Here is a 144179-nt window from a genome sequence, read left to right as displayed (position 1 = left end):
CTGGTGTCCACGTCTCTGGCTCCAGGCTCTGACCTGACTGCATGATACACCCCCGTACCTGCCTCAGTCCTGTCTGGTGTCCACGTCTCTGGCTCCAGGCTCTGACCTGATTACAATATACACCCCCAAACCTGCCTCAGTCCTGTCTGGTGTCCACGTCTCTGGCTCCAGGCTCTGACCTGACTGCAAGATACACCCCCGTACCTGCCTCAGTCCTGTCTGGTGTCCACGTCTCTGGCTCCAGGGTCTGACATGATGGTAAGATACACCCTCAAACCTGCCTCAGTCCTGTCTGGTGTCCACGTCTCTGGCTCCAGGCTCTGACCTGGCAGCAAGATACACCCCCGTACCTGCCTCAGTCCTGTCTGGTGTCCACGTCTCTGGCTCCAGGCTCTGACCTGACTGCAAGATACACCCCTGAACCTGCCTCAGTCCTGTCTGGTGTCCACTTCTCTGGCTCCAGGCTCTGACCTGACTACAAGATACACCCCCTAACCTGCCTCAGTCCTGTCTGGTGTCCACGTCTCTGGCTCCAGGCTCTGACCTGGCAGCAAGATACACCCCTGAACCTGCCTCAGTCCTGTCTGGGCTCCTCTAGGCTACTTTTTCTAGCTGCACATATACTGTAGAGTTATTTCTTTTTTGTTATCTGTATTTCCAGCACTTTGGGGCACATTTAACAACAAGTGATATTCTTGTTAACACTTGTTATGAATGATAAATGGTGCTCCAGCCAATCAGCTCCTGTCAGTTTTGAACCACATGACAGTTAGGAGCTGATTGGCTGGAGCACCATTTATCATACGCAGTACTATTTTTTCTGGAAAAATCGGTTAGGAACTACGGGTTTTCAGCAAATGCCCCAAAACGAGGTTGAGCGAGTCCACTTACCGCCACCCCGTCATCCTTTAAAACCACCTCCCCGGTGACCTTCTGGAGGAGATTGAGGGGGAAACTGGGCTCCAGGGCTGGGGGTTTAGAGAGGAACTCGGACTGTAGCGTCTTCCTGTAATAACAATATAATGTGTTATAGACCCCCAAATCCCAACAATGCCCGATAGATAGATAGATAGATAGATAGATAGATAGATAGATAGATAGATATGAGATAGATACATACATACATACATACATACATACATACATAGACCGACCTCAACTCTTGTCCACATCTTAGCATCTATGTACTATAGAGTCACACAGTAATTCTCTCTGTACACATAATAGATTTGGAATCTGTCCCATGAATGACCTTCCCAGACATGTGGGGGCTGAGCAGCCCAGACAGTGACCATATACAGTGTATACAGTACGCTAATATAATATACACCAGCTCCTAATCCCTCATACACACATACACTGTGACTGCCAAATAAACACAGACAGTTAATATATATATATATATATATATATATATATATATATATATATACATACACACACACACACACACACACACACACACACACACACACACAGTATATATTTATTAACACCTCATCAGAGGCTTTCCTAATATCGCTGACAGACCTGCTGCTCTGACTGAAGGAGAAAGTGTTTATAAGATGGAGGAAGCATCACCCAGGGGGGACATTACGGAAAAGTGGTGCACATGCAAAATGTGCTGTAACCATGGCAACCAACCTGATGCAAATGGCCATTTCCCCAGTACAGGAGGAACAATAGCACAAACATGTGACTAGTCACCTCTCAGCTGTATGACAATGCAATGATGTGTTTTATATGTGGTGTAATACATTACTACACACAGCTACCGTTCAGGGTTTGTGATTCAGCTAAACACTGTAATATTTACTATTATTACCCTGGTATAACAACTGTCCCCTCCTCCCCTGTATAGCTCGGCTACATCTCCCAATATTGCCACAGAAGAGCTGACGGAGGCAGAGACCACTGCAGTCCTCCAGGAGGGGTGACCCCAGGCTTGAAGCCTAAGTGACGGCGGGCTGGTGGTCTTTATACTAGAGATGAGCGCCGGAAATTTTTCGGGTTTTGTGTTTTGGTTTTGGGTTCGGTTCCGCGGCCGTGTTTTGGGTTCGACCGCGTTTTGGCAAAACCTCACCGAATTTTTTTTGTCGGATTCGGGTGTGTTTTGGATTCGGGTGTTTTTTTCCAAAAAACCTAAAAAACAGCTTAAATCATAGAATTTGGCGGTCATTTTGATCCCAAAGTATTATTAACCTCAAAAACCATAATTTCCACTCATTTTCAGTCTATTCTGAATACCTCACACCTCACAATATTATTTTTAGTCCTAAAATTTGCACCGAGGTCGCTGTGTGAGTAAGATAAGCGACCCTAGTGGCCGACACAAACACCGGGCCCATCTAGGAGTGGCACTGCAGTGTCACGCAGGATGGCCCTTCCAAAAAACCCTCCCCAAACAGCACATGACGCAAAGAAAAAAAGAGGCGCAATGAGGTAGCTGTGTGAGTAAGATTAGCGACCCTAGTGGCCGACACAAACACCGGGCCCATCTAGGAGTGGCACTGCAGTGTCACGCAGGATGTCCCTTCCAAAAAACCCTCCCCAAACAGCACATGACGCAAAGAAAAAAAGAGGCGCAATGAGGTAGCTGTGTGAGTAAGATAAGCGACCCTAGTGGCCGACACAAACACCGGGCCCATCTAGGAGTGTCACTGCAGTGTCACGCAGGATGTCCCTTCCAAAAAACCCTCCCCAAACAGCACATGACGCAAAGAAAAAAAGAGGCGCAATGAGGTAGCTGTGTGAGTAAGATAAGCGACCCTAGTGGCCGACACAAACACCGGGCTCATCTAGGAGTGGCACTGCAGTGTCACGCAGGATGTCCCTTCCAAAAAACCCTCCCCAAACAGCACATGACGCAAAGAAAAAGAAAAGAAAAAAGAGGTGCAAGATGGAATTGTCCTTGGGCCCTCCCACCCACCCTTATGTTGTATAAACAGGACATGCACACTTTAACCAACCCATCATTTCAGTGACAGGGTCTGCCACACGACTGTGACTGATATGACGGGTTGGTTTGGACCCCCACCAAAAAAGAAGCAATTAATCTCTCCTTGCACAAACTGGCTCTACAGAGGCAAGATGTCCACCTCATCATCATCCTCCGATATATCACCGTGTACATCCCCCTCCTCACAGATTATCAATTCGTCCCCACTGGAATCCACCATCTCAGCTCCCTGTGTACTTTGTGGAGGCAATTGCTGCTGGTCAATGTCTCCACGGAGGAATTGATTATAATTCATTTTAATGAACATCATCTTCTCCACATTTTCTGGATGTAACCTCGTACGCCGATTGCTGACAAGGTGAGCGGCGGCACTAAACACTCTTTCGGAGTACACACTTGTGGGAGGGCAACTTAGGTAGAATAAAGCCAGTTTGTGCAAGGGCCTCCAAATTGCCTCTTTTTCCTGCCAGTATAAGTACGGACTGTGTGACGTGCCTACTTGGATGCGGTCACTCATATAATCCTCCACCATTCTTTCAATGGTGAGAGAATCATATGCAGTGACAGTAGACGACATGTCCGTAATCGTTGTCAGGTCCTTCAGTCCGGACCAGATGTCAGCATCAGCAGTCGCTCCAGACTGCCCTGCATCACCGCCAGCGGGTGGGCTCGGAATTCTGAGCCTTTTCCTCGCACCCCCAGTTGCGGGAGAATGTGAAGGAGGAGATGTTGTTGACAGGTCGCGTTCCGCTTGACTTGACAATTTACTCACCAGCAGGTGTTTGAACCCCAGCAGACTTGTGTCTGCCGGAAAGAGAGATCCAAGGTAGGCTTTAAATCTAGGATCGAGCACGGTGGCCAAAATGTAGTGCTCTGATTTCAACAGATTGACCACCCGTGAATCCTTGCTAAGCGAATTAAGGGCTCCATCCACAAGTCCCACATGCCTAGCGGAATCGCTCCGTGTTAGCTCCTCCTTCAATGTCTCCAGCTTCTTCTGCAAAAGCCTGATGAGGGGAATGACCTGACTCAGGCTGGCAGTGTCTGAACTGACTTCACGTGTGGCAAGTTCAAAGGGCATCAGAACCTTGCACAACGTTTAAATCATTCTCCACTGCGCTTGAGACAGGTGCATCCCACCTCCTATATCGTGCTCAATTGTATAGGCTTGAATGGCCTTTTGCTGCTCCTCCAACCTCTGAAGCATATACAGGGTTGAATTCCACCTCGTTACCACTTCTTGCTTCAGATGATGGCAGGGCAGGTTCAGTAGTTTTTGGTGGTGCTCCAGTTTTCTGTACGTGGTGCCTGTACGCCGAAAGTGTCCTGCAATTCTTCGGGCCACCGACAGCATCTCTTGCACGCCCCTGTCGTTTTTTAAAAAATTCTGCACCACCAAATTCAAGGTATGTGCAAAACATGGGACGTGCTGGAATTGGCCCAGATTTAATGCACACACAATATTGCTGGCGTTGTCCGATGCCACAAATCCACAGGAGAGTCCAATTGGGGTAAGCCATTCCGCGATGATCTTCCTCAGTTGCCGTAAGAGGTTTTCAGCTGTGTGCGTATTCTGGAAACCGGTGATACAAAGCGTAGCCTGCCTAGGAAAGAGTTGGCGTTTGCGAGATGCTGCTACTGGTGCCGCCGCTGCTGTTCTTGCGGCGGGAGTCCATACATCTACCCAGTGGGCTGTCACAGTCATATAGTCCTGACCCTGCCCTGCTCCACTTGTCCACATGTCCGTGGTTAAGTGGACATTGGGTACAGCTGCATTTTTTAGGACACTGGTGACTCTTTTTCTGAGGTCTGTGTACATTTTCGGTATCGCCTGCCTAGAGAAATGGAACCTAGATGGTATTTGGTACCGGGGACACAGTACCTCCAACAAGTCTCTAGTTGGCTCTGCAGTAATGATGGATACCGGAACCACGTTTCTCACCACCCAGGATGTCAAGGCCTCAGTTATCCGCTTTGCAGTAGGATGACTGCTGTGATATTTCATCTTCCTCGCAAAGGACTGTTGGACAGTCAATTGCTTGGTGGAAGTAGTAAAAGTGGTCTTACGACTTCCCCTCTGGGATGACCATCGACTCCCAGCAGCAACAACAGCAGCGCCAGCAGCAGTAGGCGTTACACGCAAGGATGCATCGGAGGAATCCCAGGCAGGAGAGGACTCGTCAGAATTGCCAGTGACATGGCCTGCAGGACTATTGGCATTCCTGGGGAAGGAGGAAATTGACACTGAGGGAGTTGGTGGGGTGGTTTGCGTGAGCTTGGTTACAAGAGGAAGGGATTTACTGGTCAGTGGACTGCTTCCGCTGTCGGCCCAAGTTTTTGAACTTGTCACTGACTTATTATGAATGCGCTGCAGGTGACGTATAAGGGAGGATGTTCCAAGGTGGTTAACGTCCTTACCCCTACTTATTACAGCTTGACAAAGGGAACACACGGCTTGACACCTGTTGTCCGCATTTCTGGTGAAATACTTCCACACCGAAGAGCTGATTTTTTTGGTATTTTCACCAGGCATGTCAACGGCCATATTCCTACCACGGACAACAGGTGTCTCCCCGGGTGCCTGACTTAAACAAACCACCTCACCATCAGAATCCTCCTGGTCAATTTCCTCCCCAGCGCCAGCAACACCCATATCCTCCTCATCCTGGTGTACTTCAACACTGACATCTTCAATCTGACTATCAGGAACTGGACTGCGGGTGCTCCTTCCATCACTTGCAGGGGGCGTGCAAATGGTGGAAGGCGCATGCTCTTCACGTCCAGTGTTGGGAAGGTCAGGCATCGCAACCGACACAACTGGAGTCGGACTCTCCTTGTGGATTTGGGATTTCGAAGAACGCACAGTTCTTTGCGGTGCTACTGCTTTTGCCAGCTTTAGTCTTTTCATTTTTCTAGCGAGAGGCTGAGTGCTTCCATCCTCATGTGAAGCTGAACCACTAGCCATGAACATAGGCCAGGGCCTCAGCCGTTCCTTGCCACTCCGTGTGGTAAATGGCATATTGGCAAGTTTACGCTTCTCCTCCGACAATTTTATTTTAGGTTTTGGAGTCCTTTTTTTACTGATATTTGGTGTTTTGGATTTGACATGCTCTGTACTATGACATTGGGCATCGGCCTTGGCAGACGACGTTGCTGGCATTTCATCGTCTCGGCCATGACTAGTGGCAGCAGCTTCAGCACGAGGTGGAAGTGGATCTTGATCTTTCCCTAATTTTGGAACCTCAACATTTTTGTTCTCCATATTTTAATAGGCACAACTAAAAGGCACCTCAGGTAAACAATGGAGATGGATGGATTGGATACTAGTATACAATTATGGACGGGCTGCCGAGTGCCGACACAGAGGTAGCCACAGCCGTGAACTACCGCACTGTACTGTGTCTGCTGCTAATATATAGACTGGTTGATAAAGAGATAGTATACTCGTAACTAGTATGTATGTATAAAGAAAGAAAAAAAAAACACGGTTAGGTGGTATATACAATTATGGACGGGCTGCCGAGTGCCGACACAGAGGTAGCCACAGCCGTGAACTACCGCACTGTACTGTGTCTGCTGCTAATATAGACTGGTTGATAAAGAGATAGTATACTCGTAACTAGTATGTATGTATAAAGAAAGAAAAAAAAACCACGGTTAGGTGGTATATACAATTATGGACGGGCTGCCGAGTGCCGACACAGAGGTAGCCACAGCCGTGAACTACCGCACTGTACTGTGTCTGCTGCTAATATATAGACTGGTTGATAAAGAGATAGTATACTCGTAACTAGTATGTATGTATAAAGAAAGAAAAAAAAACCACGGTTAGGTGGTATATACAATTATGGACGGGCTGCCGAGTGCCGACACAGAGGTAGCCACAGCCGTGAACTACCGCACTGTACTGTGTCTGCTGCTAATATAGACTGGTTGATAAAGAGATAGTATACTCGTAACTAGTATGACTATAAAGAAAGAAAAAAAAACCACGGTTAGGTGGTATATACAATTATGGACGGGCTGCCGAGTGCCGACACAGAGGTAGCCACAGCCGTGAACTACCGCACTGTACTGTGTCTGCTGCTAATATATAGACTGGTTGATAAAGAGATAGTATACTCGTAACTAGTATGTATGTATAAAGAAAGAAAAAAAAACCACGGTTAGGTGGTATATACAATTATGGACGGGCTGCCGAGTGCCGACACAGAGGTAGCCACAGCCGTGAACTACCGCACTGTACTGTGTCTGCTGCTAATATAGACTGGTTGATAAAGAGATAGTATACTCGTAACTAGTATGTATGTATAAAGAAAGAAAAAAAAACCACGGTTAGGTGGTATATACAATTATGGACGGGCTGCCGAGTGCCGACACAGAGGTAGCCACAGCCGTGAACTACCGCACTGTACTGTGTCTGCTGCTAATATATAGACTGGTTGATAAAGAGATAGTATACTCGTAACTAGTATGTATGTATAAAGAAAGAAAAAAAAACCACGGTTAGGTGGTATATACAATTATGGACGGGCTGCCGAGTGCCGACACAGAGGTAGCCACAGCCGTGAACTACCGCACTGTACTGTGTCTGCTGCTAATATAGACTGGTTGATAAAGAGATAGTATACTCGTAACTAGTATGACTATAAAGAAAGAAAAAAAAACCACGGTTAGGTGGTATATACAATTATGGACGGGCTGCCGAGTGCCGACACAGAGGTAGCCACAGCCGTGAACTACCGCACTGTACTGTGTCTGCTGCTAATATATAGACTGGTTGATAAAGAGATAGTATACTCGTAACTAGTATGTATGTATAAAGAAAGAAAAAAAAACCACGGTTAGGTGGTATATACAATTATGGACGGGCTGCCGAGTGCCGACACAGAGGTAGCCACAGCCGTGAACTACCGCACTGTACTGTGTCTGCTGCTAATATAGACTGGTTGATAAAGAGATAGTATACTCGTAACTAGTATGTATGTATAAAGAAAGAAAAAAAAACCACGGTTAGGTGGTATATACAATTATGGACGGGCTGCCGAGTGCCGACACAGAGGTAGCCACAGCCGTGAACTACCGCACTGTACTGTGTCTGCTGCTAATATATAGACTGGTTGATAAAGAGATAGTATACTCGTAACTAGTATGTATGTATAAAGAAAGAAAAAAAAACCACGGTTAGGTGGTATATACAATTATGGACGGGCTGCCGAGTGCCGACACAGAGGTAGCCACAGCCGTGAACTACCGCACTGTACTGTGTCTGCTGCTAATATATAGACTGGTTGATAAAGAGATAGTATACTCGTAACTAGTATGTATGTATAAAGAAAGAAAAAAAAACCACGGTTAGGTGGTATATACAATTATGGACGGGCTGCCGAGTGCCGACACAGAGGTAGCCACAGCCGTGAACTACCGCACTGTACTGTGTCTGCTGCTAATATAGACTGGTTGATAAAGAGATAGTATACTCGTAACTAGTATGTATGTATAAAGAAAGAAAAAAAACCACGGTTAGGTGGTATATACAATTATGGACGGGCTGCCGAGTGCCGACACAGAGGTAGCCACAGCCGTGAACTACCGCACTGTACTGTGTCTGCTGCTAATATATAGACTGGTTGATAAAGAGATAGTATACTCGTAACTAGTATGTATGTATAAAGAAAGAAAAAAAAAACCACGGTTAGGTGGTATATACAATTATGGACGGGCTGCCGAGTGCCGACACAGAGGTAGCCACAGCCGTGAACTACCGCACTGTACTGTGTCTGCTGCTAATATATAGACTGGTTGATAAAGAGATAGTATACTCGTAACTAGTATGTATGTATAAAGAAAGAAAAAAAAACCACGGTTAGGTGGTATATACAATTATGGACGGGCTGCCGAGTGCCGACACAGAGGTAGCCACAGCCGTGAACTACCGCACTGTACTGTGTCTGCTGCTAATATAGACTGGTTGATAAAGAGATAGTATACTCGTAACTAGTATGTATGTATAAAGAAAGAAAAAAAAACCACGGTTAGGTGGTATATACAATTATGGACGGGCTGCCGAGTGCCGACACAGAGGTAGCCACAGCCGTGAACTACCGCACTGTACTGTGTCTGCTGCTAATATAGACTGGTTGATAAAGAGATAGTATACTCGTAACTAGTATGACTATAAAGAAAGAAAAAAAAACCACGGTTAGGTGGTATATACAATTATGGACGGGCTGCCGAGTGCCGACACAGAGGTAGCCACAGCCGTGAACTACCGCACTGTACTGTGTCTGCTGCTAATATAGACTGGTTGATAAAGAGATAGTATACTACTAATATTATATATACTGGTGGTCAGGTCACTGGTCACTAGTCACACTGGCAGTGGCACTCCTGCAGCAAAAGTGTGCACTGTTTAATTTTAATATAATATTATGTACTCCTGGCTCCTGCTATAACCTATAACTGGCACTGCAGTGCTCCCCAGTCTCCCCCACAATTATAAGCTGTGTGAGCTGAGCACAGTCAGATATATATATACATTGATGCAGCACACTGGGCTGAGCAGTGCACACAGATATGGTATGTGACTGAGTCACTGTGTGTATCGTTTTTTTCAGGCAGAGAACGGATATATTAAATAAAACAAACAACTGCACTGCTGGTGGTCACTGTGGTCGTCAGTCACTAAACTCTGCACTCTCTTCTACAGTATCACAGCCTCAGGTCAATCTCTCTCTCTCTCTCTCAACCCTAATCTAAATGGTGAGGACGCCAGCCACGTCCTCTCCCTATCAATCTCAATGCACGTGTGAAAATGGCGGCGACGCGCGGCTCCTTATATAGAATCCGAGTCTCGCGAGAATCCGACAGCGTCATGATGACGTTCGGGCGCGCTCGGGTTAACCGAGCAAGGCGGGAGGATCCGAGTCTGCTCGGACCCGTGAAAAAAACATGAAGTTCGTGCGGGTTCGGATTCAGAGAAACCGAACCCGCTCATCTCTACTTTATACCCTGTTTAGATGGAAATATTCCCATTTTCTATTTACTCGGCTAATAAAATAAGTTTAATTCCCCTCAAGAAGAATGATTTGGTGAAGAATCTCTGTGCGCTTGCATTTCATTGGTGCCCAGACCTGGAAATGTTTGCGCCTTGGGGTCAGCTTAAGGGCCACATGGGCCTGCAGCATAATATCATTAAGGGTGTATTGCGAGAAGCGGAGGTGTGGTCAGTGCAGTGTGGGTGTGGCCAGTGCTGTGTGGGTGTGGCCAGACCCGTGTGGGTGTGTACACCCCTTACACCATCAGCCCCAAATGTCCCCTGTTCCCAGAGTGTGATGGGAGTGTCAGGTCTCCCTAACAAACTGCAGAAGGGGACTACTCCTTACTAACGAATACTTTGCACACACATCCCGTGACCCGTCTGCTGTATGTTAATGAGAGGTGCTCACCAGGTGACGTTCAGCTGCTGGTAATGGAGCAGTTTGCCCTCGCCTTTGCACAAGGCGCACACTCGTCTGCCCCGTCCGGAACATTTGCTGCACCTGAAAGTAAAAAAAAACAAAGACACCTGCGTTTGATTAGTCTGCATTTTTTTGGTCCTGTTTTTAACTTTGACATTGCACACAGAATTTATCCGGCCCCATTTTCTAATCTGAGGTGCGGACATGCAGGAGCGTGCTTCAACGGCCGGGGGAGAAGTGTCCAAATAGCACTTTGCGGGCAATTAATTGCTTTATTTAGTGCAAAGTGGATATATGCTTTCTGCAATGTTCCCCATCTTACCATTGTCTCTGTGGGTTGGTGCTAATGATGGGAGTAGCCAAAAAAAAACATTGTTGCTAAGTAACAGTCACATTGCAGTTACTGACAGCTGGGCCCAGATTTATCAAGCTTTGTAGAGTGATAAATAGCACCTTGCTATTTATCACTCTCCAAGGTTTGATAAATGGGAGCCTTGGTTTGATCTCTGACCCCCACTCACTCCTGCCAGCGTCAGTGATGTCATCACCTGAGATCTCCGACTCTTACTGAGCATGTCAGAGAAAGGACGGATTATGTAGAACTATTATATAGATATTTACAGATTGCCTGGTGCACTCTGCCCATAGGACATTACATAGGCAGGTGCTGCTTGAGAAGAAAAAGTGAACAGAAGGCGCTCAGTATATTCGGGTCACTCACCTTCTCCGGCCTCTACCGGAACACGCATGGCACCTCTTGTTTCTGGGTCTCTGGCGGCTGCTGCTGCTGGAGCAGCGGCATCTGAACTGTGGACACACAGAGAGATGCAGAAGACAGAGACAAGGAATGGGGGGGGGGGGTGAGAGGGGGGGGGGAGAGGGGCATTCATCTACTTACCTGGCCCGAGCCCCCACATCCAGTGCACTTACATCGCTTCCGGCCCTGACACTTGTGACACACCTGCGGAAATATAGGTCAAGGTCACCAACATATCACTCCTAGTGGCCTCTCAGCATAGCATGGTAGACATCCACAATTGTTTTATATTTATTATAATTACTAAGAAAATGCCAAGAACATAACAAAGGTAAATAGTATAGGGGCTGTTGTCCTTAAGAGCTTACGATCCATCCATCTTCATTTAATGGCGTAATTCAAAAGAAAAGAATACTGACCTATCCCCCACTGACCCCTACCATGTCCCCGCTGTATAACGCAGATTTTCCGCTCACCTTTAGCGCTGCGGAATGAGGAAGAGGACATTTCTTTGAACCTTCATGAAACACTTTTGGAGTTTGGACGACAACGTCCCATAGCTGCAGAGGGTCCCCTCTGTCCGGCCCGTCGATTCTCTGTCCTACAGATACCAAGAATTAGAACACAGCGACTCTACCGTTATCACCTTTCCGCAGCATGATGTTGTGCCTCCGGTACTCACCGGTATACGGTTTGCATGTCTTTTCCAGATGTCGGGTTTCAGTGAAGCTCTCCAGCCGATACTGCGAATAAAGACAGAACACACAGACACAGAGTCACGGGGTCGTATTGTCCCAGACACGGGGGTCAGGTAAATGGACGATCCTGATATCACGCCCAGATCGCAGTGTATATGCAATTCTTGATAAATGGGCAGCAAAATCTTCTGATGTGCCGCCATTTAACTGGACACTACTACTATATTGTGTGCATCTGATGCAGGCTTGGACTGGCCCATTGGGGTAAAGGGGAAACCCCCGGTGGGCCCTACTGCCTGGGGGGCCCTCCTCCTGCTCTAAGGATCAGGTTCCAGACTGTGCACTTGAATTATACATCATACATATGTTACCTTATACTGGACTGTGGTGTATTTTCTATACACCATAGTCCAGCATTGCTGTTATTAATCTGGTACATTATCATGCCTGCAGCAGCTGAATTTACTGTATATATTTATGAAAGGGCCCAGACGTTGCACTCTCTAATGGTTAGTCAAACCAATGAGGTGGCAGGCCACACCCCCTCTGCGGACTGGCCACACCCCTAACATGGGCCCCTACCACTGCATTCCCACGGTGGGCCCTGCATGCCCCAGTCCGACACTGTAATTGTGTAATGAAATATTGTATGGATTGTGCATATTGGCTCTTGCTGATTGGTAAATGTAAAGCTGAAATTTACATAGTGCAATATATAGGAGGAGGAGAGTCTCCCATCGAGTCCCAGCACCGAAGTCCCAGGCACAGGCAGTCGCTGTAGGAATCCTGGAATATTTAACATAAAAAGCTCCAGACCTACCTGAAACGTCACTTACCCTATACAGGGGCATCTGTGTCATCGCCTTGATCACCAGCTCCTCTCCGGCCGACCTCTTCCTGCAGCACTTAGAGGACACGTGTCGCTGTAGCGCATCCCTGGCCATGTCCTCCGTGATCACCGCATTGCTGGACGCGGACAGAAGTGAAGTATTAATATTACTGATCATTTCCAGGGTATCTCATGTGACAGCAGTGCCAGCGGCTTAGCCAGGGCAAATTCTGAGCTCCCCCCCCCCCCATCTAATAAAGTACCAATCAGCTCCTAGCTGTCATTTTTCAAACACAGCCTGTACCGTGGCAAGTAGACGCTGCTTAGTTATTACTTTCTCTCCACGCTTTTCCCAATCTCCCCCCTATGCTTCTCACCTGTATGACCGACGGGCGCTGTCCTCTGGACCACCTTGCGCAGGGTCATCGCTGCTCCTTCCTGTTCAGTGGACAACACAGACAACGTATGTTTGTCGGTTTTCAAAAGTCACCAACAACTCAGAAAGTCTTCCAGATACCGACATCAGTAATCCAGCCCACCAGACAGAGTCTCATTTTTTATTTTAACAGTTCCAGCCCGTTAGGATTATAGTACAGGTATACAACAGATGTAAAATCCGTGAATACACAAACAATAGTAGCAGCTGCGACCAGGCGTCGGATACAACCATATGACAGACATGAGAAGAGGAGACCGGATAAAAGAACGTTACAGATGATATATGGAGACATTCTGGATAGTGGTACAGGTTGAGTATCCCTTATCCAAAATGCTTGGGACCAGAGGTATTTTGGATATGGGATTTTTCCGTATTTTGGAATAATTGCATACCATAATGAGATATCAAGGTGATGGGACCTAAGTCTAAGCACAGAATGCATTTATGTTACATTTACACCTTACACACACAGCCTGAAGGTCATTTTAGCCAATATTTTTAATAACTTTGTGCATTAAACAAAGTGTGTCTACATTCACACAATTCATTTATGTTTCATATACACCTTATACACACAGCCTGAAGGTCATTTAATACAATATTTTTAATAACTTTGTGTATTAAACAAAGTTTGTGTACATTGAGCCATCAGAAAACAAAGGTTTCACTATCTCAGTCTCACTCAAAAAAGTCCGTATTTCGGAATATTCCGTATTTCGGAATATTTGGATATGGGATACTTAACCTGTAATACAGTTGCCTGCATACTTTTACAAACCAATACCAATTCTTATTGTAGAGGTTATCAGCTGATTTTCATTACACACACACACACACACAACCCATAAGCAATGAACACAATTGCACTAAAATAACACACAAATACCATATCAGCAGCAGTACTTCGATGTTTAATAGTTAACGTTCCCGACTAATGGGAATATTGTAACTGCCCACAGTGCTATGCTGTAGCTTATATTTATGGAGGGGTAATCGGCACACATGCTGAGACTTATAGTTCCACACCAACAGGAGAAAATCCAAGCCTAGCTGCTAGGTATAATTTTATAGAATGCACTTTATAAATGTCAACGTCTCCACTCTTTTCACTGCTCCATGAACAGACCCCTTAATGTTCTGAATTACTTGGCAAACACCAACATAGAGTAAGTTTCATTCCTAGATTACTCTTAGTGAGTAGCATTTGGTCTATTGTGGGACCGATCCCCAGCGCCTCCTAGCCGAGCAGAATATATCAGAGGCACATAGGCAGAATTCTGATAATGCCCATGGCACATAAATTAGGATTAGTTTGGCCACAAATCTACCTGGCTCCATCCCCGTGGTCCCAAGGTCACTTCCAGGAGATCAGAGATGGATAAAGTGGTCCTGAGGCAGCTCCATGTCTGGAAGAAGTTCCACCAGCAGAGTAAATACGCACAGACATTGTACTGGGGGCAGATGCGATGGACAACCTTGCTACAGGTAGCTGGCTGTGTATGGAGAGCGCTGTACAGAATCGCTGGTTACACTGTAACAATGCCCAGGGGGAATAACAGCGCAATAAAACATTGGCTGGCACGGCTAGATGGCAACTTTCAGGTGATGGATGAGATTAGAGAAGATCCCTTGGGACAGACAGACAATGGGCTGCTGACTCAGCGGACGTTAGTGTAGAGTATGGCCGGTGGATGATAAGGAGCCCTTAGCATCGCCCTTTAAAAGAGAAACACGGAGCATTGGGGATGGATTGTTTTCACGCACTTCATGGACTATAAATAGACCATCTCAGAACTAGTCCATTGTTAGGCAAAGTTGCTTTCATTGACTATAAACAGAAGGCGACGTCAGAGGTTCAGACATTGAATATAGTGTAACCTTTCTAACATTTTACATAAAAAAATAAATTTTATATATATATATATATATATATATATATATATGGTATATAAGGATCCGACATTTCAGTATTCAATTTGCAGCCAAATCCGACAGATTTTGGCTGTTTCCGACAATGTTAATCCAACTTTTTTAAAGTCATATTGACATTGTAGGAAACGGGGCTAAAATCTGTCAAATTTGTCCGCTAATCCAACAAAACACGTGTATCCGCGGCTAATCCGCCGATCCACGTGTTTTCCAACAAGTCGGAATTTCTGACTTGTCGGATCAACGCCAGTTCGATTGAATAGGTCGAATCTGGATTCTACCTTAAAATGTCGGAAACTGCTGTTTTTCCGACAAGTCGTGAATTCCGACTTGAACTGAATAGACCCCAATACATATAATAAAAGGTGGAAGGTTATCACCTTCCATATAAGTGGAAGGTGAAAACTAGAGATGAGTGGTTCGGAATTTTTAAGAAATCTGAACCACTCTAAACTTCCAGGATCCGAGGTAGTCGAGCAAGGGCTTGGATCTGCCCCGGCTGCCTCAGATCACGACCAGAGGTGAAACCATGACATCCCGCTGTCGGATCTCACGGTTTCGGCTCGGGCGCCAGTTTCAAAGTCCCTTTAAGTCAATGAGCTGTATGCTGATTGGCTGAGAGTCGTCTATCATGGCTCTCAGCCAATCAGCGTGTCCCCATAGACTTTAAGGGGACTACATGGAGGCCAACACCGCGCAAATGAGAACGCCGCACTAAGGATACTGCCGAAAGTCCTATGCTGATGATTACCCCTGCGCTGCTGGCACCCCCACATCACCATCACTGCCGGCACCCCCACACCACCATCACTGCCGGCACCCCAGCAGTACGGACACTGCCGGCAACCCCACTCTGAGGACACTGCCTGCACCCATGCAGTGAGGACACCCCTGGCACCCTGCACTGCCAACACAGCCAGCAGTACCGACACCGCCAGCACCACCGGCAACCCCACACTGAGGACTATGCCAGCACCCCTACACTGCCAACACTCCCGCACTGAGGACATCGCTGGCATCCCCTGTCACAGAAAGTGCACTATTGGTGTATCTGCCCTGCACTATGGGGCTAATTCAGACCTGATTGTAGCTGTGCAAAATTTTGTACGGCTACGATCAGCCACCCTGACATGCGGGGGGACGCCCACACAGGAATAGTCCGCCCCTCATGTCTAGCCCTCCCCCAGCCACACCCGCCAACTAAGTCCCTACATGCGTAGCATTGCTTTCGCTGGTAGCCGACTTTTTGCCGCAGCCCAACCCCCGCACGGACCAGGCACGCCTGCACTGCCTGTACCGTGCCCACAAAACGGCGGCCGAATGCCGCCGGCCCGCCCCTTCCTGCCAGCAAATGCTTCTGCCTATCAATCAGGCAGAGGCAATCGCTGGGCTGAGATGCTGATCGTATCTCTGGCATTCACATACGCACTGCGGCGCCTGCACAGATCAGACCTGATCGCCTGCTGTGCTAAAACGCACAGCAGCGATCAGGTCTGAATTAGCCCCAATATCCGACCCACACTGTATTCCGCCCTATGGGGGTGATTCCGAGTTAATAGCTCGCTAGCAGTTTTTAGCAGCCGTGCAAACGCTATGCCGCCTACCACTGGGAGTGTATTTTAGCTTAGCAACGAAAGGTTCGCAGAGCGGCTACAAAGTTTTTCCGTGCAGTTTTAGAGTAGCTCCATACCTACTCAGCGCTTGCGATCACTTCAGACTGTTCAGTTCCTGATTTGACGTCACACACCCGCCCTGCGTTCACCCAGCCACGCCTGCGTTTTCCCTGACACGCCTGCGTTTTTTCGAACACTCCCTGAAAACGGTCAGTTGACACCCAGAAACACCCCCTTCATGTCAATCACTCTGCGGCCAGCAGTGCGACTAAAAAGCTTCGCTAGACCCTGTGTGAAACTACATCGTTCGTTGAAATAGTACATCGCGCATGCTTAGAAGTGCCGATTTTTTGCCTCAACGAATGCAGCTAGCGAACAACTCGGAATGACCACCTATATCCGACCTGCAATGTAACCCACACTGTATACCGCAGTTTAGCTAGCCAGTCTTTGGCCAATATTGGTGAAAACAATATTGTGAGCTGGAGGTGGTCAAAATTGAGTGGAAATGACAGAAAATTAATGTTACTGAGGTTAATACTCTAGGGGGGAAAAAACGGGGGGAAAAGCCACGAATTAGTTTACTTAAACTGCAACAGACGGCTAGTAATGGAGGTTTCTTTGAACTTCCCTAACGTGGTTTGGTATTCCCAGGCGGCTCAGATGAGATACCTTGGTGATTGGTTACATAACCAGGAAAATTATACTAACACGGATTTGGAAAGGAAATTCTTGCAGGGCCGGGACTTGGTCAGCTTCCTACATACGCGTGACCGAGAAGTCTTAGCCCAAGTCAAAGAGAACCCGCTTTTGTGGTATGTCAGAAAATTATGGGTGGGTTTGAGACGTCAGCATAATGTGAATGCGCACAAATCCCTTTTCCTTCCAGTTATAGATAACCCTGACTTTCAGACAGGGCTGTTTCTAGCCAATTTGGCTCCCAGTGCGAGATTTAAAAATGCGCCCCCCCATGACATAAAAAAAATGTGTCCCCCCCCCCCCCCCACCACCACACACACCTAGATAAAAAAAAAATCTTGAGCGCGCACCCGGCAAGGAGGTGTGGCCTCATTTCAATGGGCATGGCCTCGTCTGAAAAGACTACCTCACAATCCTGTTTTTGACCCTGCTCCAACAGATCATGACCACCACAGGAAAAAAAAATTCTACCATATTAAGCCCCACACAGTAATGCCCCCTGCACCATATTATGCCACACACCGCAATGCCCTTGATACATTAAATCCCCACACTACGGCAGGCAAGAGTCTCCATTTCACACATTACGGCAGGTGTCCCCATTTTACACATTGAGAGAGAGAGAATACTTACAGAGGCGATTACCGCTCTTCGGCCCGCCTCACCAGTCGCTCCTCGCACCGGCCTTACCCTCTTCCTAACTTGGATCCCCCTCTGTACTCCGCTGGGGGGGGGGGGGTTTCGCGGAGTGACGGGGTTGCGTCGTGACGTGAAACTCCGCCCCCCGAGTGGGTTACTCTGGGAGAAATAGGAGGGGGAAGCAGGGAGCCATAGTTAGTGCCGTGGCGGGGGCCCAGTGCGGTTGCACTGCTCGCCTGCCCCAAGAAACGGCCCTGCTTTCAGAGCGGAAATGCATATTTCCCGTATAACATTTGGAGAGCGGGAGGAATTCTTACTATTGGGAGTCTGGTTGACAGCCGGGGGGGAGAACCTTGACGTTCCAGGAGGCAGCTGCTAAGTTTCCAGTGGTAGAGCCGTACCCAATTGCTTTCTTACTAGCTCAACACTATGTAGGGGACGTGGTTAGACATCTCTCCTCAGTGGACTGGCACAACCCAGTTGATGCCCTGCTCCAACAGGCTCCTATGACTAAGAAGGCCATTTCGATTGCCTATACACACCTCAGACTGGTTGTGGATTTTTCAGAAGGCTTAGCGGCCTGGAAAACACATTTCCCTCACATAGCCCTAGATAGGATCTTAAAGGCACACACAATAGCATGCACAACCCTTCCATCAGCAAGATACAAGGAAATGTTTCTTAACATTCTACACAGGACATATCTTGCCCCCCCATAGAAGATTCCTGATTGGTCTTTCTCCTTCTCATGATTGTTGGAAATGTGGTGGGGCCCAAGCTGATCTTTACCATTCCCTATGGCTTTGCCCATTGATTAAGGGGTTTTGGGTGCAAATTCGTAGATATGTAGTGGACCACTTAGTAAACTATTTACAATTAACGCCAGAATGGGTGCTTTTTGGTATCTTCCCAGACAACCAACAACTGTCCAAAGGCAGCAAGAAGTTGTTGTTGGCTGTTAGCGCGGCAGCTTTGAAATCCTTTCTGCAGGTTTGGATTCACCCCGAACCCCCGTCAGTGACTTTATTCAAAATAAAGTTGTTTTACCTGTTTAGGATGGAGTGGGTGGGGATGACATTAGAAAAGGACAATAAAGCAGAAAAGTTTTTTGATGTTTGGGAAAGTTATGTGGCCACATTGTCTGCCCCTCTGAAATCGCAACTCCATGATCTTTAACTAATAATCTGTGGCAAAATAAAGTTGTTTTACCTGTTTAGGATGGAGTGGGTGGGGATGACATTAGAAAAGGACAATAAAGCAGAAAAGTTTTTTGATGTTTGGGAAAGTTATGTGGCCACATTGTCTGCCCCTCTGAAATCGCAACTCCATGATCTTTAACTAATAATCTGTGGTATATGACCAGGGTAGTGGGAGGGGGGGTCCTCCCGGTAGTGGGGGGGGGGGGGGGGGGCCTCCCATTGTCCTGTAGTGCTCTCCCTTTTCTGTCCTGGGGAGTGGGGGGACTGGTGAGGACGCTGTTTTTATTGATTTTTATTTCTTTTTTCTCCTTTTTGGATTGTTCTATGTATTGGGTAATTCAGTCACCTTAAAGCAGGGGTGTCAAACACAAGGCCCGCGGGCCAAATCCGGCCCGCCAGACCTCGTCTGATGGCCCGCGGTGCCGCCGCCAGCCTTGCAGCCTCCCCTTTTTTTTTTTCAATGAATTTACTCCGTGCCTGCACGGAGTAAATTCATTTTAAAAATGGCTCAAGTTAAAAAAAAAAAAATTACTTACCTTCCGGGACCTGGCCCGACTTCTTCCTGCCCCGCACTGCTCCCTGGGTGTCGGACGTGACGTCATCACGTGACGTCCGCCCGACATCTCCAGGGATCAGAGGAGCGCGCGGACGCCGCGGAGAGGAGCAAGAAGAAAGAAGTAAAAGAAAGAAGTAAAAGGTAAGTAAAGTAAATGGAGGGGGCAGATGGCTGGGCACTATAAAAGGGGGCAGATGGCTGGGCACTATAAAAGGGGGCAGATGGCTGGGCACTATAAAAGGGGGCACATGGCTGGGCACTATAAAAGGGGGCACATGGCTGGGCACTATAAAAGGGGGCAGATGGCTGGGCACTATAAAAGGGGGCAGATGGCTGGGCACTATAAAAGGGGGCACATGGCTGGGCACTTTAAAAGGGGGCACATGGCTGGGCACTATAAAAGGGGGCACATGGCTGGGCACTTTAAAAGGGGGCACATGGCTGGGCACTTTAAAAGGGGGCACATGGCTGGGCACTTTAAAAGGGGGCAGATGGCTGGGCACATATTACAAAAAACAGTAATAATTGAATGCAGTGACATTAATTTATGATAATAAAGAGTGGACACATAGACCTACAGATACAACCGGCCCTTTGATGGGGACCAAACTGCTGATGCGGCCCCCGATGAATTTGAGTTTGACACCCCTGCCTTAAAGAAACAACTGTTTTACTGTACCATTATGTTGACACACCACCGTGCTATGGAGATTATGTATAATATCTGTAGTGTTTGTATTTACTTATCTTTGGTCTCGGACTCCACAAACAAAAGTCAACTGGATGGTGTCAATGGTTAAAGTTTATTGTGATAAGTGAATGATATGTACAACTTCCTTAATGATAATTGTATCCTGTTTGCAGACATGTGCATTGCTTCAATAAAAACATTTAAAAAAAATAAAAAAAAACAGACAAATTAAGTGATTTTTTTTTTTTTTAAATTTACAAAAAAAAGCTAAAAACACAAAGCCAAAACCAGTCACGACAGTTTGGCAATTCCAAAAGCAGACGACGAATCAGAACCAAATCCAACAAAAATGGCCCAGCGCACATCCCTTGTGATAACGCACCAGCCAATCAGCTACTAACTGCCATTTTCAAATCTGTAATGATTGGCTGGTGCGTTATCACCTTCCACTTATCACTGCTTTATCACTTCTCCAGGCTTAATACATCTGCCCCACTCTGTGGCGTAATGAGAATTGGGTACACTATTGTGCGGCTACACCTTTTCCCCATAAGGCCATGCAGAGCCAGCGCTAACCGCTCAGCAAAGGGATGCAAAACAGGTAGGCTCCGGCCACAACTCCCCCCCCCCCCCCCCCGTGTCCTGTCACTGTGTCGCAACCCCCCCCTCCGTGTCCTTTCACTGTGTCACCACCCCCCCCCCCCCGTGTCCTGTCACAACCCCCGCGTGTCCTGTCACTGTGCCACAACCCCCCCAATGTCCTGTCGCAATGTCATCCCCCCGTGTCCTGTCACAACCCCCCCAATATCCTGTCACTATGTCATCCCCCCTTATCCTGTCACTGTGTCACCCCCTATGTCTTGTAACTGTGTCACAAACCCCCATGTGCTTTGTCCCAGCAATTGCCTTAACCTCTCCCCCGTCTTCTGTCCTAGAATAATAGCATGAAATGGGGGGCAACAGGAATGACATGAATAGGGGGCACTATCATGTGGTGTAACGTGAATAAGGGGCACCACAGTGTGCTGTAACATGAATAAGGGGCAGTATCGTGTGGTGTAACATGAATGGGGGCACTATCAAGTGGTGTAATGTGAATAAGGGGCACCACAGTGTGATGTAACATGAATAGGGGCCACTACTGTGTGGTGTAATGTGACTAAGGGGCACTACTGTTTAGCATAATTTGAAATGGTGGTAGTAATATGTGACCACGCCCCTTTCTTGTGAGACCACACCTTTTTTGTGTCTTGAAGTATGGGAGGGAAGGCGCAAATTTATAGTTTGCAGGGGGGGGGGGGCACCGAACACTCTAGCACCGGCCCCGAGGCCATGATCCCTCTTTGGACACGCGCTGTCCCTATTTAAAATATGGGGGGGGGGGGCACCAATATGTCTGTACACAAAAGGCCAGTTTGCAGAGTGTAGGTGGGTAACAGCAAGGGCGTAGGGAGGGCGGTTCCGGTGGAGCTCGAGCTCCAGGCACCCAAGACAGTACAGGGCGCCGCAGCTCAACTCCGCTGGAACCTCCGCCTGGCCGCACGCAGCCGTCAGTCACTGACAGCTGAGAACCTGAGCTGCGTCAGCTCTCTACCTCCAGCACCTCTGCGCTCCGTGACTTGTGTGTGACCTCTCACACGCACTGGCGTCTAACGTGCGGAGATGCTTCCAGACTCCGAGGGATTGCGGAAACAGAGCAGCAGTTGGGAAGCAGGAGTGGGGCAGCTGAGTATTGTTTTTTTTTCTTTTCTTTTTTTCTTAAGTGTTTGTAAGCGGCGCTACCAAGGGGCGCAGCTACAGGGGGCACATCTACTGGTTACATAACTACAGGGGGCATAACTGTGGCCATGCACCTTCCCTATTAAGCCACACCCCTATTTTTTGCAGCACGCCTTCGGCGCGCACTATGTTTGGCCTGCGGGTGTGTGTGTGCGTTTGTGGAGGGTCGCCAAAGGAAACTTTCGCCCTGGATACTACAAGGTCTGGAACCGGTCCTGGTGGCCACACCCCCAATTCAGTACAGTGGAGGGGGGCACCGAAACATACCTTGCTCCAGGCACCATGACACCTTGCTACACCACTGGGTAACAGATGATTGTTAATATTGTTCTGGTTATCGCAATAAAGCAAGTCGCCATATTTAAACATTTGGGGGTGAAGGGTGTAATGTTTATGCCATGAGAAAAAGAAACACAAATCCTGTTATGCCACCTGATCACCTGTCAGCTAATTACACTGGAGGCAGCCAATTTATGGGATGAACCAGCCACACGGGTGGGGGGAGGGAAAATCCGGCTTATAAATTTACTAGGGATGCATGAACTTAGTGAGGCATGAGGCTTTGCGCCTCAGGAGCTAATAATGTGACAAGTTTCTATTAGTAAATACACTGCTCAAAAAAATAAAAAGAACACTAAAATAACACATCCTAGATCTGAATGAATGAAATATTCTTATTAAATACTTTGTTCTTTACATAGTTGAATGTGCTGACAACAAAATCACACAAAAATTATCAATGGAAATCAAATTTATTAACCCATGGAGGTCTGGATTTGGAGTCACCCTCAAAATGAAAGTGGAAAAACACACTACAGGCTGATCCAACTTTGATGTAATGTCCTTAAAACAAGTCAAAATGAGGCTCAGTAGTGTGTGTGTGGCCTCCACGTTTTTGAGCAGTGTAGTTAGGCCAGTGGTTCCCAAACTTTTTTGAATCACGGCGTCCTAGAGTATCAGAATTTTTTTCACGGCACCCCAAGGCCAAAAGTTTTCCTATTGAGAGATTTACAATAAATATTAAAGTAAGTAAATTGTGTTTATAGGTCATCCTTAGGTTCAATTGTGTGGTGTGGGACAGGAAATTGCTTCTGTGTGTCCACATATTTTATGATTGGCAGCCACCAGCACTGGTTTTGCTTACTACATTGATCATAAATAATTTAAATTGGTACTGGGTCACCAATCCAAGGCACCCCTACAAGTGTCCTGCTGCACCCCAGGGTGCCTAGGCACACAGTTTTGGAACCACTGAGTTAGGCCGAGTATCAGAGTCAGAGTGAGTGAGTGAGTGAGTGAGTGAGTGTGTTCACTGCTTTTGATCTTTAAACCTTTGCAATTAATGGCAATATACAACTCCCACTTTTCGGGCCTTTCCTGCAATAGTGCCAACAGCCGGTCATTCTGTCCCAGATCCAGAAGTGGTTGCGAGATAAATGTTTGGATCTAGGGAGAGTTTTGGACGGCCATGCAGGTTTATTTTGTCCATAGTTTGCTTTTCCACAATGTTGGGTTGTATAGTGTTGTGTGTGTAAGCTTATAATGGATGCAATGTTAGAAATGCCATCTCTCTGTAATTCTGCAGATGTTGGCGCCGCACAGTCTAATTATACTTCTTATCTTTTGCAAAACAAAAAGGCACGTAAATTATCACAGGACGTACAGAGAAGTGCAATACTGCCATCTTGTGGCATTTTACCAAACTGCAGGATACTGCTACATGTTTACACCAAAACACAAAGGTTTAGGCCTTGGAGGTTTTGGCCCAAGATGAAACATGCAGAGATGAAAGACGACGGAAGATGGTGAAAAAGACAGACTTCTGACAGAATTATTATAAATACTTTAATAAATAATTCTAGTTATTTCCACATGACATTTAAGGCATAATACACATACATCGCAAAACATGTTTGGTAAACACAAGAAATACATTTTGAAAATATAGACTTGGGGAGTAAGGACCCTCTGCCCCAACAACTTTCTTCGCAAGTCAGTGCTACATAAATAATAGACTGCAGTAGTGCTCATAGTGAATAGACATTCTAAATTCTGCAATTTGGTCCAGATCAGTTAGTAACAGAGAACCTTCCACAAGCCCAGGTCACCGTGTCACACATTAATCCACGTGAATCCAGCAGGTCCCCCCCCCCCCCCCCTGTCCAGTCACATGACCACACAGCAGCACTTTTGGGGATAATTCTGTATATACACCTTGTTCTCTTTTCCATACACAAAGTAGCTGAATTGGTTTTCCTTCCAGGTATAATGCACCTTCGTAAGAGGAAGCAGCTCAACGCTCTGTCTCTGAAGAGAGAGAAGAAGTTTGTTATTATAGGGATGATGGATCCTCATTTGAAGTAGCATGTTTGGACTTTTAGTTCAACAGCGGCCGGGGAACCACAGGTTGCCTAATCGGTACAAGTTGCTATTTCATAAACCGCTTTCAATCTACATTCAAGTTTACCATGAAGATTCCACCACCAGCAACTGAACTGATGAAAGTGTGCATATCACAGAGAAACGCGTCAAGCCCAGAATATGATCAGATGGACTATGTAATTTTACCTACCATCCGTACACTACCTCTGCGTATCAGGAATTAATGATCCACCCACCGGAAAGAAGTGAAGGCTTCCCTTACAGGATCACGGACAAAGCGGTAAGACGCTACGGGCAGACTAGGAAATCCTGTTCCCAGCCTGAAATAGCTTCTTCATTTGTACCAAAATATACAACCCACCAAATAAATATTACATTTACTATATATTATATATATACACATATATTATATATATATATATATATATATATATATATATATATATATATATATATATAAACGTTGTTGAAACAGTATTGATCTCCAGACTGTTCTTGTGAGACATCGAGTGCCGCACCTGGGTAACTATATATATATATATACACACACATATACATACACACACACACACACACACACACACACATACCACATACATACATATACACATACGTACATACATATACACACACACATACATACACAGTATATGAAATCGAACCTTCAAATATGTAGTTGTTGCCAATAGTAACCAGATTCTTCTTAGTTATTACAGCCAAATATTTACATTTGATTTCGGACAGTAAAAAGTATTTAAGAAAAAAACACTTCCTGCCCTATTACAAAGCAGGAACCACAGGGGGAGGGGGAAGGGGGTGTAAAAGTGCGCTCTTGGCCACATATACCTGTCTCAGAATGCGACACGAAGTGGAAAACTGTGTCTGGTGTTGTTCCAGCGCATTCTGGGAAACTTGAATAAGAGTCCAGTCCGGAAAGTTTGTCAAAGGAGACACCTGGATGTGAAATTAAGTCGGCACTTACAATGAATTAAACAGAATCACAATATATAGCTTGTGCGGAGTTCATGTATGCTTAGAGAGGGCCACAGGAGGTGGAGGGAACCATATTGATCCTCTTTGGCACTCCGTAACTTCTCCAATTAAGTAGGGGGGGGTCATTGAAAAAGAATGAATACAGCAGGTGCTTCATTGAGTTCAGGAACCTGGAAAACACACTGCTGGGCTATAATCTGTTTGAGATCCACTGAAATATGACAAGTTTGAATATAACTCATTATCAATGCTTGGAGAGAGATAAAGTACCAGATAACCAGCTCCTGTCATTTTACAAGCCGTGTGTGAAAAATTACAGGAGCTTACTGGCGGATACTTTATCACTTTCCACGCTATGGATCATCTCCCTCTATGCGCACAGAAAGTTGATAGTGGGAAGTTTAATATAAAACAGATAATTCTGCAGACCAAATAAAACGGATCTTGTAGCAATAAAATAGGGACCGGCAGCTAAATCTACTCACCGACAACTGCTCTTCTGTGAAGATTTTCTCCCCTTTCACATCCTTGAATAGGTCATTGGAAAATTCTGAGTGATTCTCAGAGATGAACTCAAATATATTATTCTTCCTGCAAACAATATTGAAGATTTTACACTGGCTGAGGTCTTTCTGCTAATGCGCATCACACGTCCTGCTGGTAAGCATGGAGAAGGAAAGCGTTCAGATCTTTTTGGAGATAGAAATGGCCAATAAACGTATAAATTGGTTCCAGAGAGGTAGACCATACACTACAGGGATTTTACACCACCACCAACTATTTATATTAAAATCAATTTGTACCTAATCTTTTTATTGCCACATTAATGTCTGAGTTTGGCTTAGACTTGTATAGGCTCCCAAAGTCCTGATTTTAGGCCTTGCGGCGTTACCTTCTCTCCTGGGGTTACCTCTGATACAACCATAAACCAAACCAATACATTCACCATGGTGACGATTGTGTCGCAGGGGAGACCGCATGCATTCGGTGCAGCCAATAATCAGGCTTGCAGTGGATTACAGGAACTGGTGCCTAATATGGACTTTAATAAATACTTAATGTAAAAATGGAACTATAAAAGGGTATTTTGTTACAAGGCGCTTGCAATAATAATGTTTTTTGGTACTTACCATTAAATTTCCCTCTCAGATTCCATCTAGGGGACACCGCTTGATTATGAGGTTTAGGAACCAGCGCTAACTTTAAGGTTATATAACCTGTCCTCCACCCCCTCCAAGGTTCCTGTAACTGCTCTTCATAACGGTCCCGTGGAAGCTCTATGCCATGGTGCCCATGAAGAACCAAACCAAGTGAGTAGGAAGAGAAGATCCTAACTGGGATAGATAGATCGGCCCCATCATACGTCTGCTGAACTGTCGCTCTAATCCATCTGGCTGTAGCCCACCTGGAAGCTGGCTAATGTCGATCATTATGGTCATAAATAATAGGTGATCACTTTGCCACAAACAGTTTGCCCAAATACAGGCTTATATTACCATGTCTAATGGGGACATTGATTCTGAACCAATGTCTTGCTGAAGAAGCTAGACCAGTCTGAAGCAGGTACTGTAGGACTTCCACATGCTGGATGAAGGTCTCCACTGCAGCTTCTGGGGACTCAAAATGAATACCACACATCTTGCGCTTGATTTGTGGGAACACGAAGAAGTCAAAGTGGGCCAGATCTGGACTGTACAGTGGATGACCAAGCTCCTGGATGTATTCACGGGCCAGAAATTTCACTATTTTCCTGTACTTATGGGCAGGTGCCTTGTCCTGATGGAGACGCCACACTCACATTGGAACTTCTGTGGTGGCCACCAAAGCCTCCTCCTGCTCTCAAGTCAGCTGATTGAGCACTCAGCGTGCAGAAACCTTGCTCAGGTCGAACATTTTATGGAGTATCAAGAAGATGGATCCCAATGAGATACCCATCTCCTTCTCTAACTGGGCCACAGTCACCCTGGTGTCCACCTCAACTATGACCACACGATAGCAACATTGTCTTCAATGATGACATACACGGATCGGCCAAAGCACTCCTCATCTTCCAGGGACTGACTCCCACACCGAAATTCGGCAAACCACCAACACAGTGGTCCGGGACTGTGCTCCCTCCTCAAAAGGAGCTCGCAGTCAGTCAAAACTCTCCCGTCACTGACCACTCTTGTAATGGTAGAAGAACAGGGCCCTCCTGTGTCATCCGCTGAGCTCTGTAATGAGTTTGTGAAGGAAGTGAATATGCCGACTTCTTTGTTGGGCAGTGCTACTTATATACGGTTCTGTACCCTGACATTTCACAAGAACTTTAGTCAGGGATAACAGCTCACAACAGCTCACAACCAGATTGTATCTACTCTATGCACATCTGCAAACATATTGCACGAACCTCGTATTAAGTGTTGGCTCCTCAAACCTCACTAAATCCCATTTTCAAGAAGTGTCCCCCAGACGGATGAAGGAGATACTGCAGTTATGGATTCACTGTCATTTAACATGCCCCGTTCACACACACAAAAATGACAATAAAGGTGTAAGATGGCAATAAACTTTTCTCAAAGTCCGTAGAGGATGCTGGGGTCCACATTTAGTACCATGGGTATAGACGGGTCCAATAGGAGCCACTGGCACTTTAAGAGTTTAACAGGGTGGGCTTGTGATGTTAGTGTATTAGAATGCTTAATATTTGTAGACACTCCCTTACTAATCTGTGTAAGCCTGAATCTTCAGTGATGGTCCCTAGGACCAGGGGGATGCTGGGAAGTGGGTGGTCCAGTGTGCAGTGTGTCTGGAGTTGGTGATGGAATAAACAGCACAGCAGTGAACTCACATGTCTCTGTGTCCTGATGACTGGATTTACAAACATATGAACAAAACATGGGCCAGAATTTACTAAAAATCCGAGTTTGTCCGATTTGTGTTTTTTTTTCTAAGTCCCAATCCGGGAATTCACTAAGCACCAATCTCGGCAGTGTTTGGACTATTAGTAATGGTTTGATTTACAAAGTTCCGAAATACGAATGAATAGACCATCGGTCAAACACGGCTGTTATTTCATACAATACGGGCATTCACTATTCATTTGTATTTGGGTGTTAGTTTCTGAGTGCTCAAGTGCAGGTCTGTTTTTTTTAGATTCGTTAAAAAAAAAAACAGCAAAAAAATAGACCTGCTTTTTCCAGTCGAGTTTGGATAACCATGCACGGATCAGTGAGATCTGTGCATGGTCATCTATGGGAAAGGGTCTGTTTACTGTAAAAACTGAAAAAAAATTGCGTGGGGTCCCCCCTCCTAAGCATAACCAGCCTCGGGCTCTTTGAGCCGGTCCTGGTTGGAAAAATATGAAGGGGGAAAATGACAGGGGTTCCCCCATATTTAATCAACCAGCACCGGGCTCTGCGCCTGGTCCTGGTTCCAAAAATACGGGGGACAAAAAGCGTAGGGGTGCCCCGTATTTTTTAAACCAGCACCGGGCTCCACTAGCCAGGTACATAATGCCACAGCCGGGGGACACTTTTATACTGGTCCCTGCGGCCCTGGCATTACATACCCAACTAGTCACCCCTAGCCGGGGTACCCTGGAGGAGTGGGAACCCCTTAAATCAAGGGGTCCCCCCCTCCAGCCACCCAAGGGCCAGGGGTGAAGCCCGAGGCTGTCCCCACCATCCAAGGGCGGCGGATGGGGGGCTGATAGCCTTGTGAAAAAATGTGAATATTGTTTTTAGTAGCAGTACTACAAGTCCCAGCAAGCCTCCCCCGCAAGCTGGTACTTGGAGAACCACAAGTACCAGCATGCGGTGGAAAACCGGGCCCGCTGGTACCTGTAGTACTACTACTAAAAAAATACCCCCCAAAAAAACAGGACACACACACCGTGAAAGTATATTACATACATGCACACTTACCTATGTTCCCACGAGGCTCGGTCCTGTTCTCCATGTAGAATCCTTGGGGTACCTGTGAATAAAATTATACTCACATAATCCAGTGTAGAATCAGACCTTTGTATAATCTACGTACTTGGCAAAATAATAAAACGGAAACCCGACCACGCACTGAAAGGGGTCCCATGTTTACACATGGGACCACTTTCCCCGACTGCCAGGACCTCCCCTGACTCCTGTCAAAGAGGGTCCCTTCAGCCAATCAGGGAGCGCCACGTCGTGGCACTCTCCTGATTGGCTGTGTGCTCCTGTAGTGTCTGTGAGGCAGCACACGGCACAGATACAATGTAGCGCCTATGCGCTCCATTGTAGCCAATGGTGGGAACTTTGCGGTCAGCGGTTGACCGAAAGTAACCTCCCCGCTGACCGCAAAGTTCCCACCACTGGCTACAACCTAAAATTCATCCAGCCAAAGTGAAAATTACAGGGTACACTGGGGAGTAAAATTCCTGTGAAAGGTACATGCTTAGTGACACTGAAATATAATGGACAACAGTTTAAAACATCTCTACTGATTGTGGATAAAAATGTGCAACCGATTCTAGGATTAAGTTCCTGTGAGAAGCTAAGCTTGCTAAAGAAAGTTTTTATGGTGACATCACAAGTAGAAGATAACTGCAAATCGATGTTTACAGAATACAGAGACTTGTTTGAAGGTCTAGGTTGTTTGCCTGGAGAGCATAAAATAAATATAGACACGCAAGTTTCTTCAGTGATACACCCCTGTAGAAAAGTGCCGTTTGCGCTGAGAAAAACTGAAACAAGAGTTAAATCACATGGAAGCCTTGGGTGTGATACAGAAAGTTGATGAGCCTACTGAATGGGTAAGCTCCTTAGTAATTGTTGAAAAGAAAAATGGACAACTCCGAATATGTCTAGACCCCAGAGATTTAAACAAAGCTATTAAAAACGAGAACATTTCAAACTACCAACCAGAGATGAAATCATGTCGCAATTTGCGGGAGCAAAATGGTTCAGTAAATTGGACGCATCTTCAGGATTCTGGCAAATGAAGCTAGAGGAGGCCAGCTCAAAGCTTTGTACATTTAATACACCAGAAGGTCGATACAGATTTCTTCGACTACCATATGGAATATTGTCTGCTCCAGAAGTATATCACAAAAAGATGCACATGATTTTTGAACATATTCCAGGTGTTGAAATAATGATGGATGACATTGTCTGGGGATCTACAAAGGAAGAACATGATTCTAGATTAAGACAAGTAATGGAACTTGTCAAGAAAGGGAATCTAAAGCTAAACAAGGACAAATGTGAATTTGGCGTGAATACACTTACCTTTATGGGTGACGTGGTCTCAAAACAAAATGTAAAACCAGACCCAAGGAAAATATCAGCCATAGTGAACATGGAACGTCCCAACAACAAAGACGACGTCAGAAGATTCCTAGGAATGATTACTTACTTAGGAAAGTTTATTTCTCAACTCTCTGAACGAACAGCCTCTCTTAGATGGTTGTTGGACAAAGATAACGAGTGGATGTGGTCACATGGACAAAAAGAAAGTTGGCAAAACTTGAAACAGATCATTACAGAGCAACCAGTGCTAAAATTCTTTGATCCTGCGAAAAGAATAAGAATTTCAGCAGATGCTTCGCAATTTGGCCTAGGCTCAGTGCTGTTACAAGAACATGAGGATACATGGCAACCACTAATCTATGCATCAAGAGCACTGACAAGTGCTGAAACAAGGTATGCTCAGATAGAAAAAGAACTTCTAGCGATCACATATGCATGTGAGCGATTTCATCAGTTTGTGTATGGTCAAACATTTACAGTGGAAACTTACCACAAGCCATTGGTAGCTATCATGACTAAATCATTACATGACTGTCCCATGAGAATTCAACGAATGCTTATCAGACTACAGAAATATGATGTACACTTGCTGTACTGTCCCGGCAAATACATGTACATTGCTGATACACTTTCTCGTGCTGTGGACAAAAGTGAAGGTTCCAAAAGTCTGATGGATGAAGAGATAGAAGCCTATGTTAATTTGATCGTAGCTTCTCTACCAGTGTCTCTTGCAAGACAAGAACAGATTAGGAAAGAAACTGAGACAGATGACACAATGAAAGTGTTGAAATATATCATTCTGAAAGGTTGGCCAGCAGAAAAACATGCTTGCCCGCTGTCTATTCATGATTATTGGATGTACCGCAGTGACCTTACAGTTGTCGATGGTATTATTTACAAAGGCAATAGGTTTGTCATACCTGCACAACTAAGAAAAACTATGCTGTGCAAGATACACGAAGGCCACTTAGGAGAAGAAAAATGTAAGCGGAGAGCACGTGAAGTTATGTATTGGCCAAGAATGAACCAAGACATAGCACAGACTACAGCTACATGTGAATTATGTCTTATGTATAGACCGAAACAACAAGTTGAGCCACTGAGTCCTCACGCAGTGCCAGAGAGACAGTAACAAAGTTGGCGCAGATTTGGCGCAATTGATTATGGCTATACTACTAGTATAGCCGTAATCAATTGCATGAAGTCAATCTTTGCAAGGCATGGTGTTCCTACGGAAGTACTCACTGACAATGGTCCTCAGTTTTCCAGTGCTGAATTTAGACAATTTGCTGATGAGTGGGAATTTGTCCATACTACGTCAAGTCCCCACCATCCACGCTCAAATGGGTTGGTGGAAAGTTCAGTAAAAACTATAAAGAGTCTCATGAAAAAAGCTCAAGAAGGTAAAGAAGATTTCTACAAAAGTATTTTAATCTACCGCAGTACACCTTTACAGAATGGACTTTCTCCTGCACAAATGCTGAAGGAGAATTAGAGCAAATCTCCCGATACATGATGAACTGCTTAATGGCCCTCATTCCGAGTTGATCGCTCGCAAGGCGAATTTAGCAGAGTTGCTCAGGCTAAGCCTACTGGGAGTGTATCTTAGCTTCTTAAAATTGCGACCGATGTATTCGCAATATTGTGATTACAAACTACTTAGCAGTTTCAGAGTAGGTTCAGACTTACTCGGCATCTGCGATCAGTTCAGTGCTTGTCGTTCCTGGTTTGACGTCATAAACACACCCTGCGTTCGCCCAGACACTCCCCCGTTTCTCCGGCCACTCCTGCGTTTTTTCCGGAAACGGTAGCGTTTTTATCCACACGCCCCGAAAACGCCGTGTTTCCGCCCAGTAACACCCATTTCCTGTCAATCACACTACGATCGCCGGAGCGAGGAAAAAGCCGTGAGTAAAAATACTATCTTCATTGTAAAATTACTTGGCGCAGTCGCAGTGCGATTATTGCGCATGCGTACTAAGCGGAATTTCACTGCGATGCGATGAAAATTACCGAGCCAACGACTCGGAATGAGGGCCAATACACATAACTCAGCGTTGGTCAGACTGAGTAAGGAACGTCAACAGGCGAATCAGAAACTGTTCCATGACAGACGAACAAAAAGCTTATCTGATCTAAAATCGGGTGACCAAGTCCGTCTCAGAGATCACGAGAAAGGTATTTGGGTGCAGAAAGGTATTGTGCAAGCACAAGTAGCACCAAGATCTTATACTAAACGTACAGAGCATGGAACGGAAGTAAGAAGAAATCGGGTGGATTTAAGATCTCAACCTAACCATAATGAAGACAACATGACTGAAGATGTAATACTTAAATCTTCTGTATTATGTGCATTGTTTGAGTTCTAGTTGGAGCCGCGGATGGCTGCCTCGGTGCTGCTCTGCCAAGCAGCCTTCGTTTTTAGTCTTACGTGTATAATATGTCTAATATGTGGAGTCTGTTGTACAGTTGCAATGTGCAGTATCAACTCCTATGTGTAATGTTTGTAATGTATGCTATGTTCTTCCCCCTTCTTATGCTATGTACTCCTCCTTCATGTTGCTGCTTGGCGATGCATTGTACCACAAAGAATTCCTAGTGTACGCGAGTACACCTGGCCAATAAAGCCAATTCCGATTCTGAATACCCTTCATCTGACATGTATGATGATCCTGATAATGGTGAACCAACCACGATTCTAGAAAGGTCCAACATGGTCGATGAAACACAGACTGTGTATGAAAGACCCAAAAGGGAAATACGCAGACCTGAGAGACTCATTGAAACGTGTTAGTTGATGTTCTTAATGACGTTGTTAATTGTTGCATTGAAGCGTACAGGGCTTAACTTTAAAGAAAAGAGGATGTGATGTTAGTGTATTAGAATGCTTAATATTTGTAGACATTCCCTGACTAATCTGTGTAAGCCTGAATCTTCAGTGATGGTCCCTAGGACCAGGGGGATGCTGGGAAGTGGGTGGTCCAGTGTGCAGTGTGTCTGTAGCTGGTAATGGAATAAACAGCACAGCAGTGAACTCACACGTCTGTGTCCTGATGACTGGATTTACAAACATATAAACAAAACAGGGCTGGCTCCTCCCTCTATGCCCCTCCTACCAGACTCAGTCTAGAAACTGTGCCCGAGGAGACGGACAACTTCGAGAGAAGGAAATACACAGATAGTGGCGAGATTCACACCAGCTCACACAAACAAGGCAAACCAAGCTAACTAGCTTGAAAACTCAGCAACAGCTGAATAACAGTACTGAACCAAGTAATATTGCAGTACTTAACTAAGAACAAAGCTGTACTGAACCAAGAAACCACTGCAGGCTAACAAAGCGCTGGGCGGGCGACCAGCATCCTCTACGGACTACGAGAAAAGTATTTACTAGTAGGTATTTAAAATCCTATTTTCTCTAACGTCCTAGATGATGCTGGAGTCCACATTAGTACCATGGGGATGTATCAAAGCTCCCAGAATGGGAGGGAGAGCACGGAGACTCCTGCAGAACTGATTGGCCTCTGAGGACCTAAAGTTTGGTCAAAGTATCAAACTTGTAGAACTAAGCAAACGTGTTTGACCCAGACCAAGTAGCCGCTCGGCAAAGCTGTAAAGCCAAGACACCCCGGGCAGCCACCCAGGAAGAACCAACCTTACGAGTTGAGTGGGCCTTAACAAATTTTGGACATGGCAATCCTGCTGTAGAATACGCATGCTGGACAGTGAACCTGATCCAGTGAGAGATCGTCTGCTTAGAAGCAGGACACCCAAGTTTCTTGGGATCATACAGGACAGAGTCAGATTTTCTTTGACGAGCAGTCCTCTTCACATAGATTTCCAGAGCCTTTACAACATCCAAGGACTTTAAATGACATTGCGGAGTCAGTAGCAACTGGCACCACAATATGTTGGTTGATATGAAATGCCGACACAACTTTCGGAAGGAACTGCTGACGTGTCCGGAGCTCAGCTCTATCTTCATGGAAGACCAAGTAGAGGCTTTTACAAGACAAAACCCCCAACTCCAATGCACGTCTAGCAGAAGCGAAGGCCAACAAAGTGACAGCCTTCCACATGAGAAACTTGACAACCTCCTGTAGAGGCTCGAACCAATCCGATTGGAGGAACTGTAACACCACGTTAAGATCCCAGGATGCCGTATATGGCACAAAGGGAGGCTGGATATGCAGAACCCCCTTACAAGAAAGTCTGAACCTCAGGGAGGGAAGCCAGCTGTTTCTGGAAGAAAATGGATAAGGCCGAAATCTGGACCTTCACGGATCCAAACCTCAGGCCCATATCCACACCTGCTTGCAGGAAGAGAAACCGTCCCAGTTGAAACTCCACCATAGGAAACTTCTTGGATTCACACCAAGATACATACTTTTTCCAAATGCAATGGTAATGTTTAGATGTTACTCCTTTCCTAGCCTGTATCAGGGTAAGAATAACCTTGTTCAGAATGCCCTTCCGAGCTAATATCTGGCGTTCAACCTCCATGCCGTCAAACGTAGCCGTGGTAAATCTTGATAAGTGAACGGCCCCTGCTGCATCAGGTCCTCCCGAAGAGGAAGAGGCCTCTGATCTTTCAACAGTAGATCCAGATGATCCGCGTACCAAGGCCTTCTTGGCCAGTCCGGAAGAATGAGGATTGCCTGAACTCTTGTTCTCCTTATGAGCTTTAGAATCCTTGGAATGAGTGGAAGTGGAGGAAACGCGTACACCGACTGGAACACCCACGGAGTTACCAAGGCGTCCACCACCACTGCTTGAGGGTCCCTCGACCTAGAATAATACATCATAGAAACATAGAATTTGACGGCAGATAAGAACCACTTGGCCCATCTAGTCTGCCCTTTTTTTTTTTCTATCCTTTAGGTAATCTCAACCCTTTTTGAACCTTAATTCTTTGTAAGGATATTCATATGCCTATCCCAAGCATGTTTAAATTGCTCTACAGTCTTAGCCTCTACCACCTCTGATGGGAGACTATTCCACTTATCCACTACCCTTTCTGTGAAGTAATTTTTCCTTAAATTTCCCCTGAACCTCCCCCCCTCCAGTCTCAGTGTATGTCCTCCGAAGCTTCTTGTCGAGACGGGAGGCCATCATGTGTATTTGAGGTACACCCCAAAGATCTGTCACCTTCGTGAACACCTCCGGATGGAGGTCCCACTCTCCTGGATGGAGATAATGTCTGCTGAGGAAGTCCGCTTCCCAGTTGTCCACTCCCGGAATGAAAATTGCTGACAATGCCACTGCATGCTTTTCTGCCCAGAGGAGGATTCTTGTTACCTCTGACATTGCAGCTCTGCGCTTTGTTCTGCCCTGTCGGTTTATGTAGGCTACCGTCGTCACATTGTCCGACTGTACTTGAATGGCCCGATCTCGCGGAAGGTGTGTCGCTTTGAGAAGACCGTTGTACACGGCTCTTAGTTCCAGAATGTTTATTGGAAGGCTAGATTCCAGATTTCACCACCTTCCTTGGAAGGTTTCCCCTTGAGTGACTGTGCCTTATCCCCGGAGACTTGCATCCGTGGTTAGAAGGATCCAGTCCTGAATCCAGAACCTGCGGCCCTCCAGTAGGTGAAGCATTTGTAGCCACCAGAGGATCGAAATCCTTGCTTTCGGTGACAGACGTATCCTCAGGTGCATATGTAGAGGAGAACCCGACCACTTGTCTAGGAGATCCAGTTGGAAGGATCGAGCATGAAATCTTCCGAACTGTAGAGCCTTGTAAGAGGCAACCATCTTCCCCAGAAGGCGAATGCACGGATGAACAGATACCCGGGCTGGCTTCAGGACATCCCGGACCATTGTTTGTATCACCAACGCTTTCTCCACCGGTAGAAGTACCCTCTGCACTTCCGTGTCGAGGATCATCCCCAGGAAAGATAATCTCCTTGTCTGCTCCAAATGTGACTTTGGAAGGTTCAGAATCCAACCATGGTCCCTGAGCAGACGTGTCGTGAGAGCAATGGATTGCAACAGCTTCTACCTGGACGATGCCTTTATCAGCAGATCGTCCAGATATGGAATGATGTTCACTCCCAGTCTGCAGAAGAGAACCATCATCTCTGCCATCACCTTGGTGAACACCCTTCGGTGCCGTGGAGACTCCGAATGGCAGTGCCTGAAACGGATAGTGACTGTCTAACAGTGAAAATCTGAGATAAGCCTGGTGCGGCGGCCAAATCAGAATGTGGAGATACGCATCCTTGATATCCAGGGATGCCAGAAACTCCCCCTCCTTCAGACCTGAGATCACCGCTCTCAGAGACTCCATTTTGAACTTGAACTCCCTTAGATAAGGGTTTAGTGATTTCAAGTTCAAAATCGGTCTGACCGAACCATCCGGCTTTGGTACCACGAAAAGGTTTGAATAGTAACCCATGTTTTGCATATGAGGTGGCACTGGAACAATGACCTCTGACTTTTCCAATTTTTGGATGGCTTCCTGTAGGATAGCCCTGTCGGTCAGCAAAGCTGGTAAGCCTGATTTGAAGAATTGGTGAGGTGGGGTTTCTTGAAACTCCAGTCTGTACCCCTGGGACACAATATCCTGTACCCAGGAATCCAGGCCAGACGACACCCAGACGTGGCTGAAACGTCTCAGTCTTGCCCCCACCAGCCCGTTCTCTAGGCTGTGTGGTCCACCGTCATGCTGAGGATTTTGAGGTACCAGAAGCAGGCTTCTGTTCCTGGGAACCTGCAGGTGCAGGCTTTTTGGATTTTGCCCGCACACCTCTAAAGAAAGTGGTAGGAGGATTGGACTTTGTCTTAGCGGTCCGAAAGGACTGCGATGCAGAGGAAGAAAAGGGTTTCTTCGCAGAAAGCTTAGCTGAGGGAAGAAAAGGTGACTTACCTGCAGTTGCCGTGGAAATCCACGCATCCAACGCTTCCCCAAAGAGAGCCTGACCTGTGTAGGGTAGGTTCTCCACACTTCTCCTGGATTCCGCATCTGCAGACCATTGGCGTAGCCAGAGTCCCCTACGAGCTGAGACCGACATGGAAGATATCCTTGCATTCAGCGTACCCAGGTCCTTCATGGACTCCACCATGAACCCCACAGAATCCTGTATGTTACGTAAAAACAGTTCAATGTCAGTTCTATCCATCGTATCCAAGTCCTCTAGTAATGTGCCTGACCACTTTACTATGGCTTTAGCAGCAGTGTATATGGATTTGAGTGTAATGTTAATCTTACGATCGTCCGATTCTTTTAATGCGGTAGATCCGGGGACAGGTTAAACCATCTTTTTTGACAGTCTGGAGACAGATGCGTCAACTATGGGCGGGTTTTTCAATCTTTTTCTATCCTCCTCAGGGAAAGGAAAAGCAACCAGAACCCCCTTGGGGATCTGGAATTTTTTCTCCGGGGTTTCCCAGGATTTTTCAAATAAAGCGTTTAATTCATTAGACGCAGGGAAGGTTAGCGAGGTTTTCTTATTGTCTGTGACGTAAGCCTCCTTAACCTGCTCAGGCGTTGTGTCAGTAATGTTTAACACATCTCTGAAGGCCTCAATCATGAGCTGCACCCCCTTTCCCAGGGATGCCGCCCCCCTCAGCACATCCCCATCACTGGGCAAGTGCACGTTTCTGTGGATATATGCTAGGGGATTTTGAAGGAATAGGAACAGAACCTGACCAAACTGCCATAGACTTCTTTAAAACCTGAGTTTCAGTCTCAGTGTGAGCTACCCTAGTAGAGATCCGAGATCTGAGAGATCATTCCCTTAACCAGGGACGGTTCTTGCCCTTTTGGCGCACCGGGCGGGAAATAGGGGCGTGGCTACATACAGGGGGCATGGTCAGTTACGTCCCCTGTACAGTAGAGTAGCGCCGCTGAAAAAAAAAAAAAGGGAAGAATATTTACTATCCCCGCTCCCGACCGCTGCAGACCTCCGCCGGCGCCGCTCCTCGGATCTGCCATAGACAGACGCTAGGGGTCAATTACGACCCCTAGCGTCTGTCAGTCCCACAATGCTGTGCACGATGACGTCATCGCGCACCGCACACCAAAGGTCCTCTCCACGAAGGGAAACTAGACGCGTAGCATCTAGCTCCCTTCACAGCGGGACCAGCGGGGGACACAGCGGGCAGCGGGGGGGCATAGCAGTAGCGGATCTTGCCATGGTGCGGTGCCCTCCGGATGGCGCCCCGGGCAAAAGTCCTGCTTGCCCATGGCGAGATCCGCTACTGCCCTTAATAGAGGTCAGCCATTCTGGCTCAGCAATAGGGATTTGAGACAAGACATTACATTCCTGGGTACATGGAATGGATTCCTCTGGAGAAGAAATGTCCTCTGCAGCATAAGACCCTGGACATGGCTATGTGAGAAACCATACACCCACACAGGAAAATGTCAGACACAGTTTCCCCACCAAGTACCTTCAAAGAAACACAGAGCTTGGAGCCAACACACACACACACAGCGCTTCACTAGGTAGTTATAACAGAAATACCTGGCGCTGACTGTGTACCTTAATAGACTACACAGTAAATACACAGCCTCCCCCCCGGTACCACACAGGATAGCTAGAGTCATGTGGAGGGACAGCACTCCCTATCAGCGTCTCTGTAGCTTGATCTGCAGGGAGGAAAATAGCGCTGAACGCTGTTGGATCCGCTCTGAGGAGAAGCTTCGCCCCCTGATGATGGCGCGTTTTCCCGCACTTTCACATTTTATACTGGCCGGAGGATTTGAGCAATCAGCGTTACAGAGGTTCCTGAAAGCCCTTTTAGTGACCAGTGTAGGGTATTAACGTTGCTGGTTTAGGGCGCCCCTCCTGGCGCCGCACTGATGTATTGCTGAGCACTTCGGAGCGCAGCGCTCCTACCCTGTTGCCGCCATTCACACCAGCTCCCCGCTTGTCGGGTCGCCGGTGACTCACTCGCCACCGGTATCTTCAGGCTCTGTTAGGGGGTGGCGGCATGCTGCAGGAGTGAGCGGTCGCCTCGGGCGGATAACGATCATCACCCTCAGGAGCTCAGTGTCCTGTCAGCGGAGATAGTGGCCATTAACCTCAGAGTTGGACACTACTCCCCCCTTTAAGCCCCACGAAGCACGGAGGCTGTTGCCAGCAGCCTCCCTGTGCCTAACTCTATTTAAAATAATAAAACTAGAAAAAACTCCTATGGAGCTCCCCTAGCTGTGACCGGCTCCTCCGGGCACATTTTCTAAACTGAGTCTGGTAGGAGGGGCATAGAGGGAGGAGCCAGCCCACACTCTCAAACTCTTAAAGTGCCCATGGTTACTAGTGGACCAGTCTATACCCCATGGTACTAATGTGGACCCTATCATCCTCTAGGATGTTACAGAAAATAAAATAAATAATAATAATAATAATAATAATAATAATAATTAAATAATAATTGATTGTATTCTTCATCCCAACAAGCTGGACACATGAACTTTGGGCGATATTTATCAAAGCTTGGAGAGAGATAAAATAACAACCAATCAGCTCCTGTAATTTTTCTACCACAGCCTGTAACTTGACAGTTAGGAGCTGATCGGTTGGTTCCCTCTCTCTCCACGCTTTGATAAATCTCCCCCTTAGGGGTCAATCCAATTAGCTGCGAAGGGTGCAAAATGCTGTTGCCATGGCATTTAAACGCTGGTAACGGCACCCGATCTTGCACCCTTCGCAGTCTGCATTCTGCCAGAATTTGCACAAAATTGCTCGCTACGGCACTTTTGAGCGAGTCTGCCATAAAGTGCGCCCCCCTGCCGCGAAGATGCGCTCTCGCACTATCATCACGGCTAATTGGATTGACCGCTTTGTGTCATATCGAAGTTTTACGGAACAATTCTCACAGCCGTTTCGATATTTTACCAGTAACATAAAAATTAGAGGTACGATATACCCCACACACAGAATATGAGAACAGGATGAACGTTCGGGCCCCAAACACATCCTAGGAATCCTTGCCGACTCACCATATAATAGTCATCTGCGTGTAGGTCACGACCTGCCCCTTCCCTGCGCAGGGTACACAGTCCTGGACGCGGCTAGGGTCGCACATTCTACAGCTGGGGGGCACAGTTATAAAATGTGTTATTATCTAGTCATTGATATGGCGTATACATGCCCTATACCTTCGCCCATACGTCACCTTTCTGTGCCGCTACCGAAGCAGGCGTGGCACATGTCCATCTGCATGCGTCTTCCCGTCCCGTTACACCACAGGCACTGAACCTGCCGGCGGAAACGTGAAAGGCGAGTTATAGAAGGACATGGAGCAAAAAATAAATAAATTATATTAGCACGCGGAACTGTTAAAAACATGATGTAATTTATTATGGAAATTACAGAACTTACGAAATCGCTTTGTGCTTCTCGCATGTCTAGCAACAGTCTCACGGTACTACAGGCGCTGGGAGTAGCGCTAATCGGCCATTGTCCTGCCTGCACTTTAACACTGTAGCATTAGAAACGTTGCATCAATGAGGTTCTGCACCGGTGGGAGTTAAGGTCAAGTGTACACCACTTTTGCACAATAATGTGTAATCTTTGTGTAAATCTGGGTGGTTTAGTGTGAATTTCATATGGATCCAGCTGTATATTTAGGATGTCAAAAACCTTGTGCTTGTTTGCTCGAGAGGGAATGTGACTTTCTTAAATATTTAGTATGGATCCACTTTTACCCTCTTCCTTCCTGCGCTGCAGATGGTCATATAAGATTGAACGATGGCTCCACTATCAATGGTCGGTGGTTTTAAAACATTTGTTAGAAGCCATTGATGTCTTTACTATGTACATGTGCAAATGGCACCCACACAAGTGTAGCTCATGGCTGTCATTAACCGTCGGGGATCAGCAACCGATGTTAACCATCGGTAGCCTAACACTGATGATTAAACTAGTCACAAGACCACCGATTGATACTAACCAACAATGTGCGATGGCCAGGGCCGTTTCTTGGGGCAGGCGAGCAGTGCAACTGCACTGGGCGCCCGCCGCGGCACTAACTGTGGCTCCCTGCTTCCCCCTCCTATTTCTCCCCGAGTAACCCGCTCGGGGGGCGGAGTTTCACGGAATGATGCGGTTGCGTCGTTACGTCACGACGCAACCCCGTCACTCCGCGAAACTCCCCCCCCTCCCGAGCGGAGTACAGAGGGGGATCCAAGTTAGGAAGAGGGAAAGGCCGGCGTGAGGAGCGACTGGTGAGGCGGGCCGAAGAGCGGTAATCGCCTCTGTAAGTATTCTCTCTCAATGTGTAAAATGGGGACACCTGCCGTAATGTGTGCAATGGGGACTCTTGCCTGCCGTAGTGTGGGGATTTAATGTATCAAGGGCATTGCGGTGTGTAGCATAATATGGTGCAGGGGGCATTACTGTGTAGGGCTTAATATGGTAGAATTTTTTTTTCCTGTGGTGGTCGTGATCTGTTGGAGCAGGGTCAAAAACTGGATTGTGAGGTAGTCTTTTCAGACGAGGCCATGCCCATTTAAATGAAGCCACACCCATTTAGATGAGGCCACGCCCCCTTGCCGGGTGCGCGTGCAAGTTTTTTTTTTTATCTAGGTGTGTGGGGGGGGGGGCACATTTTTTATGTCATGGGGGGGCGCATTTTTAAATCTCGCACTGGGAGCCAAATTGGCTAGAAACAGCCCTTGCGATGGCCATCCCCATGTTCATACATATAAACTGCACCTACTGTACTTCCCGCTTTTCCCAGGTGCCTCAGGGGCGACATTCACAGTACTTGCAAGACCGCATGCGGAGATGGAAATACGCGAAGAAAAAGTTACACCATCTCTTCAAAATCCTGTACACTGTCACATTTTTCTTAACATCGTGCCGAAGAAATTGCGCCAATGTCGGACCAGATGTTGACGGAGATGGTTTGATCACACATTTCCTGGCCTGATCGCGTCAAGAGTCTCCAACACTACCATACTAATACAGTTACAGCCTATATAATAAAAGGCTAACGCTGATCCTCGTGTCTGGGGGGGGGGGGGGGGGGATTCAAGTATTTTGCACATCAGTGGCCACTAGATGGCGCCCGACATAGCAATTCAAGTGTTGCTCCATCATTTTGATGGGCTGGTAACTAGTTGCAGTATAACATGCACTGGTCCTTCAATCTCACTCACCATCTTCACTGGACCCGAGACCACCAATAAAACAAATTATTATCCCTATTACTCACCCTCCCCGACCCGTGACACTTCAGGCACATGTTTCTCCCCAGACCTTTACATCTCGGACAAGGCTGCGAGAAGAAAATACAATAGATATAAAATCAACATGATGAGTTCCAGGCATTAGCACACGATCTAGCAGTGGTGACCCATCTGGTTGTCCACACGAGGCCAGACCTTCACAGAGAAGGTGTGAGGGACCACCATCTTCTGCATTCCATCCTTGAACATGTTTGGTACGGCCACCGGGATATCCCACGGCTGAGGAGAAGACGTATTGGGAGAAGAATCCACAAGCTGACCTGCGGGTATACGACATTCAGTTACAGGGTTGTGTTCCCCAAATTTATAAATAAAACCACAAAATTAGTAAGACCTAAACATTTCATTTTATGCTTCTTTCACCACAATTTACTATTCCAATACAGGTCCTCTTGGAAAGTAAATCAAGCAAATGTTAGGAAAACGGGTTCAGTATGGTTTCTCAATGGACGGGATGCCGACAATCAGAACACAGACAGCGGCATTCCATCCTTCAGAATCCCGACAGCCCCCCAGTAAGCCCTCAGACCCTCACCTTCTCCCTATCCTAACCCTCCCTTCCCTGCTGGCTAAACCTAACCCTCCCTTGCTAAGTGCCTAACCCTCCCTGGTACCTAACCCTAACCTTCCTATCCCTGAACCCTAACCTGCCTTCTAATGGCTAAACCCACCCCCGCGCCTGTGCCGGGACGCAATCACATCCCGCTGAAAGAAGGCTTGGGATTCCGGGCATCGGTATTTAGACACCAGGATCCCGAGTCCTGTCGTGCTTTAGATGCCGGTGTTCTTGTGGCGGATGGGATTCTGACATTGGTATTTCGAGCACCGGGATCCCGTCCCATTGGGAAGCCAACTGCTTCCGGGGAAAACATGTGAAAACCCCAGGAAAACGCGCTTTTGTGAGAGACTCAGAAACAGACCTCAAGAGAGGACTTTAAAGCGTAACCAGGCCAACTAAATCAATCACCAATGTCATACCTCCCTATATCAAGACAATCGATTCGGATTTTCCCACTTGTTTAAGAATTGCAACGATCCGGGCTCTTAATCTGCAGTGACATCAGAGTGTCTTGTAGTATCACTATTTATCATTGTAAGAACAGTCGCATTCTCATACACAGTATATCGGATCACCTCACATATATGGCTCCCTCCGTCCCGTGTAGGGGACCCCTGCGTTTTTCTATGCGTTTTTAGTCTATGTACGGATTTTAGACAACGTTCTCGCTTCTCACCAGTATAATGTTCCGTCACCAACTCACAGGCCCGGGATTCTGTAAAAGTTTCTAAGCAATACTGGAAATAAACAAAATAAAGAGATGCAGACAGATTATCTATAGGGCATAATACTCCACCTACAGCAGTGGTACTCAACGCCAGTCCCCAAGTACCTCCAACAGGTCATTCTTTTTTTTCAGATTTCTATCAGTGGAAACAGGTGGGCCAATTACTGGCCCAGGAATATAGATTAACTCATCTGTGCCTGATATAAAGAAATCCAGAAAACATGACCTGTTGGGGGTACTTGAGAACTATGAAGTAAAATGCAAGAATGCACAAACCTAGTGTAACTAGGTAAGCAGCCTAAGGTAAATACACGTGGGTAACCGTAAAACCAAGGAGAAATGTGAAGGATAGAGCTAGCGTAGAATAACCAATGGCGCCAAACCATGAAATAAATAGAATAAAAAACAATTATTACGATTACTATGTGATTGGCTGCCCCATTTAATAATGGTCCCATAATGTTTATTCCCAGCTCCGTTTTCTGCAATCTGTCAGTTTCATTTATTTGCAATTCTCTAATAGGTTTTTGAACCCGGATAATTATTATATGGGATCTGTACTTCCAGAGGCTAGAGCTTACCTGCAGCCTTCACATTACAGACAGACACCTAAGGCCAGTGTCGGACTGGGGCATGAAGGACCCACCAGGGTAATGCAGTTATAGGGGCCCATACTTAGGGGTGTGGCCAGCCTACAAAGGGGGTGTGGCCAGCTTCCACAGAGGCTTGAAATATACAATAGACTAGTGCAGTGTAATGCAACATATCTACCATGTATAATACAAGTACACAGTCTGGAACGTGATCCCTAGAGGAAGGAGTGGCCACTCAGGCAGTGGGGCCTACCGGTGGTTTCCGTGGTACCCCCGTGGGCCAGTCCGACCCTGCCTAAGGGAAACGCACCTTGTAAACGTTGAAGGGCTGCAACTCCTGGAGACTCATCTGTTTGGCTGGGGCAGAGCTGTAACAGCAATTACTGTCACCGTATCCCCGCAGAGCCCGCTGTGCGTCCGCTTCTGTGATCAGCGCCTTCCTGCAAAGGAGACCAGAACAGAGGACAAGTCAGACATTCTGCTCCGCATACATTATGTGACCTACAATGTGTTCTATAATAAATCTAGCTATCTACAGTCACTCTCCCCCCAATGCTTCTGGAAGGAACCTGCCAGTTTTGGGCATAACTGTACTGCACAGGTATCCAAAGCAGATATGAGAATACACATTTTCCTACAATTAGCTCAGACTAACCCATCAGAATACGGGGAAAACCTGGACGACCTTTACAAATTAACGTCTTTCAAGTTTCTTCTTTTGAATAAGTTACCTGACCAATGAAACGACATTAATCTAAGGGGGACATTTACTAAGCAGTGATAAGAGCGGAGAAGTAAGCCAGTGGAGAAACTGCCCCATCAACCAATCAGCAGCTCTGTATCATTTTATAGTATGCAAATTATAGATGTTACTTCAGTGCTGATTGGTTGCCATGGGCAACTTCTCCACTGGCTCACTTCTCCGCTCTTATCACTGCTTAGTAAATGTCCCCCATATGCTGGTTTCAGATCGCAAATGCCAGATCCCACCCAGTAAGAGAAACGTGTCCTTACCGGGTGGGATCCGGCATTTGCGCTCCTTTGCTGGCTTTCCGGCCTAGCAATATATCGGGTCGGGGGTCGGTTGCCATAGCAGCGGGGGGCGCAGCAGCAGCAGGGGTGGAGGCTGCGCCGGGAGATGAGCTCATCTCCTGCGCCGCCTCTGCTTATGCTGTGAATGGGAGCCGTGTCGCGTCGGAACGGCTCCCATTCACACTGCGCCTGACCCGGTAATCAACCCGATAATAACCCTTCTTTTTTACCGGTTTAAATTACCGGGTCAGGCGACCCGCTAATTCAGCAAAGGACCTTTCACATCGCACACTGACCCATTTCGACACGGCAATATGCCGATACCGGGTTATTTGTGCCATGTGAAAGGGGCATAAGTCTCATTTCAGTCCAAACCCCAGCCTGACTCACACAGAGTCCGACATATTGACTAGACAACACAATATAGGGGCGCGCATATTCTATATACTTTACCCAATGTCTACACTTGCAGGACAAGGTTCACCAGCAGACGCCACAGCCAGGTAAGAGGGAGGAAGGACACTTATACAACCTACAGAAACGGTAAATTGTGAAGTCAGTGCATTGACTTTGGCAACACCAAAAACACATGTACACAGAGACTGGCGGAGCAGAGTGCAGAGGAAACGTTTGCGTGGCAGAAACCGGTTGCGCAGGGAAAGGGGTGCGGGGGAAGTGGACCATAGTAGTGTCCAGAATGTTCTATGTTCTTTTCAATGAACTAGCTCACTACAGGTATAGCCACACTCATCTTTGCTGCGATGCGGCATGCTGCGTGGTGTGCCAGGCTGTGAACACTCGCAGCCAGCGATCGCGCCATCAGTCGCAACCCGGCGTAGGCCTCAATGCAGCGTGCAACATCGCAGCAAAGATAAGCGTGGCTACGTCTGTATGTTTACGTGTTACCGACTGAACAAATGGATGTTGTTATACTCTGTGGTGCAGAAAACGGTGTCCATAACCACAATATTCAGAGTATAGAGACAAAGATTAGGGAGAATTGGGCAAAGACCAATATTCATGAGACAGGAGACAGGGGCTCAAAAGCCATCCTATTATCACACTTACAATATATTGCCTCAATGACCATCGTAATAATGCCGGGATCCAGTCAAGATCACATAGGTCGGAATCCTGGCAGTCGAAATACAGATGACGGGATCCTGACACTACTTGGAATGTCAGCATCTCGAATAGGGTCACAAGGCTTACGCAGGGATCCTGAACGATCGTGCGCCAGCCTCCAAGAGAGGTAAGACATGAGACTGGATGGGGGTCGGGGAGGTTAGGCTGCCTAGAGGGGGAGTATCAGGGTTAGGCACCCTTCCGGAGGCTATGGGATAGGCTGCGGAGGAGGGATGGTAGGGGGCCATTGGGATAAGGCAAGTATACTTACCTTCCCCGTCGGGATTTAGACTATCGGGATGCCAGCATCCCAACTGCATATTCTACCCAACCCAATAATAGCACATTAGACCGCCAAAATCTATTTATAAGAAATGGCAAAACTAAAAACATAAGGGGTCTTATTCTGAGATTCTGGGTAATAGAACAGACATAACTGTGGCAGAAGCCACGGCTGCGTCTGAACTAGTGATGAGCGGGTTAGGTTTCTCGGAAACCGAACCCCCCCCCCGAACTTAACCCTTTTTACACGGGTCCGAGCCATACTTGGATTCTCCCGTATGGCTCGGTTAACCCGAGCGCGCCCGAACGTCATCATCCCGCTGTCGGATTCTCGCGAGATTCGGATTCTATATAAGCAGCCGCGCGTCGCCGCCATTTTCACTCGTGCATTGGAAACGTTAGGGAGAGGACGTGGCTGGCGTCCTCTCCGTTTATTCATTGAGTTGATGCAACTATTTGTGCTTGCTTATATCATTGTGGGGACTGGGGAGCAGCTTTATATTAATATAGGAGGAGTACAGTGCAGCGTTTTGCTGATCAGTGACCACCAGTTTTATCCGTTCTCTGCCTGAAAAAATGCTCCTTATCTGTGCTCAGTGTGCTGCATATATCTGTGCTCACACTGCTTAATTGTGGGGACTGGGGAGCAGCTGTTTTATATAGCAGGAGTATAGTGCAGAGTTTTGCCGACAGTGACCACCAGTATACGTTGTCTGCCTGAAAAACACTCCATGTCTGTGCTCAGTGTGCTGCTTTATCATGGGGACTGGGGAGTCGGGACCACCAGTATAATATTATATAGGAGGAGTACAGTGCAGAGTATCCTGCCTGACACTGCAGTGCCACTCCTAGATGGGCCAGGTGTTTGTGTCGGCCACTTGTGTCGCTTAGCTTAGCCATCCAGCGACCTCGGTGCAAATTTTAGGACTAAAAATAATATTGTGAGGTGTGAGGTGTTCAGAATAGACTGGAAATTATGGTTATTGAGGTTAATAATACTATGGGATCAAAATTACCCCCAAATTCTATGATTTAAGCTGTTTTTTTAGGGTTTTTTGAAAAAAAACACCCGAATCCGACAAAAAAATTTCGGTGAGGTTTTGCCAAAACGCGTCCGAATCCAAAACACGGCCGCGGAACCAAATCCAAAACCCGAAAAATGTCCGGTGCACATCACTAGTCTGAACCAGACTCCTTCAATTTTCTACAAACAGAGCATCTCGAGAGTTTGCATTTCAGACCCTGTGTCCATATCTCAGCGACGCAAAATCATAACAACTCAGACACATAACAGCGCAGACCTACAACGTCGACCGTTTGCGATATTGACACTGCGTCCACATTTGAATCAGAACCAAGGTGCCAACCTTAAAGCATTTTCACCAACTTTCAAAAAGAACAGTTAAATTTCCTAAACCATTTATGCTGGTCAATTAATCAAATGATTTCAGAATAGCTGCATTTTTAACAACGTTACACCAACAGAGCAAAATGCCAAAGTGAAATGTTGACTTACGCATTTGCCCCCGTCTGACATTTTGGGTACTTTCTGTCTGCACATCTGATTGAGACCGAAGAGATCCAGCGTTGCTTGAGCTGGGTAAATATGTTGAAGATAGACCAGTATTGATACCAGCTGATGGGTTGGATGACTGAACCATCTCTGTGTTTCCATGAACTCCACTGGGGTTGTCACCCATTAACCTGGTAAGTTGAACAGTTGGAGTACGTTTGGCATTCACCGAAGGTAGAGCAGCTCTGGGTCTCACGTGGCTTCCAGGGGTGAGATCTGAAAGACACATTCCTAGGTCTGCTGGAGGACCTAGCGCAGAACTTGTAGCCACAGGTGGATCTCGAGGAGGGTCCAAATCAATGTCAACAAGATCGAATGAAACAGGTGAAGTCATTACAGCAATTGATACCCTGGCTGGGAGGTAGTCAAGGTTATTCATCATCTAGTACATAGGATAAATATAAAAGGCAGGACATGGGCAGATTTATCAAAGTGTGACTTGTTCAACCTCTCACTATGCTGGGCTGGAAGTGAAGGAGATGGGAAAGTGTAGATTACACCACAGATAAAAGATTTCTCCAATCACCCCCAAGAAAAGCCTGACCAGATGATACATTATTTGTATCAGAGTAAGTAAAGCTGTCCATCTTTCAGTAACATGTGCAGTGAGGTGTGTGTAGGGTAAGCAGACCCTCACCTTTCATACACCCCTATACTCCAGAGTATTGACTATAAAAATGATGACAATTGAAATAATTATTTAGAATGTGAGCTCTCACAAGCAGGGCCCTCACCCCCTCATGTGCTTATCCTCTTACTTAAACCTTCTTCACTAGCACCTAACCCTGCTGTTTTCTGCCACCCTGATACTTATGTTCATGTCGTCTGCCACTGTAGCCATGTTTATTTACCCTGTACGTCTCCTATATTGTCTTCAACTGTAAGTTACTATTTTCCTGTTTTGATTATTTTGTTTATGTACTGTGTAATTGGGCGCTGCGGAACCCTTGTGGCGCCATATCAATAAAGGATAATTAAAGATGATATTTATGACTTACTTGTATAATTTTTGTTATTCTAATAATTTTTATAGTAAAAACTCACATCCAAAGTGTGTGTGTGTGTGTGTGTGTGTGTGTGTGTGTGTGTGTGTGTGTGTGTGTGTGTGTGTGTGAGAGTAAATCTGGCTGCGATACTACCCAGTGCCGCCACCGTAGATCACCGGTCATGTGACATTTGTGTATTAGACAATGACAACTAACCTGGTGAACTTGGAGTGACAGGGGTGTTTCTCAGTTCCATGATCCTGTGAGAAATGGCGAAAGCAGTAGATATTACGCCCTACATCATGCAAGGTTGGAATTGGAAAATCCATATTCTCTTTACGAATCCATCAGAGGTACTGGAATTACAAAATGACTCACATGGTGTAAGCATGTGGCCTACAATACTCTTTACAGAAGATGTACTGTATGTACTATGATGATCCAGCCAAGGGTGGAAGAATACTAGTTATGTACAGAATGAGTGTTAGCTCCTGCTACAAGCGAAAGGGAGATCCCCCCTCCCCACCCATCAAAGAAAAGACACTACGGGTCAGGGTTTGGCTGCTCTTCCAAAACATAATCCCTTCTTACATTCCAGGAATGCCCCATACTGCAGGCAGTAGCAGTGCAAGCCTTAGTAAAACACCGCTGTACATCAATCACCCAAGTTAATAATGGCTCCTTGACCAGGTCAGCAACAGGTTTCCAGATATCCGTTGCAGAGCACAGATGGTTAAATCAAACTGACTGAGGAACTAAATAAAAGTCACCTGTGGCCAGGCATAGATATACTTTAAACCTGGACTGTTAGGACCGCGTTTGTGAACCTCTGCCACAGGCTCTCAAACTCTGTCCCGACTCCAAACAGGTCATGTTTTCCAGGTCTCCTCACAGAATCGCAGGAGAAATAATTAGTTCCACCCGTGGATCTCTTGAAATGAGTCTGTGAGTAATGACTACACCTGTGCACCTGCTAGGTGACCTGGGGAATGCAAGCTGTTCGGGGTCCTGTGGACAGAATTTGAGAACCACTGCATTACACAGTAATTAAAAGTCGCTTGTAAATTGCTACAATTGAAATAGTTCCATGTTTAATGACTGCAAAATATGAAACCCTTATCCAGAGAATGAGATAGTATTTACTATGAATTAGCTTTGGGGGCATTCTAGGAGGAACACAGCCTATCACAGAAGCCTCATCATTAATAAAAGTGCACATACAGTACAATCTCATCAGGTAAACAGCGGCGGACGCTACCGGCCAGGCCTGAATATATAGCAAACTCTTCCATAACTTCCAGCAAGCACCGGCCTGAACTTATAGGCTACGTTTCTAGAAGCACAATTATTAATATAATTATATAATATCAGGAGGCAAATGTTCAATATAACAGTTCTGAAAGCTTTGCGTAGCTTTAGAATTATATCAGCGTACAAAGCCCACCCGGACGCCTCTGCACAATTAGAGCGTGCGGCTTCTTGCACTAATTTCCACCTAAAGTCATTATTTGGCGTTAAAAGCATTTAACAAATTTACAAGTCAGGGCCAGGGTATTGCATCCGGGAAATGAGCGAGAGAAGTAATGGCATACCTCCCAACATGACCCTCTCCAGGAAGGACACAATGCTCTGCTCCTGGACTTTTCTCTTCATGTATGATTGCAATCACCTGTGGTGAAACACCTTTCTTATCCATTTACCTGTTCAACACAGGTGCCGGCAATCATACACTAAGAGAAAAGTCCAGAAGCAGAGTATGGTGTCCCTCCTGGAGAGGGTCATGTCGGGAGGTATGTTACGGGTCTTCAGCGAGCGTTTAAGAATTGGTCTGTATTTACTAAGCAAAGGATTTGTCAAAACCCAGATTTTGCTTGGCATATGTATTTAGAAGGGCGATAATAGTAAATACAGAATTAGGCTGGTTTTGCATTTCCTATTATTGGTTTTATGAATCGGTCAGGGTTAATCTGCAAAACTGGAGGCTATTGATAATCCACCATTTAGTAAATATACCCCATAAATCACAAAGTAACTCTGATTTATGCTGCAGAGACCCACACAGCAAACATTCAAACCTGAGGTCCAGCGGCCGAGTGCCTTCCCCATCACATGGGGGAGGTAAAAAGGGCAGATTGCAGTAACCACTCATATGCCGGAGGGTGGCCTATACACCTGAGGCCAATGCACAGTGCTGATTGCCCAGATCTAGGGCAGACAGGGACGGGTGTGGCTCATTAGGCTGACCTAAATTAGGTCGGCAGTCACCAGGTTGAACCCATATGGTCGACAGTATCACTTGATCGATATGTAAAAGTTAGACACCCGATAAGGGCCACAGGTATAAAAGGTCGACACAGGGGAAAGGCTGACATGAAAAAAAAATTTTTTTTCCATTTTTGGGTGTCATTTTGTATGTTGAACCATGAAAAAGCCAAATTAGTGGAAATGTGAACCCCCCAGGCTCGTTTAACTCGCAACGGTTCGGGCAAGGTGCCTCGCTCTGCTGGCGCTGCGCTCAGCACAGGACACTATTCCCAATCGTAGTCCATGAGCAGAGTAAAGTATGAAAAAGTTGAGGGGAAAAACTTGTGTTTGACCATTTGAACCTGCCGACTTTTTGTACCTGCCCACATAATACATGTCGACTATATGGGGTCGACTTATAGTCAATTGGCCTATTAACTGTCGATCTATCATCCGGATAATGACAGATAGACGGATGTGCCTTCCAGGTGAGGCGGTGGTGTGAAGGAGCCTGGGAAATAAACCTCACACACAATAGATTTATACAGGAGGTAATGCTGCTTTGTGTTCTGGGCCTGGAGATCTGCGCACAGGATTAGGGGCACATCTGCTTATTGGCCTTCATTCCGAGTTGATCGCTCGCTAGCTACTTTTAGCAGCCGTGCAAACGCATAGTCGCCACCCAGGGGGGAGTATTTTTGTATTGCAAGTGTGCGAACGGCTTTGCAGCCGAGCTCTGCAAAAACAGTTTGTGCAGTTTCTGAGAAGGTCTGGACTTACTTAGCCCTTGCGATCACTTCAGTCTTTTTGGTGCCGGAATTGACGTCAGACACCCGCCCTGCAAACGCCCGGACACTCCTGCGTTTTCCCTACCACTCCTAGAAAACGGTCAGTTGCCACCCACAAATGCCCTCTTCCTGTCAATCTCCTTGCGATCGCCCGTGGGAATGGATTCTTCGTTAAATCCATCGCTCAGCAACAATCCGCCGTGTACCCGTACAACGCGCATGCGCATTGCAGTGCGTACGCATGCGCAGTAGAGACCTGATCGGTGCAAAAAACGGCAGCGAGCGATCAACTCGGAATGACCCCCATTGTACGGTATGTGTAAGTGTATGTGTGTGGTTACAAGCAATGTACAGAATACGCATTTGGGCTGATGGGAATACACAGCGCCAACTATACAGTAAAATCTCATGAGTCATCTCTCTCACTATTAGAAAAGCACCAAATCCGTCCACCCAGGTCCGAGTCTAACAAAGGTTGGTCTCAGGTAACAGGATGCTAGGCAGCGCTGCTAATATTAGGGGGAGATGTATCAAGCTATGGAGAGAGGTAAGTGGAGAAATGGTGCAAAGAAACCAATCCGATTCTAACTGCCATTTATGTAGCACAGTCTTTAAAATTGACAGAAGCTGATTGGCTACACTGGGCAACTCCTCCACTTTATCTCTCTCCATGACTTGATACATCTCCCCTCCCATCATTTATTGGTGTCTCCAGCCGCCTCCCTCCTGCTCTCTCCCTAGCACTGTCCGTGTCACCAGCGCTCTCCTAAGTTGTCCCTTCTCGCCGGCAGTGACTCTGCTCGCCCATACGCTGGGTACAGGATCACTGAGTGCGGTTTCCCACGATTCACCACTGCCCGCTCCAGCGAGTGACCTTCCTCTTGCCCCAGCTAGCTGTCCTACCGCATCTGTGAGGTTATAGTAATGGTTGTCACTTATTCTGCGGTCAGCCATCCTGTATTTATTTATGCTCTGATAATTACCCCGTACAACGCTGCAGACACTTTGTGCCTGATTCTAGACGGCGTACGGAAAAGCAGCCACTGAGCCGCTTGACTTATAGTAAAAATTATTATCTATACCAATATTATAAGAACCTTATGTCTGTCTGTTTGCTCCAAGTCGGCACAAAACTACGATACCGGTTTACATGAAAATTGCATCAATGTGTAGTTGAAACTCCTAGAAATAACATGTTTCATCTCGTTCCGTCAAATTAAAGCTGAGCAATTACAAATACAAAATGTATTGGCATCATCAATGCAAGCGTGACATCATGTACGTGGCCGGTAAGGGGTGGGGAGAGTGGGCCCGCGTTCACCTGAATAGGATAGATAGGTTCAGTATGATTTACAGACGGACACAATACCAACAGCCATTGGCCTACAGTCAAAATACTGTCACGGTCAAAATGACGACATTTATTGTGCCGACATGTAAAAAATTTGGACATAGGGGTCTATTTACTAAGACTTGGATGGAGGTAAAGTACCAGCCAACCAGCTCCTGTCATTTTTCAAACACAGCCTGCAGCATGGCAGTTAGGAGACGACTGGAGCCCATGGCAACCAATCAGCATTGATGTAACATTTATAATATGCATACTATAAAAGGTAACAGAGCAGCTGATTGGTTGCCATGGGCAACTTCTCCACTGGCTCATTTCTCCACTTTTTATCACTGCTTAGTACATGTCCCCCTTTATCTCTATCCAAGGCTTAGTAAATAGACCCCATAGTCAGAATACCGACATTTGAAATGCTGATATGTTAAAATACCGACATGAGTTTTAGGTGTCAATGTTGACATAGGTCGACGTGGACACCGTGTAAGTGTACCGCTGCGCTCGCCATGCTTCGGGCACTATTATATTCCCCCTCCAGGTCCACTGGGATTGTAAAGTGTGAACAAGTCTGTTTTGGGGGCAAACATTCCTTAAAAACGCATGTCGGCATAATGAATGTCGGTATTTTGATTGTGTCTGTATTTTGACTGTCTGTCAATGGGTGTCGGAATTGTGTCCGTCAGTAAATCAACTGCTACCCGGATAGGCTACCCAGCAGTCTGTGCACAGGGCACACAGTGACGTTGGTGCGAGTGGCGGGTGAAAACGCTGCGGCCACCGGTCTGTACAGTGCTGTTGGTCATGTGACCACTCCCGCTATCGGGCCCCTATGCACAGCAATACAACTATATTGGGAGGGGTGTAATTCTCAGTATCTACCAGTATTGTGTATGTGTTGTCACACGTCTGATGTCCATTCCTTTGTGCCGTGTATAATTCTCAGTAACGATATGTAGGGACGGATTCAGTACATGTGGCTGTAGTTCTCAGTATCTATTGTTTTATCATGTATACTGACATCTGCACAGGACGCTTTGTATGTAATGACAATGAAGTCACACAGTATTTACATACAATAGATAAAACACAGACATGCTTGGTGATGATATAGGGTGCAGCATATGGTGTAGGTGTTATTGGTTCAGCCGTATATAATGCATACCATGACAAGTATCTCTTTATTGCAGAAAAGGAAGATGGCCGTTGCCGGTGTAGGGTTAGAAGGGTTCCAGCCGCACCAGGACGCTACTCTTGTCCAATTAGGCTCTGTATTTATTAATAAACAACTCCTGCCCTATGGCGCACCCAGGCGCAGTCTGTAGCTTTCACTCCTCTCCATCGTCGCCGGGCACTGATAAATGTTTATACGGCTATTCCAGTTCCAGTAATGTGGCGGAGTTATTCAGCCTGTACAATAACTGTATATTAGCTATAAGTACGATACAGTGGTGGTAGAAAGTTTGTGAACCTTTCAGAATTTTCTATATTTCTGCTGAAATATTGGCCTAAAACTAAAAGTAGATAAAGACCAAATCAAACAAATGAGACAAAAAAAGTACAAATCACAAATATGTGAGATCGGATCATTTCCCTCCAAAAAAGAAAAATGAGCATGTCTAATGTTTTTGGGGCGAGATGTACTAATCTTGCGGTGTACATTCTGCCACACATCGCCGATCATCACACCGATACCGATCGCATATGCAAAAGGTATTGCGAAGGACGGGATGCAGTCAATTTACCTACAATCAAAATCCCGACAAGGTCAGAATCCCGCCATGGTCAAAAAATGCCGACATTTAAAATACCAACAAGGTCAAAATACCGACATTTAAAATGTCGACAGGTCAAAAAGTCAACATGAGTTTTTCATTATTTTTTTCATTGAAACCGAGTTGTTCATACTTTACCATCCCAGTGGACCTGGAGGGGGAATACAACAGTGTGCTGAGCGCAGCGAGCCATGCAAGGGAACGCGGTACACTTATACGGTGTCCATGTCAACATACACACCAAAAAGAAACCTATGAAAAAACTAGAGATGTGCAGAAGGCATTTTTCGGGTTTTGTGTTTTAGTTTTGGATTCGGTTCCGCGGTCATGTTTTGGATTTGGCCGCATTTTGGCAATAGCACCCTTTCAAATTTTTGTCGGATTTGGATGCGTTTTGGATTCGGGTGTTTTTTTTTTTTTCAAAAAACCCTCAAAAACAGCTTAAATCATAGAATTTTGGGGTAATTTTGATCCTATAGTATTATTAACCTCAATAACCATAATTTCCACTCATTTCCAGTCTATTCTGAACACCTCACACCTCACAATATTATTTTTAGTCCTGAAATTTGCACCGAGGTCTCTGGATGACTAAGCTAAGCGACCCAAGTGGCCGACACAAACACCTGGCCCATCTAGTAGTGGCACTGCAGTGTCAGACAGGATGGCACTTAAAAAAAATAGTCCCCAAACAGCACATGATGCAAAGATAAATAATAAAAAAAAGACGTGCAAGATGGAATTGTCCTTGGGCCCTCCCACCCACCATTATGTTCTATAAACAGGACATGCACACTTTAACGAACCCATCATTTCAGCGACAGGGTCTGCCACACGACTGTGGCTGAAATGACTGGTTGGTTTGGGCCCCCACCAAAAAGAAGCAATCAATCTCTCCTTGCACAAACTGTCTCTACAGAGGCAAGATGTCCTCCTCATCATCATCATCCTCCGATTCCTCACCCCTTTCACTGTGTACATCCCCCTCCTCACAGAGTATTCATTCGTCCCCACTGGAATCCACCATCTCAGCTCCCTGTGTACTTTGTGGAGGCAATTGCTGCTGGTAAATGTCTCCATGGAGGAATTGATTATAATTAATTTGTATGAACATCATCTTCTCCACATTTTCTGGAAGTAACCTTGTACGCCGATTGCTGACAAGGTGAGCGGCGGCACTAAACACTCTTTCGGAGTACACACTGGAGGGAGGGCAACTTAGGTAGAATAAAGCCAGTTTGTGCAAGGGCCTCCAAATTGCCTCTTTTTCCTGCCAGTATAAGTACGGACTGTCTGACATGCCTACTTGGATGCGGTCACTCATATAATCCTCCACCATTCTTTCAATGGTGACAGAATCATATGCAGTGACAGTAGACGACATGTCAGTAATCGTTGGCAGGTCCTTCAGTCCGGACCAGATGTCAGCACTCGCTCCAGACTGCCCTGCATCACCGCCAGCGAGTGGTTTTGGAAATGTTATTCTTTTCCTGGCTGCTCCAGTGGCGTGAGAAAATGAAGGAGGAGCTATTGGCGGGTCACGTTCCACTTGACTTGAACATCTGCAGCAGGGACCCGTTCGCTCTGCTTCGTTAAAACGCAGCGAGTGAACGGGTCGGAATGACCCCCCCTTGTCTTGTGCTGCATCTTGCTGCTCAGTGTCAGTTCTCAGTATTATCATCATCAGTGCTCAGTATCACTGCTCATTGGGGGTGATTCCGAGTTGATTGTAGCTGTGCAAAATTTTACACAGCTACGATCATTTTTCCTGACATGCAGGGGGACGCCCAGCACGGGGCTAGTCCGCCCCGCATGTCAGTCCGGCCCTCCTTGCAGAAGTGCAAAGGCATCGCACAATGGCGATGTCCCTGCTGCGCATGACACTGAGCAGCAAGATGCAGCACTGGACTATTAGTAATGTACTGTTACTGTAGTACTAGGTGCTTCATCGCGCCCTACGGGCGCTCTTCACACCGTCGCAAGGGGCCACGCCGCCTTGACCCTTGCATGCCTTTGTGGGGTTCAATATTTGTATTATATGGAGTATTACCTGCATTCGTTTGTTAGTGGTTAAATATTGCACAATGAAAGGGCGTGCGATGGTGAAGGAGGCGCAGCCCCTTGCGACGGCGTGAACAGCACCTGCAGGGCATGATGTACAGAATGTAGCAGGTGCGGGGGGGATTGCGGATGGGGGAGGGTGTCTGTAGAATAGATGCTGCGGGTGGAGGGGGGGCGGAAGCGGGGGGGCCCGGATGGGGAAGGGTCGGGAGGTGCTGTGGGTGGGGGAGGGGCAGAGGAGTGGGGGCCGCAGATGAAGGAGGGGTCCGGAGGCACTGCAGGTGGGGGAGGGGCAGGGGTGCCACGGGTGGGAGAGGGGCAGGTGTGGGGATGTTGCGGATGGGTGAAGGGTTCCGGAGGTGCTGTGGGATGGGAAGGGGCGGGGGTGCCGGGGGTGGGGTAGGGGTCCGCAGGTGCCGTGGGTAGGGGAGGGGCAGTTACGGGTGGTGCGGCGGATGGGGATGGAGGTCCGGAGGTGCTGCAGGTGGTGGAGGGGCAAATACGGGGGTTCCATGGGTGGGGGAGGGGGGGACCGCGGATGGAGGAGGGTGTCTGCAGATGCTGCGGGTGGAGGGGGGCAGGTGTGGGGGGAGACATATATGGGGGTGGATGGTGGAGGGGGTCTGGAGGTGCTGTGGGTGGTGAAGGAGCGGAGTGGGAGCCGCGGGTGGTGTAAGGGGTCTGGAGGCACAGCGTGTGGGGGAGGGGTGGAGTGCCGCATGTGGTGGAGGGGAAGGTGCGGAGGTGTGGTGCATTGGGGAGGGGTCTGGAGGCGATGCGGGTACTGTACCTGCCAAAAAGGTGGTTGGAGGGTATGCAGTAACAGGGCCAGGACAGGGGTGACAGAGTCAGAACAGAAGTGACAGTGCCAGGACAGGGGTGACAGGGTCAGAACAAGGGTGACGGGGCCAGGACAGGGGTGACGGGGCCAGGACAGAAATGACGGACAGGATAGGGGTGACAGGACCAGGGTAGGGGCGACAGAACCAGGACAGGGGTGACAGGGCCAGTATAGGGTTGACAGGGCAAGCACAGGCGTGACAGGGCCAGGATAGGGGTAACAGGGCCAGCATAAGGATGACAGGGCTAGGATAAGGGTGAAAGGGTCAGGATAAGGGTGAAAGGGCCAGGATAAGGGTGACAGGGCAAGGCCAGGGGTGACAGGGACATGACAGAACACAGGGCACGGGAGAGATTGGTATTAGGGACAACACAGTGGTGACAGACAGATGTGTCTTACTGGAGTCACTGCTGCTGGCTGCTGCTGTTCCACGCCAACCTGTTGGGATCTGCTGCTGCTGGAGACTTGGCATGGCTGACTCTCTCAGGCTGGAGTCCTGCTTCCTCTGCCCGTCTGCATCCCTCCCCCCCTCCTCAGTCACACACCGCAGACCTCGCGCAGCTGCTGGGCAATGTGGTAAGGAGAGACTGGGAGTGACTGGTTAGCCCCCAGGAGACGCTGCGGCTGGAGGGAGGAGGGGGTCATAGCATGCACGCGGCGCGGACCTCGCGGCTGCTGGGCACTGTGGTAAGGGGAGACTGGGAGTGACTGGTTAGCTCCCAGGAGACGCTGCAGCTGGAGGGAGGAGGGGGGCAAGCAGCTCGGACTTCTGCAGCGCTACCCGCCGGCTAAAGTGTGTGAAGGAGCTGGGCGCAACTCACTGCGGGTGGCAGCGCTTCAGCTAGCGGTGGGGTTGCCGGGGCTGGAGATAACAGAGGCAGTACGGAACCTGCACAGCGGCAGGTGCCCCACAAAACTGTAGCTAAGAAGCGTGGAGTGTGCCAGAAAGTGACGCTCCTCCGCACCAGAGAGACCCTGCTGAGTATGCTGATGTGGGGGGTCAAGCACACAATGAGCCGGTGCCCGTCTGTCTGTACGGCATACCCCCTCACACACCCCATACCTCCCAACTGTCCCGATTTTTGAGGGACAGTCCCATTTTTTGGGGTCTGTCCCGCTGTCCCACCCACGCGTCGCAGTGTCCCGCGGTTGGGGGGGGGGGGGGCAGTTGTTGAATAGTGGAGACAGAGGGAGAGGGGGCATCAGGGGGTACGGATTAAGGAGGAGTTCCAGCAGCAGAGCCGAATTAAGGGGGGGAGGGGGGGGCAGGGGGTACGTACCGTTGGCCCCACAGTTTTAGGGGGCCCCACGGCTGGAGTAGCTCTGTCCCAGCTCAGAAGCTCCCCCGTCCTGCCAGTAACAGCAGCAGCATTGTGCTACAGTAAGCACACGCTGATGCGTATTGGCAGGTCTGTGGTGTTGCAGGGAGGCAGCAGTCTCTCTGCTTTCTTCTGCCTGTGCGAGTGTGTAGGGGGGAGCGACCACCTCCTCTGGATTTTGCCTTAGCTGAGGGGCCAAAATTCCATTAAAAAAAAGGGGGGATTTGCATAAGGGGGCGTGGCCTCACGGGCCTGATACGGCCACGCCCCCAACCCCACAGCAATGAGATAGGGCTCCCCTGTCTAAAGTGCCCTGGGCCCCCCGGACTCATAATCAGCCCCTGGGGGCATGCCAGCAGCTCACAGAGCGCTGGGCATGGCCCCCTCACTGATGAAAACGGGGACCCTCCCATGAAGCCACGCCCCATTTTCGTTGGCCACGCCCCCTTTTTGCTGCGCGTATGTGTCCCTCCTTCTGCCTGAAGAAAGCTGGGAGGTGTGCACCCCTGCCTGTGCCATGCCCACACCATCTGCTTCTGCTCCTAGTCTCCTATAGATTTGCCCAGATCTGTGACTCATTTGACTAACTCCGCCGTGTTGTGACTCCACCCAGCATTAGCAAATGAGTCACAAAGTCACAGATCTGGGCTATTATATAGGAGATAGGAGATATTATATAGGAGATACTGAGCACCACAATGCAGCACAAGACAATGAGCAGTGATACTGAGCACTCATGAGGATACTACTGAGAACTGACACACTGCTAGTATTACTGAGCAGCAATAAGTAAGCACTGATATTGAAATTTCCACTGAGAGAACGTAGCCACGTCCTCTCCGCTCTCTCTACAATGCACGAGTGAAAATGGCGGCAGCGTGCGGCTCTTTATATGGAATCCGAATCTCGCGAGAATCCGATAGCGGGATGATGATATTTTACCTCGTTCAGGTTTTCTGAGTCAAGCGGGAACAACCGAGCCTGCCTCGGACCCGTGTAAACCACGTGGAGTTCAGGGGGGTACGGTTCTCCCGAGAAGGAAGTACATCGCGAAGGTCAGCTCGTATCGGAAGAGCAGTCCTTCGGGGATTAGTATGAAATACCTACAGTCAAAATCCCGACAACAATTAACTGACGGTCAAATTCCCGACAAGGTCAAAATTCCGACATTTAAAATGTTGTCAGGTCAAAAAGTCGACACACGATTTTTCTAGAGATGAGCGGGTTCGGTTCTCGGAGAACCCTTGTTCGGTTCTTAGAGAACTCTTGTGGGTGACCCCAATTAACTTTGCGGTTAACAGCAGACTGCAAAGTTCCAATCATTGGTTATAATGGAGCTTGCGCTAAGCGACATTGTAACCAGTGCGCTCCTCCTGATTGACAGTGCAGGAGCGCACAGCCAATCAGGAGAGTGCCATGACGTGGCGCTCCCTGATTGGCTGGCAGGACCTTCACTGACAGAAGTCACGGGGGGTCACGCCAGTTGGGGAAAGGGGTTCCATGTGTAAACATGGAACCCCTTTAGTAGCGTGGACCGTGTTATTAATTTTTTTATTTTATACAAGTACGTGGATTACAAACTTAAAGAAGAGGACAGAACGACGCTGGATTGTTTGTAAGTATAATTTTTATTTACAGGCACCCCGTGGATTCTACTGGACAAGAGGACTGAGGTGCTCCGTGTCAACATAGGTAAGTATGTGTGTGTGTAAGTGTGCATGTATGTCAATTAAAGTTATACTATCATGGTGTGTGGTGTCTTTTTTGGGGTATTTTTGTTGTAGTAAAACTACAGGTACCAGCGGGCCTGTTATTTTCCCGCATGCTGGTACTTGTGGTTCCCCAAGTACCAGCTTGCGGGGGAGGCTTGCGGGGACTTGTAGTTCTTCTACAAAAAAACAATATTCTTTCATTTTACACAAAGACTATCAGCTTCTCATCCACCGCCCACGGATGGTGGGGGTGGGGGGGGACAGCCTCGGGCTTCACCCCTGGCACTTGGGTGGCTGGGGGGGGGGGGGGACCCCTTAATTATAGGTGTCCCCACTCCTCCAGGGTACCCTGGCCAGGGGTGACTAGTTGGAAAGGTAATGCCAGGGCCGCAGCGAACAGTATAAAAGTGTCCCCCGGCTGTGGCATTATCTCTCTGGCTAGTGGAGCCCGGTGCTGGTTTAAATAAATACGGGGGACCCCTACACCTTTTGTCCCCTGTATTTTTTTTAACCAGGACCGGACGCAGAGCCCGGTGCTGGTTGTTTAAATATGGGGAAACCCTACACAATTTTTTCCCTGAATTTTTACAACCAGGACTGGCTCAAAGAGCCCGAGGCTGGTTATACATAGGAGGGGGGACCTCACACAATTTTTTTTTTTAAATTTTCACCTAAACAGTCCCATTCCCACCGATAAGCATGCATGGATTTCACTAATCCGTGCATGACTATCCAAACACGCCAGGAAAAAGCAGGTCTAATTTTTTGCTGATTTTTTTTACGAATAGCAAAAAAATACAATCACAATTGACCATTCAGGGACAAACACCCAAATATGAATGAATAGTAAATTCCCGTGTTGTATGAACAAACAGCCGCATTTGACCGATGGTCTATTCATTCGTATTTCTGTCCTCTGCCATGAAAACCATTACGAATAGCCCAAACACTGCCGAGATTTTAACTTAGTAAATTCCCATGTTGACACTTAGAGAAAAAAAAAATTCTGACAAAATTGGGACTTTAGTAAATAAATGTTAGGGTCTCCTGCCCTGTGCTGCCACGTCGTCATGGCAACCGGGAGACAAGTGCTAGCGGAGTAACCTGAGCGCAGCTGATACTCCGGTTCGGGTCTTTTGCTGTGCAGTGGTTACAGGCAGGGGATCCGGTGCTGGTTTTTGTGCTCACAGTCTGTGAGGTCTGAGTGGAGCGTGGACAGCACCTGCTTTATAAACCCTCTTCTCAGGTTAAGCAGATGCTGCTGAATCTTTGTTGGTTAGTCAGTTCCTGAAAGTTAGCCAGTACTGTGTAGCTTTGTATTTGTTGTTGCTTACTGCAAACAGGCCTGGGGATTTGGTACTACACTCTGCCAATCCAGACCTAGCAGTAAGACTGGAGTCAGTCGTTTAGCCTGCTGAGGTTCTTTTGCTATTCTGTGAACCCAGCAGGTTTGTGGCTGTACTTTCAGACCTGCCTGCTTAATCCTCTCTCACTGTGCAGGGCGTCCATGTGTCAGTTTAGTGGCAGAAAGCTGAACCTGTGCCCTGCAAGTGAGAATTAGGATTGTGGAACCTCTCCTTGTGTCTATTATTCCATCTCTGACCAAGGAGTTTACTGCCACACCCGTTGGTAACCCTTTAAGGTTTTGCTGTTGACCTTAGCAACAGCATTTCGGGTTCTCTACGTATTAAAACACAACATCTTGCTTTTTCCATCTGAGCATTTCTAATACTAGGGAGACACCCAGTTTCTTAGCCTCTGGGCTTCTCTGTTCACTTTGTGTTGGTTTTGTTACCCTATCACCTTCTGTGTACGTAATGTCATATTTCCCAGTCTGTCTGTGAGTTCATTTGTTTTGCATCCCTCTCTGTTCAGACACCAGTACATTCCTGCAGGCACTGGTGTGCATAACATATTCAGCAGCCCAATACTCCTGTTGAAATTTTGTGGGAATATGGAGCATACCCCTCAAAATACGTTGCAACAGGTGGTCGATCAGGTGCAGGTCCTGACTCGACAATTTAATGATTTGTCCATTAAAATGCACACCTCCCAGGCCGCTGGCGGAGCTCCCGCAGCAGCAGCACCTTCAGGGGTTAAGGAGCCGAAAGTAAATCTTCCGGATCGTTTTTCTGGAGATCGCTCGCAGTTCTTTTGTTTCAAGGAGAGCTGCAAGCTATATTTTCAGCTTAGGCCTCAGTCTTCTGGGTCGGAGATTCAGCGGGTGGGCATAGTGATTTCCTTGCTACAAGGAGACCCACAGGTCTGGGCATATGGGTTGCAGCCTGACTGTCCGTCGCTTAAAAGTGTTGATGCTTTTTTTACGGCACTGGGCATGTTGTATGATGACCCTGACAAGACGGCCTCAGCCGAGGCTCAGATTTCGATCCTTAAGCAAAGGCGAAGGCCAGTTGAGGTTTACTGTACGGAGTTTCGGAGGTTGGCCCATGATACCCAGTGGAATGACCCAGCCATGAGACACCAGTACCGAAGAGGTCTTTCTAACCAGATAAAAGACCAACTGGTACAATATCCCTTGCCTGATAGCTTGGATCAGCTCATGCAGTTATCCATCCGGGTGGATAGACGGCTGAGAGAGCGTAGGCTTGAAAGGGAGACCAAGGTTTCCTTCTTTCCCAAGGGAACCTCAGACTCTGAGGAATTTTCCGAGGAGCCTATGCAGATTGGGGCTACCCGCCTCTCCTCGCGTGAGAAGACGCGGAGGAGACAGCAGGGGTTGTGTTTGTACTGTGGGAATAAGGGTCATGTGGTAGTATCATGCCCAGAAAAGCCGTAAAACTTCAGGGCCTGAGGGTGATGGGAAATATCCTGTCAGGCCAGAAGTCAGTATTTCCCAAGAAGACTTTTATCATTTCGGTGACCTTGAAGATCCTCGGTAAAACTGTCAAGACTAAGGCCTTTGTGGACAGTGGGGCCGACGGGGTTTTTATGGACCGCCAATTCGCCCTGAAACACTCTGTTCCCTTAGTACCCTTAGCATCGGAAATTGAGATTTGTGGGTTAAACGGGGAACCGTTATCCCAGGGTAAAATTACCTCTTGCACTAGCCAGATTTCTTTGTTTATTGGAGGCACACACTCTGAAAAATTGTCCTTTTATGTGACTGTCTGTACTTTTGCCCCATTGGTGTTGGGGTTACCCTGGTTAAGGGCCCACAATCCTCAATTTGACTGGGTCTCTGGGGAGATTCTTAGTTGGGGTACTGATTGTTTCAGGAGTTGCTTGAGCCTTCCAGTCAGGCTTTCGCAGCTAAGTTTGCCAGGATTACCAGGATGTTATGCAGATTTTGCGGACGTGTTCTCCAAAAAAGTTGCAGAGGTACTACCTCCCCATCGCCCCTATGACTGTGCCATTGATTTGTTGCCGAATGCTAAGCTTCCCAAGAGCAGGTTGTACTCCCTGTCACGTCCTGAGACTCAGGCTATGGCAGAGTACATTCAGGAGAACTTGGCTAAGGGATTTATCAGACCTTCACAGTCTCCAGTTGGGTCGGGGTTCTTCTTCGTGGGTAAAAAGGACGGTTCATTGCGACCCTGCATCGACTTCAGGGAATTGAACCGTATCACGATTAAAAACTCATACCCACTGCCTCTCATTTCGGTCTTGTTTGACCAGCTTCGTACTGCCACCATTTTTTCTAAGATTGACCTACGCGGTGCGTACAATCTAATCCGAATAAGAGAGGGGGATGAATGGAAGACTGCCTTTAATACCCACTCAGGGCATTATGAATATTTGGTGATGCCTTTTGGGCTCTGTAATGCCCCGGCAGTCTTCCAGGATTTCATGAACGATGTGCTCAGGGAATATTTGGATAGATTCTTAGTTGTATACTTAGATGACATCCTAATCTTCTCCCATTCCCTGGAGGAACATCGGAAGCATGTACGCTTAGTCCTCCAGAAACTCAGAGACCACTGGCTTGGGGCGAAGCTGGAGAAGTGCGAATTTGAAGTTCAGCAAATCGCATTTCTAGGATATATTATCTCCCCAGAAGGTTTCCAAATGGAGGGTTCCAAGGTACAGGCAGTCCTGGATTGGGTGCAGCCCACTAGTTTGAAGGCGCTTCAGCGTTTCCTGGGCTTTGCAAATTTTTATAGACGATTTATCGCTGGATTTTCGTCTATAGTGGCACCCTTGGTGGCACTCACTAAGAAAGGGGCGGATGTTGCTCACTGGTCACGTGAGGCCAAAGCGGCTTTTGCCCATCTCAAAAGGGCATTTGTCTCCGCCAAGGTGCTGCGACACCCAGATCCAGAGCGTCCTTTTGTGGTGGAGGTGGATGCCTCTGAGATGGGTATTGGGGCAGTGCTCTCTCAGATGGGAGTGTCTGATAATCGCCTTCATCCCTGTGCTTACTTTTCCCGTAAATTTTCGCCTGCCGAGATGAATTATGACGTGGGTAACCGGGAATTGTTGGCTATTAAGGATGCACTCGAGGAGTGGAGACACTGGCTTGAGGGGGCTAAGTTTGTGGTCTCAATTCTCACCGACCATAAGAATTTGGCATATTTAGAGTCAGCGAAGCGTCTCAATGCCAGGCAGGCACGATGGGCTTTGTTTTTTGCTCGCTTTAATTTTTTGATAACATATCGCCCTGGGTCAAAAATCATCAAGGCTGATGCGCTCTCGCAGAGTTTTGCTCCAATCCAGGAGACCACCGAGGAGCCGTTGCCCATTGTGTCCCCATCATGTATTAAAGTGGGCATTACCCAGGACCTCTTGTCATTAGTCCTTAGAGCACAGGAGCAGGCTCCTCCAGACCTTCCGGTAGGTCTTTTGTTTGTGCCTCCTAGGTTAAGACAGCGAGTGTTCCTGGAATTCCATGCCAAGAAGTCGGCAGGTCACCCGGGTATTGCCAGAACTCGGGAGTTGCTATCTAGGGCGGTGTGGTGGCCCTCGGTGGCTAAGGATGTGGATCAGTGGGTTCGGGCATGTGACATCTGTGCCCGAAATAAGACTCCTAGAGGAGTTCCTGTTGGCCCATTACATCCACTCTCTATTCCATCTAAGCCATGGACCCACATTTCAATGGATTTTGTGGTGGACTTGCCCAAATCCTCGGGGATGACAGCCATCTGGGTTGTCGTTGACAGGTTTTCGAAGATGGCGCACTTCGTTCCACTGGTTGGGCTGCCATCGGCCAGACGCCTGTCTGAATTATTTATGCTGCATGTTGTGCGTCTCCACGGGTTGCCACTTGATGTGGTCTCTGATCGCGGATCTCAGTTTGTGGCCAAATTCTGGAGGGCATTTTGTTCCGATCTCCAGATTTCTGTCAGCTTGTCGTCAGGCTACCATCCGCAGTCTAATGGGCAGACTGAAAGGGTGAACCAGTCTTTGGAGCAGTTCCTCAGGTGTTATGTCTCCAAGTGTCAGACTGACTGGGTTGCTCATCTGTCCATGGCGGAGTTTGCCTATAACAACGCGGCTCACTCTGCTACAGGGATCTCTCCCTTCCTTTGTGTGTATGGGCATCATCCTAAGGCCAATTCTTTTGACCCCCTGGACTCCACGCCTGGTGGTTCCTCTGTGGTTTCGGTCCTTAGAGGTATTTGGAGGAAAGTGAAGAAAGCCCTTGTGTCTGTGTCATTAGTGACCAAAAGGGTTTTTGATAAGCGGAAAAGACCCTGCAGCTTCAAACTAGGAGACTTCGTCTGGTTGTCTACCAAGAATTTGAAGTTGAGACAGCCATCTCATAAGTTAGGCCCCCGGTTCATCGGCCCATATAAGATCACCAGGGTTATCAATCCGGTGGTATTTCAGTTAGATCTGCCCCGTTCTTTGGGTATCAATAAAACATTTCATTGTTCCCTTTTAAAACGGGCGATTAGTAATCCTTCTTCCAGTGGAAGACCTTCCCCTCTTCTGATACGTGGCCAGAGGGAGTTTGTTGTTGAAAGGATTCTTGACTCCAAGATGGTTCGGGGTCGGCTGTCATTTTTGGTGCACTGGAAGGGGTATGGCCCGGAGGAGCGGTCGTGGGTGCGCAGCTGTGATCTTCATGCCCCCAGACTGATACGCTCTTTCTTCTCGCAGTTCCCTGATAAACCCGGTGGTAGGGGTTCTATGACCCCTCGTCAGAGGGGGGGTACTGTTAGGGTCTCCTGCCCTGTGCTGCCACGTCGTCATGGCAACCGGGAGACAAGTGCTAGCGGAGTAACCTGAGCGCAGCTGATACTCCGGTTCGGGTCTTTTGCTGTGCAGTGGTTACAGGCAGGGGATCCGGTGCTGGTTTTTGTGCTCACAGTCTGTGAGGTCTGAGTGGGGCGTGGACAGCACCTGCTTTATAAACCCGCTTCTCAGGTTAAGCAGATGCTGCTGAATCTTTGTTGGTTAGTCAGTTCCTGAAAGTTAGCCAGTACTGTGTAGCTTTGTATTTGTTGTTGCTTACTGCAAACAGGCCTGGGGATTTGGTACTACACTCTGCCAATCCAGACCTAGCAGTAAGACTGGAGTCAGTCGTTAAGCCTGCTGAGGTTCTTTTGCTATTCTGTGAACCCAGCAGGTTTGCGGCTGTACTTTCAGACCTGCCTGCTTAATCCTCTCTCACTGTGCAGGGCGTCCATGTGTCAGTTTAGTGGCAGAAAGCTGAACCTGTGCCCTGCAAGTGAGAATTAGGATTGTGGAGACTCTCCTTGTGTCTATTATTCCATCTCTGACCAAGGAGTTTACTGCCACACCCGTTGGTAACCCTTTAGGGTTTTGCTGTTGCCCTTAGCAACAGCATTTCGGGTTCTCTACATATTAAAACACAACATCTTGCTTTTTCCATCTGAGCATTTCTAATACTAGGGAGACACCCAGTTTCTTAGCCTCTGGGCTTCTCTGTTCACTTTGTGTTGGTTTTGTTACCCTATCACCTTCTGTGTACGTAATGTCATATTTCCCAGTCTGTCTGTGAGTTCATTTGTTTTGCATCCCTCTCTGTTCAGACACCAGTACATTCCTGCAGGCACTGGTGTGCATAACAATAAACCCCCCTTGTTCCAGTTAATGGTCACTGTCCTAAGGAGTGGTGACTTTTGTAAGGGATCTTTCAGGGGTCCTCATCTCTCTGCCTAGCACCATTGGAGCCTAGAAGCAGCCTTGGAGTGGTGACCAAAGGCACGGACGGTAAAGACAACAGCATCCGGGAAACAGATACAACCTTCCCACCGACTACTAGTGGCTTATTACATTTAGTGCTAAACAATTACAATAATGAACATTTTGTGATATATATTTAAACATTGCTAGTCCATATGAAAAGGCCCCAGATTACCATGGATAGTGCTTTATATGCGCACTAATATACTATGTAGAGAAAAGTGATTGGACACCTCCGCGTGCATGTGAAATGGTACGCTCCTGCAGCACACACGTGTTACTGAAGGTATAACACAGGTAGAGGGGCACTGATTACATCCTTTTCTAATGAAATGGCTTGCCGGAAGGAGCTAACCGAGACTGAAAAGGGGATCATCGTAGACTGCGCGATGTCATGTTTCCATGGCGATGCCGGACTTATATACCTGGACCGGCCAGCTCATAGTCCAGATCTTAACCCCACTGAGAACCTCTGGGATGAATGGGAGCGACGGGTGCGTTCTAGACCGGCTCAACCTTTTTCAGTGTCGCAGTTGGTGTCTGTACTTAAGGTGAAATGGTAGAACATACCGCTTGATGTTGTCCAGGAACTTGTGGACAGTTTGCCAAGAAGGGCGTCTACAGTCATCACAGCACGTGGTGGCCCTACATAGTACTGACGTCAGTAACATCTTGCTGATCTGTTTGCTGTCAGCGTCCAATCACTTTTGTCTATATAGTGTAGAAAGTCATATTTAGGTAAGTTATTTAAAAAGTGGATTAATAAAATTATTTTTACATGATTGTAGGTAAACAGAGTGTCAGGTCTGTAACTCTGTCTGTTCCCAAAGGGGGCACTAGTGGGTCAGTCGTGGTGCGGTGTAAAAAATGAGGAGGCTGTAGAAAGTTCCTGCGCATGTGCGCATTGATGTTTATTAACACACAGGAGTATAAACAGTGACTGGAACACAAAGGTAATGCTGATGATTAAAAGTCAATGAGAGTGACTAAACGATAATTAACTTGACAGTCGGCAGTAACAGAAATTAATATGCAGGTGGAAACAGATACAATTGATGACAGGAATATCAGGCAGTAAATAACTCCAGTAAATGGTTTTAAAAAGTCAATGATATTAAATAGCAATGATGATTGGTTTTGTAGTAGGTAAAACGGAAACAATATGCAGATTAAGCAGATGCAACTGAAGACAAGATTATAGGCAATACATAACTCCGCTGGATAGTTTGGAAACCAACAATGAGGATACACACAGTCTGTATAAGGCACACATCCACTAAGCCAAGCAAGGCCCAATCAGGAGACAGTCTATAACGCAGCAAATTGGTAGAAGTGCTGAATGCAATTGCAGTGCAGAGTTGCTGGTAATTACTACACAGGTGAGAATGATGAGCAACACTTGGAGAAAGTCTCTTATAGGCCCTACACACTGGCCGATTTGTTTGAAAGATATGAACGAGAACTCGTTCATATCTTTGAGTGTGGAGGCTCCAGCGATGAACGATGCGCGGCCCCGCGCTCGTTCATCGCTGGTCCTCCGTCGGCTGTACATGCAGGCCAATATGGACGATATCGTCCATATTTGCCTGCACTTCAATGAAGCCGCGTGACGGGGGGAGTGAAGAAACTTCACTCCCCCCCCGCCGCCAGGTCGATCGTCGGCCGTATCCGCCGTCGGGCAGCTCGGCGGCGGATCGGCCAGTGTGTAGGGCCCATTACTGCAAGTAGTGTGGAGGCTGACTGTGGCAGGAGTTCGTAGGAAAGCTGTAGTAAATGCTGGGACCTGTAGTTCCACAGGAATACTGGAACAGGGAGATTACTTGGAGATGCCAGAAGTAGAAGATCGCTGGAAACAGGAGATTGAAAACTGGAGACTGGAAACGGCTGGGACCTGTAGTTCCACAGGACTAATACACGGGAATCTCTGAAGACAGCAGATTGAAGCCAGGAGACGCTTGTTCACAGGATGTGACGCGTTGTTCAAGGCAATGATACTGAGCAGGAACTCTGAGTATATACCCCCTGGTCAGCAGGGATTGGAGAATCAAGTCATGTGAGCGCCCAATGCTCAGGAGTGGATAGCACTAAGTCAGCTGACTGCAGGTGTCATGGCACCCATACTCTGGAGATGGTGGGAGTACATCGGGGTACATGCTGTATGGCAAGCGGGGTACACACTGGAGAAAGTCTCTGCGCATTGCAGGAAATCATAGAATACGCTGCCAGGCTGAGGATGTGACCTCTGGAGGCCAGTACACCAGAGCACTGGTAAGTGACGTGATGCAAAATGCAGATTCCTAACACAGAGTTTTATTTGGTTGATCAAAAATGATGGAGCTCGTACATTTAAATAGGTAACAAAAAAGGCAGAAATTGGGGGATATATATTTTATATATTAATTCCACTTTTTAGAAAATGCGTTTACACACTGCTCAAAACAATAAAGGGAACACTTAAACTTAACACAATGTAACTCCAAGTCAATCACACTTCTGTGAAATCAAACTGTCCACTTAGGAAGCAACACTGACTGACAATCAATTTCACATGCTGTTGTCCAAATGGAATAGACAACAGGTGGAAATTATAGGCAATTAGCAAGACACCCCCAATAAAGGAGTTGTTCTGCAGGTGGTGACCACAGACCACTTCTCAGCTCCTATACTTTCTGGCTGATGTTTTGGTCACTTTTGAAAGCTGGCAGTACTTTCACTCTAGTGGTAGCATGAGACGGAGTCTACAGCCCACACAAGTGGCTCAGGTAGTGCAGCTCATCCAGGATGGCACATCAATGCGAGCTGTGGCAAGAAGGTTTGCTGTGTCTGTCAGCGTAGTGTCCAAAGCATGGAGACGCTACCAGGAGACAGGCCAGTACATCAGGAGACGTGGAGGAGGCTGTAGGAGGGCAACAACCCAGCAGCAGGACCGCTACTGCCGCCTTTGTGCAAGGAGGAACAGGAGGAGCACTGCCAGAGCCCTGCAAAATGACCTCCAGAAAGCCACAAATGTGCATGTGTCTACTCAAACGATCAGAAACAGACTCCATGAGGGTGGTATGAGGGCCCGACGTCCACAGGTGGGGGTTGTGCTTACAGCCCAACACCGTGCAGGACGTTTGGCATTTGCCAGAGAACACCAAGATTGGCAAATTCGCCACTGGCGCCCTGTGCTCTTCACAGATGAAAGCAGGTTCTCACTGAGCACATGTGACAGACGTGACAGACTCTGGTGACGCCAAGGAGAACGTTCTGCTGCCTGCAACATCCTCCAGTATGACCGGCTTGGCAGTGGGTCAGTAATTGTGTGGGGTGGCATTTCTTTGGGGGGCCGCACAGCCCTCCATGTGCTCGCCAGAGGTAGCCTGACTGCCATTAGGTACCGAGATGAGATCCTCAGACCCCTTGTGAGACCATATGCTGGTGCTGTTGGCCCTGGGTTCCTCCTAATGCAAGACAATGCTAGACCTCATGTGGCTGGAGTGTGTCAGCAGTTCCTGCAAGACGAAGGCACTGATGCTATGGACTGGCCCGCCCGTTCCCCATACCTGAATCCAATTGAACACATCTGGGACATCATGTCTCGCTCCATCCACCAACGCCACGTTGCACCACAGACTGTCCAGGAGTTGGCGGATGCTTTAGTCCAGGTCTGGGAGGAGATCCCTCAGGAGACCATCCGCCACCTCATCAGGAGCATGCCCAGGCATTGTAGGGAGGTCATACAGGCACGTGGAGGCCACACACACTACTGAGCCTCATTTTGACTTGTTTTAAGGAAATTACATCAAAGTTGGATCAGCCTGTAGTGTGTTTTTCCACTTTAGTTTTGAGTGTGACTCCAAATCCAGACCTCCATGGGTTAATAAATTTGATATCCATTGATCATTTTTGTGTGATTTTGTTGTCAGCACATTCAACTATGTAAAGAACAAAGTATTTAATAAGAATATTTCATTCATTCAGATCTAGGATGTGTTATTTTAGTGTTCCCTTTATTTTTTTAAACAGTGTACATATCTGAGGGTGTAGTGCAGGCGCCGCTCTGAGCCCGTATGGGGAGAGCAGCCTGATAACATGTTACTGTAACAGCGCTGGCCCTAGGGCCATATTATATACACAACTGCACATAATGTTACAAGATGCCTCATACTGGGGTGAAACAGCTTGCAGGCTGGTGACTCCTTCTGCATAGTGAGGTGACTGATGCTGGATTGTTAAAGTTGCATGGAGTAATTCCAGGTCATATGACGGCACAGCAGCACTTCTGAGGGTAATTGTCAGTTTGAACCTTGTTCTCCTTCCCATAGACAAAGTAGTCGTATCGATTGTCTTTCCAAATGTATACCACCTTGGTGAGCGGCAGCCACTCAGTGCCGTGTCTCTGAGGATATAGAGTAAATGTATTATTATATATGGGGTACTACAGTATGCCTCGTACTATCCTAATGTGATAAGTGGGAGAGATTTACTAGGACTTGGAGAGTGACAAAGTGGAGAGAGATGAAGTACCAGCCAATCAGCTCCTAACCTCCATGTTACAGGCTGTGTTTGAAAAATGACTGTTAGGAACTGATTGGCTGGTGCTTTACCTCTCTCCACTTTATCTCTCTCCACCACCACATGGCTGCAGCCTGTCAATGGTGCTGTGGATTAGAGGGCACAGAGCGATCTCGCAGAGATCTGCAGACACCCTGGATAGCTCCTGCACACGCGCAGATATAAAAACAAGAGAGGTGTATGCCGCCATCGGGATTGTGGCCATCTCCGAGTCCTGACATTTTTGCCTTAAAATAATTTCCCAACTTTTCACCTTCTCTGGAGGTGCGAGTAAACACGCGGATGTTCACCCCTTATAATGTGTCACTTTTATGTGAAGGTTCCCCTCAGTGTACTGCAGTGTAGGATCACCAATGTCAGCAATGTACGTACCTGTCTCAGTATCCGGGATGAAGGAGCACACTGTGCTTGATGCTGCTGCAAACCGTTCAGGGAAGCCTGATTAATTGCCGGAGATGGGAAGTTGTTCAGCGGCGCCAACTATAATGGAAAATAGCCCAAAGGTAAGAAGGTCACACTCCAGTACCACACTCAGGTATCCCTTCATAAGAGAGAGAGAGACACAGAGAGAGAGAGAGAGAGAGAGAGAGAGATACACACTGAGGAAGCCGCTGATGTCAGATCAAAGCGGAGAAACGCGTATGTGGATGACCGTGAGTTCATAGCCAGCCGGCTCAATTGTTGAATAGGAAAACTCTGTGGGCATAACTGCTTGTTGTATGCATAACTGCATGATGCTATACTAACATCTCGGCACCCGGACCCCAGTGCTAAGGGGATTAGGGAATGTGCTCCCAGAGCTGTATGCTTTAATAATTGCCTGCTATCAGAGACTGCCTTCTAACAAACACTCCTGCTTTAAAGGGATTACCAATCACAAGCTTACAATTGCTGCTCTGTCTATGCATTAACCAATTCTTGGGACATTTCTGCTATTCTACAAAACCTCATTTGTGCAGGGGTATAGCAATTGAATTACATCTACACTTTGCTGCATTTCTAATTAGTCCTGTGGACTTTTAAATACCTGCGTAACATTGCAGGGACGCCTGTTATGTTATATGAGTCACCTGTGAATGGATGCAAGAATTAGATTAATATCTCTATGTGTTTAAAAGCATAATATTTTGATATATGTGTTAATTTTATGCTAGGAGTTATTGAATACACTAACCAGTATTCTAATTGTTTTATCTATTAAAACCGTCCGGTAATTGGGGGAATTTTCTTTTTTATATTGTGATATTGAATAAATTTCTCATTTTGGATGATATGCGCAGTTCCATTCCCTTTTTTTATTTACTTAATTGGGGTCAGAGAAACCAGGCCCTAGGAACGTGCGGCTACCATCCAATACAATCATTGGCGCCCAATTGTGTGTTTTTTTTTTCTATAAGAGAGAGAGATGGAGAAGAGAAAAAGGGAGGGAAAGGGAGAGAGAGATGGAGAAGAGAGAGAGAGCTGGAGAAGTGTTATGCACACCAGTGCCTGCAGGAATGTACTGGTATCTGAACTGTTAGGCACACCAGTGCCTACAGGAATGTACTGGTGTTTGAACTGTTATGCACACCAGTGCCTGCAGGAATGTACTGGTGTCTGAACGGTGAGGGATGCAAAACAAATGAACTCACAGACAGACTGGGGAATATGACATTACGTACACAGAAGGTGATAGGGTAACAAAATAAACACAAAGTGAACAGAGAAGCCCAGAGGCTAAGAAACTGGGTGTCTCCCTAGTATAGTAATGCTCAGATGGAAAAAGCAAGATGTTGTGTTTTAATACGTAGAGAACCCGAAATGCTGTTGCTAAGGGCAACAGCAAAACCCTAAAGGGTTACCAACGGGTGTGGCAGTAAACTCCTTGGTCAGAGATGGAATGATAAACACAAGGAGAGTCTCCACAATCCTAATCCTCACTTGCAGTGCACAGGTTCAGCTTACTGCCACTAAACTGACACCTGAACACCTTGCACAGTGAGACAGGATTTAGGCAGGCAAGTCTGAGAATACAGCCGCAAACTTGCTAAGTTCACAGAGTAGCAAAAGAACCCCAGCAAGTTAAACGACTGACTCCAGTCTTACTGCTAGGTCTGGATTGGCAGAGTGTAGTACCAAATCCCCAGGCCTATTTGCAGTAAGCAACAACAAATACAAAGCTACACAGTACTGGCTAACTTTCAGGAACTGACTAACCAACAAAGATTCAGCAGCATCTGCTTAACCTGAGAAGAGGCCTTATATAGCAGGTGCTGTCCACGCCCCACTCAGACCTCACAGACTGTGAGCACAAAAACCAGCACCGGATCCCCTGCCGTGCACAGAGCCTGTAACCACTGCACAGCAAAAGACCCGAACCGGAGTATCCGCTGCGCTCAGGTTACTCCGCTAGCACTTGTCTCCCAGTTGCCATGACAACATGGCAGCACAGGGCAGGAGACCCTAACAAGAAGAGAAAGAGGGAGGGAGAGGGAGGGAGAGCTGGAGAAGAGAGAGAGAGCTGGAGTAGAGAAAGAGGGAGGGAGAGCTGGAGAAGAGAAAGAGGGAGGGAGAGCTGGAGAAGAGAGAGAGCTGGAGAAGAGAAAGAGGGAGGGAGAGAGAGCTGGAGAAGAGAAAGAGGGAGGGAGAGGGAGAGAGAGCTGGAGAAGAGAGAGAGAGAGAGATGGAGAGAGGAGGGTGAGGAAGAGCTGGAGAAGAGAGAGGGACAGGGAGAGCTGGAGGAGATGGGAAGGGAGAGCTAGAGAAGAGAGAGGGAAGGAGAGCTGAAGAAGAGGGGGAGGGAGAGCTGGAGAAGAGAGGGGCAGGGAGAGCTGGAGAAGAGAGGGGCAGAGAGAGCTAGAAAAGAGAGATGGGGTAGGGAGAGCTGGAGAAGAGAGGGGCAGGGAGAGCTGGAAGAGTGAGAGGGAGAGGGAGGGCTGAAGAGGAGGAGGGAGAGCTGGAGGAGAGAGAGAGGGCTGGAGAAGAGAGGGAGGTGGGTAAGGGACAGGAGGAGAGGCAAGGAGAAAGTGGTGTCTGGAGAGACTGTGTAGAAATCTGAACTATATGTACCTGGAATTTTCATTTATTGTCACATTTTTTACTTCTACAATTAAAGATATGACCAGCATCCATCTCTTTATAGAGAGCAGACACCAGTTACAAACTGCTAAGGTAGCTGGTCACTGTGGCACAGGGAGTAAGGTATATGGCAGTGCGAGAGCTTAAGGGGCTGATGGCTGATTGCGAGTCGGATGCAGCAGTGATATCGGACACAATGGAGCAATATATTTTGGCTGTGCTTGAGTCCCGATTTTGTACACTCAGAGTCTCAGATCTGGATGCACGGTAGTAGAAATGTGAGGGGTGTTCCTGGACAGTAACTGGGAGTGACTAAATAGATGCACTGGGATGTTAAGAGTGTTGGGGGCAAGTCGCGGGAGTGGTAATAGCAAACACTGAACCGCTCACTTAGGAGGCCATAGTCTGACAAAGACACTGCAGCTGCCAAGTATCACTGCGGACGATGGTGGTGCTTAAAGACGCGGAATTTCTACATCTATGGGCGCATCACTCCGAGTCCTTACACATTTCGGATGCACGGATGGACACCAAGGAAGACTTTGTAGTGCCACTTGCATAAATCCGTAGTAGAGATCTATACATTAAGCCCCTATGCCTAAGTAGTGATCTGTACATTCAGTCTCTAAGCATCAGTAGTGATCTGTACATTCAGTCTCTAAGCCTCAGTAGTGATCTGTACATTCATCCCCTATGCCTCAGTAGGGATCTGTACATTCAGCCCCTAAGCCTCAGTAGTGATCTGTACATTCATCCCCTAAGCCTCTGTAGTGATCTGTACACTAAGCCTATAAGCCTCTGTAGTGATCTGTACACTAAGCCTATAAGCCTCAGTAGTGATCTGTACATTCAGCCCCAAAGCCTCAGCAGTGATCTATACATTCAGCCCCTAAGCCTCAGCAGTGATCTACACATTCAGCCCCTAAGCCTCAGCAGTGATCTGTACATTCAGCCCCTAAGCCTCAGTAGTGATCTGTACATTCATCCCCTAAGCCTCAGTAGTGATCTGTACATTCAGCCCCTAAGCCTCAGCAGTGATCTATACATTCAGCCCCTAAGCCTCAGCAGTGATCTGTACATTCAGCCCCTAAGCCTCAGTAGTGATCTGTACATTCATCCCCTAAGCCTCAGTAGTGATCTGTACATTCAGCCCCTAAGCCTCAGTAGTGATCTATACATTCAGCTCCTAAGCCTCAGCAGTGATCTATACATTCAGCCCCTAAGCCTCAGCAGTGATCTATACATTCAGCCCCTAAGCCTCAGCAGTGATCTGTACATTCAGCCCCTAAGCCTCAGCAGTGATCTGTACATTCAGCCCCTAAGCCTCAGCAGTGATCTGTACATTCAGCCCCTAAGCCTCAGTAATGATCTGTACATTCAGCCTCTAAGCCTCAGTAATGATCTTTATATTCAGCTCCTAAGCCTCAGTAGTGATCTGTACATTCAGCCCCGAAGCCTCCTTTAGCCCCTAAGCCTTAGTAGTGATCTGTACATTCAGCCCCTAAGCCTCAGTAGTGATCTGTACATTCAGCCTCTAAGCCTCAGTAGTGATCTGTACATTCAGCCCCTAAGCCTCAGTAGTGATCTGTACATTCAGCCTCTAAGCCTCAGTAAGTGATCTGTACATTCAGCCTCTAAGCCTCAGTAAGTGATCTGTACATTCAGCCTCTAAGCCTCAGCAGTGATCTGTACATTCAGCCTCTAAGCCTCAGTAAGTGATCTGTACATTCAGCCCCTAAGCCTGAGTAGTGATCTGTACATTCAGCCCCTAAGCCTCAGTAGTGATCTATACATTCAGTTCCTAAGCCTCAGTAGTGATCTATACATTCAGCCCCTAAGCCTCAGTAGTGATCTATACATTCAGTTCCTAAGCCTCAGTAGTGATCTATACATTCAGCCCCTAAGCCTCAGTAGTGATCTGTACATTCAGCCTCTAAGCCTCAGTAGTGATCTATACATTCAGCCCCTAAGCCTCAGTAGTGATCTATACATTCAGCCCCTAAGCCTCAGTAGTGATCTGTACATTCAGCCCCTAAGCCTCAGTAGTGATCTGCACATTCAGCCCCTAAGCCTCAGTAGTGATCTGTACATTCAGCCCCTAAGCCTCAGTAGTGATCTGTACATTCAGCCCCTAAGCCTCAGTAGTGATCTGTACATTCAGCCTCTAAGCTTCAGTAGTGATCTGTACACTCAGCCTCTAAGCCTCAGTAGTGATCTGTACATTCAGCTCCTAATCCTCAGTAGTGATCTGTACATTCAGCCCCTAAGCCTCAGTAGTGATCTATACATTCAGCCCCTAAGCCTCAGTAGTGATCTATACATTCAGCCCCTAAGCCTCAGTAGTGATCTGTACATTCAGCCCCTAAGTCTCAGTAGTGATCTGCACATTCAGCCCCTAAGCCTCAGTAGTGATCTGTACATTCAGCCCCTAAGCCTCAGTAGTGATCTGCAAATTCAGCCCCTAAGCCTCAGTAGTGGTTTGTACATTCAGCCCCTAAGCCTCAGCAGTGATCTATACATTCAGCCCCTAAGCCTTAGTAGTGATCTATACATTCAGCCCCTAAGCCTCAGCAGTGATCTATACATTCAGCCCCTAAGCCTCAGTAGTGATTTGTACATTCAGCCCCTAAGCCTCAGTAGTGATTTGTACATTCAGCCCCTAAGCCTTAGTAGTGATCTATACATTCAGCCCCTAAGCCTCAGTAGTGATCTATACATACAGCTCCTAAGCCTCAGCAGTGATCTATACATTCATCCCCTAAGCCTCAGTAGTGATCTGTACATTCAGCTCCTAAGCCTCAGTAGTGATCTATACATTCAGCTCCTAAGCCTCAGCAGTGATCTGTACATTCAGCCCCTAAGCCTCAGTAGTGATCTGTACATTCAGCCCCTAAGCCTCAGTAGTGATCTGTACATTCAGCCCCTAAGCCTCAGTAGTGATCTATACATTCAGCCCCTAAGCCTCAGTAGTGATCTGTACATTCAGCCCCTAAGCCTCAGTAGTGATCTGTACATTCAGCACTAAGCCTCAGTAGTGATCTGTACATTCAGCCCCTAAGCCTCAGTAGTGATCTGTACATTCAGCCCCTAAGCCTCAGTAGTGATCTGTACATTCAGCACTAAGGGCTACATTTACTAAGCAGTGATAAGAGCGGAGAAGTGAGCCAGTGGAGAAATTTCCCCATCAACCAATCAGCAGCTCTGTATGATTTTATAGTATGCAAATTATAGATGTTACTTCAGTGCTGATTGGTTGCCATGGGCAACTTCTCCACTGGCTCACTTCTCCACTCTTATCACTGCTTAGTAAATGTATCCCTAAGCCTCAGTAGTGTTCTGTACACTCAGCCTCTAAGCCTCAGCAGTGATCTCTACATTCAACACCTAAGCCTCAGTAGTGATCTGTACATTCAGCCCCTAAGCCTCTGTAGTGATCTATACATTTATCTCCTAAGCCTCAGTAGTGATCTGTACATTCATCCCCTAAGCCTTAGTAGTGATCTATACATTCAGCCCCTAAGCCTCAGTAGTGATCTGTACATTCAGCCCCTAAGCCTCTGTAGTGATCTATACATTTATCTCCTAAGCCTCAGTAGTGATCTATACATTCAGCCCCTAAGCCTCAGTAGTGATCTATACATTCAGCCCCTAAGCCTCAGTAGTGATCTGTACATTCAGCCCCTAAGCCTCAGTAGTGATCTATACATTCAGCCTCTAAGCCTCAGTAGTGATCTATACATTCAGCCTCTAAGCCTCAGTAGTGATCTGTACATTCATCCCCTAAGCCTTAGTAGTGATCTGTACATTCATCCCCTAAGCCTTAGTAGTGATCTATACATTCAGCCCCTAAGCCTTAGTAGTGATCTATGCACTCAGCCCACTCACCAGCAACTGCTCATCGGTGAAGATTTTCTCCCCATTCACTTTCGTAAACAGCTCCGTAGAGAACTTGGAATTGTGATCAGCTACAAACTCATAAATGTTATTTTTCCTGGAAGAGAGAATAAATAATATCTGCAAATGAAATGTATCTGCGCGCTAAGGTTTATTTATCACTGTGCCCGTTTGTCCACATCATACATGTATAGTGTACCCCATCCTACATAACAGTTTTTGGAACCACCCCAGGACTACGTGCACCTACAGTACTTCTGCGAGATTGTGAGTCTGGCTGGACATGCTCCAAATTAAACGTCTTTATTTTTTTACCTAAAAGATTGTATATTTCAGACTCATTTATATCTAATACTAAGCATAGGACTGAGGGGACATCACAATTGTCCTTATTGGAGGGTGCAGTACTTTTCTGTGTTGGAATGTTTATATTACAGATGTACAGTATTCATGGTCTGGGAATTGTGCTTGTTCGGGGTGCACCCCATTACGCCCCTATATATGGGGTCATGCCCCATTTATCCTACAACAAGGAAGCAGTGATGTTGGGCTGCCCCATTGATCATCTTTGCAGGCATCAACTGAACACCTCATCCATTCTTACCATGTGACGGTCATCTCGATGTAGTTCAGGAGTTTTCCGCGCCCGGAACATCGCGCGCATGTCACATGTCCGCTGCCTTGACAAGTTGTGCAGCTGCGAATGGGAAGAGCACATGTGAGATTGTAGACATACAGGGTGAACTACAGATCACAGAAGTGCCATGCAATCTAGTGTTTGTTGACATTACTTAAAGGACAGTTCCCCCTAAAGATGAATAATCAGTTTGGTGCTGAGACTCGCTGGTGGGATTCCTGACGTCCTGTGCCCGGTTGGGGCTACTCCTGTGACAGAAGGCATGAGCGAAGGTGGCCAGTCCTGCGGCCACTTGCAGGATGCCAGAGAACCCACCTGAATGCCATACCACAGATAAGGGATCTTTAGGCACCAGAGTGATGAAGAATAGCCCTATCAATGAGTACATTCATTTAATGTGGGTGTGGTATGCAGGTTACTAATCTCCCAATCGTAGTCCACGTGGATCGTTAAGTACGAAAAAGTTCTAATAAAGAAAAAAAATGTGAAAAACTCATGTTGACCTTTTGAACTAAAACATGTCGACCTAGAGACCCTGTCGACCTAGAGACCCTGTCAACTTAGTTACTGTCAACCAATAGTGGTCGACCTAGTTACTGTCGACCTGGAGACCGGATCCCATTTAATGTACAGGTAGCACAATTATTACCCAATGCTTAAATGAATTTTGGGCCTAATTCAGACCTGATCGGTGCTGTGCGTTTTCGCACAGCAGCCGACCAGGTCTGAACTGCTCATGCGCCGGTGCCGCAGTGCGCCGGCGCATGGCAGACAGCCGACAGCTGTCTCAGCTTTGCGATCGCCTCTGCCTGATTGACAGGCAAAGGCGGTCGCTGGGCGGGAGGTGGCGGGCCATTTAGGGGGCGCGGTCCGGGCAACGCAGGCGTGCCTGGACTGTGTAGGGGGCGGCGGCTGCATGACGTCACACGCAGTCGCTGCGTCCAGCACAGCAACGGGTAACTACTCGTGAAGTACAAAAGCATCGCCGCTGTGTGATGCTTTTGTACTTCTGCGGTAAGGGAGGGCCTGACGTGCGGGGCGTTCTCCCCGTATGTCTGTGTGACTGATCGTAGCTGTTATAAATTTAGCACATCTACGATCAGGTCTGAATCAGGCCCTTTGTACAATGGGGGTCATTCCGAGTTGTTTGCTCGTTGATGATTTTCGCAGCGGAGCGATTAATGCGAAAACAGCGCGCATGCGCTAAGTATTTTAGCACAAAACTTAGTAGATTTACTCACGTCCGAATGAAGAATTTTCATCGTTGAAGTGATCGGCATGTGATTGACAGGAAGTGGGTGTTTCTGGGCGGAAACTGACTGTTTTCTGGGAGTGTGCGGAAAAACGCAGACGTGCCAGGATAAAACGCGGAAGTGTCTGGAGAAACGGGGGAGTGGCTGGCGGAACGCAGGGCGTGTTTGTGACGTCAAACCAGGAACGAAACGGACTGAACTGATCGCAGTGTAGGAGTAAGTCTCGAGCTACTCAGAAACTGCTAACAAATTTCTATTCGCAATTCTGCTAATCTTTCGTTCGCTATTCTGCTAAGCGAAGATACACTCCCAGTAGGCGGCGGCTTAGCGTGTGCAATGCTGCTAAAAGCAGCTAGCGAGCGAACAACTCGGAATGAGGGCCAATGTTCACTTTCTGATAATTATCAGTAATATATAATGTACAGTAATACATGTTTATACCACTGGCTTTAAAACACAAGCCAAAAATTCCGGGTGGCATTTTAATGCCCATTTGTGATGACTACATTTCCTTTAGAAAATACATGGTTCTCCTAGCACCCTCCCATAGGGATGTACTGTATATTATAACAAATCTACATTTGTTGTGTTATGGTCACTGTTTATAAATGTTCCGATATAAAAGTTTTGTTTTAGGGCTGATAGAATTCTGCTTTTTCTTTTGGGAGGGGGGTGTAGAGGCCAGCCCAGGGCGCACTAGCAGGACCTGGTTACTTACACAAAGCTTAGGGTGCATACACACGGTGAGATTCGGACTTATCCGATTCTCACCGTGCGACAGGGGGCCGGGTCGGCACTTAGCCAGTATCGCAAGCACATAATGAGTGTGCTTGCGATGCTGGCTATGTGCGATGTCAATCCTGACTATCTCTTCTATAGAGATAGCCAGGATTGACTTGCCTGCACAGCCTATTTTTTCTGCCGATGCCGACCGCGCGGGGCCGCGCATCGGCATCGGATCGGGATCGCAAGGTGACTGTCACCTTGCGATCTGCAGTATCTTTTCTTCAGATTCTGACTATATAGTCAGAATCGGAAGAAAATATCTTACCGTCTGTACACACCTTAAGATTAGTACTTGCAGCCTTTTCATATACAGTATAACATATTGGGGGGTATCCTATGGTAAATCACCGCAGCTAATTGATCCTACAGGGGCTAACCAATTAGACTTGACTGCCGCCACTTATCAGGGATTATGAGGAACATGAAGCAGAATCCCGGATGATCAGCCCTCAGAGACCCGGTTTTCAGCGATAACACATGGGTCTGGGAACTTATCCCAGATCTCATGTGTCATCGCCTGAAAACGGGTCATTTACTGCATAGTAAAAATGCGCTGTAATTGGATAGCCCGATAATATTATTGAGCTAAAAAGACAATGTTGCCGTGCAGTAAATTAGCACCGGCAATTGGATATCGCCCATTGGGGGTAATTCCAAGTTGATCGCAGCAGGAATTCTGTTAGCAGTTGGGCAAAACCATGTGCACTGCAGGTGGGGCAGATGTAACATGTGCAGAGAGAGATAGATTTGGGTGTGGTGTGTTCAATCTGCAATCTAATTTGCAGTGTAAAAATAAAGCAGCCAGTATTTACCCTGCACAGAAATAAAATAACCCACCCAAATCTAACTCTCTCTGCACATGTTATATCTGCCCCCCCCTGCAGTGCACATGGTTTTGCCCAACTGCAAAAAAAAATCCTGCTGCGATCAACTTGGAATTACCCCCATTGTGTATTAATCAGAAATTGTTAATTCAAATTTGAAAAAATTATTTTATATCCCAAATTTCCTATTCTTTTTCTTAATAGTCTTTGGGGGTCAATCAGATCTGATTGCTGGGCAGGATTATTTGCTGTCCGGCGATCAGACAGTCTCCGCCTACAGGGGGAGTGTATTTTTGCTGTGTAATTGTGCAATCCTGTATGCTAGCAGAGCTGCAAAAATCCAGTATGTGCAATCTCTGCGCAGCCCAGGACTTACTCCTCCAGGGCGATAGAATCCTGCTGATCAGGGGCGGAGCTGACGTCACACACCCTCCCTCAAAACGCTTGGGCACGCCTGCGTTTTCCGGACAAACCCTGTAAATGGTCAGTTGCCACCCACAAACGCCCTCTTCCCGGCAATCACCTTGTGAACGCCAGTGCGATCTGATTTTTTGCACCATCCCGTCGCTGACCAGCGATGCCCGTTGTAGCTGTCTGACGCGCCTGCGCATTGTGGTGCATATGCAGTTTGGACCTGATCGTCCGATGTGCAAAAACGCACAGTAGCGATCAGATCTGAATGACCTCCTTAGTTTGCACGCAGTGTTAAAATAAATGAAAGCGCATACATTATACATTATAAACGGATTGTTGGCGAGGATGATTGACAGATTGAGGCGACTAGGAAACAAACACTTATTGCGTCTATTTTACTGCTCAGTGCCCATATGACATTTCCGGGAAATGCTAGTCCCGGTCGGTGCCCACCTCCGTGTTCCACGTCCTCCGCACAAGTGGCAGCTATCATCCATACTACCTCCATGACACAGCCAGCAAGTCACCTGCATGTACCACAAGCAGAGAGATCCAGTGTTACATACAGCAGCAGAATGGAAACGGAGCGAGGAGTGCCTGGCGCAGCGGTGGAGACAGAAGGGAATACTGGGCGTAATACACTGACAGTTGCAGGGAGTCGTGAGATTTTGGCGATTTAAAATTAAAGCTGCAATTTTTTAACACCCCCCCCCCCCCCCCCCCAAAAAAAAAATCAGCCTGTTGCGGGTTTTAAAAAATTGCCGTCATCTCGCGGCTGTCTGCGGCTCCCGGGTATTGCATGTACACCGGCGCCTTTTTACTTCCTACTACATGTTCCCTTATGTCTCCTTTCCACCATCCAGGTGCATATTGGGGGTCATTCCGAGTTGATCGCTCGTTAATTTTTTATCGCAACGGAGCGATTAGTCGCTAATGCGCAATGTCCACAGTGTGACTGCGCCAAGTAAATTTGCTATGTAGTTAGGTATTTTACTCACGGCATTACAAGGTTTTTTCTTCGTTCTGGTGATCGTAATGTGATTGACAGGAAGTGGGTGTTTCTGGGCGGAAACTGGCCGTTTTATGGGAGTGTGAAAAAACGCTACCGTTTCTGGGAAAAACGTGGGAGTGTCTGAAGAAACGGAGGAGTGTCTGGGCGAACGCTGGGTGTGTTTGTGACGTCAAACCAGGAACGAAACTGACTGAACTGATCGCGGTGTAGGAGTAAGTCTGGAGCTACTCAGAAACTGCTAAGAAATTTCTATTCGCAATATTGCTAATCTTTCGTTCGCAATTTTGATAAGCTAAGATTCACTCCCAGTAGACGGCGGCCTAGCGTGTGCAAAGCTGCTAAAAGCAGCTAGCGAGCGAACAACTCGGAATGAGGGACATTGTACAGAAAGGCATATTATACACACACAAATACTCGTGCTAAGATAATAAATGGTGCATTAAAAATATCATCAGCGTCCCTCTTAAAAGTCATCTGGGAAGTGTGTTTTTGTCACTGACCCTAGATATACACATTGCATGTGAGCAGAACCCATTTGACCAGTGCTGAGAGACAACAATGCTAACCACTGTGACACTATACACACATTATAGCATAGTGAATATAGCCAGTATTTAAGGAATAATTCTTAGTTATGGAGCAAAGCAAAAAGAAGCTTTGCACTCGACTAACACATGTTGCAATGCAGGGGGTGGGGCGGGGCAAACAACATTTATTGTTTTGTATGTAGGATAAATACTGGCTGCTTCTGCATGTAGACCAAACATGTTGGGCAGCTTTAAGGGGGGTACTCACGGAGCGATAATCTAAGCAATCTGACTAGATTGCTTAGATTTTAAGCATGATCGCTCCGTGTGTACCCCTCACAGCGATAGCGATGCGCAGCCCCGCACATCGCTATCGCTGGTGCTAGATTGGCCTCCACCGCTGGGTGAAATGAGCGGCCCCCCGTCTCCCCCCGCACGCTCAGCACACATCTCTCCCACTTCGGCCCATGAATATGGGCCTTAAGTCTTGCACTGCAGCTTAGATTTGAGCTATGACAGGCCCCTCCCACATCTAACTCTCTCTGCATATATTACACCTTCCCCACCTGCAGCGCAGCACAGTGTTACCCAGGTGCACAGGTTACATCTGCCCCACCGGTAGCGCAGCATGGTGTTACCCAGGTGCACAGGTTACATCTGCCCCACCTGCAGCACAGCACAATGTTACCCAGGTGCACAGGTTACATCTGCCCCACCTGCAGTGCAGCACAGTGTTACCCAGATGCACAGGTTACATCTGCCCCACCTGCAGTGCAGCACAGTGTTACCCAGGTGCACAGGTTACATCTGCCCTCGGCAGCACAGCATGGTGTTACCCAGGTGCACAGATTATATCTGCCCCACCTGCAGTGCAGCACGGTGTTACCCAGGTGCACAGGTTACATCTGCCCCATCTGCAGCGCAGCACGGTGTTGCCCAGGTGCACAGGTTACATCTGCCTCACCTGCAGCACAGCATGGTGTTACCCAGGTGCACAGGTTATATCTGCCCCACCTGCAGTGCCGCACGGTGTTACCCAGGTGCACAGGTTACATCTGCCACGCCTGCAGTGCAGCATGGTGTTACCCAGGTGCACAGGTTACATCTGCCCCACCTGCAGCACAGCATGGTGTTACCCAGGTGCACAGGTTATATCTGCCCCACCTGCAGTGCAGCACGGTGTTACCCAGATGCACAGTTACTTAATCTTTTTTTATTTGCTCCAGTTTAGACTCAGCGGCATACTCTCTAGTTTAGGCTTAGGCAATCAGCGGCAGCTCAGCAAACAGCCTTTGTGGAAATGCAAATCCCAGCATGCCCTGACAGCCAGGCCTTACAATTCCATACCTGCTGTACAAGTTGTCAACCTCTGAACCAATCGGAGGAAAGTTTCTATATAAAACACAGACTCCTCGTCTATATAACCCTAAAATAATGTACATTCCATGACTTACCCGACGCGTTCCGTGGCATTTCGTACACACTGTCTTGCAGGTTCCCAAACACTGGGGGCAAGCCTTCAGCAAGGAAGAGAAACGTGGGGATTAGCATGTGATGGACAGAACAGCATTTGGGACACTAGTCCTTACCAAAAGCTATAAGAGGACAACACTGTCCTCACCCATCCTCTGTACTACAAGTGCATGCACCGACATGCAGAGCGCCCCCTGTCTGCGGGAAACCACATCCCCAATATGCACTATGTAGCTGTACGTGTTGGAATCACTGGCTCTGTGGTTAGCACGTGGTACTCTCTCCCCAGGTGTGGTGTATCAGAATAAGCAGCTTCTGTGGGTTACACACACTATGTGGCCTATTGCCCGTGGCTTGTGTATGGCACAATACGGTGATATAAAATCGTGATGGGGAATCCTTCCTAGAGAACCATTCATGGACCAATAGGATCCGTCTCCTGCGCTGCCTTCCCAGCAGAACGTGTTACGGAGTAGTCATTGACCTCTGGAGTAGCTGTATATACCCTACGTGCAAGGCATCTTAGTTTGTCTGTGACTGAGCCGGCTGTCAGAAGTATCTCAGTAAAAACGGTGGCACTATAGAGAAGGTATCTAGCGAGAAAGCCCGCAGCCTGTAAGTACATCCAGAACCCCAGACACCCGGGAGGAGTTTGCACTACATCAGCAGCTTCTAGTGTTACCTTCACGGAGGATGTCCGGGGAACAGGCATTTTCATTTCCTTGTCCTGGAACATGGATGAGACCTGGACGGGTATTTTCCAGGGATGGGGGGCTGGTCCATAGGCGGAGGAATCCACCGGCTGGCCTGTCCGCAACGACAAGAGGCACACTTATGGCCACATAGAGAGATGGATGCAAGCGCAGTTGTGCAATGGCAAACCGTGACTGGGGTAACATCTGCCTCGCCGCGTATATACGGGACTGAACGCATCTTTCACTTGCAGCTTCTGGCACTGGTGATTCAGTAGGAGTGACATGTCAATGTGTGGAGGTGACATTAGATCACCGTATAGAAATCTTCTACAGATCATTTACTTTCCCTCAAATTCCGTCTCCCTGATCTGCATCAGTTATGTGATGGGGCTTAAATCACGAGGATACACTGACTTAGAGGAGTGCTGGATGAAGACCATATAAATAGGAGGGGAGGGGGGGGGTATCTGCATCCTAAAACTAAGCTGTACCGTTTCTCCACTAGTATAAACTGCCTAGGGGTTTTGGGTTTCTTTTAATCAGAAATGTCATAAATCTCAAGATTTATTGCTGTGCATTCCCTATGGCGGCGCTTGGAGAGGATAATTTCCAAGCGCCATTGAGTTGGCTCTCCATAGGCATGTAACGGGACCCGAGTCGTCCATTTACACTGCCCCGTCACCCGTGTCCAAACCTGTTCGCTACCTGGGTTGGAGTGCCAGATTGAGCCAGCAATGACCTCAGGTGTAAACGGGTTATTATTACTCAGCCATGAGGCGTTTTAAGAAAGAGATGACCCACTTCAATGAACTTAGTCTTTCTGGCCGTCCTGGTAAATCAGAGGGCTAAAGTGGGGTCTTTTTACACCCTCCGTTTCCCAGACACCATTACTACAAAGTCTACGCGGTACCATCTGCTTTTAAACTACAAATCCCAGCATTCTCTTCTGCTAGACTGCAATAGTTCCAGATAATACAGAACCTCTAAATACACGTACAGACACAGAAGGGTCTGTGATACTATCACTTGGTACACACTGACCGGTATACGGCGTAGTCACCCATGCACACGCCCTGGACTCTGTGAAAGTCTCCAGCCGATACTAGAAAGTACAAGACAAAGCATTAGGCATCCCAGCTCACCAGTATATAGGAACAAGGGTGCAGGTGCACCATACACCATTAAAATGATAGCAACCATCATATTCAAGGTTCTTGGCATATATTGGCCAATATATAAGTCTGCCCACTAATCATCACAGTGTCGAAGTCAAAAATATTACATAGAGAGAACATCCAAACTTCACACATGATGAGTCGCTATGCTTGCGAATACGCGCAGCGAGCACAGCAATATGGTAACATAGGCACTCACACAGACATGCCACAAAGATATATTCAACACATATTTCATACAGCACATAAATGAAACATATCAAGCACAAGACATTACAGGGTTTTAAATTATATAATGGATTATAACGTCATGTATGTGTATTGTTGGAGCGGAGCAAGATGGACATGTCGTGCTTGGTATCAAAGTAATCAGATTAATGAGTGGATTCATTTGATGTGTCAAATTAATCAGATTAATTAGTGGATTCATTTGATACCTGTGATTAGGTTGTAGCACATTGCAATGAGCAGTTATGATTGAATGTATGAATATGAAGCCACAATTCAACTGAGAACAAAGGAGCATGTGTGGACAGGAAACCAGAGGCCAGCAACCTTGAACAAAAGCCCTCACCAATGACTCATCATGAATGAGAAAGTTCCCTCCCCTGGACCAATAACAGAAGACCTGTACACCCCCAACAGACACAATGTATAGCTGATCCCATGCACAAGAGCTTCCTGTTGTTTTGCTGGGTGCTGATGGAGATGGTGTTTTGCGGTTACTTTGCTACTGTGAGAATGGAGAGACATGGAGAGCGGAGTGTGCATAGAGGGACAGGGAAATGGTAATTGTATGCTGTGGCCGTAACTGTAATGAATTAGTTTGTAATAACTGCTTCCTGTGTAAATTGTAACCATGTAAATATATATATATATATATATATATATATATACTGTACATGTGATATATTGTATACATATCTTTTTAATATCAAATATATACATCAATGAGCTTTGGAACTCAGAAATGTGTGCGTGTATTATTTTCTCTTAAAGGATGTAGTGTTTGCAATGTACAGCGCACTTTTATCGTATATGGTAATAAGATGCGCCTGGCGTCCGCAGTATATATTAGAGCTGGCATTTTAAATATTTATTAGAAATTAATATGACTCTATCAACGGTGACCTCATCGGACAGGTCCCTAACATTATAGGGGTTTACTTCTGGGTTGCAGAGCACCCCCAAACCAGAGGTGAACCCCTTTAATGTTCGGAAACTGCCCGATGAGGTCACCGTGAAGAAGGTGGGCAGGCTCATATATTGACCAAAATACACCAAGAACCTCGGGTATGATGGTTGTTATAATTTTAATGGTGTATGGTGCACCTGCACCCTTGTTCCTACATTGTATCAGTCCCAGCAAGGGACTGGTACTACAATGTAGGAACAAGGGTCCCAGCAAGGTAGCACATCTCATTGTAAGAAGCTAGGGTGTGCAGCCCAGGCCCCCGCATCACAGCAAACCAATTGCATCGTTGTGTAGTAATCAGTCCATTATACACACACTGGTGACAGAGAGATTGTAACCCTGCGGTGAATAACCAATATTATTGTACATCCAACCAGAACCACCTCTAGGGTCTGGAACGTGAATGACAATACTAGATATGAGCTAGACAGATAGTCAAGTAGATATGAGAAGATGGACACAGACGGGAGGACCCCGGGGAGAGGAGACTACACACCCGGTATGTATTAAACGGTTGGAGTTCCTGAAAGTTCATCTCTTGCGCTGCAGTTGAGCGATAACAACATTTGCTGTTGGCGTAATCCAGCAGAGCTTCTCTGGCAACATCTTCGGAGATGAAGGGGACCCTGCAAAGAGGAGGCCACAAGCCAATCAACAGGACGCAACCTGCGATTCACTCACCCCAAACACCCGGTGCAGGAGCACATACAGCAGGACAATTATGGGTAATGCGTGGAATCCTGGGCATCACAAATCACACGGAATGTAGGTATTAAATGTTGCACGAATGGAACGCACCCAGCAAGAACCTCATCTTTCAGCAGTGATAACATTTGTTATGAGTACTCAGTAGGTTACATTGCCAGATTGGAAATAATTAATAGCCCACGATCTCTCGTATTCTTCTCAGAGAAATTTGCTAATTCAGATGATATAATCTTGAAGCAGCAAGTTTCAGTTTAACCACACACAGGATGACCAAACTGTACAGGGTCTGATGGATCAAGCTATGTGTAATCCTGTCCCGCATGCTGTGATGTAATCTGCAGGAAAATGAATGCTGAGCAATTCCAATAATGCCGTCCAGTACCAGGAACGCAATATGGGGGTCATTTATACCTGATCGCACGCTAGGTTTTTTCGCTGCGCTGCGATCAGGTCAGAACTGCGCATGCGTTTGCACCGCAATGCGCAGGTGCGTCGTATGGGTGCAAAGCGGATCATTGTTGTGCGATGGATTTAACGAAGAATCCATTCGCACAGCCGATCACAAGGAGAGTGACAGGAAGAGGGCGTTTGTGGGTGGTAACTGACCGTTTTCTGGGAGTGTTTGGAAAAACGTGGGCATGTCCAAGCGTCTGCAGGGCGGGTGTCTGACGTCAATTCCGGGCCCGGACAGGCTGATGTGACCGCAGCGGCTGAATAAATTCTGGGCACCCCAGAGACTGCACAAAACTTTTTTGTACCGCTCGGCTGCACATGAGATCACACACTTGCACAGCTAAAATACACTCCTCTATAGGCGGCGACTATCTGATCACAGCGCTGCAAAAAATAGCTAGCGTGCGATCAGGTCTGAATGACCCACTATGATCTTTGGGCTATCAAAATTCCCCTGACCCAATCAGTCCCCCCCCCCCCTCCCCTCCCGCGACTCCCACCCATGTTTGTGAGCTGCTACTGGGAAAAGAAGACGGCAGGTAATCTTACGTCCAGTTGGCGTTTGTCGGTGTCGGCACAGCCCCAGGGATCGGTCCCACGTCTGGCGGAGGTAGAAATTTACCACCTGCGACTGGAAAGGAAATGTCAGCATCAGATGACTGGATACACATCCTGCACCACCATTGTCACACTGGGGGTTATGTTTATTTTCCTACGCAGTTTTGACCTTTGACCCAAATTTGCTGTCTGTCTGTCTCCAAAATGGTGGCAGCACTCATCAACTTCTGACAGAACATCAGACAGGTTTGCAGCTATTCGCAATCACTGGTAAATCAAACCGTACAATTACCCCAGCACAAAGCACATCTCCTATATATTCTCCCAGATCTGTCACTCTATGACTGTATGGCTGACGCTGGGCGGAGTCACAGGAATGGGCGGAGATAGCATCTGCAGGGAGGGGAACAGCGCAGAGACAGCGGGTAGAGTTGCAGGCAGGATCACACCTATTCCCAAGGCCAAGGGACACAAACTCATCTACCCCTATACCTGCTGCAGACAGACATGCAGGTGCCAGGCTGGCCACCAAGGATGCAACTCTCAAAAATGCCCGCTGTGGGTGCGCAGGACCTCCCTCCGTCTTCAGAGAAACCTCTCTGCAAGACTGCCTCCTCACCGCTGCGGCCACTTTCATGTCTGCCTTCTGTCTTGTGCATGCGCATATCACACAGGCTTCCGTCATCCACTCACAGGCCTGTGGTACAGGAGGAGGGAAGCTGGGTGATATGCGCATATGTAATACCCTGGAACTGCAAGCACAAGGCAACTGTGGCACTACAGGTGCCAGCATGACTGTGTAATAAAAGTAAAAGGGTTGCTGGAGCTGCATAAGAACTGAGCCAGCAGCCTACAGCTTGCAGCACAGAGGGGGTTAACAGCCCATCTCACAGCAAGACAGATCAGCCTGCAAAAAGCAAAGACAGGACTCCCAAATTTGCAGCTCAGCGCGGGAAATCCCAGATGGAATGTCTCCCCAGGAATAAAAGGTTACAAAAGGCTGTCATGCAGCAGCAGCATGGTCTTTGCAGCCCAGAAGCCTGGAGTGTTAGTTAACAGGAGCATGTGTGTTAGCTGAGAGAAGCGTGGTGTGTGAGCTGGAAAGATGTAGCCCCAGTGAGGGCTCCCCACATGTTTAGGTGGGGAGAGATGCCAGACGCAGCAAGGCATCTGACAGAAGGAGAGACCGCAGTGTGACAGCAGCAGTACTCAGAATCCAGTGAAAGGGTGATGCCAGGAGAAGAGTGTGTTACAGGTGTGAGTCTCAAGAGAGGATGTATCTGGGTGTGTGGTCGGAAGCCACGAGGCATGATTAGAAGCCCCCCATGGACAAGAGTCCTCGCTATGACAGAGAGAGAGACAGTAACCTGGTATGTGTAGCCCTACTGGTCACAGAATGCCCTGGTACGTAATGCTGTTCGCCATATTCATGCCGCTGCAATTAAGTGATGCGCTGGAGGAGGTGCCCTGATGTATAATCGAATGTAACCATTATGCTTTGTGCTGGAGGAGTGTTAAGAAGTTATCCCTGCTATATCCCTGCTTTATGTTAAATAAAACTTTATGCTGTTTTATGAGATGGCCTGGCGCCCAATTCTTTATGCGCTGCACCGACACCTGTAGTCCACTCCCACAATGCAACTGTAATTAAACACCTGATTATTCAGGGGACCCTCTGGTATCTGTGCATGAACCCATGACTAGCCGGGGCAGAGTAAGTGTGATGCACTATATACAGTGACTGAGGTTTTGCATACCTAGTACCAGTGGGGTTTTACACATGCGCCAGCTACAGCGCACACATCACACTGGCCACGGCGTCGAGTAGCCGCAACAAGCCAGACACAGGGGCTCGGAGCAAGGAGTTGCACCGGTCAGGAGGAGGCGACGAACGGTCTCAGCACAACAGGTTAGTGCGTCCTGCACAAGGGACGCCAGACTCACTCACTTGTGTGTAAAAGAATCACTCGCCTAATAACCTGTAAGCACACTATTAGCCTCCTGCGCCTACTAACCCATCTACAGCACCAAACCCACCCCTCCACCACCCTCAACACTGACCCACACATCACTAACCCACCTAAACAACCCACCCACACGCACCTACCCCACCCATAGCACACGCACCTCACACCGCAGCAATACTCTCACACTTGCCCCTCCACCAAACACACACCCCCAACACTTCTGCCAGCCCTACCACAACACAAACATTCACCCTCCCTACCCAAACCCCTGAGCACCCAAAGCCCCATCCCCATTCCCAACAAACATACACCTGTCACGATCCGGGTATCTGGACGCCATTATTTACCTTTCAGGTGTCTCCTAAGGCTGTCCCAGCGTCCTAGGCCCGGTTCCCAGCTGTGATGCAAGCATTCATACGTCATGTCTCATCTCTGCTGATCCGTGGATATTGTTCCTCAATGCCCGGGCGACTGGCATGGCGTCACCTGCCGGCGGGGCCTCGGGCATCATCTTCATATGCATACAGGGTATGTGGCACTCCTCACCTACTGCAGCCGCGGCCGTCCATGCTGAAGGTTGAGATGCAAGTCGGCGTTCTCTATGTTCACCGCCGCCCTTACAGAGGAATCTCCATGTGGTGAATACAAACAGCTATCCCTCCACTGGCCGGTATGGGCGCAGCCATCTTAGTTCCAGTCACATGATCCTGATCACCAATCCATAGCTCTGCTGAAGCCTGCACCAGGAAATCGTCAGTGCTTTGGTTGTCAAACCTTGTTTACAGTCTCTCTCTCCTGTGGTTATTTTGTTCCAGGTTTCCAGCTCCTGTATCCAGTTACCACTAAGAGACCCGCACCAGTTTACCACCTTGCGGTGCAGCCTGACTCTGCAGTCCTCCGTGACTACTCCAGCTTCCAGCTACAGATCCATCTGCTTCCAGCGGTCCGCTTCCAGCAGTGATCAGCATTTCTTAAAGTGCCGGTGCTTCTCCAGCGGATACCTACATACCATTGGTACCAGCAAACCACCGGTACCTGCATATCTACCAGTACCCTGTGGCTCTTGCCAAGCTTATAGTGATCCAGGAACTTATTCATTTTAACTAGTGCATATCTTTATTCATTTACCACTGCTGTGAATACATGGAGTTCTGTCATGGTCACGCCTTTGGGCAATCTTCCTACACCGTACTTACATGTCTAGGGGTCTGATTAAACCTCCCAAGTTTAGTTTCACCGCAGCCCCTACAACTGAGGCTTCCTCCCGTCAGCTCAGGCCCTCAGTTGTGACAACACCCACCCACAAAGCCTCCTAACCCCTTACTCCTCCCGCAACACCAACTCAACCAACACTTCAACACCCACAGCTCCACCAGGATCCGTATACACTGCCCGCTATAACACCCCACTCGCCCATTCAACAACCGCAGCACTGCACAAGCCCTTACACCAACCAAGGTAACACCATACCACCACCAACCCCCACACACTCCACCACTCCCTGCACCAAGGGCTACCTCCCACATCTGCCCACCCCACTCCCCCGCCCCTCCCTTGCACACATCACCTACCAGTACCCTCCCCCATCCACCCAACCTCTCCATGTGACCCTTTTATGGCACCTCCAGCATCTCTCCCCCATCCCCCAGGTCACTGCACCTGCAAATTCCCCAAACACAACACCACACAACCCCTCCCACATACCCCACCCCTCAGGCTGCAGCATATACAAACACCCTCCCCAATCCGTGGTCTAACCGCACCACACCGATCATATCAGAAAGCCCTTCCTCTCCACCGACCCCTCGCACCCCTCACTCCACCAACCACAGTACCTTCTCCACAGGCTCACCCCACACCCCCTTAACATAGAATGTACAAACTCCATCCGTACTCCACACCCCCCTGCAAGTCCCCCACCAGCAGCACCTCTGCACCACCTCCACCATCCGCTGAACACCCTCTAAACCCACCCCTCCACCACCTGCACCTACCTCACACACATCACCTCCCATCCTGCTGCCGCATCCCACCCACATCCCACCCACAGGCAACCCAACAACACCCACATCATGTACATACCCCATTTGTACACCACCTTCAGAAATCCATTACCCATCCACAGCCCCCCGTTTGCACTCATCCATCCACGACACGCACCACCCTACACACCATCCCTACCCGCTAACAGTAACTACCTAAATCAGAGGTCAACTGCGGCACCACAATACATCTCCACCTCATTGCACTCACTCCCTTTCAAAACCACAACACATGTGGGAATGTGTCCTGTTTTACAGGACACATTCCAGCTGCAGCGGCCAGGGCGCCTGTGTCCCCTGCGGGACAATGTCTCTGACAGCGCGGGGACAGCTTGTCTGTCCCCAGCGCCTGTCTGTGTGTGGCGGCGGCGGGTGTCCGGTGCAGGGATTACCCTTTTCCCTGCACCGGACCAGAGACTGCGGGGGCATTTGAATGTTGGCGCCCTCCGGGAGCCAATCGCGGCTCCCGGAGCGGCAGCCAATCGGAGAGGGGCGGCAGCCAATCGTCAGACGCCGGGCGGGAGCCAGAAGACAAGACGGCGCGCAGGAGCGCGTTGAGAAGAGACGCCGGGCGGGAGCCGAAGAGGGCGGGCGCGCAGAAGAGCGCGAAGAAGGAGGAAGAGCCGGACGGAAAGGACAGACGGCGTGGACGAAGACGGCCGCGGGGAGAAGAGCTCCGGTGGCCACTGAAGAGGCCTGAAGACTCCAGCCCTGGGAAAGATGTCCAGCGGCGGCTGGACGCGGCGAGGCGACGGCGGCGCCGCTGGTCAGGACGGGCCAGCGGCCGAAGAGGGCCCCGAAGATACCTGGGTTAGGTAAGGCCTCAGTGAGGCTATCCTTCCCCCTCCCCTCTTCCTCCCTCGACCACCAGGGACGGGCATTAGGCCCGAGGGCACAAGTCAGGCAATAGGCCTGTGGGACAGATAGGAGTTTGGGGCCACTGTTGTATTAGGTGGTTTGGGCATTAGGCCCAAGCCACCCCACCCCTGCGGCACCAGTTAGGCGGGCATTAGGCCCGAGGGGCACATCAGGCAGTAGGCCTGTGGGACATTAGAGGGCATTAGGCCCTAGTGTAATTTGGCCATTAGGGAATATCAAGGTGACCCTGGGCACAAGGCCCAGGTCACCCAACGGCAACAAGTTAGGTGGGCGCTAGGCCCGTGGGCGACGTCAGGCCTCCGGCCTGTGTGCAGTTAGGGGGCGCTAGGCCCAGCTAATCAGTGTTTCCCCGAGGTGAGTACAGGTGGCCCTGGGCGCTAGGCCCAGGCCACCCTGAGGTAATTAGGTGGGTGAGCTGTGCGGCCCCCACTACGGGGTGTTCTGAGTCGGGTAGATAAAGGGACAACACCGTGTTAAGTTGTATTCCGATGTGTGTGGTTACCGTGCAGGGCAAATTGCTGTTATGAGGTTTGTGCTAGTTATGTTGCACCACACCCACAGAGCTAGTTTGAGGGCTCTGTCGTTGTAGATAGTATAGGGTGTGACACTAGGGTAGAGTTAGGCCCTGCACGGCTGTTTCTCTTTGCCTCCTTACAGGGACCTGTAAGTGGAGAAGATCGGAGTGCAAGACTTGTGCCGGTGAGTAGCATCCGTGTACGTTTGTCCCTTGTTTGTCCCCGAGCGCCGGAGTCGGGATTGCTCACGGACGTGAGAATCCTTTTCATCACACTACGTGCGAAAGCACGAGTGTGTGAAAACTGGGTGGCTGAGGCTTTGTGCCGGTGATGACCATTCACCCAACCGGTGAAGGTCGCGGCCACCCCTGGGGTATCCCCTGTTCCAGTGGAAGAAGGGTCGATACCCCCTTTAATGTAAACCATTCTCTCCTCAGCTCGGTCGTCGGTCAGCTCCGAGAGGGAATCGCCGTGTCCGGATCCGAGTGAAGATTTCCAGGTCCGTTGAGGGTTCCGGTACCTGAAGGTGAGAGAGAGCGGCGCCTGGTGAGTACCGAGTCTACACCTGCACGGCAGCAGGCACCACACGCACCGCAGCCCCCGCACCTCTCACACTTGGCGTAGTCGGCAGGATTAAAGAGACCGGATCACGGACACGATGTGGAACGCCACCAAGAAGACCTCCCTGCGGACGGCTCCGGAGAAGACTCACCCCCGGATGTGTGCGGACCAGAGCGACTGGGTGACGGTGTCTGGGGCAGACATCCTGAAGATGGTGCAGCGGTCGGTCCAGCGTGGAAAAGAAGAGCGCCGGGAGAAGGGGCGCAAGAAAGCCGCTGTGACGCCCTGCAAGAAATGTCGGCAAACAGGTCACTTTGCCAGCGAGTGTACTTGGCAAGAGACGTCCCCAAAGAAAGTGGTCCAGGAAGCGGGCCGAAGACGTCAGAAGGGCCAAGCGAAGAAGGAGTCCTGGTGTTTGCTCTGCGGAAACTACGGGCATGAGCACAACAGTTGTCCTTGGGACGAAGAGTTGAGCCAAGACGAGGTTGATTCCCGGTGTGAAAGCTGTGGGGATCCCCGACATCGGCTCCTGGAATGTCCATGGACGGAAGACAGGACGGACTACGAGGCCACGGTGAAGCAGATGACTGAGTCTCGTCAGCAGCTTTGGGACCGGGTGGCTGGAGAGCCTGTGTGTGCGCTCTGCGAGTCGAGAGGACATGCGCTTCCCGATTGTCCGTGGAATGAAGACCGGATGATTGCGGATGGTCGCGCCCAGAGATGGGAGGAGGAAACCAGGGAAATGGAGCGGAAGGCCTTGCTTGAAGTTAGTTCGCAGGTGCCCATTTCCTCTGAGCCGGAACCAACGGGTGAAGATTCCCCAGTGAAGGAGGTGGACCAGGAACCCGTCTTGGAGAAGGTGGCAGTGGCCCTCCCTTGTTGGAAGTGTCGGCGACCAGGACATGCGGCCAGTGAGTGCCCCTGGGAAGATGCCGCGGACCTACTCTGTCCCAAGAAAGTGACCCCAGTAAGGCAGAATCCTTTCCCGCATGAGGCGGAGGTGGACGACTGGGAGGTGAAGAGACCACGCTGCGAAGAAAAGCGTGAAGACCCAGTGACTGAGACGTCCGGAATCTCCCCGCGATGGAACCGTCCACGACCAGGACGTGCGGAACAGGAGTGTCCTGGGTACCAAGAGATGCCAGCGGAAGCGCAGGAGTACGCTGAGGAAGAAAAGGATCCAGCGGAAGCGAAGGAGTACGCTGAGGAAACAGAGGTGCCAGCGGAAAGGACCAAGTACGCTGAGGAGGAAAATAATACCCCAGTCCAGATATCGGAGGAAGACTCGGACTACGGTGAGCTGTCCGCCGACGAATCCCTCCCAGAACAGATGGAGGACGACTCTGGCATCGGAAGCGCCGACGAGAGTGACTGGCAGGATCGGGTAGAGTCATGCTCCCAGTTGAATGCCCTCCGTGAAGAGGAGGAGATAGTCCTGGAGCAAGAGTACCTGCCGGGAGTGCCGAAATGGACCGACGTACGGGGACAGGACTGTGATGCCGTGGGAGGACCCATTCCAGAGGAAGACACAGGACCTTTGGAGATGCCCCACGAGGAAATTCGACATGTGGTGGCTGTTGCCCGGGAGGAAACGGATGCCCCGGAGGATTCCGCTGTTGGGTGGTGGTCGATACCACACCCGGAAGACAGGGACGAAGCCACAGACGATATCGGAGGCCAAGAGTGGGTGACTGTTGTCCCCGTGGAGGAAGATTCCCCTTGGTGGCCAACGTCAAGCGACCGTGAGGAGATGCCGCTCCCCCAGAGGATCCGCCGATGGAGGTCAGGACGCAAGAGGAACCCGGAGCTGGAGGAGGGAGGATGTGGGGTCACAGCTGGTCCAGGCTGGGCCCCCGAATACACCCTCGCCGGAAGGATCTTGGAATTCCCTGACCCGCGGACGATGGACGTCGTGGAGATCTTTGTAGGGACTACAAAGGAAAAAGGGGGGGGAAATGTGGGAATGTGTTCTGTTTTACAGGACACATTCCAGCTGCAGCGGCCAGGGCGCCTGTGTCCCCTGCGGGACAATGTCTCTGACAGCGCGGGGACAGCTTGTCTGTCCCCAGCGCCTGTCTGTGTGTGGCGGCGGCGGGTGTCCGGTGCAGGGATTACCCTTTTCCCTGCACCGGACCAGAGACTGCGGGGGCATTTGAATGTTGGCGCCCTCCGGGAGCCAATCGCGGCTCCCGGAGCGGCAGCCAATCGGAGAGGGGCGCGGCGAGCCAATCTGCGCTCGCCGCGTCATAGGCCCCGCCCCCGGCGTCTGACGTCAGAGGCCGGGCGGGAGCCAGAAGACAAGACGGCGCGCAGGAGCGCGTTGAGAAGAGACGCCAAGCGGGAGCCGAAGAGGGCGGGCGCGCAGAAGAGCGCGAAGAAGGAGGAAGAGCCGGACGGAAAGGACAGACGGCGTGGACGAAGACGGCCGCGGGGAGAAGAGCTCCGGTGGCCATTGAAGAGGCCTGAAGACTCCAGCCCTGGGAAAGAAGATGTCCAGTGGCGGCTGGACGCGGCGAGGCGACGGCGGCGCCGCTGGTCAGGACGGGCCAGCGGCCGAAGAGGGCCCCGAAGATACCTGGGTTAGGTAAGGCCTCAGTGAGGCTATCCTTCCCCCTCCCCTCTTCCTCCCTCGACCACCAGGGACGGGCATTAGGCCCGAGGGCACAAGTCAGGCAATAGGCCTATGGGACAGATAGGAGTTTGGGGCCACTGTTGTATTAGGTGGTTTGGGCATTAGGCCCAAGCCACCCCACCCCTGCGGCACCAGTTAGGCGGGCATAAGGCCCGAGGGGCACATCAGGCAGTAGGCCTGTGGGACATTAGAGGGCATTAGGCCCTAGTGTAATTTGGCCATTAGGGAATATCAAGGTGACCCTGGGCACAAGGCCCAGGTCACCCAACGGCAACAAGTTAGGCGGGCGCTAGGCCCGTGGGCGACGTCAGGCCTCCGGCCTGTGTGCAGTTAGGGGGCGCTAGGCCCAGCTAATCAGTGTTTCCCCGAGGTGAGTACAGGTGGCCCTGGGCGCTAGGCCCAGGCCACCCTGAGGTAATTAGGTGGGTGAGCTGTGCGGCCCCCACTACGGGGTGTTCTGAGTCGGGTAGATAAAGGGACAACACCGTGTTAAGTTGTATTCCGATGTGTGTGGTTACCGTGCAGGGCAAATTGCTGTTATGAGGTTTGTGCTAGTTATGTTGCACCACACCCACAGAGCTAGTTTGAGGGCTCTGCCGTTGTAGATAGTATAGGGTGTGACACTAGGGTAGAGTTAGGCCCTGCACGGCTGTTTCTCTTTGCCTCCTTACAGGGACCTGTAAGTGGAGAAGATCGGAGTGCAAGACTTGTGCCGGTGAGTAGCATCCGTGTACGTTTGTCCCTTGTTTGTCCCCGAGCGCCGGAGTCGGGATTGCTCACGGACGTGAGAATCCTTTTCATCACACTACGTGCGAAAGCGCGAGTGTGTGAAAACTGGGTGGCTGAGGCTTTGTGCCGGTGATGACCATTCACCCAACCGGTGAAGGTCGCGGCCACCCCTGGGGTATCCCCTGTTCCAGTGGAAGAAGGGTCGATACCCCCTTTAATGTAAACCATTCTCTCCTCAGCTCGGTCGTCGGTCAGCTCCGAGAGGGAATCGCCGTGTCCGGATCCGAGTGAAGATTTCCAGGTCCGTTGAGGGTTCCGGTACCTGAAGGTGAGAGAGAGCGGCGCCTGGTGAGTACCGAGTCTACACCTGCACGGCAGCAGGCACCACACGCACCGCAGCCCCCGCACCTCTCACACACACACACTAAAATGCTGACAATAACCACCATACAAGCCCCTCCACTAACCAAGGGAACGCTATACCTAACCCCCCCCCCCCCCCCCCCCACAAAAATAAAAAAAACACCCTCTGCATCTAGGCTAAACTCACACATTCCCCTAGCCCCACTCCACCACCACTACCTTGCACACATCACCTACCAGTACCCTCGCCTATCCACCCAACCACTCCATGTGGCCCTCCCCCACCCATGGCACCTCCGGACACTCTCCCCCATCCCCCTGTTCACCACACTTGCAAATCACCCAAACACAATACCTTCAGACCCCTACCACACCCCCCACCCCTCAAATCGCACCATATTCACACACCCTCCCCAATCCACGGTCCAACCCGCACCAGAACATACAACAACCGCTCATATCAGGTTCCCCCCCCCCCTCCACCAACCACAGTACCTCCGGCAACCTCCACATCCACCACCCCACCCCCAAAACCTACAATGTACAAACTCTTTCCATAGACCACACGCACCTCCACCACCACCAGCACCTCTCAACCACCTCCAACCCGCTACGCAACACAAGCCCATCCACCAACGAAGGGAACACCATACCCCCCCACTGCAAACAACACCACTCCGTGCATCTAGGCCAACCTCCCACATCCACACACCCCACTCCCCTGCCCCTCCCTTGCACACATCACCTACCAATACTTTCCCTCATGCACCCAAACACTCCATATGGCCCTCCCCCACTAATGGCACCGCCGGCCACTCTCCCCCATTTCCCTGTTCACCGTGTGAGAGGTGCGGCTGCGGCGCGTGTGGTGCCTGCTGCCGTGCAGGTGTAGACTCGGTACTCACCAGGCGCCGCTCTCTCTCACCTTCAGGTACCGGAACACTCGACGGACCTGGAAATCTTCAATCGGATCCGGACACGGCGATTCCCTCTCGGAGCTGACCGACGACCGAGCTGAGGAGAGAATGGTTTACCTTAAAGGGGGTATCGACCCTTCTTCCACTGGAACAGGGGATACCCCAGGGGTGACCTCGACCTTCACCGGTTGGGTGAAAGGTCATCACTGGCACAAAGCCTCAGCCACCCAGCTTTCACACACTCGCGCTCTCGCACGTAGTGTGATGAAAGGGATTCTCACGTCCGTGAGCAATCCTGACTTCGGCGCTCGGGGACAGACAAGGGACAAACGTACACGGATGCTACTCACCGTCACAAGTCTTGCACTCCGATCTTCTCCACTTACAGGTCCCTGTAAGGAGGCAAAGAGAAACAGCCGTGCAGGGCCTAACTCTAACCTAGTGTCACACCCTATACTAACTACAACGGCAGAGCCCTCAAACTAGCTCTGTGGGTGTGGTGCAACAAAACTATGCACAAACTTAAACAGACACTTTGCCCTGCACGGTAACAACATACATCACAATATCGGAATACAAGATCACACGGTGTTGTCCCTTTAAATCCCTACCTGCCGCTGGAAGGGGGTGGGCGCCGCACGGCCTACCCACCTAAATACCTCAGGGTGGCCTGGGCCTAGCGCCCAGGGCCACCTGTACTCACCTCGGGGAAACACTGATTCACTGGGCCTAGCGCCCCCTAACTGCACACAGGCCGGAGGCCTGACTTCGCCCACGGGCCTAGCGCCCGCCTAACTTGCTGCCCGTGGGGTGACCTGGGCCTTGTGCCCAGGGTCACCTTATATGTACCTACTGCCAAAATACACTAGGGCCTAGCGCCCTCTAATGCCGCACAGGCCTATTGCCTGATATGCCCCCGGGCCTAGTGCCCGCCTAACTGGTGCCACCGAGAGAGGGCGGCTTGGGCCTAATGCCCAAACCACCTAATCAAAGAATGGCTTCCAATCTCCTACCTGTGCCACAGGCCTAGTGCCTGACTTGTGCCCTCGGGCCTAATGCCCGTCCCTGGTGGTCGAGGGAGGAAGAGGGGAGGGGGACGGATAGCCTCACTGAGGCCTCACCTAATCCGGGGTCTCCGGCACCGTCTTCTGCCGCTGACCCGTCCTGGCCAGCGGCGCCTCCGACTCTTCTCTGCGTCCAGCCGCCGCTGGACATCTTCTTCAAGGGGCCCGGCGTCTTCTGGCCTCTTCCGCGGCCTCAGGACCTCTTCACCGCTCTTCGGCGCGGCGCGGCGTCTTCTCCAGGCGGTGTCTTCTTTCTTCTTCGCGCTCTTCCGCGCGCGCGCGGTGACCTCGGCTCCCGCCCGGCGTCTGACGTCAGACGCCGGGGGCGGGGCCTATGATGCGGCGAGCGCCGATTGGCTCGCCGCGTCCCTCTCTGATTGGCTGCCGCTCCGGGAGCCGCGATTGGCTCCCGGAGGGTGCCAACATTCGAATGCCTCTGGTCCGGTGCAGGGAAAAGGGTAATCCCTGCACCGGACACCCGCCGCCACGCACCCAGCGCTGGGGACAGACAAGCTGCCCCAGCGCTGTCCCCAGCTAGGGACAACACCACAGATGTGCCCACAGGGCACATCTCTACATTTCCCCCCCCCTTTTTCCTTTGTAGTCCCTACAAAGGTCTCCACGACGTCCATTATCCGCGGGTCAGGGAATTCCGAGGTCCCTCCAGCGAGGTGGTGTTCGAGAGCCCAGCCTGGACCGGCCGTGACCCCACACCCTTCCTCCTCCAGCTCCGGGTCCCTCTTACGTCCTGACCTCCATCGGCGGATCCTCTGGGGGAGTGGCATCTCCTCACGGTCGCTCGACGTTGGCCACCATGGGGAATCTTCTTCCACGGGGACAACAGTCACCCACTCCTGACCTTCGATATCGTCTGTGGCTTCGTCCCTGTCTTCCGGGTGTGGTATCGACCACCACCCAACAGCGGAATCCTCCGGGGCATCCGTTTCCTCCCGGGCAACAGCCACCACATGTCGCATTTCCTCGTGGGGCATCTCCAAAGGTCCTGTGTCTTCCTCTGGAACGGGTCCTCCCACGGCATCGCGATCCTCTCCCCGTACGTCCGTCCATTTCGGCACTCCCGGCAGGTATTCTTGCTCCAGGACTATCTCCTCCTCTTCACGGAGGGCATTCAACTGGGAGCATGACTCCACCCGATCCTGCCAGTCACTCTCGTCGGCGCTTCCGATGCCAGAGTCGTCCTCCATCTGTCCTGGGAGAGATTCGTCGGCGGACAGCTCACCGTAGTCCGAGTCCTCCTCCGATATCTGTACTGGGGTATCGTTTTCCTCCTCAGCGTACTTAGTCTCTTCCGCTGGTACCTCTGCTTCCTCAGCGTACTCCTTCGCTTCCGCTGGCATCGTTACTTCCTCAGCATACTCCTTCGCTTCCGCTGGCACCTCTGCTTCCTCAGCGTACTCCTTCGCTTCCGCTGGCATCGTGACTTCCTCAGCGTACTCCTTCGCTTCCGCTGGCGTCTTTTGGTACCCAGGACACTCCTGTTCCGCACGTCCTGGACGTGGCCGGTTCCATCGCGGGGAGATCCCGGACGTCTCAGTCACTGGGTCTTCACGCTTTTCTTCGCAGCGTGGTCTCTTCTCCTCCCAGTCGTCCACCTCCGCCTGCTGCGGGAAAGGATCCTTCGTTACTGGGGTCACTTTCTTGGGACAGAGTAGGTCCGCGGCATCTTCCCAGGGGCACTCACTGGCCGCATGTCCTGGTCGCCGACACTTCCAACAAGGGAGGGCCACTGCCACCTTCTCCAAGACGGGTCCCTTGTCCACCTCATTCACTGGGGAATCTTCACCCGTTTGTTCCGGCTCAGAGGAAATGGGCACCTGCGACCTAACTTCCAGCAGGGTCTCCCGCTCCATTTCCCTGGTTTCCTCCTCCCATCTCTGGGCGCGACCATCCGCAATCATCCGGTCTTCATTCCACGGACAATCGGGAAGCGCATGTCCTCTCGCCTCGCAGAGCGCACACACAGGCTCTGCAGCCACCCGGTCCCAAAGCTGCTGACGAGACTCCGTCATCTGCTTCACCGTGGCCTCGTAGTCCGTCCTGTCTTCCGTCCATGGACATTCCAGGAGCCGATGTCGGGGATCTCCACAGTTTTCACACCAGGAATCAACCTCGTCTTGGCTCAACTCTTCGTCCCAGGGACAACTGTTGTGCTCATGCCCGTAGTTTCCGCAGAGCAAACACCAGGACTCCTACTTCGCTTGGCCCTTCTGACGTCTTCGGTCCGCTTCCTGGACCACCTTCTTTGGGGACGTCTCTCGCCAAGTACACTCGCTGGTAAAGTGCCCTGTTTGCCGACATTTCTTGCAGGGCGTCACAGCGGCCTTCTTGCGCCCCTTCTCCCGGCGCTCTTCTTTTCCACGCTGGATCGACCGCTGCACCATCTTCAGGATGTCTGCCCCAGACACCGTCACCCAGTCGCTCTGGTCCGCACACATCCGGGGGTGAGTCTTCTCCGGAGCCGTCCGCAGGGAGGTCTTCTTGGTGGCGTTCCACATTGTGTCCGTGATCCGGTCTCTTTGATCCTGCCGACTACGCCAAGTGTGAGAGGTGCGGCTGCGGTGCGTGTGGTGCCTGCTGCCGTGCAGGTGTAGACTCGGTACTCACCAGGCGCCGCTCTCTCTCACCTTCAGGTACCGGAACCCTCGACGGACCTGGAAATCTTCAATCGGATCCGGACACGGCGATTCCCTCTCGGAGCTGACCGACGACCGAGCTGAGGAGAGAATGGTTTACCTTAAAGGGGGTATCGACCCTTCTTCCACTGGAACAGGGGATACCCCAGGGGTGACCGCGACCTTCACCGGTTGGGTGAAAGGTCATCACTGGCACAAAGCCTCAGCCACCCAGCTTTCACACACTCGCGCTCTCGCACGTAGTGTGATGAAAGGGATTCTCACGTCCGTGAGCAATCCTGACTCCGGCGCTCGGGGACAGACAAGGGACAAACGTACACGGATGCTACTCACCGTCACAAGTCTTGCACTCCGATCTTCTCCACTTACAGGTCCCTGTAAGGAGGCAAAGAGAAACAGCCGTGCAGGGCCTAACTCTAACCTAGTGTCACACCCTATACTAACTACAACGGCAGAGCCCTCAAACTAGCTCTGTGGGTGTGGTGCAACAAAACTATGCACAAACTTAAACAGACACTTTGCCCTGCACGGTAACAACATACATCACAATATCGGAATACAAGATCACACGGTGTTGTCCCTTTAAATCCCTACCTGCCGCTGGAAGGGGGTGGGCGCCGCACGGCCTACCCACCTAAATACCTCAGGGTGGCCTGGGCCTAGCGCCCAGGGCCACCTGTACTCACCTCGGGGAAACACTGATTCACTGGGCCTAGCGCCCCCTAACTGCACACAGGCCGGAGGCCTGACTTCGCCCACGGGCCTAGCGCCCGCCTAACTTGCTGCCCGTGGGGTGACCTGGGCCTTGTGCCCAGGGTCACCTTATATGTACCTACTGCCAAAATACACTAGGGCCTAGCGCCCTCTAATGCCGCACAGGCCTATTGCCTGATATGCCCCCGGGCCTAGTGCCCGCCTAACTGGTGCCACCGAGAGAGGGCGGCTTGGGCCTAATGCCCAAACCACCTAATCAAAGAATGGCTTCCAATCTCCTACCTGTGCCACAGGCCTAGTGCCTGACTTGTGCCCTCGGGCCTAATGCCCGTCCCTGGTGGTCGAGGGAGGAAGAGGGGAGGGGGACGGATAGCCTCACTGAGGCCTCACCTAATCCGGGGTCTCCGGCACCGTCTTCTGCCGCTGACCCGTCCTGGCCAGCAGCGCCTCCGACTCTTCTCTGCGTCCAGCCGCCGCTGGACATCTTCTTCAAGGGGCCCGGCGTCTTCTGGCCTCTTCCGCGGCCTCAGGACCTCTTCACCGCTCTTCGGCGCGGCCCGGCTTCTTCTCCCGGCGGTGTCTTCTTTCTTCTTCGCGCTCTTCCGCGCGCGCGGTGACCTCGGCTCCCACCCGGCGTCTGACGTCAGACGCCGGGGGCGGGGCCTATGACGCGGCGAGCGCCGATTGGCTTGCCGCGTCCCTCTCTGATTGGCTGCCGCTCCGGGAGCCGCGATTGGCTCCCGGAGGGTGCCAACATTCGAATGCCTCTGGTCCGGTGCAGGGAAAAGGATAATCCCTGCACCGGACACCCGCCGCCACGCACCCAGCGCTGGGGACAGACAAGCTGCCCCAGCGCTGGCCCCAGCTAGGGACAACACCACAGATGTGCCCACAGGGCACATCTCTACAACCGCACCTGCAAATGCCCAAAACACAACACCACCCAACCCCTCCCACATCCCCCTCCCCTCAAGCCACAGCATATACAAACACCCTCCCCCATGCATGGTCTAACCTGCACCACACCATCCACCACCACTATCACATCAGGAACCCTCTTCCCCCTCCAAGGATACCTCGCACCCGCCACTTCACCACCCACAGTACCTCTAGCACCCTCCGCATTCCACCCACATCCCATAACGTAGAATGTACAAACTTCATCCCGACACCACACGCATCTGCATCTCCCCCACCAGCAGCACCTCAGCACCACCTCCACGATCCCCTGAACACTCTCTGAACCCACCCCTCCACCACCCGCACCTAACTCACACACATCACCACCCACACTGCTTCCGCATCCCACCCACATGCCGATTTCCGCAACTGAGCAATTAAGGCAAAAATGCACATGCGCATGGTACGTAGTGCGCATGTGCTAAGTATTTTAGTACAAAACTTAGTAGATTTACTCACGTCCGAACGAAGGATTTTCATCGCTGAAGTGATCGGAGTGTGATAGACAGGATGTGGGTGTTTCTGGGCGGAAACTAACCGTTTTCTGGGAGTGTGCAGGAAAACGCGGGAGTGTCTGCAGAAACGGGGGAGTGGCTGGCCGAATGCAGGGCGTGTTTGTGACGTCAAACCAGGAACTAAACGGGCTGAGCTGATCGCAGTGTAGGAGTAAGTCTGGAGCTACTCAGAAACTGCTAAGAATTTTCTATTCGCAATTCTGATAATCTTTCATTCGCTATTCTGCTAAGCTAAGATACACTCCCAGAGGGCGGCGGCTTAGCGTGTGCAATGCTGCTAAAATCAGCTCGTGAGCGAACAACTCGGAATGAGGGCCTTTATACAGAAAAGCACATTATACACACACAAATACTCGTGCTAAGATAATAAATACATTAAAAACAGCACCAGTGTCCCCTCATTGTCATCTTGGAAGTGTGTTTTACACTGACCCTATATAATAATATCTCCTCTATATTAGCCCAGATCTGTGACTTTGTGCTTCATTTGCTAACGCTGCGCGGAGTCACAATGCTGGGCGGAGTTTGTCAAATGAGTCACAGATCTGGGCAAATCTAGTATGGACATGGCACAGGCAGGGGTGCATACCTCCCAGCTTTCTTCTGGCAGAAGGAGGGACACACGCCCGGCAAAAAGGGGGTGTGGCCAACGAAAAGGGGCGTGATCGGGAGCCATTCCCCCGTTTTCGTCAGTGAGGGGGCATGCCCAGCGCTCTGTGAGCTGCTGGCATGCCCCAGGGGCGGATTATGAGTACGGGGGGCCCAGGGCACTTGAGAAAGGGGTCCCTAGCATGTGCAATGCTGCTAAAATCTGCTAGCAAGCGAACAACTCGGAATGACCCCCCATATACATCCCCCACCACTCAAATGGCATCATATACACACACCCTCCCCCATCCACGGTCCAACACGCACCACACCATACACCACCTCTCTCACATCAGGATCCCCCTTCCCCCTCCACGGACCCCTCGCATCCCCCACTCCACGACCCACAGTACCTCCGTCAACCTCCACATTCCCCCCACTACCCCAAAATGTAGAATGTACAAACTCCATCCCCAGACCACACGCATCTGCATCTCCCCCACCAGTAGTACCTTAGCACCACCTCCACCATCTGCTGAACACCCCTTGGACCCACCCCTACACCACCCGCACCTACCTCACACATCGCCAACGAACCCCCTCCCCCATTCGCATCCCAACCACATCATGTACATACCCCATTTGCAACAGCACCTCTGGAAATCCAACCCACATCCACAGCCCACCTTTGCACTGACCCATCCACCACACACACCATCCTACACACCATCCCTACCTGCTACCAGTAAATACCTAAATCATACATGACCTGGGGAACGGAATAACACCTCCACCTCACTGCACCCACCCCCTTTCAAAAAAAAACCCACACACACTGACATCCTGTCAATAAGCAACGCACAAGCCCCTCCACCAACCAAACTAACACCATACCTGACACCCACCCCCTCACAAAACCCCACAACTCCACCACTCCCTGCACCTAACCCAAACTCCCACATACGCCTACCCCACTCTACCACCCCTACCTTGCACACATCACCTACCAATACCCTCCACCACCTACCCAACTACTTCATGTGGCCCTCCCCCACTCATGGCACCTCCGGCCACCCTCTCCCATCACCCTGTTCACCGCGCCCCAAACATGCCCAAGCACAACACCTCCCAACCACTCGCACATCCCCCACCCCTCAGGCCGCTGCATATACACACACCCTTCACCATCCACAGTCTAACCCACAACAGACCATACACCACCCCTATCACATCATGAACCACATTCACCCTCCACGGACCCCTCGCACCCGCCACTCCACCACCCTCAACTACCTCACACAAATCACCTCCAAACCCCCTCCCCCATCCGCATCCCACCCACACCCAACCCTCCAACACCCACATCATGTACATACCCCATGTGCAACACCACCTCTGTAAATCCCTTCCCCATCCACAGCCCCCGTTTGCACTCATCCATCCACCACACGCACCACCCTCCTACACACCATCCCTACCCGCTACCAGTAACTACCTAAATCAGAGGTGAACTAAGGAACCATAATACACCTCCCCCTCACTGCACCCAGCCCCTTTCAAAACCCTTGCACACACACTAACATGCTGAGAATAATCACCCTACAAGACCCTCCACCAACCAAGGGAACACCATAACTAACACCCCCCCCTTAAACCACATTTAGAAACACCACTCTCTGCACCTAGGCTAACCTCAGACATTCCCCTACCCCACTCCACCACCCCTACCTTGCACACATTACCTACCAATACCCTCCCCCATCCAGCCAACCAATCCCCCACCCATGGCACCTCCGGTCACCCTCCCCCATACCCACTAATCACCCAAGAACAACACCTCCAGACATCTCCCACACCCCCCACCCCTCAAACCACACCATATACATCCCCCACCCCTCAAACCGCACCATATACAGACACTGTCCCCCATCCACGGTGTAACCCGCACCAGGCCACACACCACCCCTCTCACATCAGGATCCCCCTCCACGGACCCCTCACTCCACCTACCACAGTACCTCCAGCAACCTCCACATTTACCCACCACCTCCCCCAAAACCTACAATGTACAACTCCATCCGTAGACCACACGCGCCTGCACCTCCCCCACCATCAACACTTCTGCACCACCTCCAACACGTAGCGGCGCACAAGTTTCTCCACCAACCAAGAAAACGCCATATCCCCCCTTCCCCCAAAAACCCCCCTACTCCCGGCACCTAGGCCAACCTCCCACATCCACCCACTCCACTCCCCCACCCCTAACTTGCACACATCACCTACCAATAACCTCCCTCATCCACCCAACTACTTCATATGGCCCTCCCCCACTCATGGCTCCTCCGGCCCCCATTCCCCTGTTCACCGCACCTACAAATTCCACAAACACAACACCACCCGACCCCTCCCACATCCCTCACCATTCATGCCGCAGCATATACAAACGCCCTCCCCCATCTGTGGTCTAACCTACACCACACCATTCACCAACCCTATCACATCAGGAACCCCCTTCCCCTTCCACCGACCCCTCGCACTCCTCACTTCACCAATCACAGTACCTCCCGTAACCTCCACATGCCCATCCCACCCCCCCGCCCCTACACATAGAATGTACACACTCCATCCGTACACCACACCCACCTCAACCTCCCCCACCAGCAGCACCTCTCCACCTCCTCCGCCAGCCACTGAACACCCTCTGAACCCATCCCTCCACCACCCACACTTACCTCACACACATCACCCCCCACCCCGCTCCTGCATCCCACTCACAGCCAACCCAACAACACCCACATCATGTACATCCCCCATTTGCAATAGCACCTCTGGAAATCCCTCCCCCATTCACAGCCCCCAATTGCTATCACACGTACATCACATGCACCACCCTACACACCGTACCTACCCGCTACCAGTAACTACCTAAATCAACGTTGACCCGCTGAACGGAAAAAAAAACCCCACCTCACTGCACCCACCCCCTTTCAAAAGCACAGCACACACACTCAAATCCTAAGATTAAGCCCCGCGCAAGCCCCTCCACCCATCAAGGGAACACCATACACCACCACCACCCCACCCCCAACACAAAACCCACCACTCCCTGCACCTACACCAACCTCCCACATCCACCTACCCCACTCCCCCGCACCTACCTACCACACATCACCTACCAATCCCCAACACCATCCACCCAACCAATCCATGTTGCCCTCCCCCACCCATGACACTCCCGGTCACCCTCCTCAATCCCCCTATGCACCACATCTGCAAATAGCCAAAGCACAACACCTCCCAACCCCTCCCACATGCCCCGCCCCTCAGGTCCCAGCATATAGAGACACCTCCCCCCATCCATGCTCTAACCCGCACCACACCATCCACCACCCCTATAAAATCAGGAACCCCCTCCACGGACCCCTCGCACCCACCACTCCATCGCCCATAGTACCTCCCGCACCCTCCCAGAAGCTAAGATTCACTCCCAGTAGGCGGCGGCTTAGCGTGTGCAAAGCTGCTAAAAGCAGCTTGCGTGCGAACAACTCGGAATGAGGGCCCATGTGTGTATAAGCGGCTGGCCTACCTGTGGGTATTGTGTGTCTAAGTGGCTCTGCTACCTGGGCCCATTGTGGGTAATTCAGACCTCATCGTAGCAGGAATTTTGTCGGCACATGGGCAAACTCATGTGCACTGCAGGTGGGGCAGATGTAACATGTGCAGAGAGAGTTCGATTTGGGTGGGGTGTGTTCAAACAAAAATCTAAATTGTAGTGTTCAAATAAAGCAGCCAGTATTTATCCTGCACAGAAACAATATAACCCACCCAAATCTAACTCTCTCTGCACATTCCGAGTTGTTCGCTCGTTGCCTATTTTCGCTATAATGCGATTTGTTGCTAATTGCACATGGTACGCAGCGCGCATGCACTTAGTTATTTAACACAAAACTTAGTAGATTTACACAAGCTCGAGAGAGACGTTTTTTCATCACTCGAGTGATCGTAGTGTGATTGACAGGAAATGGGTGTTTCTGGGCGGAAACTTGCCGTTTTCTGGGAGTGTGCTGAAAAACGCAGGCGTTCCACGTACAAACGCAGGAGTGGCTGGAGAAACGGCGGAGTGGCTGGCCGAACGCAGGGCGTGTTTGCGACGTCAAACCAGGAACTAAACGGACTGAGCTGATCGCAGTCTAGGAGTAGGTCTGGAGCATACTTACCTACCTTTGAAAAAGCATTTCAGGGAGATTGTGAAAGTAACCCCTATCAGCGCGGGCGCGTACTGCTACATCTGAGAGGCGTGTCATGAAAATAACTTACATCCACATGTAAATGAGCCCAAAAGTTAGTAAAATCTATTTGTTGAAGAAAATACTGATATTTTGCAGGATTTTTTTTGTATATTGTGTTTACAAGAGGTTCCATATACTGTAAGTGGCCACAAGAAACATTTACAATGCATGTAGCCTTAGGGATCATTGGGGCAGATGTATTAACCTGGAGAAGGCATAAGGAAGTGATAAACCAGTGATATGTGCTAGGTGAAAAAGGCACCAGCCAATCAGATCCTAACTGTTAATTTACATATTGGAGCTGATTGTCTGGTGCTTTTATCACCTTGCACATATCACTGGTTTATCACTTCCTTATGCCTTCTCCAGGTTATTACATCTGCCCCATTGTGCCCTATAACCAATACAGGGAAATGGCGCTGATGATCCCATTTGAATGTATGTATCTCTGATTTCTCTGTTTTTCAGGGAGATTGAGGGACTATTCAGGGAGTGAGGGAGATTGCTACTATTTCAGGGAGTCTCCTGCAGAGTGAGGGAGGGTAGGCAACTATGGTCTGGAGCTACTCAGAAACTGCAAATAATTATTTAGTAGCAGTTCTGCTAATCTTTCATTCGCTATTCTGCTAAGCTAAAATACACTCCCAGAGGGCGGCGGCCTAGCGTGTGCAATGCTGCTAAAAGCAGCTAGCGAGTGATCGTAGTGTGATTGACAGGAAGTGGGTGTTTCTGTGCGGAAACTTGCCGTTTTCAGGGAGTGTGCAGAAAAACGCAGGCGTTCCACGTAAAAATGCAGGAGTGTCTGGAGAAACGGGGGAGTGGCTGGCCAGGAAGGGAGACTACAGGGCGTGTTTGTGACGTCAAACCAGGAACTTTACGGACTGAGGTGATCACAATCTACAGTAGGAGTAGGTCTGGAGCTACTCAGAAACTGCAGGGAAATATTTAGTAGCAGTTCTGCTAATCTTTCGTTCGCTATTCTGCTAAGCTAAGATACACTCCCAGAGGGCGGCGGCCTAGCGTGTGCATTGCTGCTAAAAGCAGCTAGCGAACGAACAACTCGGAATGACCCCCATGGTTTTGCCCATTTGCTAAAAAAGTTGCTTCTGCGAACAGCTCTGAATTAGGCCCATTGTGTCTATAAGCCCCTCTGATCGCTGGGCCCACAGGCCTTTGCCCTCTTTTCTACAACGATTTGCTGCTAATCATTAATTACTTCATCCCTTACTGCACCCAACTTTGCTGTCTTTTCGACACTACATTGCTGCTATTCAGGTGTAAATTTATCATGTATACACTAGCACTATATACTACAGTCATCATGCCCTCCCGGCACGTTTCATCCCACTGCCCATTTCCCATGACACACCCCTTTCCCATTACTCTATTTACACACTATCCAAAATCTTATTCAAGGAAATCCTGTCATAATTTTATTACACACAACCTACACTCTTGCTACCGTTTATTTCCTCTACTACAATTACTCTGTATGCTCTTAATCCCACCCTGCCTATCCCTATTCTTACCACCTACGTCTCTCTAATTTTTTGAACCCACACGCTATGTTTTTCATGTCTCTGTCCTGCCCGGTCTGTTTTGTGCAATTACATATCCCCGTGCGGATAATTGTCGCCTTCTTACCACACACTTTTTCTACACATTTTCAACAATACCTAAATACCTTGGTGTATCTTTTCTCTACCGCACACCGTTTCAGTATTAACTCTCTACTGTCCTGTTTCTCTCTGCTGTTTACCAGCCTCCCTTTACGTAGCCTCACCCTACCAGCCACAATCTCCCTATTTTATCACTACCACTTGAAAGCCCCCTATCCTTTCACTACCACCCCACCTTTCAATACATTCTTGGATTTTACCACTTCCTACCTCTACAACCACTTTCTACCAACTGCTTTTCACCATTTTCTCTGTAAGACCCCCCCCCCCCCCCCCTTCCCATCTGTCTGTCCGCTGCTCCCTCACTACGTATTTCTCTATCATCCATTACACCCTGTGTCTCCCAATTTGCGTACTACCAACCGGTGTATCCGTATACTCAGGGCCGGTTCTTAGCTTTGTGGCGCCCCGGGGGCAAAATATAGGGGCGAGGCTTCAAATGGGGGCGTGGTCACTACGCTGAAAGAAAAAATGTAATAAAAAAAAAGTATACTTACCATCCCCGTTCCTGATCCAGACCGCTACATACCCCCTCCGCCGGCGGCGCCGCTCTTCTCCTCTCCTCTCTTCTCTTCGATCTATGGGAGAGACGTTATTATGTCTCTCCCATAGACCAGCATAGACACTAGAGGTTAATTATGACCCCTAGTGTCTGTGCCACTATGCTGTGCGGTGCGCGATGACGTCATCGCGCATCGCACAGCAAAGGTCCTCTACATGAAGGGAAACTAGACCGTAGCGTCTAGTTTCCCTTCATGGAGAGGACCTTTGCTGTGCGGTGCGCGATGACGTCATCGCGCACCGCACAACTAAGGTCCTCTGACGTCTGGTTCCCTTCAAAGCGGGGGGGGCACAGCAGGGCACTGCGGGGGGCACAGTGGTGGATCTTGCCCTGGTGCGGCACCCTCAGATGGCGCTGGCGCCCTCCGGAAGGCGGCGCCTCGGGCAAAAGTACCGCTTGCCCGTGGCAAGAACCGCCACTGCGTATACTCTACCTAACGCTCTAAAACCCCTTAACACCTTCCATCTACCTATCTTCTCCCTAACACCCTCCATCTCCTTATGCTCTCTTTACAACCATATGGCTCTCTACCACCAACTTACCTCACTGCCTATCTATGGTGGTCATTCTGAGTTGTTCGCTCGCTGCCGTTTTTAGCAGAATTGCGATCAGGCTAAAAACCGGCAGTTCTGCGCATGCTTATGGGCCGCAGGGCGCACGCGCTAAGTACTTTCACACAAAACGAAGCAATTTTAACAAGTCCGAGTGGGGCTTTTCAGTCGCTCTGCTGATCGGTGAGTGATTGACAGGAAGTGGTTGTTTCTGAGTGGTAACTGAGCGTTTTCCGGGAGTGTGCTAAAAAAACGCAGGCGTGCCAGACGAAAACGCAGGAGTGGCTGGGGAAACGGAGGAATGGCTGGCCGAACGCAGGACGTGTTTGTGACGTCAAACCAGGAACCAAACAGTCTGCAGTGATCGCAATCTAGGAGTAGGTCTGGAGCTACTCAGAAACTGCAGGGAAATATTTAATAGCAGAACTGCTAACCTTTCATTAGCAATTCTGCTAAGCTAAGATACACTCCCAGCGGATGGCGGCCTAGCGTTTGCATTGCTGCTAAAAGCAGCTAGCGAGCGATCAACTCGGAATGAGGGCCTATATTCTACCCTTAGGGCCTCATTCAAACTTGATCGCAGCAGGAATTTTGTTAGCAAATAGCCAAAACCATGGGGGTAATTCCAAGTTGATCGCAGCAAGATTTTTGATAGCAATTGGGCAAAACCATGTGCACTGCAGGGGAGGCAGATATAACCTGTGCAGAGAGAGTTAGATTTGGGTGAGGTGTGTTCAATCTGCAATCTAATTTGCAGTGTAAAAATAAAGCAGCCAGTATTTACCCTGCACAGAAACAAAATAACTCACCCAAATCTAACTCTCTCTGCACGTTATACCTGCCCCCCCCTGCAGTGCACATGGTTTTGCCTAATTGCTATCAAAAATCCTGCTGCGATCAACTTGGAATCACCCCCCATGTGCACTGCAGGTGGGGCAGATATAACGTGCAGAGAGAGTTAGAATTGGGTGGGTTATTTTGTTTCTGTGCAGGGTAAATACTGTCTGCTTTATTTTTACACTGCAATTTAGATTTCAGTTGGAACACACCACACCCAAATCTAATCACTCTCTGCACATGTCACATCTGCCCCCCCCCCCCCCTGCGATCACCTCTGATTTACCCACGTAATGCCTTCTTCTACACCTTAGCAATATGTTGAGCAGCTTTAGGTTACTCCTTTTTGTTGTATGCGCTCCGAAATCAGATCACATACATATCTGTTCAACACTAACAGTTTCCAATCCTAAAAACCACAGTAAAATGGATTTAGATGAAGATCCCATATTAAGAAGACTTCGAAAAAACGAGGATCGCCAGGCAGGATGGAAAGCTAGGCAAAGCCAGGAATCCCTAGGCAGACTTCGAGCAGTGAAGGCACATTCTGGCCAACTGAGACGCAAACTTGAAACTGTGGAACAAGCTACACAACGTTGCAATGCAAATGCTAAATCTCAGTGAGCCAGAGTCCAACGCCAAACAGTGGAGGGATCTACAACGAGCTGCGCATGCAGACTGTTAACGCCGTACACGCGTGAAACAAACATCAAAACTTGAGACGGACCGTCCCACTACAGAGGTCCAACATCACCAACGGATACTCCAACAAGAAACAGTGCAACAATCCACAATGCAACACAATGCCCAAACTAACTTTCACCAACGTAGCTTTGCTTCACAAACCTCACAACTAACTAAAGAAAGCTTTTGCCAGATGATGACCAACATTGCAGCATTCCCCAGCAAAAGACTCCCATCATCCATAATCTGCTCACTAATTTACAAGAGCATGAAGTCAACGCACACACTTGTGGTCCTTTTAACATAATGTGCCAATTCTGTGGATCAAGAAATTTTATTGATGAGCGTCCATCCGATACTAAATTTACAAGCTGTTGCCAAAATGGAAAAGTCAAGTTGCCAAAGCGCCAAGACATCAATGCAGTGGAGTTAGACGATCAAATTTCTACGCAAGTTACTCTCGGACACAACTGACCCCCCAACTGCATTCATTTCCGTGACAACATACGATCTTACAATAGTGTAGTTTCCTTTTGCTTCTATGGGAGCTAAAAATAAAACCTTGCCGGGAAGAGGGCCATACGTTTTCAAAGTTCATGGACAGACATATCAACAATAATGCATATCCTTTGTACTGACGTCGGCCTAAAGAACAAGTACAAGTTAGAGGTGTACTTATGTCCAACCAAAATGTTGTCCCATACAATCCCTACTTGACACTAAAGTACAACGCTCACATAAACGTGAAGTCACTTACAGCTATAAAGTACATCTACAAGTACATTTTTAAGGGCTTTGGTTGAGCCAATGTTGCCATAACACCAAATGAAGAGCCACAGCAACGCTACAATGAAATAACACATTTTATTGACTGTCGCTATGTAAGTCCACCAGAAGCAATTTGGAGATTACGAGAACCAGTAATGCACGATCGGTCGCACGCCGTCATAAGACTTCCAGTACATCTGCCGAACCAGCAAAGCATCATCTTTGAACAAGGAAATGAGAGAGAAGCTCCCCTTGCAGCACAAACTGGAAAAACAAAACTAGAATCCTGGTTTGACCTTAACACCAAGGATCAACATGCAGAACAATGGCTGTACACTGAAATTCCTCATTATTACGTTTATACGCATGGCAATTGGCAAAAAAGAAAGCGCGGAGGTAACAAAATTGTAGCAAGAATGTATACTGTCAGTGTCAAGAATGAGGAACGCTGCTACCTAAGAATTTTACTTCTACATGTTCTCGGTGCATCCAGTTTCCAGTCATTGCAAACAGTAAATGGTGTCCTGCGTGAAACCTTTAAAGCAGCAGCTTTTGCTCAAGGACTTCTCGCATCCGATGACGAATGGCATCACTGTTTAACTGATGGAGCCACTTACCTTATGGGTAAACAGTTACAGGAAATGTTCTCATACATCTACTGCTTTTGTCAGCCTGCTCACCCACTTAGATTGTGGGAAGATCACCTCATTTTATTTCACTCTCGACTGTATGCAACACAATCCTGAAAACATTGCAAAAAAAACAAAGCTCTACATGACATTGACACAATCCTAAAACAACATGGATTGTCGTGTGCACTGCTTGGTTTGCATAGTCCAACAGGAAATCCACCCCCACAAGAGCAATATAATGTCATTGAAGAGACACGTGAGGCTACTAAACGCATTTCAATACTTAACAAGCGCCAGTTAGATGCTTTCAACACGATTGTCATGGAAGCGGATAATGAACATGTTACCAGACAATGTTTTTATCTTGACGGACCCGGGGGATCGGGTAAAACATTCCTGTACACCACATCCATAGCATACAACCCTGGTGAAGCAAAAATCGTCTTGCCATTTGCAACAACCGGAATTGCCGCTACATTGCTAAAAGGAGGACGCACTGTTCACAGCAGATTTAAGCTTTCTGTCCCACTGCTTGATACATCTGTTTCTTCCATGAGACTAACGTCACCGGAAGCTGCAGTATTACGTCAAGCCAGGGCCGGATTAACAATGGGGCGGATGGAGCTGCAGCTCCAGGCCCCCCATTGAAAATAGGCCCACAGGGTCTCTTCAATGCAGCCAGCCAGTGCTGACAGGAGAAAATACTTTTCTCCTGTCATCACACTGATCACTCAGCAACAGGAAAATGCCTTCATCCCGGCCAAAGCTCCCCCTATCACCTCCGAACCTCCCGCGCCCCGCAGCTGTGCACAGCCAGTCCCCTCCCCTGGGTTGCCTAACAAACTTGCCTGAAGCCCTGCACTGAAAGCAAGGCAGATCAGATTCAGACCCCGCGACGTGATAAGCTCCGCCCACAACGGCAATAAGCTCCGCCTCCTGGGTAGCCTGCAGCCGTGTTTTCTCACATTGCCTGAAGCTCTGTCCCCATGCTATCTAAACACTCTGCCCCTCGGCTGCTCCACTCCTTTTACATTGAGGCTGGAGCCACCCCTGCCTTCCCCTGGGAAGCCAGAAGCCCCGCCCAATGCCTGATTAGCTCCGCCCCCTGGAAGTTAGCAATGTGTCCCCTTGAGTATATCAGAACTACAACTTAGTGCTGCTCCTTCAGCTGTTGTCAGTCCTGGTCCTTCTACTTCTCTGTTGCTGCATACAGTTGTGTGGACTTGGAGAAGTATTCTGCAGCTGTTATCTGTCACTGGCTACAGAGCGAGGTACCTAATTACAATATTTAGTACTGGGCACTATAGAGGCATGGTTAGAGGCAGAGGCATAACAAGGGCAGGGCGAGCAGGGCCCGTGACAGACTCAGCAGAGGGAGGGCAGCACCGCCGGCCAGAGCAGTGTATATATGGCGGAGTGGAATGCTGCAGGCTGTTTGTTTACATAATGTATTACTGTGTGTACTCCGCCACCCAGTGCTCACGAGCATCCGGGGTTGCCTGTGGGGTATGGATAGATGCCACTGAACTAATGGGAGTAGGGCTTTTCATAAGGAGGCAGGATGTAGCCCCCTCCCGGCCAGTAGAAGCCAGGTGGGGCTGAATTCAAGTAGCGGAACTTCGGAGACAGCGTATTGGGTGGGCACTCAGACACCAGGGAAGTTGCATACTAGTGTCTGCATAGTGGACGTGGGCTGGTGCCAGATTGGGGTTTAATGGGTAGTGGCTTGACATACGCTCCATACTTGCACAGTACAGTGGTGCAGGAAGGTAGCGCAGTACGGTCGTGCAGGAAGGTAGTGCAGTGCCAGCGGCCGGGCTCCCGGCGACCAGCATACCGGCGCCGGAAGCCCGACCGCCGGCATACCGACAGCGTGGCAAGCGCAAATGAGCCCCTTGCGGGCTCGCTGCGCTCGCCACGCTGCGGGCACGGTGGCTATCTATTCTCCCTCCAGGGGGCTCGTGGACCCCCACGAGGGAGAAAAAGTGTCAGTATGCCAGCTGTCGGGATTCCGGCGCCGGTATACTGTGTGCCGGGATCCCAACAGTCGGCAACCTGAAGACCACCCGCGCAGTACGGTGGTGCAGGAAGGTAGCGCAGTACGGTGGTGCAGGAAGGTAGCGCAGTACGGTGGTGCAGGAAGGTAGCGCAGTACGGTGGTGCAGGAAGGTAGCGCAGTACTTTGGTGCAGGAAGGTAGAGCAGCACGGTGGTGCAGGAAGGTAGCGCAGTACTTTGGTGCAGGAAGGTAGCGCAGTACAGTGGTGCAGGAAGGTAGCGCAGTACGGTGGTGCAGGAAGGTAGCGCAGTACGGTAGTGCAGGAAGGTAGCGCAGTACGGTGGTGCAGGAAGGTAGCGCAGTACGGTGGTGCAGGAAGGTAGCGCAGTACGGTAGTGCAGGAAGGTAGCGCAGTACGGTGGTGCAGGAAGGTAGCGCAGTACGGTGGTGCAGGAAGGTAGCGCAGTACGGTGGTGCAGGAAGGTAGCGCAGTACGGTGGTGCAGGAAGGTAGCGCAGTATGTTGGTGCAGGAAGGTAGCGCAGTACGGTGGTGCAGGAAGGTAGAGCAGCACGGTGGTGCAGGAAGGTAGCGCAGTACGGTAGTGCAGGAAGGTAGCGCAGTACGGTGGTGCAGGAAGGTAGCGCAGTACGGTGGTGCAGGAAGGTAGCGCAGTACGGTGGTGCAGGAAGGTAGCGCAGTACGGTGGTGCAGGAAGGTAGCGCAGTATGTTGGTGCAGGAAGGTAGCGCAGTACGGTGGTGCAGGAAGGTAGAGCAGCACGGTGGTGCAGGAAGGTAGCGCAGTGTGGTGGTGTGGGATGGTAGCGCAGTAATGTGATGTGGGAAGGTAGTGCAGTAATGTGGTGTGGAAAGGTAGTGCAGTGTGGTGGTGTGGGAAGGTAGCGCAGTAATGTGGTGTGGGAAGATAACGCAGTGTGGTGGTGTGGGAAGGTAGCGCAGTGTGGTGGTGTGGGAAGGTAGCGCAGTGTGGTGGTGTGGGAAGGTAGCGCAGTGTGGTGGTGTGGGAAGGTAATGCAGTGTGGTGGTGTGGGAAGGTAGCGCAGTGTGGTGGTGTGGGAAGGTAGCGCAGTGTGGTGGTGTGGGAAGGTAGCGCAGTGTGGTGGTGTGGGAAGGTAGCGCAGTGTGGTGGTGTGGGAAGGTAGCGCAGTGTGGTGGTGTGGGAAGGTAGCGCAAAGTGGTGGTGTGGGAAGGTAGCGCAGTAATGTGATGTGGGAAGATAACGCAGTGTGGTGGTGTGGGAAGGTAGTGCAGTGTGGTGGTGTGGGAAGGTAATGCAGTGTGGTGGTGTGGGAAGGTAATGCAGTGTGGTGGTGTGGGAAGGTAGCGCAGTGTGGTGGTGTGGGAAGGTAGCGCAGTGTGGTGGTGTGGGAAGGTAGTGCAGTAATGTGGTGTGGGAAGGTAGAGCAGTACGGTGGTGTGGGAAGGTAGCGCAGGTTTGGTGGTAAGGTAGAGTAGTACGGTGGTGTAGGAAGATAGCGCAGTACGGTGGGATGGTAAGGTTGCGCAGTAATCTGGAGTGGGGAGGTAGTGCAATACGGTGGTGTGGGAAGATTCTTAAATAGTGCAGCAAATTCCGTTGCGCTTTACAATTGTAGCGCAGTACGGTGGTTTAGGAAGGTAGGGCAGTATGGTGGTGTGGGAAAGTAGTGCAGTAATCTGGTGAGGGAAGGTAGCACAGTAATGGTGGGAATGTAGCGCAGTAATGTGGTGTGGGAAGGTAGTGCAGTGTGGTGGTGTAGGAAGGTAATGCAGTGTGGTGGTGTGGGAAGGTAATGCAGTGTGGTGGTGTGGGAAGGTAATGCAGTGTGGTGGTGTGGGAAGGTAGCGCAGTGTGGTGGTGTGGGAAGGTAGCGCAGTGTGGTGGTGTGGGAAGGTAATGCAGTGTGGTGGTGTGGGAAGGTAATGCAGTGTGGTGGTGTGGGAAGGTAGCGCAGTGTGGTGGTGTGGGAAGGTAGCGCAGTGTGGTGGTGTGGGAAGGTAGTGCAGTAATGTGGTGTGGGAAGGTAGAGCAGTACGGTGGTGTGGGAAGGTAGCGCAGGTTTGGTGGTAAGGTAGAGTAGTACGGTGGTGTAGGAAGATAGCGCAGTACGGTGGGATGGTAAGGTTGCGCAGTAATCTGGAGTGGGGAGGTAGTGCAATACGGTGGTGTGGGAAGATTCTTAAATAGTGCAGCAAATTCCGTTGCGCTTTACAATTGTAGCGCAGTACGGTGGTTTAGGAAGGTAGCGCAGTATGGTGGTGTGGGAAAGTAGTGCAGTAATCTGGTGAGGGAAGGTAGCACGGTAATGGTGGGAATGTAGCGCAGTAATGTGGTGTGGGAAAGTAGTGCAGTAACTGCTGAGGGAAGGTAGCACAGTAATGGTGGGAATGTAGCGCAGTAATGTGGTGTGGGAAAGTAGTGCAGTAATCTGGTGAGGGAAGGTAGCACAGTAATGGTGGGAATGTAGCGCAGTAATGTGGTGTGGGAAAGTAGTGCAGTAACTGCTGAGGGAAGGTAGCATAGTAATGGTGGGAAGGTAGCGCAGTAATGTGGTGTGGGAAAGTAGTGCAGTAATCTGGTGAGGGAAGGTAGCACAGTAATGGTGGGAATGTAGCGCAGTAATGTGGTGTGGGAAAGTAGTGCGGTAACTGCTGAGGGAAGGTAGCACAGTAATGGTGGGAAGGTAGCGCAGTAATGTGGTGTGGGAAAGTAGTGCAGTAACTGCTGAGGGAAGGTAGCACAGTAATGGTGGGAAGGTAGCGCAGTAATGTGGTGTGGGAAAGTAGTGCAGTAATCTGGTGAGGGAAGGTAGCACAGTAATGGTGGGAAGGATGCGCAGTAATGTGGTGTGGGAAAGTGGTGCAGTAATCTGGTGAGGGAAGGTAGCGCAGTAATGTGGTGTGGGAAAGTAGTGCAGTAACTGCTGAGGGAAGGTAGCACAGTAATGGTGGGAAGGTAGCGCAGTAATGTGGTGTGGGAAAGTAGTGCAGTAATCTGGTGAGGGAAGGTAGCACAGTAATGGTGGGAAGGTTGCGCAGTAATGTGGTGTGGGAAAGTAGTGCAGTAATCTGGTGAGGGAAGGTAGCACAGTAATGGTGGGAAGGTTGCGCAGTAATGTGGTGTGGGAAAGTAGTGCAGTAATCTGGTGAGGGAAGGTAGCACAGTAATGGTGGGAAGGTTGCGCAGTAATGTGGTGTGGGAAAGTAGTGCAGTAATCTGGTGAGGGAAGGTAGCACAGTAATGGTGGGAAGGTTGCGCAGTAATGTGGTGTGGGAAAGTAGTGCAGTAATCTGGTGAGGGAAGGTAGCACAGTAATGGTGGGAAGGTTGCGCAGTAATGTGGTGTTAGAAGGTAAAGGAGAGGTCTCCCAATTCCAACCCATCATAGTGAAATAGGGGGTCATTCCGAGTTGATCGCTAGCAGATTTCGGTCGCAGCACAGCGATCAGGCAAAAAATCGGCACATCTGCGCATGCGTATGCGGCGCAATGCGCACGCGCGTCGCACTATTACAACGAACGATGTAGTATCACACAAGGACTAGCGAAGCTTTTCAGTCGCACTGCTGGCCGCAGAGTGATTGACAGGAAGGGGGCGTTTCTGGGTGTCAACTGACCGTTTTCAGGGAGTGTGCGGAAAAACGCAGGCGTGCCAGGAAAAACGCAGGTGTGGCTGGGGAAACGGAGGCGTGGCTGGGCGAACGCAGGGCGTGTTTGTGACGTCAAAACAGGAACTGAATAGTCTGAAGTGATCGCAAGCGCTGAGTAGGTCTGGAGCTACTCTGAAACTGCACAAAATTATTTTGTAGCCGCTCTGCGATCCTTTCGTTCGCACTTCTGCTAAGCTAAGATACACTCCCAGTGGGCGGCGGCTTAGCATTTGCACGGCTGCTAAAAGCAGCTAGCGAGCGAACAACTCGGAATGACCCCTATAGTGTGGGGATGTAGTGCAGTGCGGGGATGTAGTGTAGGGAAGTAGCACAGTAATGTAATGTGGGGAGGTATTGCAGTGATACAGTATATCATCACACTCCCATATCCACGTGGGAAAACTTCTCTACGGCGCTGATCACACTACCTGCGACAGCACATAATAGGCCCTTTCTAAATCTCAGCTCCAGGCCTATGTAGACCTTAATCTGGCACTGCGTCAAGCCACCCTCATCATCATTGATGAAATTACAATACTTCCAAAACATGGACTTCGCTGTATCGACAAACTCCTGCATAAGATCATGACCATAGACACACCATTTGGAAACCAGGTCATTGTCTTGGGGGGTGATTGCAGACAGACACTTCCTGTTGTTGCAAGAGGAACGCAAACAGATATTACTGAATGCTGCATCAAGGCAAGTGAACTGTGGAAACATTTCACGCATCTCACTCTTACTACCAACATGCGCAGTGAAGGACAAGTCCAACACAATAAATGGCTTTTACAAGTTGGAATGGGACAAGTGCCACTAATACCGGACATCTCCGACAATAACACCGTTGAAATTCCACAACATATGATGACCACGGACGATCTTATTGAAACTGTATTTGCTAATGTCCAACAAATGTCAGTCGATGACCTATCAAAACGGGTCATTGTTGCACCCACAAACGCACACACACTTGATATGAACAGAAAAATTCTCGCATTAATGGCTGGAAATGCAACAATTTATTACAGCGCAGACTCTGTTGTAAGCAAAGATCCCAACGACACTTTAACCTACCCCCTTGAATTTCTTCACAACCAAACACCATCAGGAATGCCTCCACATGTCCTGCTCCTAAAAAAGGTGTCATTATTATGCTTTTACGCAACCTGAACCCAAAGAAGGGATTGTGTAACGGCACACGATCAATTGCAGAAGACCTGGCACGTCACTTCAAGAGCAGAATTATATCAGACTGTAACCGAGGCGACGTTGTTTTTATTGCATTTTATTGCATTGATTTAGCTCCAGCTGATACCACATTTCCATTTATCCTACACCGTAGACAGTTTCCCGTCATTCCAGCTTACGCAATCACCATAAACAAATCTCAAGGACAAACTTTTGATCACGTTGGCATTCATCTACAAACATCGGTGTTCTCACATGGCCAACTTTACGTTGCTTTATCAAGATCTCGACAACAAAATCAAGTCAAAGTACACATTACACCAAACGAACTACAGTACAAGGACAGCTGCTTGGTGACGAATGACACTTTATATTTGATCCACTTGTTGGAAAACAACATTTTTGGTAAACCATGTCATTTCATAATTTACATCACCAACGGTTTTTGGTATGCATTTCATTTACACCTTCATTCTGTAGATTGTGGCCTGCAGGCACTGTTCACACACTCACAAGACCCTACACCCCATTCACCATAACACAGCCTTTCGGCATGCAATATTTAACCAATCACAATAGTAGAACTGCAGGAAAAACTCCATATAATACAACAGTTGTAATATAATACACATAATACAACTATTAAACCACCACAAAGTCAACCATGGGTTCAGGGGGCGTAGCCCCTTACGACGGTGTGAAGAGCGCCTGTAGGGTGCGATGAATCACTTAGTGTATTATATATACTGGTATATTTTACAGTATATATGAAACCTTTTTTTCTTATGAGTTTTGTTTTTAAATAGCAGCAGAACAAGAAGTGTGCGTCAGGCTCCTATGTTAAGTAACTCTTATTGCTTCGGCTGTCTACGTCTTTTTTTTTTTTTTTTTTTAAGATTAGTTTCCATGACTGATCATTCATTTTAAGAATCATATTTATTTCTATACCTTACATCTTGTGTCTGCCCCTCTATCTAACCTCGTATGTTCCTCATTATATCAGATGCAGAATTATCCTGTACGCCATGCGATTTCTTATGTTACTTGTATCCTTGTTCAGTTGCACCCACAGGTATTCAGCTCACTGTCATATCTATGTCGCATCTCAGCTGCTGCGGAATCAATGACGCCATAAAAATAACCGATGATACAGTGCCGATTTCAAAATTTGGCATTATGAAGATTAGTAGAGGTGCCCCAGCCAGCTTGCATTCGTGGGCCCCATATGCCTTAAGTACTATAGGGTTGATGTATCAAGAAATTAATGGAGATGTGGATCAGTAGAGAAGTTGCCTACAGCAACCAAACAGCGTGTACCTATCATTTTATAGGATATACTTGATAAATGTGGAGCTGCTATGGGCACTGGTCCATGTCTTCCCTGCTTAATACACCAACCACACTTTAAATCAGTGAAACTTCCTTTTTAATACAGTATAATTCTGTCTTTCAGTACTGTTATCAGTCAGGCGGTTTATGGTGTTACAACTTGTTTTTGGAAACGTGACAATTTACTTACCCCCTTCATAGGTGCCCATCCCTTCATACCCTGGAATATCTGTCCATTCAGGGAGTGGAGCTGTTGGACCATCCGTGCCCATAGCCGGACTAGTGGCAGCAGCTGGAGGGTAATATGGCGGACTCATCGACGGATTCATGGCCGCTGAAGCCATCTTTCCTTCGGGTTCGTTCATGTATCCAGGGATGAGATGTTTCCGCTCAATATCTCATTGAGAAACAGGAGAGGTGAGGACCCAACAGAGACACAAAGCCAGTCTTTAGTAGGAATTACACATAGGGGTAGATTTACAAGAATATGGTTGATCAGTGGCTTTGAAAGATGAATTTAAAGAAATAAATACTAAACCGGACTGGTGTAACATTGTTCTCTGTTGCGGTTTTAAACCCAACCATCAAAGTTTCCAGTTATCGTTGGCTGTGACAAACTGCAAGTGTGTAAATCTGCCCCATAGGGTCCATTAACAACACAAAACTACGACATCTTGGCCAAAATAAGTGTGCTGAGAAAGTTGTCCGTATTTGTACAGAATCCTAAGGTTTGATAAGTCTTATTGAGATGAGCAAAGAAAATGAGATTGCACTACAAAGGTAGAGATTAACGTAAAGAGATGAACTATAGGAGAGGGTATATATTTAAGGTGGGTGTGGGTCATTGCTTTGTAGAAGTCATATGACCAATTTCAGTCTGCAGAAGCATTTCTGAGCTGGAGGAGATCCGCTTTCATCCTATACTTCTCATTTTAAAGACATGTTGCTCCCCCTAGTTGCATTTTGGCAAAGAAGCGCATTTCGCCGCACAACTTCAAACACACAAGTGCACCACCTGTGATAATGACAGCCCTACTCTCCCCTCACTCCTATGATTTATTTAAGTCATAAGCCAGGCTGAAGAGAGCAGTATTTCTGGATAAAAACATAAAAAATAGAATGAAAAAGGGGAGATTCTAAAGTTGTAACAGGACGGACGTGACAGTTGCACTATTTCACAGTCCATACATTTCCATAAGTGTCACTCCTTGCCGGTCATCTAAAGAGAGCGCACAGTTAACCTGCACTTTAACACCAGTCAGACCATTGTCAGATGTCGGGAGCATCCACGTGCTTCATCAGTGAGGACCACAGATGTCAGAGCCAGTGAGAGCTACTCAGACAGATCTGCTCACATAAGAACACCTGTAAGTACTTACCTAGTGACCAGCTTGTACACCCAGCGATAGAGAGAGAGAGAATCTGAGCAGAAAAGGAAGGAGCCGATCTATGTGTATCTACAGCTGCCTCATATAGTGCAGTAACATCTACCTTCTTACTGAGTCATAGTATCATAAAACAGAGAATGGTCAATGATTACACAGAGCAATTCTTACCTAAAGGATCACAGTGTTTCCTACTAGGCACTCCAGGGGAGTTTAGGGTCAGACTGCAGGGGAGGGAGGGTTAGGTTTAGGCAGCGGGAGGGGGGACTTAGGTTTAGGCACCTCGTGGGGTGGATAGGGTCAGGCACCAAGGGGTGAGGTTAGGCTGCGGGAACAGATGGGTAGGGGAGGAGGGAGAACACCCCAAACTCATCCCTGTCGGGATTTCCACCTTCAGTATGACGGCGTCAGTATTACGACTGCTGGGATCCCAAGCGTTGGCATTACATACTGAATCCGTTTGCAGATGTGGTGTCAGGAACATAGGGCGGCTGGATACACACACCTGGGGTCATCAGGTAATTGGGCTGATATGGCTGTCCCATGGCTCCATAAGCAGCTGGATGTCCTCCACTAGAGAAGAACAAAAAATATTAGAGGAATTTAAATTTTATGTCTCAGAACATTGAGTCTAATTTATGTTTGTTAGTACAGCACAAAAGACAAAAAGTAACTTTAACTGTGTGGTCTGGAACAAACCATGCTAGTGGAGCAAATACATTTATATTGTTTCTGTGCAGGGTAAATACTGGCTGCTTTTGCATGTAGCCCACACGTGTTATTCAGCATTATTTTTACACTGCAATTTAGATTTTAGTATAAACCCCCCAAACCTCCCCACAAATCAAAGAATGGCCAAACACGTAAAGATTTATTGTCAGATCTGGCTGGTTGGAACGAAAATCTGGTAATGTATGGGAGCAAATGACAATTGACCATTTGCTCCCAAACACTTAAAACCAGACAAAAATGGTCAAACTGGTTAAATCCATTTGATTTAACCAATTTGTCTGAACGACTGTTTTTGGCAGTTTACCGGCATTTCAGAGCAAATGGTTAATTGTCATTTGCTGCTATTCATTACCAGATTTTTGTTCCAACCAGACAGGACAAGGGGCCTAATTCAGACCTGATCGCTCACTAGGGTTTTTTTGAACTGCTGCGAACAGATAGTCACCGCCAGTGCCAGATTAAGGTTCACATGGGCCTGGAGCTGAAATCTCTGAAGGGCCTATTGTGTGCCGCCACAGTGGATGTGACTAGTGATATGGGGGACATGACCGGTTCGGTGGGGGTGTGGCCTGCATTATGGGCTATGGCTAGCGCCTTCCTTCAATCACCTCAATTGCCCTCCCCACTGTGTTTAAAGCCACAGTGTAATTTGAAAGTCTACAAATGAAAAAAAGGAAACACCTCTTTTTAATGTGACAAAAAAAAAGAAAAATGGCACTTAGGGGAGTATTCAATTGATGTCGGATCCTTTCTGACGGAAAGGATCCGGCATTTCAGTATTCAATTAGCAGCCAAATCCGTCAAGATTTGGCCGTTCCGGACAATGCCAATCCGTCTTTTTTTAAAGTCAGATTCACATTGTCGGAAACGGGCTAAAACATGTCGGATTTGGCCACGAATCCGTCAAAACACGTGGATTCACGTGCTTTCCGACAAGTCGGATTTTCTGACTTGTCGGATAAACAGGAGTTTGATTGAATAGGTTGAATCTGGATTAGACCTTACACTCCCGTTTATCTGACAAGTCAAGAAATCCGACTTGAATTGAATATGGCCCACAGTCTGATGATTTCAGTAGAACTCCATATATGTTTACTTATAAATAACATTTTACAATTATGTAAATGCTAACGGTAATAACAAATACAATTAAAATTGGTCATAAAAAAGGAATGAATATATATTTTAATAAAATAAAAATATCAGCTGTCTTAAACAATGACTATATGGTTTTCAGGTCTTCAAGAAAAGATAGTGCTATTTCTCAGCAGGAACAAGCAAAACATAGGGGGTCATTCAGCTTCAGCTGCAGTCTTGTTATTTTACCAAAACTGCAACTGGCTGTGATCACATTCTGGGGGACGTCCAGCAAAGGGCAGGGCTGCCAAGCACGCAAATACTCGGTAGCGATGCGATCGCAATTCAATTGCGATCGCATCGCTGAATTGTGGATGCACCCTGCCTCTGCTGGCTAACAAAGGCAGGCACACCGCCGCCATTTTTTAAAATTGGAGCGGCTGCGTGTGACGTCTCACAGCCACCCCAATAACGATCCGGGCATGCTTAGGTTTTCATGGAATACCCCCCCAATGCCAAGACGCCACCCACCACCCGCTGCTGTCAATCATGCAGCAGTCACATCCTTCTGTGATGCGACTGCAATATGACAGCCCGCACACGCCCATTGCAGCCAATGCAAGTGCGCATTACAGCACTGGTTGGGAGAATGCGAATGCAACGCATCTCCGACCTGTGCTGAATTAGGCCCATAATCAGGAAATGGGTTCCTGAACCTGTCCTGGGCCAAAATGTACTTTCCATAAGATACGTTTTATGTGAAAGTCTCTCTGAGCGCCATCTTTTCTATCTATCTATCTATCTATCTATCTATCTATCTATCTATCTATCTATCTATCTATCTATCTACTCTATCTATCTATCTATCTATCTATCTATCTATCTATCTATCTATCTATCTATCTGTCTGTTTGTCTATCTATCCGTTTTTGTTTTTTTAAAAGCTCCTCCCCCAAATAGTACTGGCTGCACTGCAGTAGAAAGAAGGGTATATATGTGTCGGCACTATTCAATTTGTGTTAAATTGAATTGACCCCATAGATTATTTCTGATCAGTATACAATTTCATTCGTATTTAACCACTACTCAGAAAATGATTTACTACATCATGGTCATAACATAATTAACCACTTTACAATCACTATCTCCCCAATCCCTAACATTAATTAACTCCATATCAATTAATTCCATTCATGTTCATTAACCCTTTAATGAACTCCCTCAGTCTCACCTAAAGAACTTCTTCACCCTTATAACAAAACCAAAAAATATTATTACTCCCTTAGTTGTATTGCCTTTCATTTCCATATCTCCTCCTCCCGACCTGTCACTTGTATTTCTCCTCCTCCTGGCCTGTCACTTCTCCACCTCATCCTCCTGACCCGTAGCTTCTCCATCTCCTCCTGACCTGTAGCTTCTCCATCTCCTCCTGACCTGTAGCTTCTCCATCTCCTCCTGACCTGTCACTTCTCCACCTCATCCTCCTGACCCGTAGATTCTCCATCTCCTCCTGACCTGTAGCTTCTCCATCTCCTCCTGACCTGTAGCTTCTCCATCTCCTCCTGACCTGTAGCTTCTCCATCTCCTCCTGACCTGTCGCTTCTCCACCTCATCCTCCTGACCCGTAGCTTCTCCATCTCCTCCTGACCCGTAGCTTCTCCATCTCCTCCTGACCTGTAGCTTCTCCATCTCCTCCTGACCTGTAGCTTCTCCATCTCCTCCTGACCTGTAGCTTCTCCATCTCCTCCTGACCTGTAGCTTCTCCATCTCCTCCTGACCTGTCGCTTCTCCATCTCCTCCTGACCTGTCGCTTCTCCATCTCCTCCTGACCTGTCGCTTCTCCATCTCATCCTGACCTGTCGCTTCTCCATCTCCTCCTGACCTGTCGCTTCTCCATCTCATCCTGACCTGTCGCTTCTCCATCTCATCCTGACCTGTCGCTTCTCCATCTCATCCTGACCTGTAGCTTCTCCATCTCCTCCTGACCTGTCGCTTCTCCATCTCATCCTGACCTGTCGCTTCTCCATCTCATCCTGACCTGTCGCTTCTCCATCTCATCCTGACCTGTCGCTTCTCCATCTCATCCTGACCTGTCGCTTGCATATCTTCTCCTCCCGACCTGACGCTTGCATATCTCCTCCTCCCGACCTGTCACTTGTATTTCTCCTCCTCCTGACCTGTAGCTTCTCCACCTCATCCTCCTGACCTGTAGCTTCTCCATCTCCTCCTGACCTGTAGCTTCTCCATCTCCTCCTGACCTGTAGCTTCTCCATCTCATCCTGACCTGTCACTTGTATTTCTCCTCCTCCTGACCTGTAGCTTCTCCACCTCATCTTCCTGACCTGTAGCTTCTCCATCTCCTCCTGACCTGTAGCTTCTCCATCTCCTCCTGACCTGTAGCTTCTCCATCTCCTCCTGACCTGTCGCTTCTCCATCTCCTCCTGACCTGTAGCTTCTCCATCTCCTCCTGACCTGTCGCTTCTCCATCTCATCCTGACCTGTCGCTTCTCCATCTCATCCTGACCTGTCGCTTCTCCATCTCATCCTGACCTGTTGCTTCTCCATCTCATCCTGACCTGTAGCTTCTCCATCTCATCCTGACCTGTCGCTTGCATATCTTCTCCTCCCGACCTGACGCTTGCATATCTCCTCCTCCCGACCTGTCACTTGTATTTCTCCTCCTCCTGACCTGTAGCTTCTCCACCTCATCCTCCTGACCTGTAGCTTCTCCATCTCATCCTGACCTGTAGCTTCTCCATCTCCTCCTGACCTGTAGCTTCTCCATCTCCTCCTGACCTGTAGCTTCTCCATCTCATCCTGACCTGTAGCTTCTCCATCTCCTCCTGACCTGTAGCTTCTCCATCTCCTCCTGACCTGTAGCTTCTCCATCTCATCCTGACCTGTCGCTTGCATATCTCCTCCTCCCGACCTGTCACTTGTATTTCTCCTCCTCCTGACCTGTAGCTTCTCCACCTCATCTTCCTGACCTGTAGCTTCTCCATCTCCTCCTGACCTGTAGCTTCTCCATCTCCTCCTGACCTGTAGCTTCTCCATCTCCTCCTGACCTGTAGCTTCTCCATCTCCTCCTGACCTGTAGCTTCTCCATCTCCTCCTGACCTGTAGCTTCTCCATCTCATCCTGACCTGTAGCTTCTCCATCTCATCCTGACCTGTGGCTTCTCCATCTCATCCTGACCTGTCGCTTGCATATCTCCTCCTCCCGACCTGACGCTTGTATAATTCCTCCTCCCGACCTGTCTATTCCCCATCTCCTCCTCCCGACCTGTTGCTTCTCCATCTCATCCTCCTGACCTGTCACTTCTCCATCTCATCCTCCTGACCTGTCACTTCTCCATCTCCTCCTCCCGACCTGTCGCTTCTCCATCTCCTCCTCCTGACCGGTCGCTTGCATATCACCTCCTCCTGACCGGTCGCTTGCATATCACCTCCTCCCGACCTGTCGCTTCTCCATCTCATCCTCCTGACCTGTCGCTTCTCCATCTCCTCCAGACCTGTCGTTTACATATCCCCTCCTCCCGACCTGTCGCTTCTCCATCTCCTCCAGACCTGTCGCTTACATATCTCCTCCTCCCGACCTGACGCTTGTATATCTCCTCCTCTCGACCTGTCTATTCCCTACCTCCTCCCAACCTGTCTATTCCCCACCTCCTCCTCCTGACCTGTCTATTCCCCACCTCCTCCTCCTGACCTGTCTATTCCCCACCTCCTCCTCCTGACCTGTCTATTCCCCACCTCCTCCTCCGACCTGTCTATTCCCCACCTCCTCCTCCTGACCTGTCTATTCCCCACCTCCTCCTCCGACCTGTCACTCCTGACCTGTCGCTTCCTCATTTCTATTGCACAAACCCATAAATACTGCGCATGTACAGAGAATTTAAATTTGTTTTGTATTTAATGTATCTGACCCCTCTGTCCACTTACATTTGTCTGGAGCTATTGCAGCCATTGTATGTTAAGTGCCACTGATTGCATTTGCTAAAAATACCTGTCTTTTCTTTACTATATAAATGTACAGTATCCTAGTAACCCTAGTACAATTTGCTACCACAAAACCCAGCAATTCCCCCCCCCCCCCCCGTCTCCTTTTACCATTAATTTTACTGTTACTTCTGTTCCGCTCCTCTGCTATCTGCAGCGTTACCGTTCTGCCCGCTAAGCTGTCTGCAGAGCTGTCTCCTCCTGACTCCTCCTCTCCACAGCACAGATATCATGAGGCTAGAGGAAGCTCGGCCAGGCATCGAAAGCCGGTGTGGAGGAGGACTCTGATGGCGCAGTGGGACAGAGGCGCCGGTAATAGCATCAAGAGTGCCGGCGGCCCCACAATTGTATTGGCACAGGCTGCACGGCTCTACTGTGGCATGACGGTGTGAAAGGGGAGCGGCGGCCAAAGAGGCAGGCAGGGCCCCATACCAGCCCTGGTAGTTACGCCGCTGCCCCTAGCTGCACCCTGGGGTGGTATCTAGGTGATGTCATGTCGCTATTTGTAATGCCGGGGACCGACTCCCGGGGCAAGCAGAGGGTGATGGCCAGCAGGGTTTCCATGGGGCTCTGGGAGGAAGGGCGCTGTCAGATTTTGATAGGAAAATGTTTATTCCTATCATCACTGGCAATCTTCTGTGGGCCTATTTTCATGGGGAGGCCTGGAGCTGCAGCTCCACCCGCCCCATTGTTAATCCGGCCCTGGTCGCCGCCCATAGGGGAGTGTATTTTTGCTTTGCAAGTGTGCGATCGCATGTGTAGCAGAGCTGTACGAAAATAGGATTTTAATTACCTAGCGGTAAATCCTTTTCTCGTAGTCCGTAGAGGATGCTGGGGTCCATATTAGTACCATGGGTATAAACAGGTCCACCAGGATCCATTGACACTTTAAGAGTTTAACAGTGTAGGCTGGCTCCTCCCTCTATGCCCCTCCTACCAGACTCAGTCTAGAAACTGTTTCCGAGGAGATGACATACTTCGAGAGAAGTAAATACACAGATAGTGGCAAGATTCATACCAGCTCACACAACAAGGCAAATCCGTCCAACAGGCCGGAGAACTCAGCAACAGCTGAAATAGTACTGAAAACAGGAACGAACACAGACCTTACCTAGGAACCAGGTAGTACTGAACCAAATAACCACTGCAGGATAAAAAAGCGCTGGGCCGGTGCCCAGCATCCTCTACGGACTACGAGAAAAGGATTTACCGGTAGGTAATTAAAATCCTATTTTCTCTTACGTCCTAGAGGATGCTGGGGTCCATATTAGTACCATGGGGATGTACCAAAGCTCCCAGAATGGGAGGGAGAGCATGCAGGCTCCTGCAGAACTGCTTGACCAAACTTGAGGTCATCAGAGGCCATCGTATCGAACTTGTAAAACTTAGCAAACGTGTTTGAACCAGACCAAGTAGCTGCTCGGCAAAGCTGTAAGGCCGAGACACCCCGGGCAGCTGGCTTCAAGACATCCCGGACCATTGTTTGAATCACCAACGCTTTCTCCACCGGTAGAAACACCCTCTGCACCTCCGTGTCGAGGATCATCCCCAGGAAAGACAGCCTCCTTGTCGGCTCCAGATGAGACTTCAGGATCCAAAATGAAGTCTCTGCGAGCGGTTATCTCAGGACTGACGGAGGGGGAGTTCCTGGTGTCACTGGACATCAAGGATGCGTACCTCCACATTCCCATTTGGTCGCCGCATCAGGCATATCTCAGGCTTGCACTGTTAGATGATCACTATTAGTTTCAGGCACTGCCATTCGGTCTCTCCACAGCACCGAGGGTCTTCACCAAGGTGATGGCAGAGATGATGGTTCTCCTCCGCAAGCAGGGGGTGAACATAATTCCGTATCTGGACGACCTGCTGATCAAGGCATCGTCCAGGGAGAAGTTGCTAAGATCCATTGTTCTCACAACGCATCTGCTCAAGGAGCACGGTTGGATCCTGAACCTCCAGATATCATTGGCCAACGATATACCAACAACCTTTTATGACATATTATATTTTATTATACTGTAATGATCGTTTAGTGCATCTGCACCCCCTTTGTCTGTGCATACTACAACAGTGCAATCTTGATTACATGGGATGGGATCTTCCTGAGAAGATATATCCTCTGCAGCATATGAGACAGAGTCTCTAGACATGGTTGCTTGCACACCCCACATACACACAGGGTACAGGGCAGACAGAGTTTCCCCCCCAAGAACGGCAGAGAGACACAGAGATTGGAGCCAACCCACAAACAGCGCTATACAGGTATAGGGAGACCCTTAACCAGCGCTGACTGTGTCCCTTAATAGGTGACACAATCTATACACAGCCTCCCCTCCCTTCTACAACCCCCTGGTACCGTACAGATAGCTGGAGTTGCTCTGGAGGGACTGCTCTTCACATGCAGCATGTCTGCAGGCAGGAAAATGGCGCTGAACGCTGCTGGGTCCGCTCTGGGAAGCTCCGCCCACTTAATGGCGCTGTCTTCCCGCTCTTACAAGATTATACTGGCCTGAGGATTTTCTGCCGGATCAGGGCGCCCCTCACAGCGCCACACCATGTACCATTGAGCCCCCACGAGCACAGTCAGTACTGCGCTCCCTACCCTGTAGCTGCCATCTTCACATCGGCTCCCCGCTTGCCAGGGAGCCGATGACTCACTCGCCACACTTTAGCTCTGCAAGGGGGTGGCGGCATGCTGCCGGGGTGAGCGTTCCCCTGCGGCGGGGAGCGATCTATCTTCCCTGGAGCTCAGTGTCCAGTCAGCGGAGACAGTGGCTCAGACCCCGCAGGGCGGACACTGCTCCCCCCCTCAGTCCCACACTGCAGGCAGGCTGTTGCCAGCAGCCTCCCTGTAAAATAACAAACTCTAAAAAAACTTTTACTAAAGAAGCTCTGTAGTGCTCCCCTAGCTGCGACCGACTCCTCCGGGCACATTTTCTAAACTGAGTCTGGTAGGAGGGGCATAGAGGGAGGAGCCAGCCCACACTGTTAAACTCTTAAAGTGCCAATGGCTCCTGGTGGACCCGTCTATACCCATGGTACTAATATGGACCCCAGCATCCTCTAGGACGTAAGAGCCCGAGGAGACGGACAACTTCGAGAGAAGGATATTACACAGACAGTGGCGAGATTCACTCCAGCTCACACATACAAGGCAAACCAAGCTAACCAGCTTGAAAAATCAGCAACAGCTGAACAATGGTGGTCATTCCGAGTTGATCGCTCGCTGCCGTTTTCCGCAGCACAGAGATCAGGCTAATATTCTGCAGTTCTGAGCATGCGTATGGGCCACAGGGCACACGCGCCAAGTACTTTCACACAAAACTATGCAGTTTTACACAAGGTCGAGCGACGCTTTTCAGTCGCTCTGCTGATCGGTGAGTGATTGACATGAATGGGGCATTTCTAGGAGGTAACTGACCGTTTAACGGGAGTGTGCTAAAAAACGCAGGCGTGTCAACAGATAACGCAGGCTTGCCTGGAGAAACGGGGAGTGGCTGGCCGAACGCAGGGCGTGTTTGTGACGTCAAAACAGGAACTAAACTGTCTGCAATGATCGCAAGATAGGAGTAGGTCTGGAGCTACTCAGAACCTGCATGAAAATATTTAATAGCAGAACTGCTAACCTTTCGGTCACACTTCTGCTAAGCTAAGATACACTCCCAAATGGCGGCGGCCTAGCGTTTGCACTGCTGCTAAAAGCAGCTAGAGAGCGAACAACTCGGAATGAGGGCCTATATTACTTAACCAAGTAACAAAACAGTATTTAACCAAGAAAGAATCAGTACTGAACTAAGTAACCACTGCAGGATCACGAAGCGCTGGGCAGGCGCCCAGCATCCTCTACGGACTACGAGAAAAGGATTTACCGGTAGGTAATTAAAATCCTATTTTCTCTTACGTCCTAGAGGATGCTGGGGTCCACATTAGTACCATGGGGATGTACCAAAGCTCCCAGAACGGGAGGGAGAGCGCGGAGGCTCCTGCAGAACTGATTGACCAAACTTCAGGTCCTCAGAGGCCAAAATATCGAACTTGTAGAACTTTGCAAACGTGTTCGACCCCGACCAAGTAGTCGCTCGGCAAAGTTGTAAAGCCGAGACACCCCGGGCAGCCGCCCAGGAAGAACCCACCTTACGAGTAGAGTGGGCCTTAACAGATGTAGGACACGGGAATCCTGCCGTAGAATATGCATGCTGGATAGTGAACCTGAACCAGCGAGAAAACGTCTGCTTAGAAGCAGTACACCCAAGTTTCTTGGGATCATATAGGACAAACAGAGAGTCTGATTTACTGTGACGAGCAGTCCTCTTCACATAGATTTTCAGAGCCCTTACAACATCCAAGGACTTTGATGAAAATGAGGAGTCAGTAGCAACTGGCACCACAATAGGTTAGTTGATATGAAATGCCGACACAACCTTCGGAAGGAACTGCTGACGTGTCCGGAGCTCAGCTCTATCTTCATGGAAGATCAAGTAGGGGCTCTTACAAGACAAAGCCCCCAACTCCGACACACATCTAGCAGAAGCAAAGGCCAACAAAGTGACAGCCTTCCACGTGAGAAACTTGACCTCAACCTCCCGTAGAGGTTCGAACCAATCCGATTGGAGGAACTGTAACACCACGTTAAGATCCCAGGGCGCCGTAGGCAGCACAAAGGGAGGCTGGATGTGCAGAACCCCTTTCAGAAAAGTCTGAACCTCAGGGAGGGAAGCCAACTGTTTCTGGAAGAAAATGGATAGGGACGAAATCTGGACCTTTACGGATCCTAACCTCAGGTCCATATCCACTCCTGCTTGCAGGAAGAGGAGAAACCATCCCAGTTGAAACTCCACCGTAGGAAACTTCTTGGACTCACACCAAGATACATATTTTTTCCAAATACGATGGTAATGTTTAGACATTACTCCTTTCCTAGCCTGTATCAGGGTAGGAATAACCTTGTTCGGAATGCCCTGCCGAGCTAATATCTGGCATTCAACCTCCATGCCGTCAAACGTAGCCGTGGTAAGTCTTGATAAGCAAACGGCCCCTGCTGTAGCAGGTCCTCCCGAAGAGGAAGAGGCCTCAGCTCTTCTAGCAGTAGATCCAGAAGTTCTGCATACCAAGCCCTTCTTGGCCACTCCAGAGCAATGAGGATTGCCTGAACTCTTGTTCTCCTTATGAGTTTTAGAACTCTTGGAATGAGTGGAAGTGGAGGAAACATGTGCACCGACTGGAACACCCACGGAGTCACTAGGGCGTTCACTGCCACGGCTTGCGGGTCCCTCGACCTGGAACAGTACCGCCAAAGCTTCTTGTTGAGACGAGAGACCATCATGTCTATTTGAGGTACACCCCAAAGATCTGTTACCTCCGTGAACACCTCCGGATGGAGTCCCCACTCTCCTGGATGGAGATCGTGTCTGCTGAGTAAGTCCGCTTCCCAGTTGTCTACTCCCGGAATGAAGATTGCTGACAGCGCCAACGCGTGTTTTTCTGCCCAGAGGATGATTTTTGTTACCTCTGACATTGCAGCTCTGCTTCGTTCCGCCCTGTCGGTTGATGTAAGCCACCGTCGTTACATTGTCCGAATGCACTTGAATGGCTCGATCTTGCAGAAGATGGGCCGATTGGAGAAGACTGTTGTAGACAGCTCTTAGTTCCAGAATGTTTATTGGAAGGCTGAATTCCAGGCTTGACCACCATCCTTGGAAGGTTTCCCCCTGAGTGACTGCGCCCCGGAGACTTGCATCCGTGGTTAGAAGGATCCAGTCCTGAATCCCGACCTGCAGCCCTCCAGAAGGTGAGGTAGTTGCAGCCACCAGAGGAGTGAAATCCTGGCCTTCGGCGACAGACGTATTCTCTGGTGCATGTGTAGATGAGATCCCGACCACTTGTCCAGGAGATCCAGTTGGAAGGACCGAGCATGAAACCTTCCATACTGTAGAGCCTCGTAAGAGGCCACCATCTTCCCCAGAAGGCGAATGCACTGATGAACTGAAATCCGGGCTGACTTCAGGACATCCCGGACCATTGTTTGTATCACCAACGCTTTCTCCTCCAGGAGAAACACCCTCTGCACTTCCGTGTCGAGGATCATTCCCAGAAAAGACAACCTCCTGGTCGGCTCCAAATGTGATTTTGGAAGGTTCAGGATCCAACCGTGTTCCCTGAGCAGACGAGTCGTGAGAACAATGGACTGCAACAATGTTTCCCTGGATGATGCCTTTAACAGCAGATCGTCCAGATATGGGATTATGTTCACCCCCTGTCTGCGGAGGAGAACCATTATCTCTGCCATCACCTTGGTGAACACCCTCGGTGCTGTGGAGAGGCCGAATGGCAGTGCCTGAAATTGATAGTGACTGTCTAACAGTGCAAATCTGAGATAAGACTGGTGCGGCAGTCAAATCGGAATGTGGAGGTACGCATCCTTGATATCCAGGGATACCAGAAACTCTCCCTCCTCCAGACCTGAAATCACTGCTCTCAGAGACTCCATTTTGAATTTGAACACCCTCAGGTAAGGGTTCAATGATTTAAAGTTCAAAATTGGTCTGACCGAACCATCCGGTTTCGGTACCACGAAAAGGTTTGAATAATAACCCTTGTTCTGCATATGAGGTGGAACTGGGACAATGACCTGTGACTTTTCCAATTTTAGGATGGCTTCCTGTAGGATAGCCCTGTCTGTCAGCAAAGCTGGCAAGCCTGATTTGAAGAATCGGTGAGGCAGGAGTTCTTGAAACTCCTGCCTGTACCCCTGGGACACAATATCCTGTACCCAGGGATCCAGGCCGGACGACACCCAGTTGTGTCTGAAATGTCTGAGTCTCGCACCCACCAGCCCGTCCTCCAGGCTTTGTGGTCCACCGTCATGCAGAGGATTTTGAGGAACCAGAAGCAGGTCTCTGGTCCTGGGAGCCTGCGGGTGCAGGCTTTTTGGATTTTGCATGACCACCTCTAAAGAAAGTGGTAGGAGGCTTGGACTTTTTTGCCTTAGCGGTCGAAAGGACTGCGGCACAGCTGAAGAAAATGGTTTCTTCGTAGAAGGTGTAGCAGAGGGAAGGAAAGGTGACTTACCCGCGGTTGCCGTGGAAATCCATTCCCCAAATAGAGCCTGACCTGTGTAGGGTAGGTTCTCCACAATTCTCCTGGATTCCGCGTCTACAGACCATTGGTGTAGCCAGAGTCCCCTGCGAGCTGAGACAGACATGGAAGATATCCTTGCAGTCAGCGTACCCAGGTCCTTCATGGATTCCACCATGAACCCCGCAGAATCCTGTATGTTACGTAAAAACAATTCAATGTCACTTCTATCCATTGTATCCAAATCCTCTAGTAATGTGCCTGACCACTTTACTATGGCTTTAGAAATCCATGCACAGGCAATAGTGGGCATTAATGCCACTCCTGAAGCAGTGTAAATGGATTTGGGCGTAGTGTCAATCTTACGATCAGCCGGTTCTTTTAACGCGGTAGATCCCGGGACAGGTAAAATAACCTTTTTAGACAGTCTGATGCGTCAACAATGGGTGGGTTTTCCCATTTTTTCCGATCTTCCTCAGGGAAGGGAAAAGCAACCAGAACCCTTTTTGGGATCTGGAATTTTTTCTCTGGGTTTTCCCAGGATTTTTCAAATATAGCGTTTAATTCTTTAGATGCAGGGAAGATTAGCGAGGCTTTCTTATTGTCAGTGAAGTAAGCCTCCTCAACCTGCTCAGGTGTTGTGTCATTAATGTTTAATACATCTCTAATGGCCTCAATCATGAGCTGCACCCGTTAGCAACGGATGCCGCCCCCCTCAGCACATCCACATCACCGTCTGCCGTATCAGAATCGGTATCCGTGTCATGTTGCATAATTTGGGCAAGTGCACATTTCTGTGGGAACATGCTAGGGGATTTTGCAGTAAATAGGAACAGAGCCTGACCAAACTGCCATAGATTTCTTCAACACCTGAGTTTCAGTCTCAGTCTTAGCTACCCTAGTAGAGATCTGAGAGATCATTCCTTTGATAGAAGTTAACCTCTCAGGTTCAACAATAGGGATCTGAGACAAAGCATTACAATCCTGTGTACATGGAATAGATCCTTCCTGAGGGGAAACCTCTTCTGCAGCATATGACTCTAATCCATGCTCTCATTATCTCCCGCATTAATTATTGCAATAGTCTCCTAACTGGTCTTCCCAAAACGAGACTCTCACCACTACAATCCTTTCTGAATGCAGTGGCGAGGCTAATCTTCCTCGCTAGACGTTCATCGTCTGCAGATCCACTCTCAGTCCCTCCATTGGTTACCTGTATTCTACCGTATTCAATATAAAATACTTTTACTCACACACAAGGCCATTAACCAAACTACACCAACGTACATCACTTCGCTTATCTCAAAATATCTCCCAACCCAACCTCTTCGCTCTTCACAAGACCTGCGTCTCTCATCCACACTCATTACTCGCTCCCACTCACGATTGCAGGACTTTCATCGGGCTGCACACACTCTGTGGAATGCCCTACCACGCACAATAAGACTCTCCTCTAGTCTCCAAACCTTCCAGCGTTCCCTGAAAACTCACCTCTTTAGGCAAGCCTATAAAATTCCAGAACCACCCACATAACTTTCATAAACCTTTCTATCTAATTGCATCCACTCTGTACAGTCCACACATATCCTCACATGTCATCTCATTCTTCACTTTCCCTTCCTCTCAAACCCGGTTCATCATTGCTGTATGACCATATCATAGAGCCCACCAAGAACCTTTGCAATCTGGCAGACAATTATCCAATAGATAGCACCTTTCCTTGTGTATACATGCCTATTTCAATATATAGTAACATAGTAACTAAGGTTGAAAAAAGACAATTGTCCATTGAGTTCAACCTATTTGTGGTCTCCTATGCAGCCTTATTATAGGACTAGTTATTTTTATGTTAGGACAAGTTATATTAACTATAATGCGCACCATAACCCTGAATATCTTCATCCAATAGGAATTTATCTAACCCATTCTTAAAGGTGTTGACTGAGTCCACAGTTACTACTCTCTCAGGCAGGGAATTCCAAACACGTATTGTCCTTACTGTGAAAAAACCTTTTCGCCTCAATGTGCGGAAACTCCTCTCCTCTAACCTAAGCGAGTGACCACGTGTCCTCTGTGCTGATCTTATAGAAAACAGGTCCCTCCCAAGCTCTGTGTATTGTCCCCTTATATATTTGTAGATGTTGATCATGTCCCCTCTTAGTCTCCTCTTTTCCAATGTAAACATGCCTAGCCTTGCAAGCCTTTCCTCGTATTTCAGCGTCTCCATGCCCTTGATTAGTTTGGTCGCCAGCCTCTGAACCTTTTCTAGCTC

At 49.0% G+C, this 144179-nt stretch overlaps 2 protein-coding genes across 2 annotated transcripts in view; both read right to left on the bottom strand.

Moving 5' to 3' along the window:
* SSUH2 (ssu-2 homolog) overlaps window positions 1–14648 on the bottom strand; it is a 21047-nt gene extending 6399 nt beyond the window's left edge. Inside the window, exons 1-9 of the mRNA XM_063941281.1 lie at window positions 14471–14648; window positions 13081–13141; window positions 12711–12840; window positions 11859–11919; window positions 11653–11777; window positions 11318–11380; window positions 11141–11226; window positions 10408–10500; window positions 892–1006 (exon numbers count right to left, since the gene is read on the bottom strand). Of these exons, the coding sequence (XP_063797351.1) occupies window positions 892–1006; window positions 10408–10500; window positions 11141–11226; window positions 11318–11380; window positions 11653–11777; window positions 11859–11919; window positions 12711–12840; window positions 13081–13141; window positions 14471–14480 (744 nt within the window). The 5' untranslated portion in view covers window positions 14481–14648. The remainder of the gene's footprint in view (window positions 1–891; window positions 1007–10407; window positions 10501–11140; window positions 11227–11317; window positions 11381–11652; window positions 11778–11858; window positions 11920–12710; window positions 12841–13080; window positions 13142–14470) is intronic.
* A 9425-nt stretch (window positions 14649–24073) lies between these two features.
* LOC134958851 (uncharacterized) lies at window positions 24074–133348 on the bottom strand. Its single transcript, XM_063941558.1, has 27 exons — window positions 132900–133348; window positions 129532–129599; window positions 127832–128038; window positions 125550–125813; window positions 92364–92445; window positions 91150–91279; window positions 89325–89385; window positions 88271–88395; window positions 87570–87632; window positions 85030–85103; window positions 81267–81359; window positions 80654–80759; window positions 74084–74191; window positions 73398–73535; window positions 52038–52126; window positions 50179–50222; window positions 48920–49330; window positions 46450–46528; window positions 45275–45404; window positions 44321–44381; window positions 43221–43345; window positions 43052–43114; window positions 41009–41091; window positions 40833–40925; window positions 26108–26213; window positions 25476–25583; window positions 24074–24554 (listed from the first exon to the last, which is right to left on the bottom strand). The coding sequence occupies exons 1-27, from the start codon at window positions 133346–133348 to the stop codon at window positions 24414–24416; spliced, it is 3501 nt and encodes a 1166-aa protein (XP_063797628.1). The 3' UTR covers window positions 24074–24413.
* Window positions 133349–144179: the final 10831 nt, after the last annotated feature.

The sequence above is a fragment of the Pseudophryne corroboree genome, chromosome 9, assembly GCF_028390025.1.
Source record: "Pseudophryne corroboree isolate aPseCor3 chromosome 9, aPseCor3.hap2, whole genome shotgun sequence".
Lineage (NCBI taxonomy): Eukaryota > Metazoa > Chordata > Amphibia > Anura > Myobatrachidae > Pseudophryne > Pseudophryne corroboree.
Note: the sequence above shows the minus strand (reverse complement) of the source record. Positions and strands in the feature narration are given on the sequence as shown.

Coding starts and splice junctions, on each gene's coding strand:
- LOC134958851 (XM_063941558.1), bottom strand. CDS start 133,348: ATGGAGAAGCGACAGGTCAGGATGAGATGGAGAAGCGACAGGTCAGGA. Junction 81,360..85,029: donor GGAGGACGTGGAACACGGAG/GTGGGCACCGAC, acceptor TCCCATTCGCAG/CTGCACAACTTGTCAAGGCA. Junction 25,584..26,107: donor TCACAGAAGAGCAGTTGTCG/GTGAGTAGATTT, acceptor TTTCACATCCAG/GTGTCTCCTTTGACAAACTT.